Consider the following 119,539-nt stretch of genomic DNA (forward strand, 5'->3'; position numbering starts at 1 on the left):
TAACATATTGATGATATGATATGAATGTTGGCCACCATAGTTTTGATGACCAGTTCATCGGGCAAGGTGAGTGCCTAACACCTTTCCACCTTGTAACATAACCTCCGAGCTTAGATCAAGGATTCACAAATCAATTCTCATCCACGTAATTTTCAATCTCTAGATTGTACCTAGGAAACAAAGCCATGTACTTTTATCTTAGATTGTATATTGAACCAAAGCTATGTAATTTCCTGTGATCAATGTACATTTCTTCTCAAATCAATAAAATGAGAAATTTTTCAATTTTGGTTTTCTTATCTTTTCCAATAATTAAATAAGTGGCGATTCTATTGTAAAACCCTTAATCTAAAGGGGAAAATATAATTAGTCAAACCTCCATTTTGAGAGGCAATAACACAACTCCACCCATTCACTTAGGTTTGACCCAACATCCAAAAAAGGGTCGAAGGCGCAGTCTCTCACAAACCTAACCTTTAGTATTTCTCCAATTCATCCAGAGCAATATGATTTAAGTAAAATTGACATTAAATTTGGAAAGAATCGGCTTTATTACTTAGCAGGGAGTATTTGATGAATGGAATATGTGAAAAAAAGAAGTATCTAAAATGGATCAAAAAAATGAACCATTAATTTCTTTCCTCTAAACATGACCAAAACATACTAAGCAACTCTCCCTCATCATAAAGGACATCCTTATCTTGAAGTAAAACTAGTAGGATTCTTATTAAGGTAAATATAACTATAAATGATGTTTAACTTATATATCAAAGAAATTTAACTTTTATGAGTAACATAAAACTATAAATTCGTCAACTTGTGTTTAAATATTTGTTAAATACAATGAAGTCAACAATTTTTTTCTAACATAAACATGTACCTAAACATAAACTTGAGTTTTGAACATATGAAAGAAATTAGATAATTTTTTGTCGAAAATACACTATTGGTCCCTCAAATTTAATTAGAGGGTACAATTGGTCCCATAAATTTCAAGGGAGTGCTATTGATCCCTCAAGTTTTGAAAACGAGCATTGTTAATTTTATCAACTGTCATTATTGTAATGCTTACGTGACTAATGGAGTAGTGATGTGGCAATTATTCATTAAAAATATATAAAAACTCAAATGACACATCCGAAACCCATAGTTCCTACACTTGACATTATTCTCAATGGGTTACCCAAATCAAATCTCCTAAATATGAAATCCCCAATCAGGTTTATATTATCGGGAATTAATTTAGGTTTTGATTTTTTAGATTTTAAGAATAGATATATACTTATTTTTTGGATAAATATGACAAATCAAGTAATGAAAGAAAGTAGTATTTCATTTACAACTATAACAGTTGTGTTTATCTAAAAGAATTACCTTAGGATAGAATTTAAACCAAAAAAGAGAGAAAAACAAAAAATTGACTGTGTTTTTAGCACTGTAGCTTTTAGTGGGTTCATTGGCTTCTAGTTTGATGTACTGCCATGTGACAAAGGAAATATAAAAGATCGATATTGCTAAATCATAAAAAATTATATACTAATATAATAATCTCATGTCATGAATTGTGATTATGCTAATGGTTAAGTGCTTATCTTTGATTTGCAACAATCTTCTTCATCACTCTAATTTATTCTTATCATTACATAAAATTAGATTAACATTATTTTTTTATCTGTTAGGATATATTTCTTAAATTAAAGGATAATATTTAACATACAAAATTTAATTTAGATAATATTTATCATCTAATTAACATTATTTTTTTAATTATCAGAATATCAAGCTACAAAACTTAATTATTAAGGGATAAGCACAATCCAAATTCTTCAAGAGGTGATTAATATAAATCTATTCCAAGAAACATTATATATCTCCAATAATTTGATAATCTCTATCTATCCCAAAAAACTATATATATTTCCATTAATTTGATAATTTCTACGTTGATGACATTTAATATATATATATACATATATATATATATATATATATATATATATATATATCAAAATTCCTTATAGCTATCAACCACGTTCTCTTTCTCTCTCTTTTTTTTTTTTTAATTTTTAATTTTTTATATGTTTCGTTGTGTTGAATCAACTCTTTTTTCCCCGTTCTATTCATATCATGGATTTGTTTTGAGTAATTAACTTGTTTTTTAATTTGTTGAGTAATTAACATAATAATGTGAGTTACCTCAATGTCAGATTTGTCATAGGTGTACACCTTGGAGAGTTTGAAATAGAAGGAAAAATTGAAGAGTTTATATGGGAAAGAAAAACAGCAAGGAACTACAAACGGAAAAGATAGAGAGACACAAAAAGCCACGCTTATGAAAAAGTGTGAATCGCTACGTTTTAAAATAAAACATATACTAATGGTTAGGAAATAATTTTTTTAAACACCCAATTTTCTATTTGGAGTATGATTTTTCTTTTCTCTAAATGTTGTGTAACGGTTTCTTTTTTGGTTGGTTGTACTCAGTGCTTCTTTCAATCTGTGAACCTTTTAAACTATATAGATGTTAGAAGGGTAAGTGGGCTTTTTTTTTCCTATATGGCAGCACAACCTTAACTGTAGGAAAAAACTTCTATTTTTATATATAATACTAGTCGCTAACTTGTGCAATACATGATGAAGTTTTGCATAAATATATAATATACTAAGCAACCGAAAATGTCATTAAGTATTTAATAATTCTATGTATATGCTAAGCACATTACAATTGAACATTGACAAAATTGAAGGACAAAATTTAAAATGATCTATAAAAAAAATCAACATTAGAATGTTTGAAATAACAGAGTTTTACAGTAATATATGTACTTATTCAACACATTTTGCTCCAAAAATTTAGTGAGCAAAATCAGTAATAAGGTGAAAATCACTTATAATGATGATATACATAAAAAAATTATTAAAAGTAGGGTAAATTGAAAATTGCACCCCTAAAGTTTGTGAATGTTTGGATTTTACACCCTAAAGTTTCAAAACCAAACGCAAACAACCACGAGTTGGTTCAATGTATTTATGTCCCATTTGAACGATGATGACATGAAAGAGAATTAAGAAGAATTACTGCACCATCATTTAACAAACTTCATGCACCAAAAATTATGTGAAAAGTCTAGTATAGAAAAAAAAAATGTAACCACATTTTTTCCTTTATACACAATATATGTGGCTATATTAAGGATAACCACAACATACACATTTAGGGTGGTCTTTAGCTTTCAATAAGGGGGTGTGGATGACACTTAAATGTGTAAGCAACTTTAAACATGCAATTTGGGTATTTCCCAAAAATACAATTGGGATGAGCAAGATAACTGCAATCTACATAGTAATAGAACCAATGCTTTGAATCCCTTTCTTCTTCATAGATATTACAGTAATATTCATTGGAGTCATCTTTAGCAGATAATAGAGAGTGAAGGGATGTTCATGTTGTTCGTATATTATGGTATGTGGTACCGTAGAGCATTTGAAGTCCAAAGCAAACTCACAAGTGGTAAAACAAAATATTGGGTAAGTTTTGGAATGACAACAATTGCAATTTTGTTTAGATTCAACGCTAGAGAGAATATATCGATGCCCATGACCTAGGTGGGCATCGAAAATCGAGACTAAATTGGCATGTCTCACAACTATAGTTGAAGCCATTGCAACTAAGTTTACATGAATAACAATGAAATGTCTTACTTTGATAAGATGTCTTTGGGAGGAGGGTGAGTGAGTGTCGATGAAGTGAATGTTTTTTTTTTTTTTTTTGTGTGGATAATTTAGCACAAGATTTATGAAGAATGACGCTACACTTTACACAATTATAAAATAGGGGGAGAATGGCTCTTATGCATGCATAACATCTTTAGTTATTTAGAACCTCATCAATAAGCTTAAAGACATGCTCATGACTAAAATGTTTCATTCTTGCAGCTATTTGAGTTTTGTCCTCCCTCATATTGAATTTGCTGACTTTGTAAGTTGTCGAGTCAACCGATTCATTGAGCTCTAGAACTTCATCCTCATCTATAAATTCTTGAAAATTTATGTCCTCTTTATTTCCCCTGGCAATAGCACAAATGAGGTGGGCAACGAAATCACATCTAGAGCAATAGTAAAGCCCATAGAGCGTGTCCACTTTTCGAACACAGATTTGACAAAATCGAGAGTCAGATTGATGGAATTCAAGAGAAGAATGGCTGAGGTGGAGGAGGTGCTTGTGACGCACAACTTTAACTTTGCATGGGAAAACAGAACATCTTCCTTGAATCCAAAAATTGCATAGAAGACATAGATAGGTCATACCTTTGCATTCTTCACCGCAAAGGTTACAAGTGAAGGTGAATCACTTCCAAAAGGGGCGGTCAATGGGTGGTGGTGAAATTCAGGTTTCATGGTGGTGGGCACTAAAGAAGAGCATGTGATGTGAAGGTCGAAATCGTAGTGGTAGCATCGATAAGTGTATTCATCACAATATTCTTTGTAGAGTTTGCATTTGTAATATTATCTTTTGTCTTGTGAATATTTGTCAAGATAAAAGAGAATAAGAGGATGGATTGGGTGCAACGGATGGTGCAACCCAAGGGGTAGTTTTGCACATGATTTATGATGAATGATGTCTCAAGGCCAGCAATCTGATTTTATACAACTGTAACTAGGACCATAAACAAATTCTCGACACCCATAACAAGTAAAACCTCTTTTGTGGTCTGGATTGAAGACCAAGGGATGCTCCAGATGGATAAAATGTAGAAGTTGCTGATGGTCCATGATCTTATTTGTATGACATGCATAGTGACAGTGATAGTGACAATGACAAACATATCATCAAATTTATTGTTTATAAAATAATAAGAAAAAGGGCATAATAATACGTAAAAAGAAATGGTAGGTGGTGAATCCAAATATAAAAAATAAAAAATAAAAATCAGAGAGAGAGAGAGAGAGAGAGAGAGAGAGAGAGAGAGAGAGAGAGAGAGAGAGAGAGAGAGAGAGAGAGAATTGGTGGGTTTAGAGTTGAATAGCGGCAATTTAGTTCTTATGGGTGAATGAATTAGAATCATAAAAAGTCAAAGTCAAAAAAGAGGAATTTGGAAGGTGTGGTTTTGGTAGGAAGAGAGATTGATTAAGGTGAGGGCAAAGGGGTTTAAGGCATTGAGGGTTTGTCATTTAAGTTATTTATTGATTTGTGGGATTTTTATTATTTAACAAATATTCATTCAAACCTGCTGTTTTCTGTTTTCTTTGTTTGTTTTTTGGGAAGGGGTCTGGCTTACGGCTTACCTCCAGTAGAAGTTTAACAAGATATCTCCTTTTATTTTTAACAGAAGTTGCCACATTACCCACTAATAAACCAATGGTGGAGATTAAAACCCAATGTCACCTCATTAAATTTCATTCAAAAGCTAACAGAGCCCATCCACAAGACTAATGCTGGTTCTAACATTTGTTGTTACTGTGAACTTTAATGTTTAAATTCTAACCAACACATTGTCGTCTTCATAGCATATCAACATCATCCTCATAGTGAAAAGAAGAATGCCCATTAACTCTTAAATTTTAAAACTCAGTGCCAAAATAGAAAACTAGGAATAAGAAAAGTATGTTTTACTGCTCAAGTACTCCCCCTCTTTTTGTTTATTTTTATTTTTTCCAGCTTGCCAAATCAAATTTCAAAACTATTTGGTATAATCTATAGAAAAAAAGTGAAAAAGAAGAAAAAATTTCTTTCCAAACCATCAGCATATCAGAGAAGGTATTTCCTTCTTTACTTTTCATTTCTTATTCAATTCTATGTATGAGATGTCAAAATAATTAAATGATTAAATTTAGGCTAAATATTATTAAATCTAAGGGTTTTCTTGTCATTGTTAATAAATTTAGGTAAGAAAATAAATGGAGAAATTTCAAGAGACTTATGTAGATTTTATAATAGTTAATATTTGGCTAATAGTTATAATGAGTCAAGCAAGAATGACAAATCCTCATATTCCTTTTCCATGTTCTAAGAATCCTAGTGATCTTAAAGGGGATGATATCAGTTCATTACTTACAAAGTCTACAACTGGTAGAATTGAAGCTTTTTCTACCTATCTTTGAATGTAGCGGTGAATTCTTAGTTTTGAATGATTGTAAATAACCACTGTTTTTAATTGTTGGAGCTAACAATTTATTCTACTTTTTGGAGCTCAAAGTTTGTAATTGTTAGAGCTCATAGTTTATTTTCGAAATTTTTTTTTGGAGCTTAAAGATTGTAATTGTGGAACTCACATTTTATGCTATTTTGTTGGAACTCAAAATTTGTAATGGTCAAAGTTCTTTTTATCTTTATTGCTACTTTGTAGCAAACAATTTATGCAAATTAGAATAATAGTATCTTTTTGAAGGAAAAATAGTATGTTGCTGTGCTATTAGCTTGGAGGAAGAATATATATATATATATATATATATATATCAATCTATGTTGTTGCTATTATAAAATCTCTAATAGGTGTGTAGTTGCTGCATATCTAGTGCAGTGCTATATCTGTTGCATAACTAGTGCAAGTGTTGTAGCTGCTGTAGTGTTTAGCTACATATTACCATTAATACTATTTCGAGAACTATTCTATCAAATTTTTTTATTAAAGCTTTATTAACCTCAAATGTGCTTGTACACCATAGCTGAATTAATCTAGCAATTTTGTAATTTGAATCCTCTATATCCTTGAACTATGTTATCCATGAAGAGACTTCTAACATTAATGAAATTTTTTTACTAATCTAAAAAGTATATTAACAAAGAGGTAAATATATCTAACTGAACTTTTGACATAAGTGAATCCATTGTAGTTCCTAACAAAGCATTTTCATGAGACACATTTGTCTTTTTTTCTTCTCCAAAGAAACTTAAAAACAAAAATACAAAAACCAGATAACACAACAATCTGCTGCTTCAGTTTGCTAATTGGCTGTGGCATGCTTCCTTCAAATAGAATACTACCTTCACAGTTTATGCTAGTTGGCCCTGGCCATATTTGAAATTCTTTGGGAAGTTTTCTCAAGCACTTGGCATGCCTTATTTTTAAACCCAAAATAAAAACTATCTATTTAAAGAGCACGCCTCCTCATCACAAACAATTGAGGTAGTCATCATGAAAAACTGCAAAATTACAAGACTATCTTATATTTTGGTTCTCAATTGCTAGTACATCACAATGTCATAAATTTGATATTTCAAAAGGTATCAAATTGTCAATACATCCCATATTCTGGTTTCTTCATCTAGTGGTGGAGATTAGCATAAAAGTTTGAACAAAATAAAGTCTATGTTACGAAGATAATGTGGTTGAAGAGGATGATGTTGTTGTGCTGTGAAGAGGAGGATGCATTGGTAAACGTTAATGTTCATAGTTGCAACAAACGTTAGAAGTAGTGTTAGTCTCGTGGGTGGACCGGCTTTGTTAGTTTTTGCTTGAAATTTAATGAGATGGTATTAGGTTTTAATCCCCAACGTTGATTTAAAACAAAAGGAAATATCCAATTATATTTTTCCTGGAGGTATGCCAGACCCCCGAACTTTAACCCACAACCTGTCACTTTTGGTAGATGACACTTGTCATAGTATCAAGGCTCAACCTCTAAGAGGAAGAAGACACTAAGATTCTCTAAATCAAACAAACCACAAGGAAACAAATATGCTATGGACACCAAGCTCTTTTAAGCAGTAAGAAGAATTTAAAGCATAGTTTTATATATTTTCTTGGACGAAAATGCTATGGCCCAAGTTTGTGGATATCTTCGAATTAAGAATACATGCAAACAAGATTGTCAAAATCGGGATCTTACGTAGGATCGTAGGAGGTAGGTGAAATCGTGAATCGTAGGATCGGATCGTAGATCGTAAGATCATACATATTTTCAAATTTAAAGCCAAAAACACATTGATAATGACTTTGTATGTTGAATAATCACGTAAATTGTGATTTTATCAATAAAAAAACAAAGATTTGCATCATATAATGCAATTTACATATCATACATCTCTATGTTTATACCAACGAAACAAATATATTTAAGTTTTGACCCAATATATCTAAAAAGTTCAATAAATGTTTAATAAGCAACTAAATACCAAAATATTTATCAACACACATGGAAATATTTTCCAAGTTTAAAATCCAAAATAAGTTATCAAAAGGAAACTAGCTAACTAAAATATGAAGTTCAAAAGCAAGATGAATATTAAGGTGAAATGAACATTTAATTAATCTCATTCTAGGGTTCTTATAACCACCATCCTAATCATCATCATCCATGCAGGCATTGTATATTTGTATACTAGAATTGCAAAAGAGATCAAGATACAACTTCATATTCAACTATTCAAGTTATACCACATAGCAACAATTATAGAGCATGCTCAAAAAAATTATATTTAAGAAAAACATTTTAGTAATATTAGAACACAAATTAGTCTATTGATCAAAAAAATTTAACAATATTATAACTTAAAAGGTAGCAAAGATAATATTAATTTTTCATTTAGAAATGATGAAACATTCCTTCATTTTGATTACAAGTGAACTAGAAACTAGTAAACATTTGTTTAAGTTAAAATAATTATATATAAAAAAAAATATAAAGTCATACCATCATAACATAGAGAAAAAAAAAAAAAAACCCTTGAAACTTCATCAAAACAAAAAATGTATCCCATAAAAAAAAAACAAACAAAAACTGATTTTGGTAAGATCGGTAGGATCCCATACGATCCTATACGATCCTAGTGTGATCCTAAACATTTTGGTGAGGTGAGATCGTAAAATTATGTGATCCTAATATTATATGTGATATTGAGATTACTACAAGACTCTCTATGTGTCAAATATCAAACATCTCTGTCTCTAATATCAATCATCAAATGACTTGGTATATTTACAGGAACCAAAATGAGAAGATTTGTTTCTTACTTTATATATTTTTCTTTAAACAGTCAAAACAAGCATCTTCTTAATTCTCTTTTTGTTTAGTACCAAATAATCAAATACACAGTGAATAACCAAGTTTGCCTCCAGGTTCTACTCAAAAAAAGGAAAAAAAAATTGCATTCAGGTGATCTATTTTGGTCCTGAAATTCATGCTTCAATCAAATAGTACAATTCTACGGCAGAATACTTTAACAAACAATGTTATAACATGTAAAAGATTGTTTTTAGAAAAAATTGGAGAACAGCATGTCATGTTACCAATTGACACCAAAAAAAAAAAAAAAACCATTTCTATATCTATTATTGAACTGCTTACATAAGTTAAGTAGTCATTCATATTGAAAAAATGGACTCTTTTCAACAACAAAAAAAAAAGGACAGAAATCAGAATGGAACTGAGTGATAATGCCAAACTAGATCCTTGAGATGAGAAATGATTCCCTATTTCCCTCTTCCTAAAGCTTTTCATATCATCCAATCAAAGCATTTACACGAATAACAATAGCATTTGATTATAAGTTTATAACTACGTTTTCTAGTCTGTTAAAGTCATTTTATTGTTTGATCCGTTCAACAAGGCACAAGCCATTCAAAGTTTTAAACCAAAAGTTCGATTGATATTTAGTTCAGAGAACTTGGAATCAAACGACTCCAAATTCAAAAGCAAAGAGATTAGACAAGAGAAAATGGCATCACTGTATTAATAATTTAATACCAAGAAGATGACATTACTACATTTTGAGCATAGGCTATTGAAAAGCTTGGTCATAAATTCCTCTTAAAAGAAGGAAACTTTCTAAGCATGAATGAAGCAATAGTAATTATGAAACTACTGTTTATGAGAGTTCTGGTAGATCCTCAGGAGAACATAACCACAGCATTTGGAGAGGATCTTTGGTATGATAAAAACAGTGAAGTGACCTCACACAATCTGCATGCCTCCAAAAGAGTTGGGGTTTGATTACTAGCCTCAGCTTTTCCATATATAATCTCAACAGTATTGAGATGCCGAGACAAACATCCAAATTCCCTATTCTGTGATTTCCAGTACTCCATGTGATCAAAGTTATTGTCAATGATAAAGTCTTGGGGAAACTCCAACTACAGATGAACATTATGTCAGGGGGTACATATTTGAAATTTGCAACGTCATTTCCTTTGTAAAATATAAATGGGTATACCTTAAAGTAAGTGGAAATAAGACTCGAGAAGGAAAAAAAAATCATTTCCATTAGAAATTGGATATTTTAAAGGTGAGATATATCAAATAGAAGTGGTAAGATACTATAAGGTTTATACGAACTTTGTATTGTAAAATATAACAATGAAAAAAAAAAAAAAATAGGATGGTTCTAACTAAAAAGTAAAAACGCACCTCAGAGTTGTAGATGGGCGCACAAGGTTTATAACTAATTTCTCCAGATAAGGTGAACTTTGAAGCAAGTTAGCTATCCCGGGAAGGTTCCATTTGTCAAGCTCTGTGTCCAAAACCAAAGATTTGCGCTTTGCCAATGGAGATAGCCAAGTTTTCACTTCCAATATTGTTAAGACCTTAGCACATCAAGAGAGAAGCAAGAGAAGAAGACAGTTTAGCATTGATAAGTTCAAATGATTTAGAAAGTATGTTTTCATATCATCTACAGAGAATATTGATTGTTCCTAGCAAAGAGGGGATAATGGCCTAATGGACTTCATTACTAGTTGATAGAATGGAGTTTTACCAAAGGAAAGTAGAAAAGACCCAATGGCATTTTTAGTTGCACAGGAATGGTATGATTTTTTTTTTCTAATTAAACCGTGGGACTGATACAGTTTAGTTTCATCTATGACAGGGGTTTGACCCAACTACTAAGGTAAGTATATTACAAAAAACTTCCAACTTATCAACGAATAGAACCATTAATAGTTAGCTTGCACCTTGATCTATAAAATACTCCCTAGCTACCAAATTTGGAAGGGTTTACAAGCCTAAACCATCCCAAATTCCCATGGTGGCATACCTTGGGTATCAGATCTTATATTTAATAACCCAACTAGATGGGATTGTCAAAAAGTGATGCACACCTTTGAAAAAAATTTAGACGCCAAAATAAAGTCATATTCAATGCACAAATTCCCACTTTTGCATGGGGTTTAAGAGATACTATTATAGTAGCAGTTTTAACACCAATTTATAAGAGAGGAGAATTTCCAAACTTTAACCCACAACCTATCAATTTTGGTAGAAGACACTTGTCATGTATCAAGGCTCAACTTCTAAAAGGAAGAACTAAGATTCTCCAAATCAAACAACCACAGGGAAACAAAAATGTTATGGACACCAAGCTCTTCTAGGCAGTTAGAAGAATTTAAAGCATAGTTTTATATATTTTCCAAGTTCAAGAATCGTACGGTCAATGTCACTGTCACCATGACCGTTTTCCTTTCTACATTACAGCTAAGTTACAATTCCTATCACACTATTTAGTAACATGCCTAAATGGCTAAATACATAGAATAAGAGAACAGCTATAAAAGTAGAACATGCAAAGAATAAGGTTCTCTTCAACTCTCTCTTCTTCAAATATATTAAAAGAATGGCAAAACTTAAATATATATAGTTAGGTGAATTTAACTACCTACATGTTGTATTAACTAATGCAACCAAACAATGTTATCTTTTGCAATAACAATTAAATTCAATCAAATTGTTCATCAGCCAATATAACCACATTATTAAATTTAACTGAGGAATCTAAGATACAGTTAAGTATTGTGCATTGTACCTAAGTTTTAGCCTTGAAAGAAACCTTACCTGAAGACACCAAGTTGATATGGTAAGTTTAGGAACATGAAGAAGCTTCAAAAGAAGTTCCCTTAAATCATTCCGATAGATTAAATAACTAGAGTTTCTTCCATAATCATTACTTTTACATTCAAAACTAAGTTTAGCTTCGACCAAAGACAATACATTTGTCAACTGGAATTTCCTTTTATACATAAATCCGGAAATGCTTAGAAACAGAAGATTAGGAGCTGAAATCTCTACTGTAGCATAACCATAATTTTTTGGCACGATCTTCTTCTCCATCTAGCTCTAGTTTTTTCAGGCTCGTAGAATTTATGACCACGTTCTGACCTTGAAACGCAAAGTCGTTCTCACCTTGTTATACAAAGTTATACAATCTCAATTCTGTAAGAGCAGGACTACCCAACAAAATATTCTGTATCATGTTATGGGTCAAACTTGCACAACTAATCCGTAGTACTGTATGCGAAGTCCAACAAATAGTGGGTTTTGTTGCAAATTTACAAAACCTTAGAGACAGTAACTTTAACGTCGAATTAGTGCATAGAAGTCGAGGCAACAAATAACTAGGACGAGACGTATTGGCTTTCTCAGTGCCATAGAATTCTAAATAGAGATTTTCGACTTTGTGGGTTGTTGTGAAGCGAACCCACTTGTTCTCACGTAATAAGAGTAACGACTTGAGTATTCGAAGTCGATGAGAAACTTGTCTAGCTTAACACAACTGTATAGGTTTAGGGTTTCGCGCACGAAGGCAACGAAGTCACGGACACGTTTAATACCGCGACGGTTGTAGAAGGATAAGTCTGAGGCAAAAGTCCATAAACGGTTCCAACTCTTTGATAAAACGCTGGTTTTGATAGCATCTTCGGTGGGCAAGAAGGAGAGGATTTGGTGGAGAATGGAGTCGGGTAAGGGGCTGATACAGTCTAGGGTATGTTTGGTTTTGCAAAAAGATTTTGGTCGTTTGGCTTTTGGACCTATGATCTGGGATAGGTAGAACTGTTACTGCTACTGCTTCTCTCTCCCATGACCCAAAAATCTTTTTTTGGTTCCGAAAGAAAAAAGAAGAGAGGTCTTCGTTTGATTCTAGTGAAGTCAAATACTGGTTTATTCTTTGTTATTGTTACATACGAGAAATTTTGTGGTGAAATATTGGGTCACTGCAGTGCAAACATTTTTTTTTTTGTTAAAATATTATTTTTGACTTTAAAATTTACCTGAATTTCATTTTCTGCCCATAAAGCCTAAACTTAAAAATATTTAATTTTAATCCCTAAACTTTTAAAGAGATTTATTTATTTTTATAATAGTTTAGGATGGAAAAAAGAACTCCTTTAGTTTAGGGATGAATGAAGACATTTTTAAAATTTAACTAGTCAGAGACTCATGCGAAACTTGAGAATTAATAATTATGTTGTATTGTAATATAATGTATAATTTTTTCTCTAAAAGTTTTTGAAGATAATTTATTCTTCCTAAAAATTAAATAATTCCTATTCAATCCAATTATGTTTACTTCAGTCCAACTCAATCCACTAGATCAATTTTGATCCCCCCTTCAGTCCATTTTAGACTAATTGGGCCTTAAATTGATTCTTTTTGTATGTTTTCTTTTCAAGTTTAGCTCAAAAATTCTTTTTTTTTTCTTAATTTTTTTAGTGAAAGGTATGAAAATTTTATTATATTTGGGCTAAACTCTTTCCTTTTAAGTTAAAAAAAACACAAAGAAAATAATAAAATAGACATTAAAAATTAGAAATATGGGCCCTAAAAATGTTATAAAAATGATAAATATTCAAAAGTCTTGTTCGGTCCATATTGGTTCAATTCGGTCCATTCGGTTTTATTTAGTCCATTTATTCCTATTTAGTCCATTCTATCCACTAAAGTTCTATTCTATCTAATTCGGTCTAGTTGGTCTTCATCAATCCACTTCAATCCAATTCAGTCAATCCACATTAGTTCTATTTGGTCCACATTAGTCCTATTTAGTCCATTCTCTCCACTTTGGTCCTATTTCGGTTCACATTGGTCATATTCGGTCCACTTTGATTCATTTCAGTCCTATTCAATCCATTCAGTCATTTTGGCCCTATTCGGTTCATTTTGTCCCCTTTGGTTCTATTTGGTCCATCCTGTCGACTTCCATCCTATTTAGTCCACATTACTTCTATTCGGTCCAGTCTGTCCACGTCGGCCCTATTTGATCACCTCAGTCTATCTACTTCGGTCCAATGTGGGTCTTGGTCAGTCCATTCTGTCCACTTCGATCATTTTCGGTCCATTAGTTCCTATTCGGTCCTATTCTATCCATTTGGTCCACTTTGTTCCATTGGGTCCAATTCGGTCCATTCAGATCACTTCAGTTCATTTTGGTCCACTTCAATCTATTTTTGTGCACTTACATAATAGAAAAAGACATGTTTGGATTAAAAGCACCAAACTAAATTCATATTAATATATATATATATATATATATATATATATATATATCTTAAGTATAGTATTTATTATTGTTACGCTTTTGTTGAGTCACATTAATGTAGCATTTCAGTCCACTTCGGCATGGCTAAATTTAAGTGAAATTCTTTCTAAACAAAAATGTTATATGTACACAAATGTAATCTTTAGGGTAGTTAATTCATTTTTTTTTTTTTTAACGTCGGTACTTTTAAATGAATTACATGTGGTTAATTATACATTTAAGCAAAATAAATAAATATATACAAATATGTATGTTTGTATCATTTTGATTTAAATAAATTATTCAAATTATTCATTCTCTTATAAGAGATTATCATGATAATCAAAACTCATATCAAACTTACACTAAATATGTATAATTTATTCTCTAAATTTTATTCTAGAGAGAGAGACTACTTGTGTCATGCTTGGATTATACTTCTCCATGCATATGATGAATGGCAGGATACTAGAGCATCAACAAAAGTCTGGCTTTGAGAACCTGATAGAGAAGTGATTTAAGCCTATGAATTAGTCTTCATTCTTGTTCAACCAAGAGAGCTAGGTTGAACATACTCAAATCCCATAATTGAATACCCCTTCCTGTTTAGGTCTACACAGCTTTCTCCATTTCATCCAATGACATTGATTATGAATACTATATATCCAAAGGCAAGCTTCTTCTTTTATTTTTTTATAAGTTATGTAATAAACAAAAAGGGGCATTAGTTCTCCAAAGTGAAAAACTTATACTAATTGAGTTAATTGGAACCTAACTAAAAAAAACAAGATAGGCAAGCTTAATATCACTAAGAAAACACAAGCACATGACAACCATAGTTAAAGCACATTCATAGCAAGATTTTAGTTCATTGAATAAGATAAACTTGCATAACTATCGTGTATTCATGAGAATTTGATGGTCTAAGAAAATGGGACTTAAAATGATTTTACAGATATGGGAACAAAACCACTGCATGAGGAGAGGATCTAGGGAAGCTTAATAACTGTTGAGTCACTTGTAGAAATTCAGGTAGCATGATACGCTTTTCATTTTGCATATCTCGTGATGTAGTGATAACCATCTTCTCCAGAACCTTTGCATTCTTAAGTAGAAATTGTACCACTAAAATGAATGCTTCCTTTGTGCAGAACAACCTTTCTCCAAAACCAAAAAACTTAACAGTCTTGAGGCATACTAGCAAAGACTTGAAATAGGTCTCTCCTGATTTCCAATGTTTCACTTCATCACTGTAAGAGCGGCGGCAACATATATCTAGAAACTGCAAAATAAAAGTACATTAGCATGAAAGTTCAGTTTTAAATTATGATATTTCATCGTGTTGTAATAGAGTTGATGTAGGACAAGGAACAAATCCAAATCAGATTTGAAATTTCTGAGTAAGCTCTGGAAAACTTGGATTTTGAGAATTTAGGCTTAGGCTTTGGTAAGAAAACTGTTGGAAAATAGTAAATAATAAGGGTTATATGGTTTTTTATGAGAAAAATAATTGGAGGATTTAGGGATGCAACAAAGGGAAAAATTAAAACTTTGGTTGGGTTGCCGTTCTAATTAAGGTTGTGACATTGTGAACAGTATTTTACTTTTTTATGGGGTATCTAAAGCTATTTGATGGATAGGTGACATAGGATTTTAAAGTTTTGGATATTAGGGTTTAAAGGCTGATAAATCAATGCATGTTTGCTAGATTTCAAGTTGCTGAAAATTTAAAGATAAAGAATAAACTTCTAAGCATCATGCCTCTTATATCACACAAACTTCAAACAAAGCTTCACAACTTCTAACAAATAAAATAAAACTCATTCTTCTTAAATAGAAAGCAACTAGCCAATACCTATTCCAGTAAATCACTAAACTTAAATAAAACCAAATAAGGCTCAATAGACTACTAGAATAGCTTATATCCAGAAACTTGAAACTTAGAGAATTGTCATTGACACTTAAAAATAAAATAAAATAAATTAAATTAAAGTGAAAAAGTCTTCTGGTTGCCTATGCCAGAAATTCTGGATAATAACTTTGGCTATTAATGACCTCATACTCAAACAAATGGATTTCCAAAAATCTATTACTAATTTCTTTGTTGTAAGAAGAAAGATGTATTGTCAATAAGAAGGTTTTGAGTAAATAATCCATAAAACAACCACTTCAAAGATCAAAAAGGTCGACAATCAACGTTTACTCTTTACATCAATAACTCACGGGATCAACTTGATCCCATAAATAGTTAGACATATTGAGCTAAAAAATAACAAAATAAAAATTAATGATAAGAATTAAGCCTTCATTAAAGTTCGTTTGATATGACATTCAGGAAATTGGAACAAGAAATACATACCATTGACCCTACATAGTGGGACGATGTGATGTCTATATTCAATGTCTCCACATAAGGCGAACTTTGAAGTAGGCGGGCAACGCCAGGAAGGTTCTCTTCTTCCATTCTTGTTTTCATTGTTAAACATTGGCACTTTGACAATGGAGAAGGCAGATGTTTCATTGACATTATAGATACAACCTAGGTCCATCAAAGCAAGATGCAAAACACAATAAGGTAAAATTCAGGTAAAGTGAATGACAAGAACAAAGTTCATGACCAATTGTAAAATTCATTGCCAGTGCACAATTTAACTAACATGTGTCAATATATGCAGACAATGAAATAAAACAAGGCCTTATTTGGCACGAAAAGTCTAAAACAAGTGCCTACATCTTATCATGAAACTAAAAGTAGGTGTCTCTAACACAAAAGCTCAAGCCACGAAATTGGACCAATAATATCAGGTCCTTCAACCATTGATTGTTTACAACTCGGACTAAAATCAAGATGTTCAGGAGAAAAATCTCAACTCACAACAACAACAACAATGAAGCCATAGTCCCAAATTTTTGGGATTGGCTAAGCCCAACTCACAATAGAGAGTATGGAATACTCATTTAAATCAACAAAATGCTTTTCCTTTCGGTATTAAAGAAAAATCAATAGTACAATAACTTTGCAATATTCTATATGTAGGGCCTAGCCAAGCAATGACACTACCAACAATAAAAGATACAATCTTGATATCTGCGAATGGAAATAAACATTAGCAATCAAGAAAAACAAACGAAACAAAGAGAGTTATTAATGAAAACTAACCATGAGACACCAATTGCCAACAGTGAGTTTCTTGACATGATGCACACTCTCAAGAATGTCTCTCATAATGTCTTGGAACTCCTCACAAGCACCCTCCTCCTCATCACTATCGTACCCCTTCCACATGTCGAAATCGAGCTTAGCCTCAACCAATGCTGACGCATTCTTTATCTGACACCTCTTCATATAAAAACCCCCCAAAATCTCTAAACACTCAATCTTTGGAGCCACAATTTCCAGTTCCAACTTACGCTCCTCACTTTCCAACATATCTACCAAATAGCTATCTATCACCAATTTTCTCAAACTCTCGGACACTATATCCAACCGATTAAACTCATAACAATCATTCAATTCCAAGTACTCAAGTCTAGGACTACCCATTAACACTTTCCTTATCACATCTTCACACAAGGCCGATTTCCGAATGCACAAGCGCTTGAGTGAAGTCCAATGTAGTAACCCAATAGGCTTAATTTTGCAGAAACTAAGATCGAGTTCAGAAACAAACTCATTGGCGTAGAGATACTGAGGCAATCGGTATCCATTAGCATCGAGAGGAGAATAATGAGATGATAAATGTAGACTAAGTTTGTCAACCTTAGCAGTTGTGGCGAAACGAACCCAAAGATCAAGGCGACGCTTGAGGCGCGACCTGTACTCGAATTGGACGGAGAAATTAGCGAGTTTTGGAGCCCTGTGTAGGAGTAGGGTATCGTCTACTTCGCTGGCAAAAGCGGTAGCGGTTTTGTATGACTGCGTGAAACTGAGAGAGGGAACGGAGGTCCAAAGATAGGCCCATCTTTTGGATAAAACGGTGGTTAAGATAGCGTCTTTGGTGGGCAAGAAGGAGAGGATGTTGAGGAGGATGGAGTGAGGTAAGGTGGTGATTCGATCTTCTAGGGTTGGTGCATGTTTGCGGCGTTTGGTTCGATGATTATCGTTTGCTTCTTCTTCGTCTTCTTCTTCAGAATTATTGGGGTTCGAATATTCATAATCATAGTTGTCTCTTGAAGTTGGGCTTCTTCTTTCCCCATAGATAGTAGAACCATAGCTCTCTTCCTCTTCCATTATCTTCTCAAACTGCCAGTAGTGAATATTGTAATACACGCACCTTCTATTCTTCTTTAAAATACAAAGCAAACGGGTTTGTTCTATCAATTAGGGCTACAGATTAGTTAGATTGGGCTTCAGATGGCCCATCTAAATATCAATTTATTTATACAAAAGGTGTAAAATCTTTTTTTTTTTTTTTTTTTCGGTTTTAATGTGTAAAACTTGAATTAGACTAGCCTTCTTTTGAGTTTGGGATGTAACCAACTGTGGGTTTTTTTTTTTTTTTAGTTACAATGGTGAAATGTTGATTTAAATTCCGGACAACTTCCATGAAAACTCTAAAAAATGGCAACCGATTGAGTTACAAATTGTTTGTGAGATATAACATTAAAACCAAAATTTTAATGCATAATTGATCTTATGGATAAACGCAATTCCCTTATAGCAAGGAATTGTTATAAGTAAACTCCTCTTTAAAGATGTTATGATAGCAAATCATTTATTTTTAGATTGCTTTAACCTAAAAATAAAGGATTAAACCTTAGATCTCTTATTCAACCATTAAAATTTTATTAATTGAACTAACTGGCACCTAAAAGTGATAGTAAATCCTTCATGTTAGTGATAAAAGTTAATTAATCCTAAACTCATTACTTTTTTTTAAAAGGTCAAAGGAAGATGCGGGCTGTTATAAACTCAATTAATAAAATCTTTAGTCATTGAATAAGAGATTTGAGTCCAAATTCCGCCTATGCTATTGCTATATATATAAAAAAAAAAAAAAAATTTAAAAAAAAATACTAGGTTGTTTTAGCATAATGGTTAAAGAAAGTTTTAACGTAAAAGGCAATCATTACGGAAAGAAAGCCATAAATTCAAATTCTATAAATAAATAATAATGAAAGAGGGAGATATCTTTGGATCATGGACATGTGCAAAGTAGTCGATAAAATTGATATAAATCTCAAGAACGATGCTATGAGTTCTACTACAATATTTTTTTTTACTACATATAAGCTTTATAAACGGATATGTCAACTTATAAAACAACACAAAACACAAAAACTAATGAAGAAAATCGTTTATTATGTTGTTGATGACTTGATGCACACTAATCACATTTATTATCACGTCAATTTATAAGTATTTTGTAGTAAAAGAACCAAAAGATATTGGAAATATCCAACAATGTCATTGAAAATTTGAAACTGCAAAGTGATTAAAATCAAATTGAAAACTTGATAAGCAACTTTAAATTGCAAAGTGATTAAAATCAAATAAAAAACTTGATAAGGAACAATACCATTGACATTCAGCATGAATATATCACACTTTTTTTTTATAATCGAATTTATCACAAATTAAGAAAACATAAGTACATGAAATGGAAGCTAAAGAATATTCATATAGTAATTTTTTTTTTTTCCCTTCAATTTGACCACTCTACATAGCTAGTGTGTATTCACGAGAATCTGATGGTTTAAGAGGATTGAGCAGCTAAAAAATATTTTACTAATATGGGAACATAACCATTGCATGAGGAGAAGATCTAGGGATGCTTATCAACTTTTGAGACACTTGTAGAAATTTAAGTAGCATATAATGCGTTTCATTTTCCATAACACGTGGTTCATTGAAAATTATCTTCTCCAATACCTTTGCATTCTTAAGTAAAACTTGTACCAAAAAAAATGAATACTTCCTTTGTGTGGAAACTTTTTCCAAAACCAAAAATCTTGACAGTTTTGAGGCGTTGTAGCATAGACTAGAAATAGACCTCCTTTAATCTACAATGGTTCACTTCATCCAAGCTTTTTACTAGAAACTGCAAAATAAAAGTACATTAGTCCATTTTGAAGTTTACTTTAAATTAAGATATCTTGTCATGTTATAATAGAGTTGATGTAGGAGAAGGGAATAAAGCCAAATTAGATTTGGAATTCCTAAGTCAGCTTCAGACATCTTGGATTTTGAGGATTTAGGGTTAGACTTAATTTGTAAGGAAAAAAGCTGGAAGTTTGAATGAAATAAGAATTATAGGGTTTCTAATGAGCTAGGATTTGGGAATCCAACAAAGGGGAATAACTAAAACTTAGGTTGCAATTCTAGGGTTATAAACAAAAACTCGTAAACAGTATATAGCCTTTTAATTGGGTATTTGATGCTATTTTGAAGGATAGGTGATTTCGGATTTTGGGATTTAGATAAGGATGATAAGCCAATGGGCAAAGATGAGTTAGTTCTCTTGTGCATTAGACCCATCAATATTAGCATGACTGTCCACTTTTGCTCATGTCATAATCTTAATGAATCCAATACATAGGAGCAATGAACACAAGCCAAGTCTTAATCAATGTGTGCATGCTAAATTTCAAGTTGCTGGAAGAATTTGAAGATAAATAAGACTATTTAAGTAGATGACTGATACTTATCACTAGTGGAACATGATGGACTTTTACTATGAAGCCCAATATAAGTCACTACCTCAAATAAAACCAAAATAAGACTTACAATTAGAATAGCCTATGTCCAGACATTAAAAACTTACAAAATTGCCCCTAACACTTAAAAGTAAATAAAATTAAAATCAAGGTGAAATTGACTTCTTGTCGCCAACGCCAGAAATTCTAGATAGTAACTTTGGCAATATATAACCTTTTACTAAGGCTATTGTAGTAAAAAGAAAGATGTATCATCGATGAGATGGTTCAGTAAGGGTGGCCAACCTCCTCGAGGAAATCTTTTTGACCCAATAAATAGATAGGTTTATCTACAACAATAACAACAACAATAAAGCCTTAGTTCCAAAGTTTTTGGGATTGGCTATAGATCCTTAACAAGATTAGTTATATAGTCTTTTCTTCTATTTTATTCTATCAAAAATAATGAAATTTATTACTTCTTTAATTGACACATTGAACAAAATAAAATTAATGATTGGTATTAATTCTTCATTAAAGTTCCTTTGATACCATACAAGATTCGAGAAATTGGACAAAGAACATACCTCTAATTCTACATTGTAGGATGAAATGATGTCAAAAACCAATGTCTCCACATAAGGCGACCTTTGGAGCAGGCTTGCAATGCCAGGAAGATCCCATCTTTCCATGCTTGTTTTCATCGTTAAACATTTGCACTTTAACAATGGAGAAGACAGATTTTTCACTGACATTATAGATATAACCTAGGTCCATCAAAGCAAAAGGTACAACACAATAAGGTAAAGCGAATGAAAGAATAAATAACATGACTTTAAATATACATCGCAAGTGAACAATTTAGCTAACATATTTTACAGAACACTAAATTATATAAATGTGAATATATACAATGTGTTGAAGCTGAAATGAATGAAGTAACAGAAGCTGAAGTAAATGGAGTAATAGACAAACGACAGGACAAACAAAGAGAGCAAAACGACATCAGTGGAAGAAAGCCTAAGCATAAAACGGCAAAGAAACCAAAAGGAAGGGAAACGCACCATTTAAATTAGTGGGAAGTTAGTTATATTAGATGCCAGGTGTCTCTGTCTTATTGGTTGTAGTTTTGAAGAAACGGTTACTGTTTTTGGCGCTAGTTTTCAGTCTCTGTTTTGGTTCTGTATATATAGCTCTTCTGTTAGTTGATTTATGTAACAACCATTATTACAACTTTCAAGATTAGTAAATAATAGTTTTCTCTCAAAGCATTCTTTGTGTTTTCTTCTTATTTTACACGGTATCAGAGCTATTTTCTTTCACTTTCCTACCAACCAAACAGATTTTTTTTTTTCTTTGAACTAAGTTTCTTGGCTTCCCATGGCTTCAGACTCTTCGAGTGCACCATCTTCTTCGTCTACTCCAACTGCAAATGCAGTCATGGCAGATGAATATGCAAATAATCCTTATTTGATACCAGCAAATGAGAATCCTGGTTTAATTCTCACATCTCAACCTCTCATTGGCCCTGAGAATTACATGACTTGGGCGAGATCTGTGTTTCTGGCTTTGAGTTCCAGGAACAAGTTTGGATTCGTTAATGGTTCAATTTCAAAACCAGATCCAACTTCACCCTTATTCAATTCTTGGAATAGATGTAACACTACGATCCTTTCATGGCTAACCAATTCACTTAGTCCTGATCTTAAAGCTAGTGTTATGTACATCAATTCTGCAAAAGATTTGTGGATTGATCTCAAGAACAGGCTATCTCAGGACAATACACCAAGATTGTTTGAGTTGCAAAAGGAGATTTCTCATTTGGTTCAAGGATCACTCTCGATGAGTTCATATTTCACTAAATTCAAGACTTTATGGGATGAATTTGCTAATAATCAACATTTCACAGTTTGCACTTGTGCTTGTGTTTGTGGTTCTAAGTCATCTCAGTTAGATGCACAGCACAAAGAACATGTATTTCGTTTTTTGATGGGCTTGAATGACAGCTATGGAAACCTAATAGGGCAGATTTTGCTTCTTGAACCTTTTCCTTCTCTTAGTAAAGTGTGTTCTTTAGTTTTGCAAGAAGAGAAAAGAAGGAATCTGGGTAGCATTGCTAATATGGTTCAACAATTGGATGCTGTGGCAATGTATGTGAATAATAATAATAGGCCATTCAATGCAAATCAAAATCAGGGTCAGAACAAAATTGGTGAGAAAGGAAAGAAAGAAAGACCTATGTGCACTTATTGTGGCTTTACTAGACACATAGCAGATAAGTGTTATAAACTTCATGGGTACCCTCCTGGTTATAAGCCCAAAGGAGGTACCAAGCCTATGGTTAATCAAGTTTCAGGAAATCTTGGTTTTGATGGTAATTCCATAGCTCAGTCAAATGGTTTACCTACTGGTTTGCCTACTTTTGGTGTCCAATCTGATTGTATGGTTCAGAATTTGGTGAATGCTCCCATCAGTACTCAGTCTGGTTTTGGGAATGGTGCTGCTAGCTCACCTTTTGGTTTTGCACATGGTGCTCCTGGTGGTTATTTCATGCAGCAGAGTGCTTCCTATCAGCCTCAATGTCCCATATCCCAAGCTCAGTGTGAGCAATTGCTCAGTTTCTTGAAAGGGTATGTAGGTGTGGGTTCAGGTTTTGGCATTCCAACTAGTCATGTTGCATCTGTCATGACTTCCAATGCTGTTCCAACTTCACCACAACTTCAATCATCTTTGCCTACCACTTCCAATTCCCCTTCCTGCTCTACTAGTTTTTCAGGTAACCCCTTTTGGATTCCACCCAATCTTTCACATTCTGTTTTTTCTGCTCGCAATCATAGATCTGATAGGACTGCTTACAAATCTGATTCTTGGATCATAGACACTGGTGCAACTGATCATATGGTGCACTCAGTAACTCAATTCACTTCTATCACTTCCATAGTCAATACTTGTGTCTATTTGCCTAATGGGGAAGAAGCCTTAGTCACACATGTGGGCACTGTGCATCTCTCTTCTACACTTGTTTTAACTGATGTTTTGTGTGTCCCATCTTTTGGTTTTAATCTGATTTCAGTGAGCAAGCTTACAAAATCCTAATTTTGTTGTCTCATATTCTTTGGTCATTATTGCTTTATTCAGGACCTTGCTCAATGGAGCATGATTGGTCAGGGTAGAGTGAGCAATGGCTTGTATCTGTTGAACTCAGCTAAACAACAAAGTTCTTATGATCTCACTGCTGCTTCCAGTTCATCTTCAGATTTATGGCACACTAGACTAGGTCATCCTTCATTTTCCAAACTTCAATTGTTGAAAAATGATGTAAATATTGACATTTCCAATAAAACTCCATGCTGTGAAGTTTGTCATTTTTCAAAACAGAAAAGGCTTCCCTTTTTCCATTACTACTCATGTATCTTCTACTCCCTTTGAATTGATTCATTGTGATCTTTGGGGTCCCTTTTCTACTTGCACTATTGAAGGTTATAAATATTTTTTAACCATTGTAGATGATTTTTCTAGATGCACTTGGGTGTATTTGCTTAAACTGAAGTCTGATACTTAGTTTTTAATTCCTAGTTTTGCTAACATGGTTAAAACTCAGTTTCATAGCAATATTAAGACCATTAGAAGTGATAATGGTACTGAATTTTTCCTTAAAGATTTCTTTCATTCCAATGGCATTTTGCATCAGTTATCTTGTGTTGATACTCCTCAACAAAATGCCATTGTTGAAAGGAAGCATCAACATATACTCAATGTTGCTAGGGCATTAAAATTTCAATCTCAAGTTCCTTTATGTTTTTGGGGTGACTGCATTCTCACTGCAGTTCACTTGATCAATAGGATTCCTTCCAAATCTTTGGGTAACAAAACTCCTTATGAACTCCTTTTTCATGCTCCACCTTCTTATGCTCATCTCAAAAATTTTGGTTGTTTGTGTTTTGTCTCCACTTCACCCAATCATAGGCACAAATTTGCACCTAGGGCCAGAAAATGTGTTTTCTTAGGTTATCCTCATGGCATTAAAGGCTACAAAGTATTGGACCTTGACTCCAATTCCATTTTCATTTCCAGGGATATTGTGTTTTATGAGACAATTTTTCCTTACGCTTCTAATCCTTTACCATCTACCTCATACTTGCATGATTTTGTGTTTCCTCATGTTTCTTCTCTATTTCCTTGTGATTTTAATTCTATTCCCCTTACTGCTCCTTCTCCTTCCTTTGATACTTCCATACCAACTCCTTTAGATTCTTCTCATTCTACTGATTCTGTTTCCTTAGAGCTTCCAGCCACCACTCCTTCTTTATCTAAATCTATTTCTCATTCTGATTCTGCTCCTATTCCTTCTGCTCTATCTGCTCCTTTAAGAAGGTCCACTAGACCCCATGTTGCTCCTTCTTATCTTTCAGACTACTCTTGTAAGATGGTTAGTGCTAAACCTCAACCTGGTCTGCCTTATACCATGTCAGACTACTTGAGCTATTCTCACTTGGGCTCTTCTTTTAAGTCATTTGTTCTAGCAGTCAATGCTACTCCATCAGAACCTGTCCCTTTTCATCAGGTTGTGCAGTTTCCTAAGTGGAGGGCTGCTATGGACAAAGAAATTGAAGCCTTGGAAGTCAATGATACTTGGACCTTAACCCCATTGCCACCTGGTAAGACTGCAATAGGCTGCAAGTGGGTTTATAGGATTAAATACTTGCCTGATGGGTCCATTGAGAGGTTTAAGGCTCGTTTAGTTGCTAAAGGATTTACTCAGAAGCTTGGCCTTGATTACTCTGAGACTTTTTCTCCAGTTGCCAAATCTGTTTCTGTTCGAATAGTGCTTTCCTTGGCTGCTGTGAAAGGCTAGGTTTTGCATCAAATGGATGTTAACAATGCATTCTTACATGGTGATTTGGTGGAGGATGTGTACATGTCTTTGCCACCTGGTTTTCACAGCAAGGGGGAAGGTTTAGTATGCAAGTTAAACAAAAGTTTATATGGTCTTAAACAGGCCTCAAGACAATGGTTTGAGAAATTTTCAAATACCATATTGCAGATGGGTTTTGTGCAGTCAAAATCAGATTACTCTTTCTTCACACATTCACAAGGAACTTCATTCACTACACTCTTGGTCTATGTTGATGATATTCTGCTTACAGGTAACAATCCTACTTGTGTTGCTGCCTTGAAGAAACTGCTTGATGATAAATGTGGCTTAAAAGACCTTGGCACCTTATGGTACTTCTTGGGTTTAGAAGTTGCAAGGACTGCTGAGGGTATTAGTCTTACTCAAAGGAAATATGCCTTGGAGATTTTGAAAGACACAGGTTTTATGGGCTGCAAACCTGTTAGATTTCCCATGGAGCAAAATTTGAGGTTGTCCAAATATGAAGGGAAGTTACTTGCTGACCCAGGAGTGTATAGAAGGCTCATAGGCAGGCTGCTATACTTAACTTTGACAAGACCAGACTTGACATATGCTGTGCACAGATTGAGCCAATTTGTGTCACAGCCTCGAGAACCTCATCTATTAACAGCACATAGGGTTCTTCAATTTATCAAAGGGTCACCAGGTAAAGGGATTTTCTTTCCTAGTAGTTCAGAGTTGCACATTAAGTCCTTTTGTGATTCAGATTGGGCTGGATGCCCTGATACCCGTAGGTCCTTAACAGGATATGCAGTGTATTTGGGTGATTCCTTGGTATCTTGGAGATCAAAGAAGCAAGGGGTGGTGTCCAGGTCCTCTGCAGAAGCTGAGTATAGGGCAATGGCTAGTGTAGCTTGTGAAATTACTTGGGTGATGCAATTGCTTAAGGACTTACAGATTGAACATCATAGACCTGCTATGTTATTTTGTGACAATCAAGCAGCTTTATATATAGCTGCAAACCCAGTTTTTCATGAGCGGACCAAGCACATAGAGGTTGACTGTCATCTGGTAAGGGACAAGATTTTGGAAGGGAAAATAAAGACTTTTCATGTGGCAACCAATTCTCAAGTTGCTGATATTTTGACAAAAGCTTTAGGCATGGCAGCTTTTACAAGACTCTCAGCAAAATTGGGAATGAAAGACATATTTCAGCCTAATGTTTTGCAATCAGTTCAAGTCACAGAGTCTGAGACACTGGACTTGAGGGGGAGTGTTGAAGCTGAAATGAATGAAGTAACAGAAGCTGAAGTAAATGGAGTAATAGACAAACAACAGGACAAACAAAGAGAGCAAAACGACATCAGTGGAAGAAAGCCTAAGCATAAAACGGCAAAGAAACAAAAGGAAGGGAAACGCACCGTTTAAATTAGTGGGAAGTTAGTTATATTAGATGCCAGGTGTCTCTGTCTTATTGGTTGTAGTTTTGAAGAAACGGTTACTGTTTTTGGCGCTAGTTTTCAATCTCTGTTTTGGTTCTGTATAAATAGCTTTTCTGTTAGTTGATTTATGTAACAACCATTATTACAACTTTCAAGATTAGTAAATAACAGTTTTCTCTCAAAGCATTCTTTGTGTTTTCTTCTTACTTTACACAATGAGATATACAAAGCCTTTTTGGAGCCTTGATTCAGAGTTGAATACAATCTTGAGACATTCATGCTACTACAAATGGAAATCAACATTTGCAATCAAGAAAAACATGGAAGTGTTTCGTATGACAATCGAAACAAATAAAAATAATTAACAGAGAGATTCAAGAAATTAAAACCAACCATGAGACACCATTTGCCAACAGTAAGATTCTTGACATGATGCAGACTCTGAAGAAGTTCTTTTACAATATCTTGGTGTTCCTTACAAGCATCCTCCTCTACGCTTTCATATTTCACCAACAGCTCGAAATTGAGCTTAACCTCAATCAATGTCGAAACATCCTTTATCCGACACCATATCCAACCGATTAAACTGATAACAATTATGCAATTTCACGAATTCAAGTCTAGGACTACCCATTAACACTTTGTTCATCACATCTTCAGACAAGGCCGTGTACCCAATACACAAGCGCTTGAGTGAACTCCAACCCACTAACCCATTAGGCTTAATTTCGTAGAAATGAAAATCCAATTCAGAAACAAACTCATCAGCGTAGAGATGTTGCGGTAATGTGTATCCATAAGGTTTGATATAACTCGATGATGAACGTAGACAAAGTCAGTCAACCTTGCCAGTTGTAACACAAAAATTTGTGAGTTTTGGAGCAGTGTGTAGGAGCAGAGCCTCATCCACGGCGGTGAAGCTGAGAGAGGGAACGGAGGTCCAAAGATAGGCCCATCTTTTGGATAAAAGGCCTGTTTTGATAGCGTCTTTGGTAGGCAAAGAGGAGAGAATTCTGAGGAGGATGGTGTTAGATAAGGTGCTGATTCGATCTTCTTTAAAGATTGGTGTTTGGCTTGATGATCATCACTTGATTCTTCTTCTTCTTGAGAATTATATATTGGGGTTTGTAGCATGGCTAGAATAGTGAGGGGAATAGGGAGCGCTGTCTTCGCTGGAAGTTGAGCTTCTTTCGCTAGAATCGGAGTTTTCTTCCTCCATTCTCACTTAGCTCAAGTAGTGTTTGTGATTCTGTGAAAGGCGACGTAAGATACCATGACAGCATCTCCTGCTGTGTAGCTAAAAGCAAAATAATTGGTATAATAGAGAATGAGACCATAAAAATGATCTCCAATAGATTTTCTAAACTCCGAATTTTTTTTGGCTAATGAACAGTAATTCATCAAGTCCGATGGACTACTGTACATTAACAATTGGATTTCTTTGATTAAAAAATTATACCAGCTACTATTATATCAATTCTTTCTCTCTCCTTTGGATTTTTTTTTCTCTCATTCTCTCTGTTGCTTCCTTGTTTCTCTCATTCTCTCCATTGTAACAACAAAGTAAATCAAAACAAGAAAAAAAAAAAAAAAAAAAAAAACATAGACTAAGGCCAATCTCTCTGCCGGCTGTGTGTAAGTGAAGTGAGATGAAGAAGAGAGAAAATAAAAAATAAAAAATGCAAACATAGAGGAGAAGTCAAAAGATCATGGTCAGCTATGTGTGTGAAATGAGCCGAAGAGGAAAGAAAATAAAAACAAAAAAGTAAAGCCCAAAAGAGGAGGAGAAAGAGAGAGGGAGATTCTGGAATCAAGGGGAAAGTGGAGAAAAAAGGAGATAATGGAGATATATGGGTATACGTGTATGGTGGAGGAAAAAAAAATGTATGGATGAAAAAAATGAAAAGAATAAGAAATGACAATTTAAAAATGCTACCACAATATTTTTATAATAAATTTTAAATAATTAGCTAATATTGGTAAGTAAAAATATAATTTCAGTAGTGGCTTCAAATTAGAACTAGTAATATTATAAGATTTTGTTATGACTCTTGTGAAAGTATTGCAAAAAATATTGTGGATGTAACACTTTTTGTTGAAAAATATAATTGTTGAGAATGAATAGAGGAAGAAAAAATAAAGAATAAATAATGAATGAAGAAATAATATTTAAATGAGATGGAAAAAGGGATAAAAAATCTGTTGGAAAGTGTATTTGAAAAAGTTGGTAGATAAAAGTTAAATGTCATTGTTCATTGTCCAAACAGTACAAAAATTTAGAGAAGTTGTTGGAGATGCTCTAATGTGGTATTAATGTATTGTAGGCTTAAGGTTGGGTTTTAAAACTTGGATATTGGACTTAATTTTAATTTACTATAATGTATTAATGTATTGTGGGCTTAAGATTTGGGTTTTAAAACTTGGATGACTTGAATTTTAAATTAATGGATTTAAAATGTCTTAATTTAAAATTTATTAATTTTAGGTGTTATTTAAAATTTAAAATTTTGAAGTTTTAAATTTATTGGTAGAATTATCAAATTCAAATCCTTGACATTTTAAAACTATCCAAATAAGATATTTAGATTCTAATCCCTAAATTCAAATTCAAATTCAAATTCAAATTCAAATGACCAAATCATTCCATCCATAATACACGCTTGATTGGTGTGTGTATGTTTTTATTTTTTTTGTTTTTTTAATGTTTTAGCTTAAATTGTGCACTTGTAGATGAGGTAGTAAAAGACACGTCCCCATGGATTTGTTCAACTACATAGGGCTGCAGATTAGGCGCAGTAAGTTTGGTTGGGCTACAGTTGGACCATCTAATGTCAATATATTGGGAAATGTAAAGTTTAAATTAGAAGTTTTTTGTAATTAATAAGAAATTTAAAAATAAATAAAATAAAAAACCTCAACAGTGTCTTTCCATAAGAATTTCCAATATCTTATTGCTTAAGCCTTAAAATTTAAAAGAGGCATAATAGATTATATTGTTCATCCAAAAGCTATAAATAAATGAAAAAGCTTTGCATCAGCTTATTCATTTTGCATCCAAATATATTATTAGCTGGAGAAATGATATGTTTACAATAATTTTTAGAACAAATCCTAAATGGTAGGTTATTACTAGTTGTTATTGTTAGGGCAAAAAAGTAATTTTAATGTTAAGTTCAAATTTGAACCAATATCAACTAACCACTTATAATTTGTTGTGAAAATATTGTAAAAATGTTGTGAACTGCAAAGTGATTAAAATGAAATCAAAAACTTGATAAGCAACATAACCATTGACATCAACCATGAATTTATCCAAACGCAAGCTTAACATCACAAAGAAACATTACTACTTGAAATCGGAAACATAGAAAGATTTTAGTTCATTGAACCATACTAATCTGCATAGCTACAATGTATTTATGAGAATTGATCATTTAAGATGATTGAACAATTTAAAATGATTTTACTGATATTGGAACATAACCACTGCATTAGAAGAGGATCTAGGAAAGCTTAACAACTTTTCTGCCACTTGTAGAGATTCCTGCAGCATATTACGTGTTGGATTTTGCATAGCCCATGGTTTAGTGATAACCATCTTCTTCAACACCTTTGCATTCTTAAGTAGAAATTTTACCACTAAAATGAATTCCTTTTTGTGGAAGGTTTCTGCAGAACATAAAATCTTGACAGATTTGAGGTGTAGTAGCAAAGACTTGAAATAGATCTCCTTTGATTTCTTCACTACATAGTCTACATCAGAGTGTCTTACACGCTGCAAAATAAAAGCACATTAGCATGTTTTGCAGTTCACTTTCAAATTATGATATTTTAACATATCATAACAGAGTTCACGTAGGACAAGGGAACAAACCAAATCAGATTTGGAATTCATGAGTTAACTTTGGACAACTTAGATTTTGAGGATTTAGGGTTAGGTTTTGGTAGCAAAAAGACTGGAAAATAGCAATATCATAGAATTTCCAATGAGAAAAGGACTAAAGGAGTAGTAGGATTTGAGAACGCAACAAAGGTGAAAAACTAAGGGTCCGTTTAGATAGAACTTATTGCTAAAAACTGAAAACTGAAAATGCTGTAGCAAAATAATTTTTAAATGTGTGAATAGTACCATGAGACCCATTTTTAATGAAAAAGTTGTTGAAACGTACATGAACAATGCGTGAATAGTGCTTGCACAGTGACACGCAAAAAAAAAAGAAAAAAAAAAAGCAAACACGTAGACGCGGACGCAGATCCAAACAAATACTAAAACTTGGGCTGCTGTTCCAAGGCTGTAACAATAACACGTGCACAGTATCTTATGGGGGTATTAGAGGCTATTTGATAGATAGGGTTACTTACACTTTGCCCACCTATAGTTTGGGTCTTTGTAATGTTGCCTACGCGTGGTTTTAAAAGAGCCAATCTACTCACCCAAGGTTGGCTCCGTTATGTAGCCGTTACCCACTTCATCACTTCCACCATTAAAAACATTAAAATTATAAATAAAAAACTTAGAAAAAATCAAAGAAATAAGATCTGAAAGGGTTATTTGTAAAAATTGTGGAAGTTATTTATGTTTTGACTCAAGAACACTATTCATATAAAAAAATGGTTTGCCTCCATGAATCTCATCCTCACTGAACATGCTCTTGTCCCCTAAAATCATTCAAATGAGCTTCCCCTTATGAATCTAAAACCACAAAGCATTCTTTGTACCAAGATTAGAAGAGTTTCTTAACTAATGTATGAGAAATGCCTTTTCTATTTTTCACTTACCAATCAAAAAAAAAAGAAATGCCTTCTCTTTGTGCCAAGTATGCTGGTCTAGCGACGTATGTATGGTCTGAATTTTAACAAGTTGCTGTCTCTAACATGCTATGTCCAAGCTGAAACATAACACTTGTGTTGTGTTTGTGTCCAAATATCATAGATCTAATTTGATGTGCAGGGCAGATTATAAAAATAATAATAATAATTTGATGTGCAGGGTAAGGCACAGATTGTTTTGAAGATGCCAGATGCTAACTCAACTTTGAATCTTCAAGCAGGTCTATGCAAATTGTTAAGAGACCAGCTCAGGCATTAGTTCAGCTTAGGCATTAATTCAGCATTAATTCAGTTGATCATGATTACTGTTAATTAGGGAGATTAGTGTAGCTGTTATGGCAGTCAGATGTTTGTTAGTTAGTTGATGATGAGGGGACAGCTGGTAGAGTTAGTTACTACAGCTGGCAGTAGTTGGTTAGTGGCAGTGAGCATTTGTACACTCGTATAAATAGCTAATGATTGTATTGAATCTGCAGGCAATAAGAACAGACTTGTATTCCTTTCATTTCTTCCTTACTTTCTTAATTCTCTTCTATTCTTTAGGAGGCCTAGCTGACCTTGAATCTAGCTACTCATATAAGACTTTTACAATTGGTATCCTACAATCAATGGTAGAAACACGATCTCAAGCTGTCCTCAATGAATCCATTGCTTCTCTTCACACAGCCTCAGATCACCATGCCAAAGATATTGAGAAAATCCACAAGATCACCCACATCCATACTCACACCTTAAATAAAATGAATCAGCAACTCAATGCAATTCTGCAAAAGCTGAATTCTTTAGAAGCAACTAGGCAACAGACCCCAAGAAACCACAAAATTCTATCAAACACTTCAACAATTCTTGCTATCTCCAAACCCTTGAGATTAGAATTTCCACGATTTTCAGGAGAGGAGCCTATTGGGTGGATTTATAAGGCCGATCAGTATTTCAGGTACTACAACACAATTCTCGATGAGCAACTATTATTGGCTTCATTTCATATGGATGGGGAGGCATTAGTGTTGGTTCCAAGAAGGTGAAGACACTAGGTTGTTTGAAGATTGGGGAACCTTGATTGAAGCTCAACAGATCAGGTTTGGGACAACAGCCTATGATGACCCTATGGAAGCTTTAACAAGATTGAGGCAATCAACAACAGTGGTTGCATAAAAGCCAGAATTTGAGGCTTTATCAAATAGAATCAAGGAATTGTCTCCATGGCACAAGCTCAGTTGCTTTCTGAGTGGATTGAGGGATGAAACCAGGCTACCAGGGAAGATGTTGAATCCTCCTACCTTGAATGCAGCCTTTGGGTTGGCTAAGATTCAAGAAGAATTTTTGCTAGCAAACAAGAAGAATTCCAAGAATGTCCAAGAACAGATCAGACCCTCTATTCTTGGGGCCCCTAAACTGACTGCAGGCAATGAAACCAAGATCAGGTTGCCAATTAAGAAGCTTTCTCCAGCTCAAGTGGAAGAAAGAAGAAGGAAGGGATTGTGTTACAACTGTGATGATAAGTGGTCTCCAGAACATAAATGCAAGGGGGATAAGTTGTTTTTTGTTGGAAGGGTTAGATTTTGGACCAGAATTGAACCAAGGTGATTACAGAATTGAATGGAGAGTTAGAAGCAGAAGCAGTGCTGCAAGACAGTCGTGGAGAGGAAGCAGAAATTACCTTGTATGCTCTCATTGGTAATCCTACTCCAGGAACCATGAGGGTCAAGGGCAGAATTGAAATAGAAGGGTTAGTAATTCTTTTAGATTCTGGTAGTACACACAATTTTATTGATGTTTCATTGCTTTCTAAACTACACATTCCAATGGATACTACTCAAGTTCTTGATGTAAAAGTAGCTAATGGAACCATAATCAAAACTCATGGTCTTTGTAGTGATGTTTTAGTTGTGATACAAGGCCAAAAATTTTATGTTCAATTGCAGGTCTTAGGAACCCAATGGCTCAGTACTCTTGGGTTATTATTTGGGACTTTAAGCTCTTGACTATGTCATTTATGTATTGTGGTCATCAAGTTCTGTTACAGGGCATGTAGGCTGCAGATTCCAGTTTCGAGATGGTGACAATTTCTTAAAAGAACCACCCAAGAAAGGATTGTTAGTTCACATTTCAGTGCAAGGGCCAACTGCAAGTGCATGACAGAGTGTTTATCCAGCAGAGATTGAAGCTCTATTGCAGGAGTTCAGTGGAGTTTTTGACACACCAGTTGGGTTACCTCCCTTAAGAAGGCATGAGCACCAAATCAACTTGAAGAATGGAGCACAACCCATCTGTCAGAGGCCCTACAGGTATCCATACTATCAAAAGGCTAAAATAGAAAAGATTGTCAAAGAATTATTGGAGGTTGGCCAAATCAAGAATAGCCAAAGTCCTTTTGCCTCTCCTATTTTTCTGGTCAGGAAACCAGATGGTTCTTGGCGAATGTGCATAAACTATAGAGCACTTAATCATGAAACAATTAAAGATAAATACCCAATACCTGTTATAGATGAATTGTTAGATGAACTCCATGGTGCTTTTTATTTTTCTAAATTGGACTTGAGGTCTGGTTACCACTAAATCAGAATGAGGGAAGATGACATTCCTAAGACAGCCTTTAGGACTCATGAAGGGCATTATGAGTTCTTGGTCATGCCCTTTGGCTTGACCAATGCCCCTTCTACTTTTCAGTCCTTGATGAATGATATTTTCAAGCCATATCTTAGGAGGTTGGTACTTTTTTTTTATGACATTTTGGTGCACAGTCAGTTTTTGGCTGATCATGTTAATCATCTCAGAACTGTTTTAAGCATATTAGCTGAACATCATTTGTATGCAAAGAGATCCAAGTGCATGTTTGCTTGTCTAGAGGTAGAGTACCTTGGACATCTTATTTCAGGTGAAGGTGTGAAGGCTGACCCTAAGAAGACTGCTACTATGCAGCAATGGCCTACCGCTACTGATGTTAAGGCCTCGAGGGGATTTCTTGGTCTCACTGCGTATTACAGGAAGCTTGTGCAGGGTTATGGTCAAATTGCAGCTCCATTAACAGCCTTGCTGAAGAAAGATTACTTTTCATGGTTTGATGAGGCTGAGCACTCATTTGTTCAACTCAAGTTAGCTGACTCTAACCCCCTAGTGCTGGCTTTACCAGATTTCAACAAGCCATTTACCATAGAATGTGATGCTTCTGGCCAAGGCTTAGGTCTTGTCCTAATGCAAGACCAGAGGCCCATTGCCTTAAACAGCCAAGTTTTGAAGGGAAGTCTTTCCTTATCTACTTATGAAAAAGAATTGCTAGCCTTGGTGACTGCAATAAAGAATTGGAACTTATCTTTGGGGCAAACCTTTCTATGTTAAGACTGACCAACAAAGTCTGAAATACTTATTGGAGCAGAGAATTGGTACACCAGCACAACAAAAAAGGATCACCAAGTTGCTTGGTTATGATTTCATAGTAGAATATAAGAAGGGCAAGGAGAACAAGGTGGCAGATGCCTTGTCTAGAAGGGACACAGCCACTTCAGAGGGAGATGCTAGCTTGTTACAAGTTGTTGATGATACCTATTTTGGTCCAGTGAGCACTAGTTGCATCATTTCCTTTCCTACTCCCACTTGGCTTGCAGACTTGAAGACTAGTTATGAAACTAACCAGAGGGTGCAAGGATTACTTCAATCATTACAGAGTGGGGAACAAGCTTCCAAAGGCTTCTCCTTGTAGAATGGTTTTTTGTTGTACAAGGGAAGGCTTGGGAATTCAAGGTGATCTTAAAGCCACCGTGTTGCACCAGATCCATAATGGACCCTTAGGGGGACATTCAAGATACTTTAAGTCTTTACACAAACTCCAACAGGACTTCTACTGGACAGGAATTAAAAAGGATTTGAAGAAACACATTAGGGAGTGTGATACTTACCAAAGGGTGAAGACTAAGACTTGTAAACCAGCTGGTTTACTGCAGCCCTTACCTATTCCAGTAAGACCATGGCCTGACATTAGCATAAATTTTGTGGAGGGTTTACCTAAATCTCAACAGAAGGATGTCATTTTGGTAGTGGTGGACAGGTTCTCTAAATATGTACACTTCATTCCCCTAGCACACCCTTAAACAGCCTCAAGGGTAGCAGCCTTATACATGCAGTTTGTCTTCAAGCTTCATGGAATGCCTTCTTCAATTGTGAGTGATATAGATCCAATTTTCACTTCACATTTTTGGACTGCATTGATGAAGCTGCAAGGAGCAAAATTAGCCATTTCTGCTGCTTCTCACCCTCAGATAGATGGCCAAACTAAAGCGGTAAATAAGAGCTTGGAGCAATATCTCATGGTTTTTGCTGCTGACAAGCTTCACAGCTGGGTGGAGTGGCTTCCATTAGCAGAGTATTGGTTTAATACCAACTTCCATACTTCTACTAATCTCACTCCCTTTGAAGTCCTATATGGCTACCCACCTCTAAGATTGCTTGATTATATGCCTGGCACAACTAAAGTTGTTAGTTGAGGCAGTAGATGCTCAATTGAAATCCAGGCAGGAGCTATTTTCTTTACTCAGGTCCAATCTTATCAGTGCTCAGGAAAGAATGAAGTTGCATGCTGATAAGCACATATCAGAAAGATCATTCTCTGTGGGGGATTGGGTGTACTTGAGGTTACTGCCCTATAAGCAGAAATCCATTTCTCATAAGGCCTTTAGTAACTTGTCTCCAAGGATCTATGGCCCATTCCAGGTGCTGCAGAAGATAGAGACAGTTGCCAACAAGCTAGACTTACCTCCTGGTTCTCAAATTCATCCAATATTTCATGTTTCATGCCTCAAGGCTAAGCTTGGCCAGCAGATGACACCAAGTTCCACCCTTCCATCAGTGAACTCCGAAGGTACCCTTTTCCAGAGCCGATAGCTGTATTGCAGGAAAGGTACCATCAGCTCAGAAATAGGGGACTTCACACAGGTTCTCTCATTCAGTGGCAGGGAGGAACTAAAGAGGATGCTACTTGGCTGAATTTACATCAGCTTCAGCTGCAGTTCCCTCACCTTGTGGGCAAGGTGTTCTAAAGGAGGGGAATTTGTTAGGAGACCAGCTTGGACATTAGTTCAGCTTAGGCATAAATTCAGCATTAATTCAGTTGATCATGATTACTGCTAATTAGGGAGATTAGTGTAGCTGTTATGGCAGTTGGATGTTAGTTAGTTAGTTGATGATGAGGGGGCAGAGTTAGTTACTACAGCTGGCAGTCGTTAGTTAGTGGCAGTGAGCATTTGTACACTTGTATAAATAGCTATTGATTGTATTGAATCTGCAGGCAATAAGAACAAACTTGTATTCCTTTCATTTTTTTCCTTACTTTCTCAATTCTATTCTATTCTTTAGGAGGCCTAGCTGACCTCGAATCCTGCTACTCATATCAAACTTTTACACAAACATCCAGTTTTATTAAATCAATTTTTGCCAAGGAGCAATAAAAATTTGATTGGGGTTTGATATGTGATACAGGATGTTCAAGGGCTTGAAACTAGGGTGCTTACTGAAGGATTCATATCGTCATGGATTTTTTATAAGGCTAAGTTTGAGCAAGTGTTCGCTGAAGTGATTTCCTAGTCAAGGATCGAATGGGTTTGAGTGGGGAAGGAAAATAAGACCAAACTGGATCTGGGATTGGTTCATGAAGGCATCAGAATAAACATAAATCTCAAATTCTTGAGCAAAGAGTTGCCATTTGTGATAGGGAGTTATGGACCTATTCAATTGTTATGTTCACTACCTTATTAATAGGCATTGACTTTGTTACGGTTTTAAGGTTGGGATGGGATTGAATTTCCCTGTGGAAGGAATTTGTTGATGCTTTTAGACGTATGGAGATCAAAGTTGAAAATGCTATCAATGTAGGCACAAGCGGTGAGGAAGGAAGAAACTTTGACAAAATCTTCAAGTTTCTTTAAGGCCAAGTTTCAATTTGGGGGCAAAATCAAAGAAAGATAGGGAAAGATGAAATTTTTTAAGCAACTTTCACAATCTTTACAAATACCCTATTCAGATCTTAATTACTTTGTTTTTTATAGGTTTTGCATGTTTTTAATGATGAAAGTGATGAGGTGGGTAACTGCTATATAACAGAACTAGCCTCTAAATGGGCAAGTGACACTTTTCAAACCACAGGTAGACAACATTAAAATGGCACATAGCACAAATGAGTAAAGTATAATTAACACTTTAGGATTTTGATGTTTTGGATTTTAAGGTTTAAAGGGTGATAAATCAATGTGTGTGTGCTAAATTTCAAGTTGGAAAAAATTTAAAGATAAAAAATAAACTTCTAAGCATCACAATATATCACACAAGCTTCAAACAAAGCATCATAACTTTTGGCAAGAAAAAATAATATCATTCTCAAAATGAAAGCAGATGACTAAGCTGAAACTAAACCCCTAAACTGAAAGAAACCAAAATAAGACTTAATGGACTATTAGAATAGCCAATTTTCAGAAACAAGAAACTAACATAATTGCCCTTACACTAAAAAATAAATTAAAGTAAAGTAAAATTGGCTTTTCATTGCCTATGCTAGAAATTCTGGATAGCTTCTTTTTTTCTTTTTATAAGTAAGAAGTCTGGATGGTAAATTTAGCAATGAATGACCTCCTTTTCAAACAAACAGATTTTCAAAAATCTACCACTGAAGTCTTTGTTGTAAAATAAAGATGCATTGTCAATGAGAAGGTTTTTCGTAAATAGTCCACAAAGCAACCACTTAAAAGAGGTTGACAATCAACATTAACTCTTTATGTCAAGGACTTAAGGGGGCCAAACTCTCCTCGAGGGAATCATTTGACCCCTAAATATTTAGACACATTGCACTACAACAACAACAAAATCCATGATCCCAAATTTTTTGGGTTAGCTATAGATCCTCAACAAGATTAGTTAGAGTCGGCCACATGTATTCTTTTCCACAATCCTACTCTATCCAAAGTCATAGGCTCTGTTACTTCCTTTATTGACACATTAAACCAAAATTAAAAAAAGAAGTAATGATTAAAATTAACCCTTCATTGTTTTTTTATATGACAGTCGGGAAATTGGTCCAAGAAAAACATACCGCTAACCACATGTAGTCCCAGGATGTGATGTCTAAACCCAATGTCTCCACATAAGGTGAACTTTGAAGTAGGCTTAAAATGTTGGGAAAATCACATTCCCCCATGCTTGCTATCGTTAAATATTTGCACTTTGACAATGGAGAAGGCAGATGTTTCACCGTCATTATAGATAGAGCCTATGTCCATCAAAGCAAGAAGCAAAACACAAAAGGTAAAGTAAATGTAAGAAAAAAATAACACAACCAATCATAATATACCTCGCCAGTGAACAATTTAGCTACATGTTTTACAGAAAACTAACTTACATAAATGTCAATATATCCCATATGCAGACAATGAAATAAAAAAAGCCCTTTTTGGAAAGCCAAGACCTTGATTATGAGTTGACAGATTACCATGACGAATCATTCTTTGGCACTAAAGCAAGTGCCCTGTTATCATGAAATTAAAAGCAGGTGTCTCTAATACATCAGCAGAACAAATTATCAAACATGTGTAACCTATACTTTATCATGATGATTCATTATTTGGCACTGAAACAAGTGCCCTACATCTTATCATGAAACTAAAAGAAGGTGTCTCTAACTCAAAAGTTGAGCTCATGAAATTGGACCAATAATATCCAGTCCTTTAATTGTTGATTGATTACAACTTGGATTAAAATCAACGTGCTCCAAAAAAAAAAGCCTAACTCACAAACACAACAACCTTAGTCTCCAAGCCCAACTCACAACAGAGAGTATGGTGATTTTTCATTTTGGTTGTTAATATAAAATCTTTAAAGCAATATCAAATAGTACCATTGTAGTCAAAGGCACAGGCAAGGCTTTAGTGAGGCGCTAGCCTTTAGAGCCTAGGCGAGCAAGGCTACTGCCTTAAGCCATGAAAAAGGCACTAAGGTGAGAACCTCATTTTTTTTTTTTTTAATTATAATTTAAAATTTTTTTTTTATAGAAGTTTGTTGTGAATCTACTATTAGATATTAATTTAAAAAGGAATGTTATAAAACCTATTGTTATTTAACTTAATTTGCAAAAATTTGTTGTAAAACTTATTGATATATAGAAGCTCATTGTAAATCCTATTGTTAAAATAACTAATAGAGCCTAAAGGCCCTAATCCATGTTAATCCTATTTGAAATGATTTGATAGACCTAATTTCTTCATAAAACACATTGAAAAACACTTCATTATAATATTTTAATACACTATATGTATAATAAATATATTAAGAATGTCGCACTTCACCTCGAGCGATACAAGGCCTTGGCCTCATAAGGTCACCTTTCCGACTACCTTGAATAGTACAATAACTTGTCACTAAAAATGCAATAAATGCTGTGCCGAAATGCCAAAATTGTATTCCGTTCAAAATTCTTGGCCAGTAGGACCTAGGGCATTTTCGAACAAAACTGAACAGAGTTTTTTTGATAGATAGATACTTGATTAAAATTTTATATGTAGGGCCTAGCCAAGCAATGACACTACCAACAATAGATATACTTACAAGTATATAAGTATATCTATCTAGGTGCATAGATAGATAGTCGATTAAAATTTTATATGTTGGCGTAGAGATGCTGAGGCAATCGGTATCTGTCAAGATCGAGACAATCAGGACCCCGCAAGTGTAGACTAAGTTTTTCTACTCTGGCATTTGTGGCGAACCGAACCCAAAGATCGAGGCGAGGATTAAGTACTGGGTCGTAATCGCAATCGAATTCAATATCGAAGTTTGTGAGTTTGTGAGCCCTGTGTAAGAGCTTTGGTGAAATCTTCTAAGGATTCGAAGTAACCAGAATCGAAACTGAGAGAGGGAAGGGAGGTCCAAAGAGAGGCCCATCTTTTGGATAAAACGCCCGTTTTGATAGCGCCTTTAATGGGCAAGAAGGAGAGGATGCTGAGAAGGATCGAGTCAGGTAAGGCGCTGATTCGATCTTCTTCTTCTTCTAAGATTGGTGCGTGTTTGCTTCGTCTGGATCGATGATTATGGCTCGATGATGATTCTTCTTCTTCATCATCATAATAATAATTATTGGGGTTTATATCAAGGCTGGAATTATGGTTGGGTCGGTCAGGGAAGCTGTTGATAGAACCAGAGATTTGTTCCTCCTCCATTCTCAACTCAACAGTCAACAGTAGTGAATAGTGATTTGAGTTTCTTTACTTTACCTTTTATGACTCTATCCTTCTTTATAGTAATAGACAAGCAATTAATTAGGCCTGCAGAATGCAGATTAGACCCGGTTAAAAATTGGCTCATCTAAGGTCACTTTACTTTCTTTTCTTTTTTTTTAATATTAAATATTTAACGCACACGAAAAGAGAAGAAAAGACTTAACAAAACTGATATTAATGTATATTCAAAAAGGCCAAAGGTTGCTTTACTGTATGTGAAACTTAAATTAGATAGGTCTAACCGTTCAAATACCAATTAACCAAGTAACCGCCTCCTCCTCCTCCTCCTCCTCCTCCTTCTTATCTTTTCCTTAAAAATTAAAATTAAAATTAAAAAAAAAATACAAAACAAAGCAAAACACAAGTAACTTTTTTTTGAGCGAGGGATGTAAGTAAAAACTTAGTGCATAATAAAAGAAATTAATTAATCAATAATCTATGTAACGTACAAGAAAGTATAACAAAATATAATTTTTTTTAAATAAATTTAGTTAAATTTGAAATTTAATAATTATGATAATTATTAATATGTATTTTTTATGATTGTGTTTTGTTACATGTGCAAAACTATCCTTTCTATCTTTTGAAGATCTGGGAAGAAGTAGATAAAAAATAAAAAATAAAAAATAAAAAATAAAGATCTGGGAAGATTCTTATGGAATGTTGAAATATATAATATAATTTAAACTTATCTAAAAATAATATATTGGATAGGTAAAATTGTGAGGCATCAAAAGCTTATGATCCAAATTTCATGATGTTAACCAAATTTCAAATGTGTTTCGTTCAAATTAGATGTTATTTACTATTCAACTAATAAACTTATTTATTATACACAATTTTAGATTACAAAAATTTAAAATTTTAACATTTTTTTGATGACATACCAATTCATCTTTGATTTTCTTAAAATTTTGCAAGCATGAAAAATATGATAAAAACATACAATCCAACGGTTAGATTTTCAAAATTTATAATCAACTTTTGGGTAAATACAATAGGATGTTCTGTATTTATTTATTTAAAGAGAAACGAATTTGGGTTTATGAGAATGCCTTCAAGCTTATGTTGTAATCTCCAAATTATAGTGAAATTTTATTTCATTTGCCTCTCGTTAACGTAGACGTATTGTTGAACCACGTAAAATTTCTTGTGTTATATTGTCTCTTCTCTTTTCTTTAAGTTTGTGTAAACAGATTATTTCACACAAAAAAATAATAATAATAATCTATATAGAGAGTCATAGATAAATCTTATAAAAAATGTCAACCCGTAAACACAAACAAAAAATCAATTAAAAAATATGCTTATGAAATTGTTGATGTAACATTAGTCATATTTATTGTCATTTACTTAATTATTAGGGGAAATTACACTTTGTCCACCTATGATTCGCTCAAAAAAACACTTTATCCATCTGTGATTTAAAATTGGCACTTTGCCTACCTGCAATCTAATCTGTTAACCAAACGTTACCCACCTCTGTCCCTGCTGTTACTCTAACACTATTCCACTCAAAAAAACAATAGCAATTGAATCAAAACACTTTCCTTTGAGGAAAAAAAAAAAACCATTTACCCATATACCCTTTGTTCAAGATTGTGGTCCACTCCATCAAGATTAACTCGTGAAATTCTCAGCATTAAGAGAAGATGGCAGTCCGATCAAAACCCATGTGAAGGATATTGAAGATTTTCTCTCTTCATTTAAACAATAGTTACGATTTTGATAGTTAGGGTTCTTGATTTCTTTTTCAAAAATTGCTGGTAGATTTTTTTTTTTTTTATTCATTATTGGTAGGTTACTTGATAGATTGCTAGTAGATTACTTGATTTCTTAGTTCCTATTGCACCACGTAAACCAAACATTCATAAGCTCTAACTTGTTAATAAGTCAAAGACCAATTACTGAATTGCTTTCTCATAAGGCTCTTGCATTGGTCTATTTGCAGCTGTTTTCTTGTAGAATTTTCCAATTTATATAATAATAATAAAAAGACATTGGTCCATTTCCATGTGGTGCCTCCCAAATGCAAAACAAAGATTTTTTTTTAGTAGTACTGTTACAAAATTTTATGCATATAACCCTTACAAACTTATATCTCAACTTGAAAACACAAATATATATATATATATATATATATATATATATATATATATATTACAAAAATTTGTTTATTATGTTGTTAATGTGATACTAATTTCATTTATTTTCATGTTATTTCGTGTCAATGTATATGTAAGTGCACATTTGCACCTGGCCCCAAGCGCAATTACGGGCTCAAGCCCAATGAGCCTTAAACAATATGAATTTGTAGAGTGTGGGCTTGCAACCCAGGTTAGAAGTGTGTGAGGATTAAATGACAAGCCAAAGATTGCAAACACCTGAAAACAACAAGAAATATTGTAAATCAACCTCCTCGGACGTAAGCCGAGAGTTGTTCTTATATTAACTCCTCCTCCTTTTTCTTTTCCTTTTGGATTACAAAAAAGTCAGTCCCCTTTTGGATTACAAAAAAGTCAGTCCCCTTTTTTCTATTCTAGGTTGCTCCTTAAATACTCTTCTTTTTTATACTTTGTACACGTGTTGCCCCAACTCCCCCTTAGCCTAGATATTTCTTTTCTCAGTGCCTTTGAATAGTAACCAGAAGTTTCCCTTCCACTGTTCAGGTGTCACTTCCTCATTAATGCGGCCAAGGTGGTAGGTGCAGGGTCTTTAATGTGGAGGTGGCAGCCTTTATCTTTAGTATTTCTCTAACATCGGTGCTTCTAGGACATTCAAGGGTTCACCTCCTTTAACCATTGGTCTTGACCATGTCATTCCCTAACCTTTACCATGAAGTCCCGGGTTCTCCGGTGTCCGTCCGAAGGGAAATTCATCCTCGGCTGGATCCTCGGATCCTCGGCGTATGGGCCGACCTGTAGCACTGACAAGTTCTAAACCCAAGAGCAGGTCGGCCTTCCTTAGCATGGCCCAACGGCCCATATTCCCATCAGGGTCTTTTTGCTCCCCACAGTATACATATTTGTAGCAAAAAAGAACCATAAGATATTGGGTATATCTAACAATGTTATTGAAAGTTTGAAACAGCAAAATGATTAAAATCAAATCAAACACTTTATAAGCAACAAAACCATTGACATTAAACATGAATATATCCTAAAGCAAGTTTAACATCACACGAAAACATAAGTATATGAAATCAATAGCTACTCATAGCAATATTATAGTTCATTGAACCAGACTAATATGCATAAGTAGTTATGTTTTTATGAAGATTTGCTTCCCTAGATCCTCTCCTAATACAATGATTCATATGTTTTTATGAAAATTTGATCATTTAAGAGGATTGGACAACTTAAATGATCAAATTTTCATAAAAACATATGGGAACATAATCATTGTATTTAAATGATCAAATTTTCATAAAAACATATGGGAACATAATCATTGTATTAGGAGAGGATCTAGGGAAGCTTAACAACTTTTGAGCCACTTGTAGAAATTCACGACCCCAAAAACAAGTTTGATTTCGCATAAACCGTGGTTTAGTGATAGTCGTCTTCTCCAGTACCTTTGCATTCTTAAGTAGAAATTGTACCACTGAAATGAATACTTCTCGTGTGTAAAAAACTTCCAAAACCAAAGATCTTGACAATCATGAGGTGTCGTAGCAAAGACTTGAAATAGATCTCCTTTGATTTTCAATGGTTTACTTCATCATAACATCTGTCCAGAAACTGCAAAATAAAAGTACATTAGTCCATTTTGAAGTTCACTTTTTAATTATGATATCTTGCCTTGTTATAATGGAGTTGATGCAGGAGAAGGGAACAAAGCCAATTCAAATTTGAAATTCCCAAGTCAATTTTGGACATCTTGGATTTTGAAGATTTAGGTTTAGTTTTGAAAGTAAATAGGCTGGAAAATAGTAAGAAAATAAGGATGATAGTGTTTTTAGTAAGAAAAGGAATAGTAGGATTTGGAGATTCAACAAAAGGAAATAACTAAAACTTGAGTAGCTGTTCCCAGTATTTAGCCTTTTCATGGGGTATTTGGGGCTAATTAGATGGATAGGTGATTTTGGATTTTAGGGTTTAAAGGGTGATAAATCAATGGGAAAAGATTGGTTTTAGTGCTAGTCATTTGTTTAGGAGTTTTTTTGTTATCTTTAAATTTTTTCAGCAACTTTCACACCCAAATATATATATATATATATATCAGCAATTTGATGAACTTTTACAACAAAGCCTAGACTAAATCACTAAGCTTAAATATAAAATCAAAGTAAAACTTATTGGACAATTGAATGAATAATAAATCTGGGGTTCAATCTCTGCCTACACTAAAAAATTATTGATATTTTGGACTGATGATAAAAAGCACAATTATTATAGGTGGATGCTATAAGTCGAAACTTGAAACAATATAAATAAATAAAAGAATAGCCAATTCCAGACACCAGAAACTTAAAGAATTCCACTAACACTTAAAACTAAATAAAATTAAAATTAAAGTGAAATTGGCTTCTACAGTTCTACTCCTTCAGAATGATTGGGGTTTGAAAATTCATAATCATAATTGTACCAAATTTAAATTCAAATCATTGACCTTTTAAAACTACCTAAATAAAATATGTAGATTTTAACCACCAAAATCCAAATTCAAATGACAAGAAAGAAAAAATCCAAATTGCACATTTTTATTGTTCTTTTTTTTTTTTTAGCTTAAGTTGTGCCCTTTTGGATTCGTAGTAAAAGACACGTCCCCAAGGGATTTGTTAAACTCATCTAATGTCAATTTGTTGGGAGATGTAAAGTTTAAATTAGAAGTCTTTTGTATTCTAAAAAAAAAAATTGGGTTCAAATTCCCCCTAAAAAAGAAAAACCTTAGGGTCCGTCCGTTTGGGTGGAAAATAGGAAAGATAGAAAATAGAGAGAGGAAAATAAGGTGAAAAATATTATTTTTCACTGTTTGTTTGAGGAAGGAAAATAGGAAGGAGAGAAAACCCGGGAGATAGTTTTCTTTTCGGGCTCACATTTTTTTTCCTTCCAAATCGGAAGGAAAATCTGGGGAGAAAAGTGTTCTAGTAGCACTTTTACAAAAATGCCCTCTTCCCAACTATTTTTTTTTTTCAACGTTCTCTTCTCTTTTTTTTTTTTTTTTCAACGTGACCTGGGATGTTTTTTTCCAACTTTTTTTTTTTTTTTAACGTGACCTGATCTATAATAATAAAAATATAAATATAAATTTATATATATATGATGTGATAAATTTTATATTATGTAATGAGTACAAATAAATCTATTCCTTACATATTATGTAATAAAGGTATAATAGTTAATTTATATAAATTACATTTTCCATCTTTCCCATTTTCTCTTCAACCGAACAAAAGAATTTTTCACCCTTCCACTTTTCCATCCCTTCAACCGAACACACAAAAAGGGAAACTAAATATTTTCCATCCTCCCAAAATTTTCCATCCTCCCACTTTTCCACTCCTCCAATCGAACGGATCCTTAACGTGTCTTTGCATAAGAGAATTCCCTATCGCTTATGCTAAAGCCGTAAAGAGGCATAATAGATTATACGGTTCATCCAAAAGCCAAAAAAAAAAAAACCCTTGCATCGACTTATTCATTTTGCATCCAAATATATTATTGACTGAAAAGTGATTAAAATGAAATCAAAAACTTAATAACCAACATAACCATTGATGTTAACCATGAATATATCCAAAGACATGCTTAACATCACAAAGAAACATAAGTACTTGAAATCGGAAGCAAAAGCAAATCATAGCAAGATTTTAGTTCATTAAACCAAACTAATTTGCATAACTACAATGTATATATGAGAATTTGATCATTTAAGAGGATCGAACAACTTAAAATGATTTTACTAATATGGGAACATAACCACTGCATTAGGAGAGGATCTAGGGAAACTTAACAACTTTTGTGCCACTTGTAGAGATTTCCGTAACATATTACGTGTTGGATTTTGCCTACTCTGTGGTTCAATGATTACCATCTTCTCCAACACCTTTGCATTCTTAAGTAGAAATTTTACCACTAAAATGAATTCCTTTTGGTGGAGGGTTTCTGCAAAACATAAAATCTTGACAGACTTGAGTCGTAGTAGCAACAACTTGAAATAGATCTCCTTTGATTTCCAATGATTCACTACATCATAGTCTCTTACAAGCTGCAAAATAAAAGCACATTAGCATGTTTTGCAATTCACTTTTATATTATGATATTTTATCATGTCATAATGGAGTTCACATAGGAGAAGGGAACAAACCAAATCATATTTGGAATTCATGAGTCAACTTTGGACAACTTAGATTTTAAGGATTTAGGGTTAGGTTTTGGTAGGAGAAAGGCTGGAAAATAGTAATATTATAGGGTTTCCACTGAGAAAAGGAATAGTAGGATTTGGGAATGCAACAAAGGTGAAAAACTAAAACGTGGGTTGCTGTTCCAAGGCTGTAAAAATAACCCATGCAGAGTATCTTATGGGGGCATTTGAGTCTATTTGATGGATAGGTGATTTAGGATTGGGTTACTTACACTTTCCCACCTATGGTCTGGGTCGTTTTAATGTTGCTTACTCATGGTTTTAGGAGTGTCAATCTACCCACCCAAAGTTGGCTCCGTTATGCAGCCATTACCCACTTCATCACTTCCACCATTAAAAACATTAAAATCAAATAACAGTCAAAAAACCCACAAAAAATCAAAGAAATAAGATCTGAAAGGGTTATTGTAAAAATTGTGGAAGTTATTTATGCTTTGACTCAAGAACATTATTCATATTAAAAAAATGGTTCACCTGCATGAATCTCATCCCCACTCAACATGCTCTTGTCCCCTAAAATCATTCAAATGAGGTTCCCCTCATGAATCTAAAACCACAGACAAGACCAAAAGAAATTGACCCAGAAATGCCTTTTCTTTGTACCAAGACTAGAAGAGTTTCTTAACTAATGTATAAGAAATGCCTTTTCTATGTTTCACTTACCAATTAACAAAAAGAAATGCCTTTTCTTTGTATCAAGTATGCTGGTCCTGCGACATATGTATGGTCTGAATTTTAACAAGTTGCTGTCTCTAACATGCTATGTCCAAGCTGAAACATAACACTTGTGTTGTGTCTGTGTCCAAATTTCATAGATCTAATCTGACGTGCAGGGCAGATTATAAAAATAATAATAATAATTTGATGTGCAGGGTAAGGCACAGATTGTTTTGAAGATGCCAGATGCTAACTCAACTTTAAATTTTCAAGTAGGTCTATGCAAGCATCCAATTTTTTTAAATCAAGTTTTGCCAAGGAGCAATAAAAATTTGATTGGGGTTTGATATGTGATACAGGATGTTCAAGGGCTTGAAACTAGGGTGCTTAATGAAAGATTCATACCATCATGTGTTTTTTATAAGGCTAAGTTTGAACAGTTCGCTGAAGTAATTTCCTAGTCAAGGATCGAATGGGTTTGAGTGGGGAAGGAAAATAAGACCAAACTGTGTCTGGGATGGGTTCATGAAGGCATCGGATCAGAATAAACATAAATCTCGAATTCTTGAACAAAGAGTTGCCAATTGTGATAGGGAGATAGGGACTCTATTCAATTTTTATGTCCACTACCTTATTGATAGGCATTGACTTTGTTATTATTTTAAGATTGGGATGGGATTATGTTTCACTGTGGAAGGAATTTGTTGCTGCTTTTAGACAAATGATGATCAAAGTTGAGGATGCTATCAATGTAGGCAGAAGCGGTGAGGAAGGAAGAAACTTCAACAAAATCTTCAAGTTTCTTTAAAGCCAAGTTTCAATTCGGGGGAAAAATCAATTCAAAGATCATTTAGTCAAAGAAAGATAGGAAAAGATGAAATTTTTAATTAACTTTGACAATCTTTACAGATACCCTTTTCAGATCTTAATTTCTTTGTTTTTCATAGGTTTTGCAAGTTTTCAATGATGAAAGTGATGAGGTGGGGAACCGCTACATAACGTAACTAACCTCGGATGGGTAAAGCGACATTTTTTAAACCCCGGGTAGATAACATTAAAATGGCACATAGCACAAATGAGTAAAGTGTAATTAACACTTTAGGATTTTGCTGTTTTGGATTTTAGGGTTTAAAGGGCGATAAATCAATGTGTGTATGCTAGATTTCAAAATGGAAAAAAATTTGAAGATAAAAAATAAACTTCTAAGCATCACACCTCTTATATCACACAAGCTTCAAACAAAGCATCATAACTTTTGGAAAAAAAAAAAAAAAAATTTCTCGAATTGAAAGCAGATGACTAAGCTGAAACTAAATCCCTAAACTGAAATTAACCAACATAAGACTAAATGGACTATTAGAATAGCCAATTTTCAGAAACAAGGAATTAACATAATTGCCCTTACACTTAAAAATAAATTAAAGTAAAATTGGCTTTTCATTGCCTTTTGGATAGCTTTGTTTTTTTGATAAGTAAGAATTCTGGACGGTAAATTTAGCAATGAATGACCCCTTTTTCAAACAAACAGATTTTTCGAAAATCTATCACTGAAGTCTTTGTTGTAAAAAGAAAGATGCATTGTCAATGAGAAGGTTTTTAGTAAATAGTCCACATAGCAACCACTTAAAAAAGGTCGACAATCAACATTAACTCTTTACGTTGAGAACTTACGGTGGCCAAACTCTCCTCGACGGAATCATTTGACCCCTAAATAGTTAGACACATTGAACTACAACAACAACAACAACAACAAAAGCCATGGATCCTCAACAAGATTAGTTAAAGTCGACCACATGTATTCTTTTCCACAATCCTACTATATCGAAGTCATAGGCTTTGTTACTTCCTTAATTGATACATTAAACCAAATTTAAAAAAAGAAGTAATGATTAAAATTAATCCTTCATTGTTTTTTGATATGACAGTTGGGAAACTGGTCCAAGAAATACATACCGCTGGCCACACGTAGCCCCAGGATGTGATGTCTATAACCAATGTCTCCACATAAGGTGAACTTTGAAGGAGGCTTCCAATGCCAGGAAGATCACATTTTCCCATGCTTGTTTGTATCGTTAAACATTTGCACTTTGACAATGGAGAAGGTAGATGTTTCACTGACATTATAGATAGAGCCTAGGTCCATCAAACCAAGAAGCAAGACACAATAAGGTAAAGTAAGTGAGAAAATACAACAAAATCAATCATAATATACATCGCCAGTGAACAATTTAGTTAACATGTTGTACAGAACACTGACTTACATAAATGTCAATATATCCTATATGAAGACAATGAAATAAAAAAGCCCTTTTGGAAAGCCAAGACCTGATTAAAAGCTGACAGATTATCATGGCGAATCATTCTTTGGCACTAAAGCAAGTGCCCTCTTATCATGAAACTAATAGCAGGTGTCTATAAGTCAATAGTACAACTCATAAAATTGGACCAATAATATTAGGTCCTTTTAATTATTGATTAACTACAACTTGGATTCAAATCAAGATTCTCAGGAAAAATCCCAACTCACAACAAGAAAAACCAATCCTTAGTCTCAAAATATTTTGTGGCAAGCCCGACTCGAGTACGGTAATTTCCCAATGCTCTTATAAATCACAAAATGATTTTTCATTTTGGTATTAATGTAAATTAGCTAAAGTAAATTCCTTAAAAGCAAAAATCAAATTGTACAATAACAATAACTTGTCACTAAAAAGAGCACTAGATGATGTGCATTATTCTATATGCAGGGTGTGAGGTCACTTCCCCAATTAATCGGATTTATCCGCTTTGGGGAGCCAGTCCCTCACGGTTTATCGGCTCGTCCCCGAGTGTGGGCAGGATTTTCACCAGGAGCAAGGGCTAGACCTTGGACTCGCAGGCTTGACACCAAGTCCCACATCGGTTAGAGTTCCCTCCCACATATGGTTTATAAGCTTCTGGAGCGACCATATGTGTACCACTACTACACATGTGTCGTAGTGGTACACATATGGTCGCTCCAGAAGCTTATAAACCATATGTGGGAGGGAACTCTAACCGATGTGGGACTTGGTGTCAAGCCTGCGAGTCCAAGGTCTAGCCCTTGCTCCTGGTGAAAATCCTGCCCACACTCGGGGACGAGCCGATAAACCGTGAGGGACTGGCTCCCCAAAGCGGATAAATCCGATTAATTGGGGAAGTATCCTCACACAGGGCATAACCAAGCAATGGGACTACCAATAATAAGAATATAAATTCATGTCTCTGCAAATGGAAATCAGAATAGGCAATCAAGAAAAACATGAAGCATTGCATAGTGACAAACGAAACAAAAAAACAAAAAAACAAAAACAAAGGGATCGAAAAAAACCAACCGTGAGACACCATATGCCAACAGTAAGATTCTTGACATGATGCAGACTCTCAAGAAGCTTCTTCACATTGTCTTCATGCCTCTCAACAGCATCCTCCTCCTCTCTGTATTCAAAGTCGCTTGTCAAGTAGAATCCAAGCTTAACCTCAACCAATGCCGACACATTCTTTATCCGACACTTCTTCCTAGAAAAATCCCCCACAATTTCCAAAGAATGGATCTTTGGAGCCACAATTTCCAACTCGGCCTCGTCACTTCCCCCATCTGAATTATCTATATAATCCCTATCTAAATAGCCATCTATCACCAATTTTCTCAAACTCTCGGACACTATATCCAGCCGATGAAACCCATAACAATCATGCAATTCCAAGGATTCAAGTCTAGGACTACCCACTAACACTTTCCTTATCACATCTTCACGCAAGGCCGATTTCTGAATACACAAGTGCTTGAGTGAAACCCAATTTAGTAACCCAATAGGCTTAATGTTGCAGAAACTAAAATTGAATTCAGAAACAAACTCGTTGGCGTAGAGATGCTGAGGCAATTGGTATCCATTAGGATCGAGAGGATCAGGAGGCGATAAGTATAGCCTAAGTTGGTCTACTTTGGCATTTGTGGCGAAACGAACCCAAATATCGAGGCGAGGATCTAGGTCTGTGTCGTACTCGGATCGAATATCGAACTTTGTGAGTTTGGGAGCCCTGTGTAGGAGCAGGGTATCATTGACGGCCCTGGTGAAATCTTCTAAGTATTTGAAGGAATTGGAGTCGAAACTGAGAGAGGGAAGGGAGGTCCAAAGAGAGACCCATCTTTTGGATAAAACGCCTGTTTTGATAGCGTTGTTAATGGGCAAGAAGCAGAGGATGCTGAGGAGGATCGAGTCTGGTAAGGCGCTGATTCGATCTTCTTCTTCTTCTAAGATTGGTGCGTGTTTGCTTCGTTTGGTTCGATGATCATAGCCCGATTCTTCTTCTTCATCATCATCATCATAATAATAATAATTATTGGGGTTTGTATCATGGCTGGAATTATAGATGGGACTGTATTGGTCAGAGAAGCTGTTGATAGAACCAGAGATTTGTTCCTCCTCCATTCTCAACTCAACAGTAGTGAATACCGAATAGTGATCTGAGCTTCTTTACCTTCTATTCTTCTTTATGATAGACAGGCAATTAATTTGGGCTGCATAATGCAGATTAGGCCCAGTTAAAAATTGGCCCAATTTAATATGTTTGGAACTTGAATTAGACAACGAACTAACCAAGTAACCTTCTTCTTTCTTCTTTCTTCTTTCTTTTTTTAATTTTTTTAAAAAGAAACCAACACACACAAGTAACCATCTTTTGAGATTCTAAAAAAAAAAAAAGTAGCCTTCTTTTGAGTGAGGGATGTAACTAAAAGCTTAGTGCATAATAAAAGAAAATAATTAATCAATAATCTATGTAATCTATGAGAAAGTTTAACAAAATATAATTTTTTAAATTTTTTTAGCTAAATATAAAATTTAATAATTATGATAATTATTAATATGAAATTTTTATGATTGTATTTTATCATATATGCAAAAATATCTATTCTATTATTTGAAGATTTGTCAAGATTCTAATAGAATGTTGAAATATATAATATAATTTAATATTAACTAAAAATAATATATTCGGACATGTAAAATTGTAAGGCATCAAAAGCTTATGTTCCAAATTTCATGATGTTAACCAAAAGTCAAATGTATTCGGTTTTTAATAAGATATAGATAAGTCTAAAGACAACATATTTCACAAATAGTTAAAAGAGGAGCTTATGGTTATGGACAATATCTATCCCCCTAAAGTTCCAAAACCTAAGCCAATGAACAAATTACGTTCTTTTTAAAAGGATTATAATAGTTATTCTTTAATGTCGGGAAAAAATTCCATTAATCCTAAACCTAATTCTAATTTATTGTCAAGAGTTTTGTAACTCAACTAATTTATCCAAGAGAAAAGTTGGGTTGATATCCAAAGAAAGAAAAAGGAAATATTTTTCCCAGCGGGCTATTATAATTGATTAAAATCTTCTGAATAATACTAGGAATACTACATACTTCAAAATTTACCACATATAAGCCTTACAAACTGATATCTTAACTTCTAAACATAATACAAAAGCAAAAATTTTTAAAAAAAAATTTGTTCATCATGTTATTGATGTAATCCTAATCACATTTATTGTCGTGTCAATTTATACGTATTTTATAATAAAAAGGAACCATAAGATATTGGAAATATCTAAAAAATTTATTAAAGGTTTGAAAGTTGAAACAACAAAGTGATTAAAATCAAATCAAAAAGTTTATACGCAACATAACCGTTGGCATTAACCATGAATATATCCAAAGGCAAGCTTAACATCACACATAAGTAAATTAAAAGCTAAAGCAAACTCATAGCAAGATTTTAGTTCATTGAACCAAACTAATCTACATAACTACTATGTATTTATGTGAATTTGATTGTTTAAGGGGATCAAACAACTTAAAATGATTTACTAATATGGGAACATAACCACTGCATGAGGAGAGGATCTAGGGAAGCTTAATAACTTTTGAGCCACTTGTAGAAATTTACATAGCATCTTACGTGTTTGATTTTGCATAACTAGTGGTTTAGTGACAACCATCTTCTCCAATACCTTTGCATTCTTAAGTAGAAATTGTACCACTAAAATGAATACTTCATTTGTGTAGAAAATTTCTCCAAAACCGCAGATCTTGACATTCTTCAGGAGTTCGTAGTAAAGACTTGAAATAGACCTCCTTTAATTTCCAATGTTTTACTTCATCATAGCTTCTTATTAGATACTGCAAAATAAAAGTACATTAGTCTGTTTTGAAGTTCACTTTTAAATTATGATATCTTGTTAGGTTATAATGGAGTTGGCATCGGAGAAGGGAACAAAGCAAATCAGATTTGGAATTCCTAAGTCAGCTATGGACATCTTACATTTTAAGGATTTAAAATTAGGTTATCGAATTAAAAGGCTGGAAAATAGTAAGAAATAAAGATTATAGGGTTTCTAAGGATTTGGAGATCCAACAAAGGCGAATAACTAAAACTTAGGTTGTTGTTCCAGGACTAAGAATAGGAACTCATGCACAGTATTTAGCCTTTTCATGGGGTTTTTGGGGCTATTTTGATGGGTAGGTGATCTTAGATTTTGGGGTTTAATTAGATGTTGCCGAAGGGACAAAATTACTTGTAAGGTAAGAAATCTTTTTTTCTACCTTTTTCAGTTTTAAAAAAAAAAAGATTTTGGGGTCTAAAGGGTGAAAATCAATGGGCAAAGATTGGATCTAGTGCTCTTGTGTATCAGACCCATCAACATTATGATACGTGTCCACTTTTGGAAACGTGTAATGGTCTTGATGGGTCCAGTGCGCAAGAGCAATGGACCTAAGCCAAGTCCTAATCAATGTACACATGCTAGGTTTCAAGTTTTTGAAAAAAATTTAAAGATAAAGAAGAAACTCCTAAGCAGATGACCAATACCTATTGCTAGTGGAACATGATAAAATTTTAGTTCAAAGTCCAAACTAAATCACTAAACTTAAATAAAACCATAAATAAGTCTTAATGGACAATTAGAATAGCCAATGTCCAGAAACTAGAGACTTACAGAATCGCCCCTAACACTTAAAACTAAATTAAAATTAAAGTGAAATTGGCTTCTTATTGCCAAGGCCAAAAATTCTAGATAGTAGCTTTGGCAATAAATGACCTCTTATTGAAACAAACAGATTTCCAAAAATCTATTACTTCTTTAAAGTGAAAAGAAAGATATATCGTTGATGAGAAGGTTGATTAAGGGGGTCTAGCTCCTCGAGGGTATTATTTTGACCCAATAAATAGATAGATTTAACTATAACAACAACAAAACCTTAGTTTCAAAATTTTTGGATCCGCTGTGGATCCTCAACAAGATAAATGTATTTCCTTCCTCCATTTTATTTTATCCAAAATCATGGCCTTTTATTACTTCCTTAATAGACGCATTGAACTAGTGTGTGTGTGTGTATATATATAATGATTAGTATTAATTCTTCATTAAAGTTCCCTTGAGATGACATTCAAATTGGACCAAGAAAAACATACCTCTAAATCCATGAGTGGGGAGGATATGATGTCTATAACCAACGTCTCCACATAAGGCGAACTTTGAAGCAGGCTTGCAATGCCAGCAAGATCCCATCTTTTCAAACTTGTTTTCATCGTTAGACATTTGCACTATAACAATGGAGAAGGCAGATGTTTCATTGATATTATAGATAGAACCTAGGTCCATCAAAGCAAAAGGTAGAACACAATAAGTAAAGTGAACATTAGAATAAATGTTACGACCAATTGTTACATTGACAGAGAACAAATTAGCTAACTTGATTTGGGCAAAATATATGCAGACAATGAAATAAAAGAGGCTTTTTCGGAACCTTGATTTAGAGTTGACAAATGACAAATTATCATGACGAATCATTGCTGGGCACTAAAGCCAGTGCCCTACACCTCATCGTTGAACTAGAAGCATGTGCATATAACTTATTAGTTCAACTCATGAAACTGGAAAAATACTGTTATGTCCTTTAATTATTGATTGACTACAACTTGTATTAAAATCAAGATGCTCAGCAAAAAAATCCCAACTCACAACAACAACAACCAAGCCATAATCTCTAATTTTTAGGGCTTGGCTAAGCCCAACTCAATAGAGAGTATGGTAATTTTCCAATACTCTTGTAAATCACAAAATTTACCCAAAAAACAAAGAGTACTAGATGTTGTGCATTATTCTATATTCAAGCCTAGGAAAGCAATGAGAGACTACCAACTGTAAAAAGATACAATCTTGATACATACATGTCTCTGCAAATGGAAATCAACATTAATAGTCAAGAAAAAGCATATAGTGTTGTATTCAAAAAACAAAACAATGGGGAAAAAAATATTGATAGAGAGAGTAATCAAGAAAGACCAAGAGACACCATTTGCCAACAATAAGTTTCTTGACTTGATGCAGACTCTCAAAAAGTTCTCTCACAATGTTTTCACTGCTAGAATTATGGTTAAGTGAGGGGGAGTGCTAGAATTATGGTTAAGTGATTAAACTTACCATTACCTAACAGCTTAAGCTTTTGGGACAATCGGTAATTTAACATGGTATCAGAGCAGGAGATCCTGAGTTCGATCCCTGTCTTCACTCTATCTCTCATTTAAAATGTTAAATTCCCACTTGTTGGGCCCCCCACTTACTGAGGGGAAGTTTAGACCCACAAGTGAGGGGGAGTGCTAGAATTATGGTTAAGTGATTAAACTTACCATTACCTAACAGCTTAAGCTTTTGGGACAATCGGTAATTTAACATTCACAGCCCTTACAAATATTGCCCCAGTCCTCGTCAGTTCCAATTTCATCGGGTTCGGGTATTTCAAAATCGAGATTAACCTCAACCAATGCCAACACGTCCTTTATCTGAAATTTCTTCATATTATAAAATTTCCATAAAATTTCCAAAGACTCGATCTTTGGAGCAACAATTTCCAATTCCAACTCCTCGTCCCATCCCACCTCTCCATAATATGAATCTATCACCAATTTTTTCAAACTCTCGGACACTATATCCAAACCATAAAAATCATAACATTCATGCAATTCCAAGGATTCAAGTCTAGGACTACCCAATAACACTTTCTTTTTATCACATTGACAAGAAAGGACGTGTACCCAAAATACAAGCACTTGAGTGAACTCCAACCTATTAACCCATTAGGCTTAATTTTGGAGTAATGAAAATCCAATTCTGAAACAAACTCATTGGCGTAAAGATGCTGGGGCAATTTGTATCTCTTATATAGGATATGAATAGAAGGTGATAAACGTAGACTAAGTTGGTCTACCTTGGCAGTTGTGACGAAATGAACCCAGAGATCGACCTGAGGCTTTAGCTCTGGCTCGTAGTACTCGCATAGGACAGAGAAATTTGTGAGAAGCAGGGCAGCATCCACGGCAGTGGCAAAAACTGCCGCTTTTTTATAGGAAGTATTTGTGAAACTGAGAGAGGGAACGGAGGTCCAAAGATAGGCCCATCTTTTGGATAAAACGCCTGTTTTGATAGCGTCTTTAGTGGGCAAAGAGGAGAGTATAGTGAGGAGAATGGAGTCAGGTAAGGCGATGATTCGATCTTCTAAGGTTGGTGCATGTTTGAGACGTTTGGTTCCATGATCATCGCTTGATTCTTCTTTATTCTTCTTCTTCCCTAGGCGAATAAGGGACGCTGTCTTCTCTGGAGGTTGAACCATGAGCTTCTTTTCTTTTAGGTGTGGGACTTTTCTTTAGAATTCTCTATCTTTAAAAGATAATGATTCTTTGTTTATAGGCACAAATTAAAACTTTCTTTTTTTTATGAACAGGCACAAATTAAAAGATATTAATGTGGATTCTAGTTAACTTAACTGGTAAAGTTTCTGATAGTTATAGAAGAGATCTGGGGTTCAATCCCCGCTTACACCAAAAACTGATTAGTGTCTTGGTCTAATAATAAAGAGCTATTATCAGGAGCGGACGCCATAAGTTGAAACTCTCTTAAAAAAAAAGTTAAAAGACATTAACTCTTTTTATTCTTTATTAATTTTTTATAAATTTGTTCAAGGACTTCCTTAGGGCTTTTTTAGTGGGCGTCATGCCTCTCTAATCTTCCGTGTGAAGTCTTCTTTCTCCACGTGAGACCTGTGTCTTCTCTGTCCTTTCTATGAAGTCTTCTTTCTGTGAAGCTGTCCTTTGTGTTTCCTTCTCTTTTCATCTCTCTACCCTCTCGCTCTTTCTCTTTCCTTGTTGACGTCTCACTTCTTTCAGCCCCCCTATTATTTTCTTCCCTATATCTTGTTTCTTTGGTCTAACTTGTTTGCGTCCCTTTTTGTTTACAGGTTTGTGCCATGGATGAGGTAAATGTCGATTTGATTACTTCCCAAGCATCTAAATTTAATTGGCTAAAAAACAAAGTCAATCTTGATGTGGTCCCTTCATCCAAAGAGTCCTCTAAACGTCTTCTCATTAGTAAAATCCTCTCAAAGAAATCCTTCCCTAAAGCTCTTGTCGAGGAAATTCTGACAAAAGCTTGTAATGTTCTAAATGAAGTCGAAGTTTCTATGGTAAACAAAAATGTTTTTGTGTTCACTTTCAAACATGACACAGATGTTAGAGATGCTTGGGATAGGAGACCGTGGCTGATTAAAAGAGAGCATTTGATTTTGAAACGTTTCAACCCAGAACACAGTACTGCTGAGGTAGATTTTTCAACCTAAGAATTCTAGATTTAGGTGCACGGCCTTCCTCTTGATAGACAAAGTAGTGAAAATCTTCTTAAAATCGGTAGTACATATGGACATGCTTTAGAAACTGATTTTATAGGTCCAACCACTAGGGTTTGGAGGAAAAATATCAGGGTTAGAGTGGAAGTAGACGTAATTTGTCCTCTTGTTCTTGGGTTTTCTTTAGAAAGAGAACATCTCCCTGATCTCTGGATACCATTCAAGTATGAAAAGCTTGGTAATTTTTGTTTTAGCTGCAGAATGTTGGGGCATGATCAGAGAGATTGCCAAGGCAAGGGAGTTCAATTACTTCAAAAGAATGGAGCCCATGGTTGTTTTTTTGGAAGATGGCTTTGTGCTGATAACGATGAATTTCAACCTGGTCTAAAGTTAGAAGCTTTCAGCAACAAAGGTTTGGTAAGGTTCTAGAATGACATGGATGAGAGGGGAAAGCAAGGCATCAAGGACTTCTCAGTTGATGTTCTTAAGCCGTGTTCCGAGTTGAATGATGGGACTAGTACTGAAGAGGCTACTACACACCTTTCAAAGGCCACAAGAAATCTAAAGACTTATGCTAGTTCGGTTACATTCCCTTTTTCTCTGACCAGGGTGTCCAAGCTCTTTCTCCTGTCTTGTTGATCAACCAAATAGGCCTTCCTCTAACACCACACCGAACTAAACATCTTGGATTGGGCTAGAATCCCAGTCAGCCTAAAGCCCAACTCATATCATTACTAAAGACCTAACCTCCACACTAGTCAGGCCTAATGCCATATCTCCTCCATTTGACCCAAAATCCCCTCCATTGGACCCCAAATTTACATTTCAAGCCCATCCCCACCCTTACATCAGAGAGTGTAAACGAAAATTAACCTCAATTGGTCCACCAAATTTCCCTATTTTCTTGTCAAAAAAACTGAAGACTTCTGTACAAGCTCCTTCCTTGCAATTTTCTCTTAACACTCTCCCTCAACTCTCTGTAAGTACTCCACACTCACTTAACCCTAAACTCATCCCAGTAGCCTCTTCTAATTAACACCCATCTAGGAGGACCTCTTTGAAAGATCAAGCTAGAGCTAAAGCTGTTTCTTGTGCAGTACAATTCAAAAATGGGAAAGCTAATAACTCTGAAACCCTTACTCTCTCTTCTGATAAATCTGTGGTTGGTGATAATTCTTCTACTCTCACTATGGTTGAGGAGGTGGGCCTTATCATGCCCCCCAAGTTGCCATGAGGACTCTAGCTTGGAACTTTCGGGGTGTAGGCAAAGCTCTGACAGTTAGAGGTCTTAGGGAGCATATCCGTGAATCTAACCTAGAGATAGCCTTCCTGTTAGAAACTAAATCCAAATCTCCAAGAATAAATAAAATCAAAGCTAGATTAAAGTTTGCTAATTATTATTTTGTGGAGCCAATAGGTCGAGCTAGTGGGCTTACTTTATTTTGGAACTTGGGGGTGGAGCTGGAAGTTGTGAATTCTGACAAAATTATGATTACTGCTCTTGTGTATTCTGACCCTCCCAATTCGCCATGGTTTCTTTTTGCTATCTATGAGCCTTGTAGGAGAAATAAAAGGATTATAGTTTAGGAGATGCTTGAGAATATGGTGCTCTCCTTTTCAGGACCTTGGATTATTATAGGGGACTTGAATTGTATTAAGAGGGCAAACAAAAAAAGAGGTGGGTGCTCTATTCCTGAAAATTCTATTAATTGTCCTAGGGACTTTATGGCAAACATTGGAGCTATCGACCTTGGTTTTAATGGGCCATCTTTCACTTAGTCTAATAGGCATGAAGGTCTAGCAAATATTAAGGAACGCCTTGATCAATGTCTTTATGATCGAGAATGGCAAATTCTTTTTCCCAAGGCTGATGTTAAGCATCTAATTAATGCAAACTCAAACCATAACCCTATTCTACTTGAGACCCATTTGGGGCCCAAATATCTCAACCACCCTTTTAGATTTGAAGCAATGTGGACTAAGGATGAAAGAAGTAGAGTTGTGGTTGAGAATGCTTGGCAAGAAGAATTGGAGGGTTCTCATGGGTTTCGACTTGCAAGAAAATTGGAAGAGACCAAAAAGAATTAAGGAAGTGGAATAAGGAGGTTTTTGGCGTTGTAAGAGAAAGAATTAAAGCCACACAAGCTAATATTGCGGAAATTCAATAGAAGCCTCCCACTAAAGAGAATCTAGAGTTAGAGGCAGCTCTAAATCTTGAGCTAGATGATTGGTTGACCAAGGAAAAGTTGAGATGGAAGCAGAAATCTAGGGAACTTTGGTTAAAAGAGAGTGATAGAAATTCAAGATTCTTTCGTTTATCTACCCTCATTCGCAAGAGAAGAAATTGTATCTCAGAAATTAAATTGGACGATGGTTCTTGGATCAATAATAAAGCTGGCATCCAAGATTACTTTGAAGGAAGTTTCAGTTCTTTGTACTAGTCTAGTAATCCTCAAATCCCTAGAGGGTTGGAGAACTTAATTAATTCCTGTATTTCTAAAGAAGAAAATGTTGAGCTTTGCAGAATACCTTCTAGAGATGAAATTAGAAAGGTGGTTTTTAGGATGATATCCTTAAAGGCCCCAAGCCCTAATGGATTCCCTGCTCCTTTTTACAAGCATTACTGGGGAGTTGTAGGGGATTAAGTAGTGCTTGCTACGCAAAGTTTCTTCAGAAATGGCTGGATGCTAAAATGCTTCAATCAAACGTACATATCTCTCATTCCAAAGAGAAATGGGGCTTGCAATTTCAACCAATTCCGACCCATTGGTCTCTGCAATGTGTGCTACAAAATTATAACAAAAATCCTAGTGAGTAGGCTTAGGCCTCTATTGAATAGATTAGTGGATCCAGCTCAAGTTGCCTTTGTCCCTAATAGATGGATCACAGAGAACGTGGTCCTTACTCAAGAGATAGTCCATAGTTTCAAGCGCATGAAGAAGAAAAAGGGTTTCTTGGGGATAAAACTAGATTTTCAGAAGGCTTATGACAGAATGGAATAGAGCTTCTTAATGAGGTTGCTTAAAGCTTTTAGTTTTAGCAATAAGTTCTCTAATTTAATATTTCAATGCATCTCCACTGTTCAATATTCCTTGCTACTTAATGGGGGAATTTGTCCAAGCTTTGTTCCTAGTCGTGGCCTTAGACAGGGGGATCCTCTCTCTTCATACCTATTTATCCTTTTCTGCAAAGCTAAGATTTCTGAGCTTGCCTCACTCAAAATGTGCCTTGAAAAATACTGTTCTTGGTCTGGTCAATTAATTAGTGTGGAGAAGTCTGGTGTTTTCCCTTCTAAAGGTGTTAGCTCTCAGTTTCTCAATCAAATAAAATGTTGGTGGGGTCTTAATTCTCTCCCTCAATGCATCACCTATCTTGGTGTTCCTTTGTTTTTATCTAAGAGCAGATCCCAAGACCTCAGGATGGTGAAAGACAGGTTAGAGAGCAAACTTAGTGGCTGGAAAAGTAAAAATTTATCTTAGGCAAGAAAAGCAATTCTAATTAAATCAGTAGCACAATCTATTCCAACATACACCATGGCTGCCTTACAACTCCCCAAGAATTTGTGTGACCAACTGGATTCGGTGGTCCGAAGAGTTTGGGGGAATCCTAAAATGGAGTCTAGTCATCTTTGGACTCCTATTTCTTGATCTTCTCTTTGTAGACCTTTAAAGGAAGGTGGTTTGGGCTTCAGGAAGTCATGGGAGTTCAACTAAGCCCTTCTATCAAAACTTGCCTGGTTGATTTTGTCTGGAAAGAATTGTCTTTGTGTTAATGTTCTTAGAGCTAAATACAAAATCAGACACAATTGGCTGTCCCATATCTCCCAAGGTAACTCTTCTCTAATCTGGAAAAGCTTAAAAGGAGTAAAGCACCTCTTCTCTAAGGTAGCTTGTATGATTGTGGGTGATGGCAATACCATAAGAATTTGGGATGACCCTTAGATTCCACATCTTCAGGGATTTATTCCTAAGCCCAAAGCTAGGGTTAACCCAAATGAGATACTGTTGGTTTCTCAACTTCTAAATTTTGATCATAATGCCTGTGATATTCACAAGCTGAAGCAATAGTTTGAGGATTCAGAAATTGAATTAATTTTAAAAATTCCACTATCTTCTTGTATTGTTGAGGATGGGTGGACATGGACCCCCACAAGCTCTGGAGATTTGACTGTTAAATCTACTTATTGGTTTTGTTGGGGTTTCTCATCTAGTCAATCACCTGAGCCGCTCTGGAATCAAATTTGGAAATCCAATCTTCATGAAAGGCTTAAAATACTAATTTGGATAATTATAGCTGATTGTTTGCCTACTAAGGCCAATTTAGCCAAATATTTTTATTTTGGAGATGAGTTGTCCCCTTTGTAAGGCAAAAGTCGAGTCCTCAATCCATCTTTTTGCTTTGTGCCCGATGGCAAAGGCTCTTTGGTTCAATAGTCAGTGGGGAGTGAGGTCAGATGCTCTTGGGTTTTCTTCAACCTTAGAGCTCATTCAATTTCTTTTCTCCCCCCCTTTCTTGGGTAGTTTGAATCTTGATTAGATAAATGAATTTTTGTTGTTTGGAGCTATTCTTTATGATGGAATTCAGAAGTTGAGGAATCGGGTTCATTTTGAAAATCTCCCCTTAAGCATTGATGACTTATCTTCTAGAATTGGGAGGCTCCTTGTAAAATTTAAAAATTCCAAATCTGTTGAGAAGATTTCTATGAGACCAGCAGAGTTGCTTCATGCACGGTCACTTCTTAGGCGTTTTTCAAATAAAATTAATGTGGATGCTACAATTGGAATAAATTTTTCTACTGTTGCTACAGTGGCGAGAGATTGGAGAGGGAGGTTGGTCTTTGCTTGCTCACAAAAGGTGAATACCACCCTCCCTCTTCAAGTTGAAGCTGAAGCAGTTAAATGAGCTTTGTTGTTGGCAGCCAAGTTGGAAGTTGAGGGTATTTATATTGAGACTGACTCCAAGATATGTTGTGATGCTCTTCTTAATCCAAGTCAAGCTTCCCCATGGAGAATTAGGTCCAAAGTTATGGAGATGCAGATCTTGCTATATGCTATCTCTAATGTTTTTGTCTCTTGGGCTCCTAGATTAGCCAATATGGTAGCCCATTCTCTAGCAAAGTGGTCCTTGTCTTGTAATTTTTTTAGTTCTTTTGATATTGGCTGTTGTCCCCCTAATTTTGCCTCTATTGTGTGGGATGAAGTTGGCATCTAGTTGTTTTTTTCGTTGCTTCTCTTGTTAATGAAGATTTTTCATTCATAAAAAAAATAAAAATAAAAACTCTTTTCATTATTTGGTTCATCGTTTTAAGACTAAACATTAATTAAAAGATAATAAATTTTTGTTTCCTAGATAGGCACAAATTAAAAGATAATGACTCTTTGTATTCTCTAGTTCATGGTTTTTAGTCTAAATATCAATTACAAGGTAATAATGACTATTTGTTTTCTTTAGTTTATAGTTTGAAGGCTTTTTCTCTTTTCTTTTCTTCTTTTTTTCTTTTTTTTTTTCCACTAAACTAAGCAACACTTTGATTTTATCCTGTTTTTACTTAACCCTTAATGCCATCTCATCTGACATAGACAAGAAATTCTACGCACTGTAAAAGTTGTCCTTTAATTTCAACCTGTCAACTGCACCCAACCCCATGGATCATCTTCTTCTCCCTTTGGTTGGTGTCTTCTCTGAATTTTGATTGGTTTTTTAAAATAACATATATCCCATAAGCGAAAAAGAGATTATAGATTACATACACTCCTATCACGTGGAGTAATTTACAGAGACTATAATTGCAGCTTATAATATTATTGATGAACCCAATGGGTTACTAGGATAATTTCTTACAAAATTTTGGAAAATGCACTAGATGGGGATATTAGCTAGTAAATAATAATTAATTCCTCTCAATAAAAAATTAATCGATCTAAGGAAAATGAAATATGTACTACAGATTTTACAATATAAATGTACTAAGTGTATGTTTGGCTCAAAATTGAAAAAATGCTTTATTTTATGATTCAGCTTATTTTTACTATTATTCATGGGTTTCACTGCACTTTTTGGTATTATCGATAGGTCCCACTATACTATTTCAGCTAACTATTACCTTTATCTACAATATTTTCAGCAAAAAGTTTTCAGTTTCAGCAAAATAAGCGGATTTCAAATAGACCCTAAGAATATACTAAGAACGTGTGACATGTACTATTGTAAATATACTAAGAATGTATGAAATGTTTTGTCATAATTAGTGACACCTAGTTTGTAAGCACAACTTAGTAAAAACTGTATTACTTGTAGTTGTAGCAACATTTATTAAGTAATAATTCATTAATATACTAGAAAGTTTAACAAAATATAGAATATAATCAGGGCACAATTTTAGACTTAAGGGCTAAACTTTAAATGTGACTTTTTATTTTCAAATACCATTTAAATAATATTTAGTTTTTTTTTTTACATCAAACTACTTAATTTTTATGTATTACAACCTGTATTATTTAAAATACATTATTCTTACGTTTAATATAACTAATTCGCTTGAACAATGTTAGAGCTACTACAAATTTTACCATAAAACTCTTGCAAATTGAAGCGTCACCAATTTAAAAAATAAAATTGGTTTAAACATTCATTTATTATGTTAAAGTGTCACCAATTATATACTTGCCATATAATTTTTTTTTTTTATAGTAAAACACTAAAACTTGTAGCATGTTAAAAGCGTAGCATTTCTAAGACTTAGGTAATAAAATTATACTAGTAACTTTAGCATCACTCAATTTTACAGAGTATTAAAGTAAGTGTATCAAACAATGTTATTGAAAGTTTAAAACAGGAAAGTGATAAACATCAAATGGAAAACTTTATAAGCAACATAACCATTGACATTAACAATGAATATATCCAAAGGAAAGCTTAACATCACTGAGAAAACATATGTATATGAAATCATAACTTAGAGCAAACTCATAGCAAAATTTGAGTTTATTGAACCTGAATAATCTACATAAATAAATAGTATTTATGCGAGTTTGATTGTTTAAGAGGATCAAAAGACTTAAAATGATTTTATAGATATACAAATAGGGGTAGCAATTCGTGTTCGCCTGTCGAATTCGTGTCATATCAACTTTTGAATATTTGATTATATAAGTCATCCCTAACCTAACATATTTATTAAACGGGTCAAGATTTCTCAACCCTAACATAACCTAAACAGGTCAATCGTATCCACCTGTTTACCAAATTTTATCAAAATGAAAAAAATATATATGAAAAAACAAGCAAATAAATATTTTCTAATATAAAATTCAAAACTAATAAGTAACTGCGTCACAAATAATCATTCAAAACTAAATCATATCTCAATATCACAAATAATCAATTACAATATGTCAAAGAAAATAAACCACAACTACTAATAAGTTCATATACTTTAAGTTTAAAGGATATATTGATAAAATGTCATTTAATTAAACAGATCAAACAGATTTCGTACGTTGTACACTAACCCAACCCATTTATTAAACAAGTTAATCGTGTTAACCCAAATATAATACAAACTTATTAAATATCAACCTATAACCTGCTAATTTCTTGTCGTGTCAAGTTTGTAGGTTGTGTTCAATTTTGCGACCCTAATATGGTAACATAACCACTGCATGAGGAGAGGATCTAGGGAAGCTTAACAACATTAGAGCCACTTGTAGAGATTTCAATAGCCTATTAGGCGATATATTTCGCATATGCACAAAGTTAGTGATAACCATCTTCTCCAACACATTTGCATCTGTAAGTAGAAATTGTACCAAGAAAGTGAATTCCTTTGCGTGGATTTCTTTAAAAAGAAAAAGCTTGATCTTGATAAACTTGAGGCATCGTAACAAAAACTTGAAATAGATCTCCTTTGATTTCCAATGGTCCACTTCATCATATCTTCTTACTAGAAACTGCAAAATAAAAGTACATTAACCCATTTTGAAGTTCACTATTAAATTATGATATCTTGTTATGTTATAACGGAGTTGACATAAAAGAAGGGAGCAAAGCCAAATCAAATTTGGAATTCTTGAATCAACTTTGGACATCTAGGATTTTAAGAATTTATAATTAGGTTTTGGAAGGCAAAAGGCTAGGAAAAAGGATAATAAGGGTTTCTAATGACAAAATGAATAGTAGGATTTGGAGATCCAACAAAAGGGAACAACTGAAACTTGGGTTGCTATGAAAAGTTACTCATGCATAGTATTTAGCCTTTTCATGGGGTAATTGAGGCTATTTTGATGGATAGGTGATTTTGGATTTTAGAGTTTAGAGGGTGATACATCAATGGGTAAAGATTAGGGCCAAGACTCCAATGCACCGGACCCGTAAGAATTATGATACTTGTTTACTTTTGACAGCATGTAATAATCTTGACGGGTCCAATGCACAGCAATGGACCCAACCAAATCCTAATCAATGTATGAATGCTAGGTTTCAAGTTGCTGAAAAAATTTAGAGAGAAAGGAACTTCTAAGCATCACACCTCCTATGAAATTTCAAACAAAGCTTCACCACTTATGGAGAAAATGAAAAAGAAAATAATAATAATAACATTAATAATAATAATTCTTGAATAGAAAGCAAACTATCCAATACGTATTCCTAGTCGAACATGGATTTTTACTTTGAACCCCAACCCAAATCACTAAACTCAAATAAATCCAAAATAAGGATCAATAGACCATTAGAATAGCCAATGTCCAGAAACTTGAAGCTTAGAGAATTGCCTCTTGACACTTAAAAATATTATATTAAATTTAAGTGAAGAAGTCTTCTCGTTGTCTATGCCTGAAATCCGGTATAAAAACTTTGGCCCTGAATGACTTTTACTCAAAACTATTAGCCTATTACTGATGTCTTGTTGTAAGAAGGAAGATGTATTATCAAAGAGAGGGTTTTGTGTAAATAGTTCACAAAACAATCACTTCAATGTTCAAAAAGTCAACAATCATTTACTCTTTACGTCAAGAATTCACTGGATCATTTTGACCCCGTAAATAGATAGACCCATTGAACTAAATTATATATATATATTAATGATTAGAATTAACCCTTCATTAAAGTTCCTTTGATATGACATTTGGGAAACTGGTCCAAGAAAACATACCGCTAACGGTGTCCAAACGAAGGAGAGTGGGAAGTCAATATTCAATGTCTCCACGTAAGGCGAACTTTGAAGTAGGATTCCAATGCCAGGAAGGCTCCATTTTTCCATGCTTGTTACAATTGTTAAACATTGGCACTTTGGCAATGGAGAAGGCAGATGTTTCACCGACATTATAGATACAATCTAGGTCCATCAAAGCAAGATGTAAAACACAATAAGCTAAAGTGAATCTAAGAACAAATAACATGATCGATTGTAAAATACATAAGCAGAACAAATTATCTAACATGTGTTACGGAAAGCTAAGTTACATAAATGTCAATATATACTTTATGCACCAAGACCTTGATTTAGAGCTGACAGATTATCAAGATGAATCATTATTTGGCACTAAAACATGTGCCCTACATCTTATCATAAAACTAAAAGTAGGTGTCTCTAACTCAAAAGTTGAACCCATGAAATTGGACCAGTAATATCAGGTCCTTTAATTGTTGATTGATTACAACTTGGATTAAAATCAAGATGCTCCAGAGAAAAAGCCTAACTCGCAACAACAAGAGCCTTAGCCTCCAAGCCCAACTCACAATAGAGAGTATGGTGATTTTTCCTTTTGGTAGTAATATAAAATATTTAAAGCAAAATCAAATAGTGCAATAACTTGCCACTAAAAATGCAATAGATGCTGTGCATTATTTAATTTATATAGCCAAGCAATGACATTACCAACAATAAAAGATACAACCTTAATCTCTGCAAGTAGAAATCAACATTAGCAATCAAGAAAAACAAACGAAACAAAGAGAGTTATTAAAGAAAACTAACCATGAGACACCAATTGCCAACAGTGAGTTTCTTGACATGATGCAAACTGTCAAGAATGTCTCTCACAATGTCTTGGTACTCTTTATAACCTTCCTTCTCCTCATAATAATCCTCATAATAGTAGGCGCGGTAATCATCCTCATAATAACCATTACGACTCTTCCGCACGTCAAAATCGAGTTTAGCCTCAACTAATGCCGACACATCCTTTATCCGACACTTAATCTTTTCAAAATTACCCAGAATTTCCAAAGAATGGATCTTTGGAGCCACAATTTCCAATTCCAACTCACGGACTTCACCTCCCAACATATTTATCACATAGCTATCTATCACCAACTTTCTCAAACTCTCGGACACTATATCCAACCGCTTAAACTCCCAACAATCATGCAATTCCAAGGATTCAAGTCTAGGACTACCCATTAACACTTCCCTTATCACATCTTCGCACAAGGCCGATTGCCCAATACACAAGTGCTTGAGTGAACTCCAATCTAGTAACCCATTAGGGAATATTTTGCAGTAACTAAAATTGAATTCAGAAACAAACTCATTGGCGTAGAGATGCTGAGGCAATTCGTATCTGCCAAGACCGATATCATTAATATGTGTTACAAATAAATGTAGACTAAGTTGGCTTACTTTGGCAGTTGTGGCGAAACGAACCCAACGATCGAGGTAATCAGCCTTTAGCTTTGTCGAGTACCTGAATCGAACTGAGAAGTTTGTGAGTTTAGGAGCCCTGTGTAAAAGCAGGGTGTGATCTACGGCACTGATGAAATCGTCCATGGTATCTCGTTTTCTGGCGAAATCGTCCATGGTATCTACTTCGCTGGCGGAATCGTCCATGGCGACGTGTGGGCTGTAATATCCACCGGAGTGAGGGTCTCCGAGTTCGAAACTGAGAGAGGGAACGGAGGTCCAAAGATAGGCCCATCTTTTGGATAAAACGCCTGTTTTGATAGCGTCTTCGGTGAGCAAGAAGGAGAGGATGCTGAGGAGGATGGTGTCAGTTAAGGTACTGATTCGATCTTTACCTTTTTCTAAGATTGGTGCATGTTTGCGGCTTTTGGTTCGATGATCTACTTCATCTTCTTCTTCTTCTTCTTCAGAATTATTGGTGGGATAGTATCGGTCATAGAAGCTGTCGATAGAAGCAGAGCTTTCAGCCTCCTCCATTCTCACATCAGAAGTGAATAGCTATGTGAGATTCTTTACCTTTCTATTCTTCTTTGTAATAGACACAATTAATCAGGGCCGTACATTAGGAAAAAGACTCACTGAAAGTATACAATGTTTCTGTGTGATCTGTGAAGCACTCAAGCGACTGAGCTTTTTATTATTTTTAATTTGATAAGCGTAGGAGCCCTAGGCACTCTATAGCATAAGTGGGTGACAACTGACAAGTGCTGAGATTCTCGTTTTTGGTTTTTTTAAACTTACATATAAAAAAACTGTTCTAGGTAAGTATTTTTAAGACTTTGGTGTGAATTGTTATTACAGTATTATTTTTATGGAAATAAATTTTCATCTACTTTAAGAATTTTATAGTTTTTTTTTAAGGTTAAGTATTTTAACAGTGGGAAGAGAAAAAAAAGTCCTAAAAGAATTGAAGATAGTATATATTCTGATGATGCATAGAAAATTAATAGGCTGAATGTTCCGGGCTTTAATAGGCTAGTAATTGTTTGAAAGGCCAGAAAAGAAAAAGACACAAGATCAAAGGAGACCGGGGTAAACTGGCCAAGAACCATCCGATTCTTAAGTTAGTTTTTTCTCTAGAACTTAAGAATTCCAACTTTTTAGGAGTATTGGAAACTTGCTTTCATTCGATATAGATAAATCCTTATATAGTGGACTTTAGAGTGGTTACTTGTTTAGTAACTTCCTCCACGTATGTGGAAGTTAAAATGTTTAGACTTAACTTCTACAACAGCTATAGACCTTAGAATGTTTAATTTTATCTTCCACAATTGTCATTAGAAGTTAAGTACTTAGTTGAAAGTTATAAAAATGAATAAGAATTTTGCTCATACTTCAAAATAGTAGAACATTGTCCAAACTATTAACTTTCGTACATAAATCCATTTTGAAATTTCTTAAGTGTTGAGAGATTGTCCAGGTGTTTTCATCATGGACAACCCTCTTGCCCACGGACAACTGTTTGACAATGGACGACCTTCCTATGTTAGGCTAACCTTACTTGCTCTGGACGACTCTTGTGGACGAACTGGAGATGGTTCAATTTTTAGTTCACCATCAATTGCCCCCTTGTCCAAGGGTCATCCAGAGTACTGTAGTATTTATTGTTGACTTTGACACACATCATTATTTCAGTAGTTAATGGTCATGCCACATGTCATCATTACTTTGGTCAAATTTCACTGTTTCAAGTTATGCCACATGTCATAATCTCATTAATTGACTTGTCGCGTCAATTTAACTTTTTTAGGAAAATGCCACGAGGTGTCTTCTGGTTGGTCGCGTCATTTTGGATACCAACTGTCGCTGCCTATAAATAGTAGAATTCCTCTCTTACCCTTTCACATTTCCTAAATTTTCTCCTTTGACATTTTTCGTCCAGCGACTTGTCTAGGAGTCCTCCCGCATCTTTAGGCCTTCTTCGTCTGGAGCTAGGTATTCTCTTCATCCTCAAATACCCCCAAATTGCTTTATTTTTTTTATTTTAAGCTTTTGCTTCCCTGTGGGCAAAGTTGGCTCTTTTTTTTCTCCTTTTTTTGTGGGAAGGGGAAGGGGAAGGGGAAGGGGGGGGGGGGGGATGGCATGACAATGATTTGCCTTGTTTTTCTTTTTTCTTTTTTTGTTTAACTAGATGCAATTTTTTTTTCTCTTGACATGATTTTTATTTTTTAATAAATTTGGGTGATTATTTTGTTTTTTGCTTGATTATCACTTTTTTTTTTAAAGAGCTTTAATCTATGGCGTCCGCTCTAGCCTCCTGATAATAGCTCTTTATCATTAGATCAATGCATTAATCAATTTTTGATATAGGCGGGGATTGAACCCCATATATCTATTTTAATTAGACATCCTTTTTTAACAAAGGTATATGAATAAATTTATACAAGCTCATTTTTTCCATCCTCTACTTTTTCACTCTCAATCAAACAAAAATGAGAGAAATTAAAATCTTTTCTATCATCTTACTTTTTCTTTCTCCCAACATTATCTATCTTCCCACTTTTCCACCCTTCAATGAAACGGACCCTTCAAAATTGCATGTATGTGAGCCCAGTGGAATAGTTTTTTCTCTTTTATTTTTTCCATGGTACCCATACAAAGGAAAAGACTATATTTCTTCTCATTTATCTTCTCTTTCTCTCTCCTCCAGCCTTTCCAAATGCATTGTTACTTGATTAACAACAAATGCTCCCAATTGCTTTTTTTTTTTTAAGCTTTTTCTTTCCTGGGAAAGTTGGCTCTACCTTTCTTTTTTCTTTCTTTTTTTCTCCTTTTTTTTTTCTTTTGCTTTCCTAGGACACGCAACCTCTTTTTCTTTTTTTGGGGGGGTGGGGGCATGGGCATGGGCATGACATTGATTTGCTTTTTTCTTTTGCTTTCCTAGGACACGCGACATCTTTTTCTTTTTTTCTTTTTTTTTGGTTGGGGGGAGGGCCATGGGCATGACATTGATTTGCTTTGTTTTTCTTTTTCTTTTTTTTCCTTTTGCTTTCCTAGGACACACAGCCTCGTTTTGTTTTTTTTGGTTGGGGGGGGAGCCATTGGCATGACATTGATTTGCTTTGTTTTTCTTTTTCTTTTTTTCCTTTTGCTTTCCTAGGACACGCAACCTCTTTTTCTTTTTGGGGGGGGGGGGGGGATGGGCATGATATTGATTTGCTTTGTTTTTGTTTTTTTTTTTTTCTTTTGCTTTCCTAGGACATGCAACCTCTTTTTCTTTTTTTTCTTTTGGGGGGGGGGGGCATGGGCATGACATTGATTTGCTTTGTTTTTCTTTTCTTTTTTTTCTTTTTTTTAACAAGACAGTGATTTTTTTTTTCTTGACATGATTTTTTTTAATAAATTTGGGTGATTATTATTATTATTATTATTTTTTGCTTGCTTGTCACTTTTGGATTTTTTTTTTAGAGTTTTAACATATGGTGTTCGCTCTTGCCTCCTTATGATAGCTTTTTATTATCAGACTAAGATACTAATTGGTTTTTTGTGTAGGCTGTGATTACACCCTATATCTCTGTTTTAATTGGGCATCATTGCTTAACAAGTATATATGAGCAAATTTATACAAACTTATTTTTTTATTCCTCTAGATTTCTACTCTCAACCAAACAAAAATGAGAAAAATTAAAATTTTTCTTATCATTCCATTATTTTCTATCCTTCAACTTTTTCACCCTCTAACAAAACGGATCGGACAAAAAGTACGGTCGTGCCAATTTATGCATTTGGTGTGCCACTATGATGCCAGAGGGTGAGGGAGGGAGGTGCAGACCTTCTATATCTGCGCTAAGAAAGGTGCTCCAAAGAATATATGTGACTGTGTGATTTGTGAAGCACTCTATACAAAAACAAAACTACTCCACCCATGCATTAGTGGGTGACAAATGCTGAGATTCTCGTTTTTGGTTTTTTTAAACTTACAAATAAAAAATGTTCTAGGTAAGTATTTTTAAGACTTTAGTGTGAATTATTATTATTATTTTTAAGAAAATAAATTTTCATTTACATTAAGAATTTTATAGTTTAAAGTGTAAAATTAAAGATTAGAAAATTTTAATCTAATAAATTAGAACTTATTAAGGTGGAACCATAATAACTGAGACTTAAACTATTATAACAAATATTTTTTTTTTTATTACAGTGAAACCATAATATGAAATAACTCCCTTATCTTCTATTCCATTCTTCATGCTCCACTATATACTCCACAAATAAAAATATGCCACATGTCCATCTATTTTATTAAATGCTAAATTTATGTCTTCTACTATTTGAGTTACCTAAATATGATGGGTTATTTATTTATTTATTTTAGGAAATCTATATATAATAATAATAATAATAATAATAATAATAATAATAATAATAATAATAATAATAATAATAATAATAATAATAATAATAATAATAATAATAATAATAATAATAATAATAATAATAATAGGTAAAGCAGAGGGAAAATCCAATTAAATTTCAAATTGGAATTCAATTAGAGTCTAATTTTGTGCCAAGTGAGTTAATTTAGTGTAAAAATTGAATTTCAAATAGAGTTTAGTTTTGTGCTACATATCCCATCTAATCTAAATTTTTAAATTTTTGTGTAAAATTAGTTAATTTACTGTAGAAAACAATGAGTTCAATATAATAAACAATAAAAAACATAATCATATAACTAAAAGAAATTCAAATTTATAAGTCATATATATATATATATATATTAATAGGTAAAATTTAGAGAAAATTGAATTAGAATTTGAAATTATAATCCAATTTTACGCCATGTGTCTAAATTTATGTGGGAATTACACCATAATTATCCACTTAATCTTGTGCCATGTGTCTACTTAAGTTTTTTAATCTTTGTGTCAATTGAGTTAATGAGTGCAAAATATAAGAATCTAATATTAATGAACTATAAAATTAAAAAAAAATCACATATACTTAATAAAAATCACCACATGTTTCTCAAAAATAAATAAAATAAAAATTACCTAATAAAAAATATCATCACACATTCTATCTTATTAAAAATTGGAAAAAAAATTATCATAAGTTGTATTAAATTTAGGTAAGAATTTTAATATGTGACTAATTGCGTTTAATTTAAAAAAGATTTTGATTAATTATCTATATTTTATGATAAAAATTGTATTTAATTTTAAATGTATCTATATGTATGCATGAATGCATATGTTACAAGCTTTAAAAAAAATTAATTGGACTAATTATTTATATTTTTATAATATATTTTTTAATTTTAAATGCATCCATGCATTTGCATGGAGTTACATGCTAGTTGAAATAATGGAAGGCATAAGTTTTGCATTTAATAAAATAGATGGACATGTGGTATGTTTTTATTTGTGGAGTATATAGTGGAACAAGAAGAGTGGAACAGAATCTTTGTGTCAATTGAGTTAATGAGTGCAAAATATAAGAATCTAATATTAATGAACTATAAAATTAAAAAAAAAATCACATATACTTAATAAAAATCACCACATGTTTCTCAAAAATAAATAAAATAAAAATTACCACATAAAAAAAATCACCACATGTTTTATCTTATTAAAAATTGGAAAAAAAATTATCATAAGTTGTATTAAATTTAGGTAAGAATTTTAATATGTGACTAATTACATTTAATTTAAAAAATATTTTGATTAATTATCTATATTTTATGATAAAAACTGTATTTAATTTTAAATATATCTATATGTATGCATGAATGCATATGTTACAAGCTTTAAAAAAAATTAATTAGACTAATTATTTATATTTTTATAATATATATATTTTAATTTTAAATGCATCCATGCGTTTGCATGGAGTTACATGCTAGTTGAAATAATAAAAGGCATAAATTTTGCATTTAATAAAATAGATGGACATGTGGTATGTTTTTATTTGTGAAGTATATAGTGGAACAAGAAGAGTGGAACAGAAGATTTGGACTCTTATAAATATACTGTCTTTGTTGGTAATTTACTCCTCAAATCACAATTTTAATAAATACTAACCAAACACTCATCTTTTTTCAAAAAAAAAAAATTAACAAATTTTACCAAACATTCTACTTTTTCAAAAATCTCAATTTCATTCTGAACTTTTTAAAACCATCATTTTTACAAAAAGTTCAATTTCGAAAAGCTGAACCAAACTCACCTTAGACAACCAACTAACCAAGTCACCTTCTTCTTCTTCTTTTTTTAAAGAGACCAACACACAAAAGTAACCTTCTTTTGAGCAAGGTATGTAACTAAAAGCTTAGTGCATAATAATTAATTTATCTCAATAAAATAAATAAATTAATCAATAATCCATGTAACGACAGTAATGAATAAGAAAATATAAGAAAATATAATTTTTTTAACAAAATTTGAAATTTAATTATTTTGATAATTATTAATATGTATTTGTTATGATTGTATTATGTAGGTGCAAAACAATCCATTTATCACTTGAAGATTTGCCAAGATTCTAATGGAATATTGAACTATCTATATTTAAATTTACTACTGTTTAAGGGGCTTCCTCTTTTTAGACCGGATTTTTTTTTGTTCCAAAATAGCCCTACACCCATTGGTTTAAGTAGAGACAAAACTAAAGGATAGTCTGGTAAAAGTATATATCTAATTTGCACTAAAACATTGCCTACAAAATAGGAACACTCTTTCATTAACCTACTTCTTTAAAACAACTACATGTTTTTTTTTTTTTAATAGAAAAATTAGTTAAACTACCTATGTTTCTATTTTTTTTTCCTATAAAAAAAAACCTACATTTCTAATACTACTTTATTATTATTTAAAAAAAAAACCCTATGTTTATCCAAAAACATTAGTATTAATTTTTATCCAAAAAAAAACTAAGTGGTTATCAACAAAAAAACTAAACTAAATAGATATATACACGTTTGTTTTGTTTTTGTTTTGATAAATAGATACATCATTAACTCTCATGAAAACGTTGTCTACAAAATAGAATCACTCTCTAGATGGTTTTCAAATTGTTTTATCCATTTATAAAGAATAATTAAAATTAAAACAAACACACGTTTCTCTGTAAAAAAACACATCTGTCATACAGAAGGAAAAGAAAAAAAAAAAACCCACATCTACCGTTATTGCCCAAAAAAAAAAAACCAATTGTACGCCTACATTTTTTCTAATCATATTCATAGGTGCCTTTTTAGATCTCACTAAACACCATTTATTAACCTTATTGTAACCACCAAGAACGCACAGGGAGAGACAAAAAAAATTGGGATACAAGTGCCTCCATCCAAACTCCACAAAGATTGTGCTTGCTACTTATTTTTGCTCAGATGATCCAATCCATTTTCTCTCTCAATTTTTTTTTTTAATTTTTTTTTTGAGGATTCTTTTTCATATTAATGTATGCATATGTTACAAGTTTTGTTATATGTGTGCCAAAACTTCTTTGCCAATTGGAAGCAGGTTTTGTTAAATTGCGTTTATTGCCATGTTGGGTTTTGTATTTTTTATTAACCTTCTATTTGAGAAATTATTGTTTAGATGAGACATGCCATTCTCATATATGGCTTTACACTTTTTTTTTTTTTTTTTTGGTTTGATGCAGTAGCTTTTTTGCTGCTTTTGTTTGATATAGGTTGATAAGACTGTTCGAATTAGGATTTATGGTAGGTCACTTCAAGGGGACCTAGGCCTCCATAGCTAAGAAGGTGACGAGGAAGGTAAAAGAAACAGAGAGAGAAGGGCAGAGAGAGATATGTAAAGGAAGTATACAATCAGAATCTTCTTATTCTCCAACAGATACAATCAGTGCCTCTTAGAGCAACCACATCAGATTGTTTATAGTTTTACAAAATAGCATGTGTATTGCTACAATAACTGTGCAAATATGCATGATTACTATAGCATGTGTATTTATTATTTTATTAGTTTTTTCTCTCTCTTGCCTCTGGTGCTCTCCTTTTTCTCATTTTTTCTCTCAGTTGCTTTTTCCTTCTCTCGTCTCCTTTTGGCTTCACCGACTTTGGCCTCACTGGCATCGTTGGCTTCATGGGAATCCACGTCTCCATAGCCCTAAAGCGAAGAGGCTGGGGACAAGTGTGGGCCCATGGAGGTGTAGATTTGGAGGAGGTGGGTGGGGTCAGTGGTGGCGGAGAGTTGTTTGGCCATATGGGTGGCTTGCTCTAGAGTTAGTACAAGCTCTTGCAATGAGACCAGATACTTTGGCATGAGACCAGATACTCGCTGCATAAAATCCTCTTGCCCAGTACATAATTTGTGGAATCAGGTTGCACTTCTAGCCTGTACATCTTGTGCAGCCCTACAACCTCAGGGCACATGCAAGACTGTTTCAGATGCTCTCTGACAGAAGCAAAATCTTGCATCCTCGATTACACGCCTACGAACCAAATTGTCCTATGTGAGAAAAATGTTTTGACATGCTCTCTAGGAAAATATTTTAACTTTATTTGGAACCTTTGCCTTCTAGATTCTTGACCAAATTGGATTGTTGGCCATTTGCACCGAGCACTCCCCATTATGATTTTCTTCCTTCCTAATTTACTTAGCCACATAGTACCCAAACTTCATTGTGTATCTGCCATTCTTTGTGAGAGTCCACACCAAGGCATCTTGCATGACCCGCCAACTCAAAAGAACTTTTAGGATGGCTTGAGCATCAAACTGATGAAACAGGGCTTCAATTCTTTCTTTGTCCCACTAGTGGTTCTGCCAATCAATCAAATCCAAGACCCTCCACTCCCATATCTCATCCTCAGGTTGAAAAAGAACCTTTTTGGTTGGCTGGTGTGGTAGCCAACAGTCCTTCAAAACCCGAATTGAAGCACCATTGCCCACTCTCCAACAACACCGTTTCTTCAAAATCGGTTGTTGAGTAGCCGATAAGCTTTTCCAAACGTATTTGGACAATCATTCGCCTCAAGGAAATCACATTGCGAAAAGTCTTTTTATTTATTTATACAGCTATACAAAAGAGAGCTTTGGTCCTGCAGCAACCTAGCATAGCTAAATTAAAGGATCTTATGTCTCTAAAACCCATACCACCCTCTTTCTTTGACTGCGTTAAAAAACTCCAACTTTTCCAATGTATTTTCCTTTCCTCACCAATCTGACCCCACCAAAATCTAGCACACATAGCATCCAATTCATCACATAATTTCCTGGGCAACTGAAAAACCCCCATTGTGTAGGTGAGGATGGATTGAGCCACTACTTTTATCAGAACCTCTTTACCCGCCCTAAAGAGCAACTTCGCCTTCCAACCTTGCATCTTTTTCCAAACTTGTTCCTTGAGAAAAGCAAAAGTATCATATTTCCTCCTTCCTATCAAAGTAGGCAGCCCCAAGTAAGAATCAAACTTCTCCATTTCTTCACCTTCAATTTATCAACAATCCATTCTTTCGGCTCCACAGACACATTGCTACTGAAATAGGCAGAAGACGTCTCAAGATTGATACATTGGCCCGAAGCTTCAACATATAATTGAAGTGTATCAGAAGCAACCTCCACTTCATCTTTATTAGCTTGGCAAAAAATCAAAGAGTCATCATCAAAAAGTAGATTAGTTTTACTAGGAGCATTCCTACAAACTGCCACCCCATGTAACCTCCTATCTAATTCTGCTTTAGCAATGAGAGAAGCAAAAGCTTCTGCACATATCAAAAACAAATATGGGGACAAAGGATCTCTTTGGTGAAGACCTCTAGAAGGAATAACATTCCCATATGCTTTGTCAATTTATATGTATTTTGTAGTAAAAATGAACCATAAGATATCGGAAATCTCTGATGATGATATTAAAAGTACGAAAGAGCAAAGTGATTAAAATCAAACCAAAAAATTTATAAGCAACATAACCATTGATATTAAGCATGAATATATCCTAAAGCAAGTTTAACATCACAACGCGAACATAAGTACATGAAATCGGAAGCTAAAGCAATTTATAGCAAGATTTTAGTTCATTGAACCAAATTAATCTACATAACTACAATGGATTATGAGAATTTGATCATTTAAGAGGATCAAACAACTTAAAATGATTTTACTCATGGGAAGATAACCGCTGCATGAGGAGAGAATCTAGGGAAGCTTAACAACTTTTGAGCACTTGTAGAAATTCACATAGCATATTACAAGTTTGATTTTGCATAACCCGTGGTTTAGTGATAACCATCTTCTCTAGTACCTTTGCATTCTTAAGTAGAAATTGTACCACTAAAATGAATACTTCATTTGTGTGGAAAAATTCTCCAAAACCAAAGACCTCAACAGTCTTAAGGTGTCGTAGCAAACTCTTGAAATAGATCACCTTTGATTTCCCATGTGTCACTTCATCATAACTTCTTTCTAGATACTGCAATATAAAAGTTACATTAGCCCATTTTCAAGTTTATTTTTAAATTATGATATTTTGTCATATTATAATGGAGTTGATGTAGGAGAAGGGAACAAAGCCATATCAGATTTGGAATTCTTGAGTCAGCTATGGACATCTTGGATTTTAAGAAATCAGATTTGGAATTCCTAAGTTAGCTTTGGACATCTTGGATTTTGAGGATTTAAGATTATGTTTTGGAAGGAAAAAGGCTGGAAAATAGTAAGAAATAAGGATTATAAGGGTTTCTAATGAGAAAATGAATAATAGGATGAATGCAATTTTGGCCACATGTCATGATCTTGATAGGTCCAGTGCTAAGGAGCAACAGACTTAAGCCAAGTCCTAATCAATGTATGAATGCCAGGTTTCAAGTTGCTCAAAAAAATTTAAAGATAAAGAAGAAACTCCTCCACAAATGACCAATAACTATTGCTAGTGGAACATTATGAACTTTTTCTACAAAGCCCAAACTAAATCACTAAACAACAATAAAACCAAAATAAGACTTAATGGACAATTAGAATAGCCAATGTCCAAACACTAGAAACTTACAGAATTGCCCCTAACACTTAAAAACTAAATAGAATTAAAATTAAAGTGAAATTGGCTTCTTGTTGCCGAGGGCCAGAAATTCTAGATAGTAACTTTGGCAATAAATGACCTCTTATTCAAACAAACAAATTTCCAAAAGTCTATTACTAACTTCTTTGTTGTTGAAAGAAAGATGTATCTTCTATGAGAGGGTTGAGTAATGATTAGTATTAATTCTGCATGAAAGTTCCTTTGACATGACATTCGGGAAATCGGACCAAGAAATACATACCTCTAACTCTGTGTCTGACTCTATATGGCCGGATATGATGTCTAACCAATGTCTCCACATAAGGCGAACTTTGAAGCAGGCTTTCAATGCCAGCAAGATCCCATCTTTTCATTCTTGTTTTCATTGTTAGACATTTGCACTTTAACAATGGAGGAGAACGCTATTTCACTGACATTATAGATAGAACCTAGGTCCATCAAAGCAAAGGGCAGAACACAATAAGGCAAAGTGAAAATTAGAATAAATGACATGAACAATTGTAATATACATCGCCAGAGAACAATTTAGCTAGCATGATTTACAGAACACTAACTTGCATAAATGCCAATATATCCTATATGCAGACAATGAAATAAAAGAGGCCTTTTTGGAACCTTGATTTTGAGTTGACAAATTATCATGACGAATCACTATTCGGCACTAAAGCAAGTGCCCCACACCTCATCATGAAACTAAATTGGACCAATACTATCATTTCCTCTAATTATTGATTGACTACGCCTTGTATTAAAATCAAGATGCTCAGAAGAAAAACCCAACTCACAACAACAACCCACCATGATATCTCAAATTTTTAAGAGTCAGCCAAGCCCAACTCACAAAAGAGAGTACGAAAATTTTCCAATAGTCTCATAGATCACAAAATTATTTTTCATTTTGGTATTAATATAAATTAGCTAATATGAATTCTTTAAAGCAAATTCAAATTGTACAATAACTTCCACTCTCAAAAACAAAAAAGCACTAGATGCTGTGCATTATTCTACATTTAAGCCTAGCTAAGCAATGAGACTACCAACAATAAAAAGATACAATCTTGACACATTCATGTCTCTGCAAATGGCAATCAACATTAGCAATCAAGAAAAACATGAAGTGATACAGCAAAAAAACATGATAAAGGGACTAATCAAGATAAACCAACCATGAGACACCATTTGCCAACAACAAGTTCCTTGACTTGATGCAGACTCTCAAAAAGTCCTCTCACAATGTTTTCACAGTCCTTAAAAAGATCCTCCTCCTCCACATTATCCCTTTCAAAGTTAATCTCTATTTCAAAATCGACCTTAACCTCAACCAATGCCAACACGTCCTTTATCTGACACTTCCTCATATCATAAAAATTCCCAATAATTTCCAAAGACTCAATCTTTGGAGCAACAATTTCCAATTCCAACACGTAATACCAATCGAAGTCTGCATAATAAGAATAACAATCTATCACCAATTTTTTCAAACTCTCGGACACTATATCCAGCCTATTAAAATTATAACATTCATGTAATTACAAGGATTCAAGTCTAGGACTACGGACTACCCAATAACACTTCATTTATCATATCGCCAGGCAAGGATGTGTACCCAAAATTCAAGTGCTTGAGTGAATTCCAACCTATCAACCGTTTAGGCTTGATTTTGCAATAATGAAAATCCAATTCAAAAACAAACTCATTGGCGTAAAGATGCTGGGGCAATTTGTATCTCTTACATAGTTCTATAGAAGATTATAAACGTAGACTAAGTTGGTCTACCTTGGCAGTTGTGGCGAAACTGCCGCATTTTTCAAAGGAAGTATCTGCGAAACTGAGAGAAGGAACGGAGGTCCAAAGATAGGCCCATCTTTTGGATAAAAATCCTGTTTTGATAGCATCTTCATTGGGCAAAAAGGAGAGTCTAGTGAGCAGGATCGAGTCAGGTAAGGCGCTGATTCGATTTTCTTCTAAGATTGGTGCATGTTTGAGGCGTTTGGTTCCATGATCATCGCTTGATTCTTCTAGGCAAATAAGGGACGTTGTCTTCTGTGGAAGTAGAGCCATAGCTTCATTTTAGTTCTTAGTTTCTTGCTGAGATTCTGTGGCGCTCTCCTTTATATTTCTCTTCCGTTCAAAGAGAATGACTCTCTGTTTACAACATAAATTAAAAGATAATGAACTTTTCATCCTTTTGGTTCATCTTTCAAGATTTTTTTCTCTATTTTTTCACAAGATTAAAAGAGCACTTTAAAAGATAAAGACTCTTTGATCTCTTTGGTTCATCATTTTAAGACTTTCTCTCACTTTTTTCACAAAATTACATGAACACTTTAAAAGATAACCACTCATTATTTCCTTTGGTTTATGGTTTCAATACATTTACACTTTTTTCTTACAAAACTTTTCCTCTTATACTTCTTGTCTTTTACATGCATTTGCTCAAAACCCTTCATGCTATCCCATTTCAAATACAAATGAAATTCTCCAAGCCAATTTCAACTTGTCAACTACACCAACCTAATGGTTAAGTTGTGGCTATCTCTTGAGGCTAATTATTGGTAAGCTATCCCACTAAGCAAAAAATATATTATAGATTACATAGCGTCTTATCACATAATTTACATAGACTATAATTACAACTTATAATAGCATTGAATTATAATGAACCCAATAAATTATAGGATAATTTCTTATAAAAATCATTGAAGATGAACCGGATGAGATATCAACTAGTAAGTAATAATTAAATTTCCTTAATAAAATATTAATTAATCTAAGGAAAATGTAAAACGTACTACAAGTTTTACAGCATAAAAGCTTATAAACTAATGTGGCATTGTTGTAATTGGTGAGCTTCAACTATCTCGTTTAAGAATGTTTGAATTGTTTTGTTGTAATTTGTGACATATCAATTTATAAACACAATATAGTAAAAATTGTAGTACTCATAGCTACATTCATTAATCAATAAGTCAAGTAATATACGAGAAAGTTTAACAAAATATAGAATATAATTAGGGCACAATTATTTACACAGCCTAAGGCCTAAACTTGTCTTTTTATTTTCAAATATCACTTAAATAATATTTAGTTTATTTGACATCAATTAGTTAATTTTTATATTATGATTTGTTTTTATTGAAAATACATTGTTGTTACTTTTTAATATAGCTAATTCACTTGAGCAATGTTAGAAACACTACAAATTTTACCATATAACTCTTGCAAATTACCACCATGCACACTTAGCGTGATAGTCCCTCCACAAATATAAGTTCTTATAAGATGGGGTGAGGGCAAAGGTTAGAATTCAAGTCTCCAAGAGGGAGTTACACACACATATCTACTTAATTTAGGCTAGAGTAAATTTTTATCTCATATAAAAAAAAAAAAAATCTTGCAAATTGACGTGTCACAAATTTGAAAAATATATTGGATGATAGGGTATCAAAGTAAGTATATTATATTTTTTGTTTTGAGAGAGTTTCAGAAAAAGAGATTTAGGATTCAACCCTTGCCTACGAAAAAAGCTGATTGGTGTCTTAGGTTGATGATAAAATGTTATCATTAGAAACTTTTTATAAATTCTAGTCTGGCATGATAGTCCCTCCACAAATATAAGTTCTTATAAGGTGGGGGGGTGAGGGCAAGGGTTAGACTTCAAGTCTCCAAGAAAGAGTTACACACACATATATACTTAGTTTAGGCTAGAGTAAATTTTTATCTCATATAAAAAAAAAATCTTGCAAATTGATGTGTCACAAATTTGAAAAATATATTGGGTGATAGGGTATCAAAGTAAGTATATTATATTTTTTGTTTTGAGAGAGTTTCAGAAAAAGAAATCTAGGGTTCAATCCTCGCCTACGCCAAAAACTGATTGATGTCTTGATCTGATGATAAAAAGTTATCATTAGAACCAGACGCCATCGATTGAAACTCTAAAATAACCACTATTTGTATAATAATAATAATAACCACTATTTGTCAAACCAAAGCTTTTCTTGTTCCCTTTTTTTTTTTGAATCATTGGCATTTGCATTGTAACTCACTTGGTATAAAAATTAAAAAAAAAAATATGGGATCTAATTATAAGAGAAGTACGGATATGCTTGTTTTGATTACAATTAGATTAAACTACAATTGAAATCAATTTATGTAATCTAATTGGATTTTCTCTTAACTTTGACTATGTGTGTGTGTGTGCGCGCGCGCGCGCGTGTCTGTGTGTAAAATTGTGAGGCATCAAAAGTTTATTTTCAAAATTTCATGATGTTGACAAAAGCCAAATGCGTTCGGTTTTAAATAGGATATAGATAAATCTAAACCAAAACTAATAAATAGATTTCATTCTCCCCTAAAAATAATATAATTGTTATTCTTTGATGTAGGTAATAAAAGTCCATTAATCCTAAAAAAAAAATTGATTCTACTCAATTCCAATTTATAGCCAAAAGCTTTGTAACTCAACTAGTTCATATTGCATAATGTTTCCAATAGAGACATATAAGGTTCATATTCCCCCACCACAAATATTAATGCTTCAAAAACTCCAATCTATTATTGTAAAAGGGTAGAAATGAGACTAAAAGATAGGAAAAGAAAATTTTTTTTGTTTTTTTGGAGGCCATTACGATTGATATAAATCTTATGAATAATAGTAGGAGTACTATTAGAAAATTTACTGTGCATATATGCCTTACAAATTGATATCTCAAATTGTAAACACACAAAAAAAAAAAAAAAACCCACACACACACACACACACACACACATATATATATTAAAAAAAATTATCATGTTGTTAATGCGATACTAAATACATGTACGGTCATGTCAATTTATATGTATTTCGTAGTAAAAAGGACAACGTTATTGAAATTTTGAAACAACAAAGTGATTAAAATCAAATCAAAAACTTTATAAGCAACATAACTATTGACATGTACCATGAACATATCGAAAGGCAAGATAACATTACAAAGAAAACATAAGTACATAAAATTGGAAACTAAAGCAAACTCATAGCAAGATTTTAGTTCATTGAACGAAACTAATCTACATGACTACTATGCATTTATGAGAATTTGATCGTTTAAGAGATTTGAACAACTTAAAATGGTTTTACTAACATGGGAAACATAACCACAGCATGAGGAGAGGATCTAGGGAAGCTTAACAACTTTTGAGCCACTTGTAGAGATTCATGTAGCAAATTACTAATTTGAGTTTGCAAAACTTGTGGTTCAGTGATATCCATTTTCTCCAATACTTCTGCATTCTTAAGTAGAAATTGTACCACTAAAATGAATACTTCATTTGCGTGGAATAATTCTTTATTTGTGTGGAATACTTTGCTTGTGTGGAAAATGTTTCTAAAACCAAAGATCTTGACAATCTTGAGGCATCGTAGCAAAGGCTTGAAATAGATCTCCTTTGATTTCCATTGGTTCACTTCATCATATCTACTTAATACAGACTGCAAAATAAAAGTACATTAACCCATTTTGAAGTTCACTTTTAACTTATGATATTTTGTCATGCTATAATGGAGTTGATGTCGAAGAAAGGAACAAAGCCAAATCATATTTGGAATTCCTGAGCCAACTTTGGACAACTTGGATTTAGGATTAGGTTTTGGAAGATTAAAAAGGCTGAAAAATGGTAAGAAATAAGGATTATAGGGTTTCTAACGAGGAAATGAATAGTAAGATTTGGAGATCCTACAAAGGGAAATAACTAAAACTTGGGTTGCTGTTCCAGGACTAGGAACAGTAACTCGTGCACAGTATTTAGCCTTTTAATGGGGCATTTGGGGCTATTTTGATGCATAGGTGATTTTGGATTTTGAGGTTCAAAAGGTGATAAATTAATAAGCAAAGATTGAGTCCAATGCTCTTATGCACCAGACCTATCAAGATTATGATACGTGTCCATTTTTTACCCGTGGATCAATGGACCCAAGACAAGTCCTAATTAATATATGCATGCTAGATTTCAAGTTGCTGAAAAAATTTAAAGATAAAGAAGAAACTCCTATGATCGAATCCCATTGCTAGCGGAAAATGATGAACTTTTTCTACGAAACCCAAACTAAATCACTAAACTTAAATAAAACCAAAGTAAGACTTAATGGACAATTAGAATAGCCATTGTCCGGACACTAGAAACTTACATGATTGGCCCTAACAATTAAAATTAAAGTGAAACTAGCTTCTTGTGTTGCCAGGGCCGGAAATTGTAGATAGTATCTTTGGCAATAAATGAGCTCTTATTCAAACAAACAAATTTCCAAAAATCTTTGATGTAAAAAAACAAAAAACATATCATTGATGAGAAGGTTGAGTAAGGGGGCCAAGCTCTTCGAGGGAATTATTTTGATCCAATAAATAGACATATTAACTACAATAACAATAAAGCCTTAGTCCCAAGTTTTTGGGGTTGGTCTTGGATCTTTAACAAGATAAGTTAGGATTGGTCACATATATTCTTTTCCTCTTTTTTATTCTATCCAAAATCATGGCCTTTATTACTTCCTTAATAGACACAAATTAAACTAAATAATATATATAAACTGATTAGTATTAATTCTTCATTAAAGTTGCCTTGATATGACATTCAGGAAATTGGACCAAGAAAAACCTACCTCTAAGCCGTGGGAAGATAAATGGTCGTGTAATACAACGTCTATAACCAAGGTCTCCACATAAGGCGATCTTTGAAGCAAGCTTTCAATGCCAGGAAGGACACATCTTGGCATGCTTGTTTTCATAGTTAGATATTTGCACTTAAACAATGGAGAAGGCAAATGTTTCATTGACATTATAGAGAGCTCCTAGGTCCATCAAAGCAAAAGCCATAACACATTAAGGTAAAGTGAACATTAGAATAAATGATAAGATTAATTGTAATATGCATCGAACTAGTTAGCTAACATGATTTACAGAGCACTAACATATATAAATGTCAATATATCCAATATACAAATAATGAAATAAAAGAGGAATTTTTGGAACAACAAATTATCATGAAGAATCATTATTTGGCACTAAAGCAAGTTCCCTACACCTCATCATGAAACTAAGAGCAGGTGTATATAACTCAATAGTTCAACTCATGAAATTGGACCAATACTGTTATGTACTTAAATAATTGATTGACTACAACTTGTGTCAAAATCAAGATGCTCAGCAGAAAATGCCCAACTCACAACAACAACAACCAAGCCATAATTAATCTCAATTTTTTTAGGGGTCGGCTAAGCCCAAATCACAATAGAGAATATGGTACTTTTCCAATAAACTTATAAATCACAAAATGATTTTTCCTTTTGGTATTAACATAAGTTAGCTAATATAAATTCTTTAAAGAACATCATATTGTGCAATAACTTTCGCTAAAAAAAGCACTAGATGCTGTGCATTATTATATATTCAAGCCTAGCTAAGCAAAGAGACTACCAACAATAAAAAGAATCAATCTCGATACATTCATGTCTCTGCAAATGGAATTCAACAAATTAGCAATCAAGATAAGACAAGCAAAACAACAACAAAAATATGATAAAGAGAGTAATCAAGAAAAACTAACCAGGAGACACCATTCACCAACAAAAAGTTTCTTGACTTGCTGCAGACTCCCAAAAAGTTCTCTCACAACATTTTCACTTTCACAGTACTTAGTTTGATTGTCCTCTTCAATATCATCTTCAATTGGAATTTCAAAATCGACCTTAACCTCAACCAATGCCGACAGGTCATTTATCCGACACTTTTTCATATTATATAAATCCCCTACAATTTCCAAAAATTCCATCTTTGGAGCAACAATTTCCAATTCCAACAGCTCGTTCTCATCCCATCCCTCATCTCCAAAATAAGAAAGAAACATCACAAATTTTTTCAAACTCTCGAACACAATATCCAGCCGATTAAAACGATAACAATTATGCAATTCCAAGGATTCAAGTCTAGGACTACCCAATAACACTTTATTTATCACATCCTCGGGCAAGGACGCGTAACCAAAATACAAGTGCTTGAGTGAACTCCAACCTATTAACCCATTAGGCTTAATTATGCAGTTCCCAAAATTCAATTTAGAAACAAACTCATTGGCGTAGAGATGCTGCGGAAATGTGTATTCTTCAGGTGTGATACAAGATGATAAACATAGACTAAGTCGGTCTACCTCGGCAGTTGTGGCGAAACGAAGCCAAAGATCGACCCGAGGCTTTAGCTCTGGCCTGTAGGCCCAGTACTCGAATTCTAGGGAGAAATTTGTGAGTTTGGGAGCCCTGTGTAGGAGCAGGGCATCATCCACGGCAGTGGCAAAAGCGGCTGCATTTTCAAAGGAAGTATCTGAGAAACTGAGTGAGGGAACAGAGGTCCAAAGATAGGCCCATCTTTTGGATAGAACGCCTGTTTTGATAGCGTCTTTAGTGGGAAAAGAGGATAGTATAGTGAGGAGGATGGAGTCAGGTAAGGTGCTGATTCGATCTTCTTCTAAGATTGATGCATGTTTGAGGCGTTTGGTTCCATGATCATGGGAAGCTGTCTTCTCTGGAAGTTGAGCTTCTTTCGCCATCGATAGAATCATAGCTTCTTTTAGTTCTTAGTTCTTGCTGAGATTATCAGATTACGTGGTGCTTTCCTTTATATTTCTCTTCCATGCAAAAAGAATGACTCTTTGTTTACTAAACAGACATAAATTAAAAGATAATGAATTTTTGTTCTTTTTGGTTCATGCTTTCAAGACTTTTCCTCTTTTTTCTCACAAAATTAAAGGAACATTTCAAAAGATAATGGCTCTTTGATTTCTTTGGTTCATGTTTCAAAACTCTCTTTTTTCTCACAAAATTAAATGAAGACTTTAAAAGATAATGGCTCTTTGTTTTCTTTAGTTCATATTTTCAAAACTTTTCTCTTTATTCCCACAAAATTGAATGAACGCTTTGGGTTTTATCGTCTTAGATTTCTCATCCTCTATCCCTTCGGGTAATCTCATCTTAAATGCACACAAAATTCTCCAAAACGAGAAGGATGTCCTTCAGTTTCAACCTGTCAATTATCCGTACCTATCCCCATGATTTGACTTCTTCTCCCTTTGTTTGTCGCGTTTTTTTGAATGTTCATTGATTTTTTTTTTTAATAAGGTATTGGTAAATCATCCCACTAAGTGCAGCCTCATATCACTCTTTATCACATAATTTACAGAAACTATAATTACAGCTTATAATAGTAATGATGAACCCTATGAATTATGGAAAATTTTTAGGTAATCCCAGAGCATAGAGAAATAGTACTCCCTCCTCTCACATTCATGGTAAGCCCCACCATGCATTTAATGAACGGGTCCCATCATAAATGTGAGAGGAGGAAGCACCATTCTCCGTGCTCCGGGAGTACCTAAGAATTACTCATGGATTATAGGTTAATTTCTTACAAAGTTTTGACAATGAAATGAGCAAGATATTGGCTAGTAAATAATAATTAATTTATCTCAATAAAAAATTAATTGATTTAAGGAAAATGCTTTTATTACAAGTTTTACGGCATAAAAACTTACAAACTGATGTGGTATTGATTATGATTGGTGAGCTTTAACTATCTCGTTTAAGAATATTTGAATTGTTTTGTCTTAGTGACATATCAGTTTGTAAGAATAATATAATAAAAATTGTAGTACTCATAGCAACATTCATTAATCAATCATTCGACAAGTTTAACAAAATATAGAATATAATCAGGCCAAAATTTGAGGCCTAAACTTTAAATGTGCCTTTTTTATTTTCAAACATCACTTAAATAAAAATTTAGTTTACTTGACATCAATTTAGTTAATTTTTATATTATAATTTGTTTTATTTAAAATACATTATTCTTACTTTTTAATATGACTAATTCACTTAAGCAAAGTTGGAGATACTATAAATTTTATTAAATAACTCTGGTAAATTGATGAGTCACTAATTTGGAAAATAAAATTAGTTCAAACATTCATTTATTTTATTGTTTTAGTGCCAACCATTATATTCTTACCACATTAATTTTTTTATAGTAAAACTTGTAGTAACATGTTAAAACTGTGGCATTTCTAAGACTTATGTGATAAAATTTTACTAGTATTTCTAGCATCACTCAATTTGTTAGAGTATCAATATAAGTGTATCAAATTAACAAAGAAGAAACGAAGATAAAGAGATCTTAGTGCGATAATATAAAAAGTTCAAATAATTTACCCAATAAAGAGATCTTAGTGCATTAATATAAAAAGCTTAGGGATGTTAGTGTAATTTACCCTTGATATTATATACCTATCCTAGGGCTCTGTATGTATCAAATATTAATTCATCTCCGTGTGTTTCTAGTTTCTAATATCAAAGGATCAAATGAGCAGGTATATTTAAACGAACCAAAATAAGAGATTTGTTTCCAAGTTTAATTCCTTTTCTTCAAAGTTCAAACAATCAAAACAAGCGCATTCGTACTTCTCTTTTGTTTCAGACCAGATAATCAAATACTCAAAAGCAAGTTTGTATTCAAGTGATGTTTGTGGCCTGGGGGATCAAGTTCTAGAGACTTCAGCATGCTTGATTCAAATCTGGACATGTGCAAAGCAATTGATATAGATCTTATCAATGATTCTAGTAATGGTACAAAACTACAAATTTTACAAAGTCTTACATATTATGTAGTTGGTGTAGCAATAAGATCACATTAATTGTCATATCAATTTATAAACATTTTTTACCAAGTAAAGTCTTCAAAAAATAAAAAATTAAGAACAAAAGGAAATTAGGAATGACTGACAATGTCATTGAAAATTCAAAATTGCAAAGTGATTAAAACCAAACTAAAAATTTGATAAGCAACAAAACCACTTTCATTGACCATGAATACATCTAAAGGTATGCTTAATAACACTAAGAAAACCTAAGTACATGACAACAGAAGCTAAAGCAAATTCAAAGTACGATTTTAGTGCTTTGAACCTCTACCCTCATAACTACTGTGTATTTATGAGAATCTGCTAGTTTAAGAGGATGGAACAACTTAAAATGATTTTATTAATATGGGAACATAATCACCGCATGAGGAGAGGATCTAGGGAAGCTTAACAACTTTTGACCCACTTGTAGAAATACATGTAGCATACCCTTCTCATTTTGCATAACCTGAGGTTTAGTGACCATCTTCTCCATCACCTTTGCATTCTTAAGTAGATATGTACCACTTAAAAGACTACTTGGAACAAACTTTCTCCTGTTAGGTGCACGTGACACCTTTGATTCCAGCCCACTTGCTTGTCTCTTGTCAAAGCTCATTTATAAGCTTGTCTTCTCAAGTCCCACAAAATCAGACTTGGTTTAATGCAAAGCTGAGCATGCATGGGAGGCCAAACTTCTCTTAATGAGAAGCGATCTTAAGCGTGTTGGACATGCTGAAGGAAAAGAAAAAGAAAGAAAAAGAAAACAAAGGCCATTCGGCCTGGCAGAGAGAGCTGAAGAAACAGAGCCAACATTCAGCTATTGTGTGAGAGTTCCAGAGAGAGCAAGAAACACAAAAGGAGAGAGCTTCAGCCATTTAGAGTGGTGCAGTCCGAGTGAAGAGATAAGAGAGAAACACATTGAGAGTGTGAGAGAGTGAAAAAGAAAAAGGAGACATTTTTTCTTTGCTCAAGTTACACACAAGGAAGATAAATTTGTGGAGTTTTCATGGAGTTTTTGAGTGCTACAACCATGGAGAGTTGGAGTATTCAGAAGAAGATTTTGCTACTGGTTTTGTGGTGAGATTGTATTTACTCCTTGAGATTTATTTGTTGTACATCCAATTTATTGTGTACTTAAATTTAGCATAAAATTGATAGTTGTAATCTCTATTTCATAGTGGATATTTTTTGGAGCTGCCCCGTGGTTTTTCCCTTTACACCAGAGGGTTTTTCATGTAAGATTTAGTGTTCTTGTGTGATTGTGTTTATGCAGTGCTTGCTGGAATTTTTTTTGTTGCCATAATATTGCAATTGCTTGGTAGTCATTAATTTTAATTCACACATAGACATAGAGGGGATTAGGATTTTTCCCAACATCTCCAAAACCAAAAATCTTGATAGTCTTGAGGCGTAGCAACAAAAACTTGATATAAATCTCCTTTGATTTCCAATGGCTCATGTCATCATAATTGCAATAATGGAGGTATTGCCTTTCTATAAACTGCAGAATAAAATTACATTAGCCCATTTGAAGTTCAGTTTTAGATTATTGACATTTTGTCATGTTGTCATAGAGTTGGCGTAGGAAGGGACCAAAGCCAAATCAGATTTGGAATTCCTAAGTCAGCTTTGAACAACTTGGATTTTGAGGATTTAGGGGTAGGTTTTGGTGTAAAAAATGTAGGAAAAGTAAAGATTATAAGGTTTCTAATGGGTAAAGGAATAGTAGGATTTGGGGATTCAACAAAGGGGGAAAAACTAGTATTTGGGTTGCTGTCCCAGGGATATGAACAGTAACTCGAGAACAATATTTTGCCACTTAAGGGGGTATGTGGGGCTATTTGATGGGGTTTTGAAAATTTAAAGTTAAGGGTTTAAATAGTGACTAATCAATGTGTGTGTGCTAGGTTTCAAGTTGCTCAAAATTTAAAGATGAAACATGTAGGCTCATCAAGAAGAAAATTGTATCACACAAACTTCAAACAAGCCATCCATAGCTTCTAAAATTTAAAAAACTTCTTGTATAGTATAGAAAGCATTACACCCATGTAAATAGGTGAATAAGACAGTAATACCTATGCCTTGTGGAACAAGAACATTTACGATGAAGCCCAAACTAAATAAATAAACTCAAATAAAACCAAAATAAGACCCAATGAACAATTAGTATAGCCCATGTCCAAAACTAGAAAATTAAATAATTACCCGACACTTAAAAATAAATAAAAAATTAAATTCTAGTGAAATTGGCTTGTCATTGCATGCCTGGGCTAGGAGTTCTAGATAGTAACTTTGCAATGAATGACCTCTTATTCAAACAAACCAATTTCCAAAAATCTACTACTGCTGTCATTGTTGATTTGTTGTAAATGAGAAGGTTTTGAGTAAACAGTCCATGAAATGACCACTTCAAAAAAAAGTTGATAATCAACAATTAACTCTTTGTGTCAAGAAATTAAAGGGGGCCCAAACTCCTCAAGGGAATCATTTTGACCCCATAAATAGTACACATTGATCTAAAGAAAAAGATAATAAGTAGGAGTAATCCTTAATTAAAGCTCCTTTGATATGACATTCTGGGAATTGGTCCAAGAAAAACATACCTCTAACTCTGTGTAGTAGAAGGATATGTCGATAACTAATGTCTCCACATAAGGCGAACTTTGAAGAAGCCTTGCTATGCCAAGGAGGTCCCATTTCTTCATGTTTGTTTTCATTGATAAACATTTACACTTTAACAATGGAGAAGGTAGTTGCTTCAGTGACTTAATAGATAGAACCTAGATCCATTAGAGCAAGAATCAAAGCACAACAAGGTAAAGTAAACGTAAGAACAAATAACACAACCATTTGCCCTAGCTAAAATACATCACCAATTAACACTTTAGCTAACATGTTTTACAGAACACTAATTTACATAAATGTTAATATATCACATACGCAGTCAGCGAAAAATGAAAAAAAAAAAAAAAAAAAAGCCTTTTTGGAAAACCAATACTTTGATTTAGAGTTAACAGATTATCACAACCAATCATTATTTGGCAGAAAAACAAGTGCCCTACACCTTATCATACAACCAAAAGCAGGTGTCTATAACTCACTAGTTCAACTCATGAAATTAGAACAATAATATTATGTAATTAAAACGTGGATTAAAATCAAAATGCTCAGGAGAAAAAGCCCAGCTCACAAAAGAGTATCATCATTTTCCAATACTCTTATAAATCACAAAATGATTTTTCTTTTGGGTAATAACATAAATTGGGAAATATGGTCTTCTTATAATATGATTTTTCCAATAATATCAGTCCTTTAATTTTTGCTTCCTTTGTATTCCTCTTGACTACTTCGTGCATTTTTGCATGAAGTAGTCTTTTTCCAATGGAAATTTTTCTTACTCGTCAAAATAAAAATAAAATAATATGTCCTTTAATTTTTGATTGACTACAAAATGACTAAAATCACAATTTTTTTTTCTCCAATGAACTCAAGCTCAACTAGCACCTCCTCCCCATGCAAGGGTTGGACGGAGCGTGAGGATATGGGTGCAAGGCCCATTGAGTGCATGTGTAACTTTTACCTATAACTTCTCACTAAGACTATGTTTGGATGAACTTATTTTGTTAAAAAATAATTTGAGTAAAACCACAACAGTACCTGTGAAGTTTTAAAAAGTTGTGACTTGTGAGAATAAGGGGGGCTTCAAGTTAAAAATAAACATACCCAAAATCTACAAATCAGCCTCGAAGAGACAAGATATCGAGTTCATGTGTGCACTCTATAGTAAATGAAAAAGAAAACTAGATGTTGTGCATTATTCTATATGCAGGGATTAGCCAAACGATGAGAGCACCAAAAATAAAAAGCTATAATCTTGATACATTATAATGTCTCTGCAAATGACAAACAAAAGAAAAACATAGTTTTGTATATAACAAACAAAAGAAAAACCAACCATGAGGTAACATCTGCCAACAGTAGATGCTGTGCATTATTCTATATGCAGGGATTAGTCAAACAATGACTTTCAACAATAAAAGCTACAATATATGATAAATTCATTTCTGTGCAAATGGGAATCAACATTAGCAATCAATAAAAATATGAAGTTTTGCATACAACAATATGAGAGATATCAAGAAAAAACCAAGCACGAGACACCATTTGCCAACAGTAAGTTCCTTAACATGATGCAGACTCTCGAGAAGTTCTCTCACAGTTTGTTCATACTCTTTATAAGCACTCTCCCGATCCTCCTCTTTAACTTCGCAATAGAAATCAAGCTTAGCCTCAACCAACGACAATACATCCTTAATTTGACAATTCTTCATCAAAAAACACCCCAAAATTTCCAATGACCTGATTTTTGGAGCCACAATTTCTAATTCGAACATGGGGTCGGGGCTTCTTCCCACTGAACTACGCATAAAATAGCTGTGTATAACCAATTTTCTCAGACTCTCGGACACTAAATCCAACCGATTGACCCGACAATAATTATCCAATTCCAAGTCTAGGACTACCTATTACCACTTTCTTTATCGCAACTTCACACAACGCAGTGAACCCAATAGTCAAACGCGTGAGTGAACTCAAATTTACTACCCCATTAGGCTTAATTTTGTAGAAATAAAAATCCAAGAGTATACTGAGTTGGTCTACCATGGCAGTTGTGGCGAAACGAAACCAGAGATCGAGGCAAGGCTTTAGGTGTGTCTCGTAATTGAACAGGACAAAGAAACTTCTGAGTTTCGGAGCTCTGTGTAGGAGCAGGGTATGATCTACGGCACTGGTGAAATTGTCGATGTATACGAAGGAATCGTCTTCGAAACTGAGAGAGGGAACGGAGGTCCAAAGATAGGACCATCTTTTGGATAAAACGCCGGTTTTGATAGCGACTTTGGTGGACAAGAAGCAGAGGATGCTGAGGAGGATGGAGTCGGGTAAGGTGCTGATTCGATCTTCTTCTAAGATTGATGCATGTTTGCGACGCTTGGTTCGATGATCATCGCTTGATTCTTCTTCTTTAGAAATGGGGTTTCTGTCAGTGCTGAGTTGAATGATCAGGAGAATAGGGGATGCTGTCTTCGCTGGAAGTTGAGCCTCTTTCAGTTTCACCATCGATTGAACCATGGCTTTGGCTTTCTTTCTCCTTTTTCAGGTGTGAGCTTCTTTATTCTATTGATTCATTGAATCTATTCTTCTTTATATTGGGATTTTTTTTTTAGGGTGACGTGTAATGGGAGTCCTTAGTCCTTCTAGTACTTCGAATTTTTAGATCAATAAGTATTAATATTTCCTATATTTTGTAATTTATTTAATTTAAATTATATGACCGTTGGTCTAAGATTCCTAAAAGCATGAGGTATAAATTTAACTATTTAGTGTCATAAAACGCTACTGAGGGTGAGTTTGGTTGGGCTTTTTGAAAAAGTGCATAATAAAAAAGTTGAGTTTTTAAAAAGTGCATAATGAAAAAGTGATTTTTCAAAAAACTGAGTGTTTGGTAAAAGCTGTTAAAAAGTGCTTTTTAAAAAAGCTGAGTGTTTGACTAGCATTTATAAAAGTTGCAGTTTAAGAGATAAATTACCAAAAAGGACAATGTATATATAAGGGAATTTATTTCATACTTAAATCAACTACTTCATATACTTAAATCAATTTTTCTCTTTCTAAAAAAATTATTTTTTTTCTCATCAATATTAGCTAATAATAACTTACCACTTAAGATTTATTGTAAAAGTATTGTGAAAATATTGTGATAAAAATTGATACTGATTTTAATTTGAACGTATTATTAAAATTATTTTTTTTTCTAAAAAAATTATTTTTTTTCTCACCAATATTAGCTAATAATAACTTACCACTTAAGATTTATTGTGAAAATATTGTGATAAAAATTAATACTGATTAAAATTTGAACGTACTATTAAAATTATTTTTTTTTCTTTCTATAAAAATTATTTTTTTCTCACCAATATTATCTAATAATAACTTACCACTTAAGATTTATTGTGAAAATATTGTGATAAAAATTAATACTGATTAAAATTTGAACGTACTATTAAAATTATTTTTTTCTCTTTCTATAAAAATTATTTTTTTCTCACCAATATTTACTAATAATAATTTACCACTTAAAATTTATTGTGAAAATATTGTAATAGTATTCCCTTCTTTTTCTTTCCTTTTTCTTTCCATCTTTTTTTCTCCTCCACACGTTATTGCATTTCCTTCTTTTTCCCTTTTTTTTTTTTCTTTTTTTTCCCCACTCTTTTTTCCTCCTCCACCCACGTATAACTCATTTCCTTTATTTCCTTATTTCCTCACTTTTCCCAGCCACTTCTCTCATTCTCTAGAGCATTCCACAGAGCTCTCCTAGCTCTCCTACTTCCTCTTGTTTTTTTTTTTTTTTTTCTTCTTCTTCTTCTGCAAGAACTCATCCGTCCACAGAGGTACTCCATCTCTTTTTTCATCTTTTTTCTTTATTTCCTTATTTCGTATTTCCTTCTTTATTCTTTTTTTTTTTTCACACTCCATAGAAGATGATGATGAAGAAGATGAAGATGATTGAAACATAAGGATTTTGGGATTTTGGGTTTGATTTTGAGTTGATTTTTTTTGAGTTGATTTTGGGTTTGATTTTGGATTTTGAGTTGAATTTTTTTTTTTTTTTTTTTTTTTTGTGGATTTTGGGTTTGATTTTGAGTTGGGTTTGGGATGAGTTTTCTAATGGGATTTGAGTTGATTTTAAGTTGTTTTGTGTTGATCAGATTAGAGAAATAAATTTTAAAAAAAAAACTGAGGAAGAGATAGAGGCGTGAGTGAGCTTGATGAGAGGTGTTGAAGAAGATGAAGAAAGGAGAATTTGGTAATTGCCCAAAATTGTTCAACGGATACATTAGAACGCGCACTGGCTTTTGGCAAAATGGACCGGAGGAGCTCCATAAGGAATTGCGCGTTTTATGCCTTGGCTCAAAACGCAACTTTTGAAAAAAGTTGCGTTTTGTGCTGAACCAAATACACATAAAGGCCTAGCTTTTTGAAAAAGTGGCGTTTTGGGCTCAAAACGTTGAACCAAACGGGCATTTAGTGAGATCTCGTTTTCTCATCCAAAGTAAAAAGAAGAAAAAAAATTATTTAACATTATAAAACTTAGATAAATGTATTTATATATGTTTACTGTAATTACAAAAAATTTAGCTTTAACTTCTCTAAAAACATATGATTTTTTTTTTGGTTCTTTGATGGTAAAATAGTTTTTTTTTTCTTTTTTTGGCTAAAATACAATCACTATTATAAATATTTTATTATTTTTGTTAAGTTTTTAGATTGGATAGTTACTATTTTAATGAGGTTAGCTAGGTTTATTGAGGAGAAGGAGGCCTAAAGTTTTGTTTAGGGGCTCGACTACAAAATAAAATACAATATATAATAACTATAAAAAAAAAATTGGATCCAAGGGGGGCTGGGCCCCCACCTGGGTCCATCCTTGACTAGAACAGAGGGGAAAAAAAAGTATTATTTTAATGTGAGAGATAATAAAATATATTATTTGATTTTAGCTTTTGAGCTACAGTGAATAGCCTTAAATGGTTGTGCTGTAGCTAAGTAGGTAAATTTTTTACCTATACCACCATCAATGTATCACACTTCTTGTATATGGTGGTGCTAAAAATATCAATTTAACTTTTTATCACAACCAATACTAATGCTCTAAGTAAGGGTGTAAATGGGTCTCGATGAGGGTTCTTTCAATTTGACCCACCATGATCAAGTTGAAAAAATTCAACCTAACCCAACTCACCTAGATAGGATTGGACCCATGAGTTGAACAGTTTTTATTTTTTTTTATAATTAATTTAGCAATAGAACAACACTAATACAAATAAGAGAAAATTTATAACCTACTAAACCTTAGCATAGCATAGCACCAAATCAACACAAATTATTTTATTAGTGCTTCAAAGTTACTAAGATATCATATAGTTTTATCTCAACTCATTTGATAAACAAAAGAGTAAATAATAAAATTATATAATATACCTATAAAAAAATATTATATATATATATATATATATATTAAATATAAGTAGGTCAGGTCGAGTTACACATATTTGTGAATCTACTGACCCACTCTGTTCTTAACCCATTATAACAAAATAATAATAATAACAATCAAATCACACCCACCAGTGATTTTGGCGGATCGACAGATTGGTTGTACATCCCTACATCATGTTGTGGAACACGATCATCAGTGAGTATGAGCAAAATGTCATTTCCAACCAATGTGTATGTTGATCTTGTGAATTGGACTGATAATCCTTGGTAGTAGCTTTTTCTTTTATGTTTTAAAAGTGATGCAAATATGTTAAGGGATAAAAAGATATTTTTAATATTTTATGTTGTTTTCTCTTTCTTAGTGGAATTCGAATTCTAGATAGTAACTTTGGCACTTCGCCTAATCTGCCTAGGTTCGAGTCCCGTTGTTCGCAATCTTTCGTTGGTAGGCATCCACAAGAATTGGCTTTAAGTCTTAATTTGAGTGCCTTACTCGGAGGGTTGGCGTAGCTTACTAACCCCCATTTTTCTTTTATCAAAAAAAAAAATGGCAATAAATGACCTCTTACTCAAATAAACAGATTTCCAAAACTGTATTTTTGATGCCTATTTTGTGTAATATATATATATATTGTCAATGAGAAGGCTGAGTAGGGGGTCAAGCTACTCGAGGAAATTATTTTGATCCAATAAATAGACAGATTTAATTACTACTACAATAACAAAGCGTTAGTCTCAAGGTTTTTGGGGTCAACTATGGATCCTAAATAAGATTAGTTAGGATCAATTTCATTTTTATTCTATCCTAAATCATGACCTTTATTACTTCCTTAATTGACATAATGAACTAAATATCATTTTATATATATATATATATATATATAGATAGATAATGATAATTATTAATTCTTCATTAAAGTTCCTTTGATATGACATTCGGGAATTGGGCCAAGAAAAACATACCTATTCATTAAAGTCCCTTTGCGATGGGACGATAAGACGTCTATAACCAATGTCTCCACATAAGGTGAACTTTGAAGCAGGCTTGCAATTCCAGGAAGATCCCATCTTTCCATGCTTGTTTTCATCGTTAGACATTCGCACTTAAACAATGGAGAATACAGATGTTTCACTGACATTATAGATAGAAGCTAGGTCCATCAAAGCAAAAGACAGAAACACAATAAGGAAAATTGAAAATTTGAATAAATGACATGATTTGTAATATACATCGCCAGAGAACAATTTAACTAGCATGCTTACAGAACACTAATTAACATAAATATCAATATATCCTATTTGCAGACAATGAAATAAAAGAGGCATTTTGGGAATCTTGATTTAGAGTTTGAAAAAATATCATGACAAATCATTATTTAACACTAAAACTAGTGCTCTACACCTCATCATGAAATTGAAAACAGGTGTATATAACTTATTAGTTCAACTCACGAAATTGTACCAATACTGTTATGTCCTTTAATTATGAGAAATGATATGTCCATAACATTTTCACAACATTTTTATAATAAATCTTGAGTGGCAGGTTGTTACTGGTTTCTATTGTTAGGACAAAAAAGTAATCTTCGTGTTAGGTTCAAATTTGAACCAATAACAACTGACCACCTGTGATTTGTTATGAAAATTTTGTAAAAATGTTGTGAACATAACATCTCTCTTTAACTACTGATTGACTACAATTTGTATTAACTTCAAGATGCTCAGCAGAAAAATCCCAAATCACAACAACAACAACAATTAAATCATAATCTAAAATTTTTAGGGGTCAGCTAAGCCCAACTCACAGTAGAGGGTATGGTTATTTTCCAATACTCTTGTAAATCAAAGAGTACTTGCAAAGCAATGAGAGACTGCCAACTGTAAAAACATACATTCTTGATACATTAATGTCTCTGCAAATGGAAATCGACATTAGCAATCAAGAAAAACGTGAAGTGAAACAACGAAAAAACATGATAAAGGGAGTAATCAAGAAAAACTAACCATGAGACACCATTTGCCAACAAGAAGTTTCTTGACTTTATGCGGACTCTCAAAAAGTTCTCTCACAATGTTCTCACAGGCCTCAAAAAGATCCAACTCATCTTCATAGTCAAAGTCAATCAGTATTTCTAAATCAACCTTAACCTCGATCTTTGGAGCAACAATTTCCAATTCCAATAGGTCATCCCACTCTGGCTCTCTGTAATAAGAATCTATCACCAATTTTTCAAACTCTCGGACACTATATCCAGCCTATAAAAACCAGAACAATCATGCAATTCCAAGCATTCAAGTCTAGGACTACCCATTAGCACTTTATTTATCAAATCGTCGGGCAAGGACGCGCACCCAAAATACAAGTGCTTAAGTGAACTCCAACCTATTAACCCTTTAGGCTTAATTTTGCAGTAACGAAAATCCAATTCAGAAACAAACTCATTGGCGTAGTGATGTTGATCAATTTGTATCTACAAGATGATGAATGTAAACTAAGTTGGTCTAACTTGGCAGTTGTGGTGAAACAAACCCAAAGATAGACGCGAGGCTTTAGCTCTGGCTCGTACTCGAATAGGACAGAGAAATTTGTGAGTTTGGGAGCCCTGTGTAGTGTAGCAGCAGGGTATCATCCACGGCAGTGGCCAAAACAGCCGCATTTTCAAAGGAACTATCTGTGAAACTGAGAGAAGGAACGGAGGTCCAAAGATAGGCCCATCGTTTGGTTCCATGATCATTGCTTGATTCTTCTTTCCTTCTTCTTCTTTCCCAAGCGAATAAGCGACATTGTATTCTCTGGAAGTTGAACCATTGCTTCTTTTAGTTCTTACTTCTTGCCTTCTAATCTTTAATTTAAAATGCACGAGGTGTGGGACTTTTCTTTAGTAATCTCTCGCATTTAAAGATAATAACTTGTTGTTTACTAAATAGATACAAATTAAAAGATAATGACTGTTTGTATTTTTCTGGTTTATCGTTTTAAGATTAAACATCAAATATTAATAATTAATAATAATTCTTTCTTTCTCTTTTTTGTTCATAGTTTCATGACTTTTCCTTTTTTTTTTTTTTTCCTCACTAAACTAAACAACAATTTGATTTTATCCTATTAGGCTTCTCATGCTTAATATATAGCTGTTTAAACCTTCATGTCATCTTATCTCAATTTCACATTAAATTGTCCACATCGAGAACGATGACCATTAATTTCAAATGTCAACTACACTTTTCCAAACCCAAGGTTTGTCTTCTTCTGCCTTTAGTTGTTGGCTTCTCTGAATGCTGATTGGTATATTAAAATAATAGTATCGGTAAGTCATCCTAGTATCCCACTAAGCGAAAAAAAGATTATAAATTACATAACCTTCTATCACATGGAGTTTACAAAGTCTTTAATTACAGCTTATATAATATTATTGATGAACCCAATGAGTTATAGGATAATTACTTGCAAAATTTTTGAAAATGCACCAAGTGGGGATATCGTCTAGTAAAATAATAATTAATTTATCTCAATAAAAAATTAATTAATCTAAGAAAAATGAAAAATGTACTACAAGTTTTACGACATACAAGCTTATAAACTAGTGTGGCATTGATAGTGATTGATAATGTGATGCCCTAATTTGGTTGATTGTGTGATGTGTGTGGGTGTGTGATGAGCCCCACATCAGGTATTTACTGGGTAGATCTGGACTTTATTAACAACTACAAGAAGTCTCAATTGTGGCTAGTTCTTTTGCGGTATAGCGCAGACGTGACTAACACTTGTCTTTGGGCCGTTACATATGGTATTAGAGTCAATCCGGTAATCCCATGTGGGCTCGAAGATACTACCCTACAAAGTGGACCCTAACGAGGACGTTAGGGATTTAAGTGAGAGAAATTGTAATGCCCCAATTTGATTGAGTCCCATATCAAATATTTACTGGATAGATTTAGGTCATTTGAGATATAGCGCAGATGTGACTAGCGCTTTTTCTTAAATTATTACAGATAAGTTTCAACTATCTCGATTAAGAATGTGTACATTTTTTTATCGTGATTGATGACAGATCAGTTTATAAGCACAATGTAGTTACAATTGTATCACCCATAGCCATAGCAACATTCCTTAAGCAATAATTCATGGCACAATTTAAGGCTTATGCGATATATTTTAAATGTGTCTTTTTATTTTCAAATGTCACTTAAATAATATATATATATATATATATTTTACTTCAACTTAGTTCTTTTTTATATATTATATTCTGTTTTATTTAAAATACATTATTCTTTCTTTTTAATTTGACTAATTCACTTGAACAATGTTAAAGATACTCCAAATTTGACCATATAACTCTTGCAAATTGACATGTCACCAATTTCAAAAATAAAACTAGTTCAAACATTCATTTATTATACGTTGAAGTGTTACCAATTATATTCTCACCACATTAATTTTTTTATAGTGAAACACTAAAACTTGTGGTAGCATGTTAAAAGTGTAGCATTTCTAAGACTTATTGGATAAAATTGTACTAATATTTCTAACATCAATCAATTTTATAGAGTATCAAAGTAAGTATATCAAACAATGTTATTGGAAAATTTGAAACAGCAAAGTGATTAAAATCAAATAAAAAACTTTATATAAGCAACATAACCATTGACATTAACCGTGAAAATATCCAAATGATAACTGAACATCACTAAGAAAACATTAGTATATGAAATTGGAACTTAAAGCAAACTCATAGCAAGATTTTAGGTCATTGAACTAGACTAATCCACATAACTACTACATATTTATGCAGATTTGATCGTTTATGAGGATCGAACAACTTAAAATAATTTTACTAAAATGGGAACATAAGCACTGCACAAGGAGAGGATCTAGGGAAGCTTAACAACTTTTGAGCCACTCGTGGAAATTTAAGTAGCATATTATGCGATGGATTTTGCATAGACACTACGCCAGTGATAACCATCTTCTCCAAAACCTTTGCATTCTTAAGTAGAAATTGTACCAAGAAAATGAATTCCTTTGTGTGTCCTTCAAAACCAAAAAACTCAATCTTGATAGACTTGAGGCATCGTAGCAAAAACTTGAAATAGATCTCCTTTGATTTCCAATGGTTCACTTCATCATATCTACTTACAAGATTCTGCAAAATAAAAGTATAGTAGCACATTTTGAAGTCAACTTTTTAAATTATGATATCTTGTTATGTTATAATGGAGTTGACATAAGAGAAGGGAACAAAGCCAAATTAAATTTGGAATTCTTGAATCAGCTTTGGACACCTAGGATTTTAAGGATTTATAATTAGGTTTTGGAAGGAAAAGGGCTAGAAAAAAGAAAGAAAAAATGATTATAAGGGTTTCTAATGAGAAAAGGAATAGTAGGATTAGGAGATCCAACAAAGGGGAGTAAATGAAACTTGGGTTGTTATGAGAAGTAACTCGTGCATAGTATTTAGCCTTTTCATGGGGTCATTGAGGCTATTTTGATGGATAAGTGATTTTGGATTTTGCGGCTTAAAGGGCGATACATCAATGGGAAAAGATTGGGTTAATACCCTTTTGCACTGGACTTGTAAAGATTATGTGTTCACTTTTGGCCACATGTCATAAACTTGATGGGTCCAATGCTCTTAGGTCAAATGCACAAGAGCAATGGACCCAACCAAGTCCTAATCAATGTATGAATGATAGGTTTCAAGTTGCTAAAAAAGTTTAGAGACAAAGAAGAAACTTCTAAGCATCACACCTCCTATGAAACTTCAAACAAAGCTTCACCACTTAAGGAGAAAATGAAAATGAAAATAATAATAATAATAATTCTTGAATAGAAAGCGAACTATCCAATACCTATTCCTAGTCGAACTTACTACGAACCCCAACCCAAATCACTAAACTCAAATAAATCCAAAATAAGGCTCTGTAGACCATTAGAATAGCCAATGTCCAGAAACTTGAAGCTTAGAGAATTACCTTTTGACATTTAAAAATAAATTAAATTAAATTTAAGTGAAAAAGTCTTCTTGTTGTCTATGCCTGAAATCCGGGATAAAAACTTTGGCCATGAATGACTTTTACTTGATAATATTAGTCTATTACTGATGTCTTTGTTGTAAGAAGGAAGATGTATTATCAATGAGAAGGTTTTGAGTAAATAGTTCACAAAACAACCACTTCAAAGTTCAAAAAGTCAACCATCAACATTTACTCTTTACGTCAAGAACTCACTGGATCATTTTGACCCCATAAATAGATAAGACACATTATTCAATGTCCTTGCAGAATCTATGCCTTTTATTTATATTAAATACTTCTTGTAGAATTTTTCAGATTCAAACTCAAGATTATTTTTTATAATAAAAAAATGGAAGAAGAATAAGAAACCAGGGAAAAAATAAACCAGAAATTGATGGAAGACCAGATTTTTTTTTTCCCATCCCCCTCACACCACACATTATAGGTCCACAATAACATCTGAAATTCTCACATCCAGTAAATCCTGCAAATTCGAGTCTATTCACAGCAAAGTCCCTAAACCCATCCTTGCCCTTCATACCCACACAAATCCCAGATCCATCAATGAAAGCCTTGGAGTTTCACCTCCCATTCAAATTCCAAGCCCACCACTACTCCTATAAGAGTAATCCCACCAAAAGTGCATGATTTCTATTCAAGAAGGCATGGGTGCATAATTACCAGCAAAAGAGAGAAGAGGGACTGAACTGAGAGAGAAGAGGACTAGCTTGTTTTGAGTTAAGCGTTTGAGTGTAACGTTTGTCTACTAATATATGTGAAATAGCCACATGGCTGATTTTAAAAGAGGGAACCTAATACACAATAGATAAAGTATTGTATCTAATTTTTGCTCTATATATATATATATATATATATATATATATATATATATATATATATATATATATATATATATATTAATGATTAGAATTTACCGTTCATTAAAGTTCCTTTGATATGACATTTGGGAAACTGGTCCAAGAAAAACATACCCCTAACAATGTAACGTAGGAGAATGAGTAGTCAACATTCAATGTCTCCATGTAAGGCGAACTTTGAAGTATGATTCCAATGCCAGGAAGGCTCCATTTTTCCATTCTTGATACAATTGTTAAACATTGGCACTTTGACAATGGAGAAGGCAGATGTTTCACTGGCATTATAGATACAATCTAGGTCCATCAAAGCAAGATGTAAAACACAAGAAGCTAAAGTGAATCTAAGAACAAATAACATGGTCAATTGTAAAATACATCAGCAGAACAATTTATCAAGCATGTGTTACAGAACGCTAAGTTACATAAATGTCTATATATACTTTATGCACCAAGACCTTCATTTAGAGCTGACAGATTATCATGATGAATCATTATTTGGCACTAAAACAGGTGCCCTACATCTTATCATGAAACTAAAAGTAGGTGTCTCTAACTCAAAAGTTGAACCCATGAAATTGGACCAGCAATATCAGGTGTCCATTAATTGTTGATTGATTACAACTTATATTAAAATCAAGATGCTCCAGAGAAAAAGCCTAACTCGCAACAACAAGAGCCTTAGCCTCCAAGCCCAACTCACAATAGAGAGTATGGTGATTTTTCCTTTTGGTATTAATATAAAATCTTTAATGCAAAATCAAATAGTACAATAACTTGCCACTAAAAATGCAATAGATGCAGTGCATTATTTAATTGGGAAATGCTAACGGATACTTTTAGGGCATTAGTTAATAATTTATTTAAAGAAAGTTTTTATGGGAAAAGAAAAAAAATCAATTAATGTTTTGACAGTTTTTTTTATTTCCCATAAAAGTGATGTTAAAACTTTTCTAAAATGAATTCTTAACCAATGTCTTAAAGCATTCGTTAGCATGACCCTAGTTAATTTATATAGCCAAGCAATGACACTACCAACAGCAAAAGATACAACCTTAATCTCTGCAAATAGAAATCAACATTAGCAATCAATAAAAACAAACGAAACAGAGTTATTAAAGAAATCTAACCATGAGACACCAATTGCCAACAGTGAGTTTCTTGACATGATGCACACTGTCAAGATGTCTCTCACAATGTCTTCGTACTCCTTATAAGCTTCCTCTTCCCCATAACACTCCTTATAACCTTCATCCTCCCAATCACGACACTTCCGCATGTCGAAATCGAGTTTAGCCTCAACCAATGCCGACACATCCTTTATCCGACACTTAAACTTTTCAAAATTCCCCAGAATTTCCAAAGAATGGATCTTTGCAGCCACAATTTCCAATTCCAACTCACAGGCGTGACCGTCCAACATATATATCAAATAGCTATCTATTACCAATTTTCTCAAACTCTCGGACACTATATCCAACCGATTAAACTCCCAACAATGATGCAATTCCAAGGATTCAAGTCTAGGACTACGCATTAACACTTTCCTTATCACATCTTCACACAAGGCCGATTGCCGAATAAACAAGTGCTTGAGTGAACTCCAATGTAGTAACCCATAAGGGAAAATTTTGCAGTTAACTAAAATGGAATTCAGAAACAAACTCATTGGTGTATAGATGCTGAGGCAATTGGTATCCATGATCATTGAGATTACAATAAGGAGGTGTTAAACGTAGACTAAGCTGGCTTGCTTTGGCAGTTGTGGCGAAACGAACCCAAAGATCGAGGCGAGCCTTTAGGTTTGTCTCGTACTCGAATCGAACAGAGAAGTTTGTGAGTTTGGAAGCCCTGTGTAAAAGCAGGGTGTGATCTACGGCACTGGTGAAATCGTCGATGCATTCGAAGTGATGTCCGTAATATCCTCCATATTCGAAACTGAGAGAGGGAACGGAGGTCCAAAGATAGGCCCATCTTTTGGATGAAACGCCTGTTTTGATAGCATTGTTAATGGGCAAGAAGCAGAGGATGCTGAGGAGGATCGAGTCTGGTAAGGTGCTAATTCGATCTTCACCTTTTTCTAAGATCGGTGCGTGTTTGCGGCTTTTGGTTCGATGATCTTCATCTTCTTCTTCTTCCTCTTCAGAATTATTGGTGGGACAATATCGATCACAGAAGCTATGGATAGAACCAGAGCTTTCTTCCTCCATTCTCAACTCGATAGTCGTGAACAGTGATGTGAGCTCCTTACCTTCTATTCTTCTTTGTAATAGACAAGCAATTAATTTGGGATGTAGATTAGGCCCAGTTACAATTGGCCATCTAAGGTCAATTTATTGGGTGTGACACTTGAATTAGTGCCCGCTGGTTCAGCTTTCAGGACCAAAAAGCAAAAAAAAGTACGTTCGCGTTATTGAAACGCAAATTGATGCGTGCGAATATGATGCCAAAGGATGAGAGAGGGAGGGAGGGTGCATACCTTCTATTTCTACGCTAAGAAAGATGCTCCAGAGAAATGAAGAATATATGTGACTGTGTGATCTGTGATGCACTCAAGCAACTGAGCTTTTTGTGATTTTTAATTTGATAAGCGTAGGAGTTAAGCCATAGGCACTCTTAACTCTATACAAAAACAAAACTACTCCCCCATGCATTAGTGGGTGACAAATGCTGAGATTCTCGTTTTTTGGTTCTTTTTTAACTTTTAAAAAAAAAAAAAAAAAGTTCTAGGTAAGTATTTTTAAGATTTTGGTGTGAATTATTATTATTATTATTATTTTTTATGGAAATCAATTTCCATTTTCATTAAGAATTTTATAGTTTAAAGTGTAAAATTAAAGATTAGAAAATTTTAATCTAAAAAATAATAATTTATTAAGGTGGAACCATAAGTATGAAAGAATTCCCTTATAACAATAATTTTATTTTTATTATTATTACTATTACTATTAAGATGAAACCAAACTTTTATTTTTATTTATTTATTTATTTTTTTATTATTATTATTAACAGTTTTTACCCAACACCCTACTTTTCAAAAATCTCAATTTCATACCATACTTTTAAAACCATCATTTTTTTCAAAAAGAGCAAATCTCAAAAAACTAAACCAATAGATAAATTAATAAATTTATCTCAATAAAATAAATAAATTAATCAATAATTAATCTATGAGAAAATTTAACAATATATATATATATATGAATATATAACTTTTTAAGCAAAATTTGAAATTTAATAATTATGATATACATTAAAGAATAACTTTTGTAATCCTTTTAGATAAGAATGAAATATATTCATTGGTTTAGGTTTAGAACTTTAGGGGTAGATATTATCCATAAGTTATCTTTAGACTTATATATATTTTATTTAAAACTTCTTCTCACATAAAAAAAAAAATTCAAAATTGAGCTCATTTGACTTTTGCTTAACATCATGAAATTTGGAACATAAGCTTCACAATTTTACATATCCTTATTTTTATTTAAGTATAAATTATATTATATATATCAATATTCCATTAGAGTCTTGCCAAATCATCAAATGATATAATGGATAGTTTTGTAGATACAAAACACAATCATAACAAATACATATTAATAATTTTTTGGGTACAATTATTGAGTTATACTGGGACAATGGGTGCTCCAAATTAGATCAATCATGTAAAAGGGACAAGATTTTAATTAAGGAAAACAAAATGAATTGTCAAGAATTTCAACAACAGCAAATGCGCAGGCACTTGTTAGAAACTATTTTTGGAACCCCAAATGCATCTGGTTGAATTATGTATGGTACCTATTAATAACGAGGAAAATCATCCTAATCCAAAACTAGGTGACTTTTTTTTTTTTTGGAGAAAAAAAACACTTACAAAGAAGAGATAAAGGGATTTTAATACAAATGCACATCACAACTAAAATAAATGATATTTTAGTTGTTTACATGTGGTTGCTCTGGCTACTAACAAGTTTAATAATCCTAAGAACACTTTGTGGAAAAAACTAATTGAATTACTATTATGGGTCCGTTTAAATACTATTCATTTTGCTGAAAATTGAAAATAATAAAAAAAAAATATAAAATAATATGTTTATCACAAATCACAAATCATAAATCAAAGGGGCACAATTATGGGTGCTTCTGGGACCCACTTTTGAATTGGTGAGCATTCCCACCCACCTTCCTTGGGATGAGACACAATAAAATGCTTAGGAACCCAATTCTCCTCTCTTGACTCTCTTTCTCTCTGGAGCTCCATTTGTTTTTCCTCAACAGCCTTCTTCGCTTCTTTTGCTTTCTCCCAGTTCTTGCGCAGGATGCCTCAGCTCACATCGCTCCACACTAGAGCAGCTTCACTTGCCCATATTTCCTATTGTAAAAAAGTAAAAGGGAAACCCTCAATTCACTTGCAAATATGGATGAGTATTTTATATAATTGTGCATAGATAGCCATCCATGATAATATGAATCTATCACCAATTTTTTCAAACTCTCGAACACTATATCCAACCCATAAAAATCATAACATTCATGCAATTCCAAGGATTCAAGTCTAGGACTACCCAATAACACTTTTTTTTTATCACATCGACAAGAAAGGATGTGTACCCAAAATACTAGCTCTTGAGTGAACTCCAACCTATTAACCCATTAGGCTTAATTTTAGAGTAATGAAAATCCAATTCGGAAACAAACTCATTGGCGTAAAGATGCTGGGGTAATTTGTATCTCTTATATAGGATATGAATAGAAGGTGATAAACGTAGACTAAGTTGGTCTACCTTGGCAGCTGTGGCAAAACGAACCCAGAGATCGACCTGGGGCTTTAGCTCTGCCTCGTAGTACTCGCATAGGACAGAGAAATTTGCGAAGAGTAGGGCAGCATCCACAGCAGTGGCAAAAGCTGCCACTTTTTCATAGGAAGTATTTGTGAAACTGAGAGAGGGAACGGAGGTCCAAAGATAGGCCCATCTTTTGGATAAAACGCTTGTTTTGATAGTCTTTAGTGGGCAAAGAGGAGAGTATAGTGAGGAGAATGGAGTCAGGTAAGGCACTAATTCGATCTTCTACGGTTGGTGCATGTTTGAGACGTTTGGTTCCATGATCATCGCTTGATTCTTCCTGATTCTTCTTCTTCCCTAGGCGAATAAGGGACGCTGTCTTCTCTCGAGGTTGAACCATGAGCTTCTTTTCTTTTAGGTGTGGGACTTTTCTTTAGAATTCTCTATCTTTAAAAGATAATAATTCTTTGTTTATAGGCACAAATTAAAACTTTTTTTTTTTTTATGAACAGGCACAAGTTAAAAGATATTAATGTGGGTTCTAGTTAACTCAACTGGTAAAATCTCTGATGGTTATAGAAGAGATCTGAGGTTCAATCCTCGCCTACACCAAAAACTGATTGCTATCTTGGTTTGATGATAAAGAGCTATTATCAGAAGCGAACGCCATAGGTTGAAACTCTCTTTAAAAAAAAGTTAAAAGATATTAACTCTTTTTATTCTTTATTAATTTTTTATAATTTTGTTCAAGGACTCCATTTGGGCTTTTTTAGTGGGCGTCATGCCTCTCTAATCTTCCATGTGAAGTCTTCTTTCTCCATGTGAGACCTATGTCTTCTCTGTCCTTTCTATGAAGTCTTCTTTCTGTGAAGCTGTCCTTTGTGTTTCCTTCTCTTTTCATCTCTCTATTCTCTTGCTCTTTCTCTTTCCTTGTTGACGTCTCACTTCTTTTAGCCCCCTGTTATTTTCTTCCCTATATCTTGTTTCTTTGGTCTAACTTGTTTGCCTCCCTTTTTGTTTGTCGCTTTGTGCCATGGATGAGATAAATGTTGATTTGATTACTTCCAAAGCATCTAAATTTAATTGGCTAAAAAACAAAGTCAATCTTGATGTGGTCCCCTCATCCAAAGAGTCCTTTAAACGTCTTCTCATTAGTAAAATCCTCTCAAAGAAATCCTTCCCTAGAGCTCTTATCAAGGAAATTCTGACAAAAGCTTGGAATGTTCTAAATAAAGTCGAAGTTTCTATGGTAGACAAAAATGTTTTTGTGTTCACTTTCAAACATGACACAGATGTTAGACGTGCTTGGGATAGGAGACCATGGCTGATTAAAGGAGAGCATTTGATTTTGAAACATTTCAGCCCAAAACACAGTACTACCGAGGTGGATTTTTCAACCTCAGAATTTTGGATTCAGGTGCACGGCCTTCCTCTTGATAGACAAAGTAGTGAAAATCTTCTTAAAATCGGTAGTACAGATGGACATGCTTTAGAAACTGATTTTATAGGTCCAACCACTAGGGTTTGGAGGAAAAATATTAGGGTTAGAGTGGAAGTAGACGTAATTTGTCCTCTTATTCCTAAGTTTTCTTTAGAAAGAGAACATCTCCCTGATCTCTGGATACCATTCAAGTATGAAAAGCTTGGTAATTTTTGTTTTAGCTGCAGAATGTTGGGGCATGATCAGAGAGATTTCCAAGACAAGGGAGTTCAATTACTTCAAAAGGATGGAGTCCATGGTGGTTTTTTTGGAAGATGGCTTCGTGCTGATAATGATGAATTTCAGCCTGGTCTAAAGTTAAAAGCTTTCAGCAACAAAGGTTTGGTAAGGTCCTAGAATGACATGGATGAGAGGGGAAAGCAAGGCATCAAGGACTTCTTAGTTGATGTTCTTAAGCTGTGTTCCTAGTTGAATGATGAGACTAGTACTGAAGAGGCTACTACACACCTTTCAAAGGCCACAAGAAATCTAAAGACTCATGCTAGTTCGATTACATTCCCTTTTTCTCTGACCAGGGTGTCCAAGCTCTTTCTCTTGTCTTGTCGATCAACCAAATAGGCCTTCCTCTAACACCCCACTGAACCAGACATCTTGGATTAGGCTAGAATCCAAGTCAGCCCAAAGCCCAACTCATATCATTACTAAAGACCCAACCTCCACACCAGTCAGGCCTAATGCCATATCTCCTCCATTTGACCCAAAATCCCCTCCATTGAACCCCAAATCCACACTTCAAGCCCATCCCCACCCTTACATCAGAGAGTGTAAACGAAAATTAAGCTCAATTGGTCCACCAAATTTCCCTATTTTCTTGTCAAAAAAACTGAAGACTTATGTACAAGCTCCTTCCTTGCAATTTTCTCTTAAAACTCTCCCTCAACTCTCTATAAGTACTCCACACTCACTTAACCCTAAACTCATCCCAGTAGCCTCTTCTAATTGACACCCATCTAGGAGGACCTCTTTGAAATATCAAGCTAGAGCTAAAGCTGTTTCTCGTGCAGTACAATTCAAAAATGGGAAAGGTAATAACTCTGAAGCCCTTACTCTCTCTTTTGATAAATCTGTAGTTGGTGATAATTCTTCTACTCTTACTATGGTTGAGGAGGTGGGCCTTATCGTGCCCCCCAAGTTGCCATGAGGACTCTAGCTTGGAACTTTTGAGGTGCGGGCAAAGCTCCGACAGTTAGGGGTCTCAAGGAGCTTATCCGTGAATCTAACCTAGAGATAGTTTTCCTGTCAGAAACTAAATTCAAATCTCCAAGAATAAATAAAATCAAAGCTAGATTAAAGTTTGCTAATTATTATTGTGTGGAGCCAATAGGTCGAGCTGGTGGTCTTACTTTATTTTGGAGTTTGGGGGTGGAGCTGGAAGTTGTGTATTCTAACAAAATTATGATTACTGCTCTTGTGTATTCTGACCCTCCCAATTCGCCATGGTTGCTTTTTGCCATCTATAGGCCTTGTAGGAGAAATAAAATGATCATATTTTAGGAGATGCTTGAGAATATGGTTCTCTCCTCTTCGGGACCTTGGATTATTATAGGGGACTTGAATTGTATTAAGAGGGCAAATGAAAAAAGGGGTGGGCGCTCTATTCCTGAAAATTCTATTAATTGTCTTAGGGACTTCATGGCAAACATTGGAGCTATCGACCTTGGTTTTAATGGGCCGTGTTTCACTTGGTCTAATAGGCGTGAAGGTCTAGCAAATATTAAGGAACGCCTTGATCAATATCTCTGTGATCGAGAATGGAAAATTCTTTTTCCCAAGGCTGGTGTTAAGCATCTAATTAATGCAAACTCAAACGATAACCCTATTTTGCTTGACACCCATTTGGAGCCCGAAAATCTCAACCACCCTTTAGATTTGAAGCGATGTGGACTAAGAATGAAAGGAGTAGAGTTGTGGTTAAGAATGCTTGGCAAGCAAAAGTGAAGGGTTCTCATGGGTTTCGACTTGCAAGAAAATTGGAAGAGACAAAAAAAGAATTAAGAGAGTGAAATAAGGAGGTTTTTGGCCTTGTAAGAGAAAGAATTAAAGTCATACAAGCTAATATTGCGGAAATTCAATAGAAGCCTCCCACTAAAGAGAATCTAAAGTTAGAGGCAGCTCTAAATCTTAAGCTGGATGATTGGTTGACCAAGGAAGAGTTGAGATGGAAGCAAAAATCTAGGGAACTTTGGTTAAAAGAGGGTGATAGGAATTCAAGATTCTTTCATTTATCTACCCTCATTCGCAGGGGAAAAAATTGTATCTCAGAAATTAAATTGGATGATGGCTCTTGGATCAATAATAGAGCTAGCATTCAAGATTACTTTGAAGGAAGTTTCAGTTCTTTGTACTAGTCCAGTAATCCTCAAATCCCTAGAGGGTTGGAGAACTTAATTAGTCCCTGTATTTCTGATGAAAAAAATGTTGAGCTTTGCAGAATACCTTCTAGAAATGAAATTAAAAAGGTGGTTTTTAGGATGATATCCTTAAAGGCCCCAGGCCCTAATGGATTCCCTGCTCTTTTTTACAAGCATTATTGGGGAGTTGTGGGGGATCAAGTGGTGCTTGCTACGCAAAGTTTCTTCAGAAATGGCTGGATGCTAAAATGCTTCAGTCAAACGTACATATTTCTCATTCCAGAGAGAAATGGGGCTTGCAATTTCAACCAATTCCGACCCATTGGTCTCTGAAATGTGTGCTACAAAATTATAACAAAAATCCTAGTGAGTAGGCTTAGGCCTCTATTGAATAGATTAGTGGATGCAGCTCAAGTTGCCTTTGTCCCTAATAGATGGATCACAGAGAACGTGGTCCTTGCTCAAGAGATAGTCCATAGTTTCAAACACATGAAGAAGAAAAAGGGTTTCTTGGGGATAAAACTAGATTTTCAGAAGGCTTATGACAGAATGGAATGGAGCTTCTTAATGAGGGTGCTTAAAGCTTTTAGTTTTAGCAATAAGTTCTCTAATTTAATATTTCAATGCATCTCCACTGTTCAATATTCCTTGCTGCTTAATGGGGGAATTTGTCCAAGCTTTGTTCCTAGTTATGGCCTTAGACAGGGGGATCCTCTCTCTCCATACCTATTTATCCTTTTCTGCAAAGCTAAGATTTCTGAGCTTGCCTCACTCAAAATGTGCCTTGAAAAATACTGTTCTTGGTCTGGGCAATTAATTAGTGTGGAGAAGTCTGGTGTTTTCCCTTCTAAAGGTGTTAGCTCTTAGTTTCTCAATCAAATAAAATGTTGATGGGGTCTTAATTCTCTCCCTCAACGCACCACCTATCTTGGTGTCCATTTGTTTTTATCTAAGAGCAGATCCCAAGACCTCAGGATGGTGAAAGACAAGTTAGAGAGCAAACTTAGTGGCTGGAAAAGTAAAAATTTATCTTAGGCAAGATAAACAACTCTAATCAAATCAATAGCACAATCTATTCCAACATACACCATGGCTGCCTTACGATTCCCCAAGAATTTGTGTGACCGACTGGATTCGGTGGTCCGAAGGTTTTGGGGGAATCCTAAAATGGAGTCTAGTCATCTTTGGACTCCTATTTCTTGGTCTTCTCTTTGTAGACCTTTAAAGGAAGGTGGTTTGGGCTTCAGGAAGTCATGGGAGTTCAACTAAGCCCTTCTATCGAAACTTGCCTTGTTGATTTTGTCTGGAAAGAATTGTCTTTGTGTTAATGTTCTTAGAGCTAATTACAAAATCAGACACAATTGGCTGTCCCATATCTCCCAAGGTAACTCTTCTCTAATCTGGAAAAGCTTAAAAGGAGTAAAGCACCTTTTCTTTAAGGTAGCTTGTATGATTATGGGTGATGGCAATACCATAAGAATTTGGGATGACCCTTAGATTCCAGATCTTCAGGGATTTATTCCTAAGCCCAAAGCTAGGGTTAACCCAAATGAGATAATGCTGGTTTCTCAACTTCTAAATTTTGATCATAATGCCTGGGATATTCACAAGCTGAAGCAATGGTTTGAGGATTCAGAAATTGAATTAATTTTAAAAATTCCACTATCTTCTTGTATTGTTGAGGATGGGTGGACATGGACCCCCACAAGCTTTGGAGATTTGACTGTTAAATCTGCTTATTAGTTTTGTTGGGGTTTCTCATCTAGTCAGTCACCTGAGCCGCTCTGGAATCAAATTTGGAAATCCAATCTTCATGAAAGGCTTAAAATGCTAATTTGGATAATTGTAGCTGATTGTTTGCCTACTAAGGCCAATTTAGCTAGATTTTTTGATTTTGGAGATGAGCTGTCCCCTTTGTAAGGCAGAAGTCGAGTCCTCAATCCATCTTTTTGCTTTGTGCCCGATGGCAAAGGCTCTTTGGTTCAATAGTCAGTGGGAGGTGAGGTCAGATGCTCTTGGGTTTTCTTCAACCTTACAGCTCATTCAATTTCTTTTCTCCCCCCATTTCTTGGGTAGTTTGAATCTTGATTAAAGAAATGAATTTTTGTTGTTTGGAGCTATTCTTTATGATGGAATTTGGAAGTTGAGGAATTAGGTTCATTTTGAAAATCTCCCCCTAAGCATTGATGACTTATCTTCTAGAATTGGGAGGCTCCTTGCAAAATTTAAAAATTTCAGATCTGTTGAGAAGATTTCTATGAGACCAACGGAGTTGCTTCATGCATGGTCACCTCCTAGGCGTTTCTCAAATAAAATTAATGTGGATGCTACAATTGGAATAAATTTTTCTGCTATTGCTGCAGTGGTGAGAGATTAGAGAGGGAGGTTGGTCTTTGCTTGCTCACAAAAGGTGAATACCACCTTCCCTCTCCAAGCTGAAGCTGAAGTAGTTAAATGGGCTTTGTTGTTAGCAGCCAAGTTGGAAGTTGAGGGTATTTATATTGAGACTGACTCCAAGATATGTTGTCATGCTCTTCTTAATCCAAGTCAAGCTTCCCCATGGAGAATTAGGTCCAAAGTTATGGAGTTGCAGATCCTGCTATATGCTATCTCTAATGTTTTTGTCTCTTGGGTTCCTAGATTAGCCAATATGGTAGCCCATTCTCTAGCAAAGTGATCCTTGTCTTGTAATTTGTTTGGTTCTTTTGATATTGGCTGTTGTCCCCCTAATTTTACCTCTGTTGTGTGGGATGAATCTGGCAGCTAGTTTTTTTTTTTTTTTTTTTTGCTTCTCTTAGTTAATAAAGATTTTTCATTCATTAAAAAAAAAATATTTATTCTTTGATTCATCGTTTTAAGACTAAATATTAATTAAAAGATAATGACTCTTTGTATTCTCTAGTTCATGGTTTTAAGTCTAAATATCAATTACAAGATAATAATGACTATCTGTTTTCTTTGGTTTATAGTTTGAAGGCTTTTCCTCTTTTCTTTTCTTTTTTTTTTTTTTTTTTTTTCCCACTAAACTAAACAACACTTTGGTTCTATCCTGTTTGTACTTAACCCTTAATGCCATCTCATCTGACATACACAAGAAATTCTACGCACCGTAAAAGTTGTCCTTTAATTTCAACCTGTCAACTACACCCAACCCCATGGATCATCTTCTTCTCCCTTTGGTTGGTGTCTTCTCTGAATTTTGATTGGTTTTTTAAAATAACATATATCCCATAAGCGAAAAAGAAATTATAGATTACATACACTCCTATCACATGGAGTAATTTACAGAGACTATAATTACAGCTTATAATATTATTGATGAACCCAATGGGTTACTAGGATAATTTCTTACAAAATTTTGGAAAATGCACTAGGTGGGGATATCGGCTAGTAAATAATAATTAATTTCTCTCAATAAAAAATTAATTGATCTAAGGAAAATGAAATATGTACTACAGATTTTACAATATAAATGTACTAAGTGTATGTTTGGCTCAAAATTGAAAAAACGGCTAATTTATTATTCAGTTTATTTTTGTTACTATTCATGGATTTCACTGTACTTTTTGGTATTATTCATGGATCCCATTATACTATTTCAGTTAATTATTACATTTATCTACAGTACTTTCAGCAAAAAGTTTTTAATTTCAACAAAATAAGTGGATTTCAAACAGACCTTAAAAATATACTAAGAATGTGTGACATGTACTATTGTGAATGTACTAAGAATGTGTGAAATGTTTTGTCGTAATTAGTGACACCTGGTTTGTAAGCACAACTTAGTAAAAACTTTATTACTTGTAGCTATAGCAACATTTATTAAGCAATAATTCATTAATATACTAGAAAGTTTAACAAAATATAGAATATAATCAGGGCACAATTTTAGACTTAAGGGCTAAACTTTAAATGTGCCTTTTTATTTTCAAATACCATTTAAATAATATTTAGTTTTTTTTTTTACATCAAACTACTTAATTTTTATATATTACAACCTGTATTATCTAAAATACATTATTCTTACATTTAATATGACTAATTTGCTTGAACAATGTTAGAGCTACTACAAATTTTACCATGAAACTCTTGCAAATTGACGCGTCACCAATTTAGAAAATAAAATTGGTTCAAACATCCATTTATTATGTTGAAGTGTCACCAATTATATACTTGCCACTTAATTTTTTTTTTTTTTTAGTAAAACACTAAAACTTGTAGCATGTTAAAAGCGTAGCATTTCTAAGACTTAGGTAATAAAATTATACTAGTAATTTTAGCATCACTCAATTTTATAGAGTATTAAAGTAAGTGTATCAAACAATGTTATTGAAAGTTTAAAACAGGAAAGTGATAAAAATCAAATGGAAAACTTTATAAGCAACATAACCATTGACATTAACAATGAATATATCCAAAGGAAAGCTTAACATCACTGAGAAAACATATGTATATGATATCATAACTTAAAGCAAACTCATAGCAAGATTTGAGTTTATTGAACCAGAATAATCTAAATAAATAAGTAGTATTTATGCGAGTTTGATTGTTTAAGAGGATCAAAAAACTTAAAATGATTTTATTGATATACGGATAAGAGTGGCAATTCGTGTTCGC

At 33.9% G+C, this 119,539-nt stretch overlaps 4 protein-coding genes and 7 pseudogenes across 4 annotated transcripts; all 11 read right to left on the minus strand.

The window, feature by feature from the left end:
• Positions 1 to 15,176: 15,176 nt before the first annotated feature.
• LOC142635814 (F-box protein At5g03100-like) lies at positions 15,177 to 18,458 on the minus strand. Its single transcript, XM_075809891.1, has 3 exons — positions 17,388 to 18,458; positions 16,599 to 16,766; positions 15,177 to 15,509 (listed from the first exon to the last, which is right to left on the minus strand). The coding sequence occupies exons 1-3, from the start codon at positions 18,456 to 18,458 to the stop codon at positions 15,177 to 15,179; spliced, it is 1,572 nt and encodes a 523-aa protein (XP_075666006.1).
• A 1,497-nt stretch (positions 18,459 to 19,955) lies between these two features.
• On the minus strand, positions 19,956 to 28,294 carry LOC142635815 (putative F-box protein At1g60180; annotated as a pseudogene).
• A 2,329-nt stretch (positions 28,295 to 30,623) lies between these two features.
• On the minus strand, positions 30,624 to 43,181 carry LOC142635816 (putative F-box/LRR-repeat protein At4g15060; annotated as a pseudogene).
• Positions 43,182 to 47,029: 3,848 nt separating this feature from the next.
• Positions 47,030 to 52,775, minus strand: LOC142637481 (putative F-box protein At1g49610). The gene is made up of 3 exons (XM_075811758.1): positions 51,621 to 52,775; positions 50,221 to 50,400; positions 47,030 to 47,454 (listed from the first exon to the last, which is right to left on the minus strand). The coding sequence occupies exons 1-3, from the start codon at positions 52,716 to 52,718 to the stop codon at positions 47,149 to 47,151; spliced, it is 1,584 nt and encodes a 527-aa protein (XP_075667873.1). The 5' UTR covers positions 52,719 to 52,775; the 3' UTR covers positions 47,030 to 47,148.
• Positions 52,776 to 54,251: 1,476 nt separating this feature from the next.
• On the minus strand, positions 54,252 to 57,953 carry LOC142635817 (putative F-box protein At1g49610; annotated as a pseudogene).
• Positions 57,954 to 66,278: 8,325 nt separating this feature from the next.
• LOC142637315 (putative F-box protein At1g49610) lies at positions 66,279 to 70,227 on the minus strand. Its single transcript, XM_075811589.1, has 3 exons — positions 68,938 to 70,227; positions 68,113 to 68,295; positions 66,279 to 66,910 (listed from the first exon to the last, which is right to left on the minus strand). Exons 1-3 carry the CDS (start codon positions 70,117 to 70,119, stop codon positions 66,599 to 66,601), a joined length of 1,677 nt encoding a protein of 558 aa, XP_075667704.1. The 5' UTR covers positions 70,120 to 70,227; the 3' UTR covers positions 66,279 to 66,598.
• A 9,365-nt stretch (positions 70,228 to 79,592) lies between these two features.
• On the minus strand, positions 79,593 to 82,692 carry LOC142633766 (F-box/LRR-repeat protein At5g02910-like; annotated as a pseudogene).
• A 3,037-nt stretch (positions 82,693 to 85,729) lies between these two features.
• Positions 85,730 to 89,202, minus strand: LOC142635818 (F-box protein At5g03100-like). The gene is made up of 3 exons (XM_075809893.1): positions 88,207 to 89,202; positions 87,263 to 87,451; positions 85,730 to 86,095 (listed from the first exon to the last, which is right to left on the minus strand). Exons 1-3 carry the CDS (start codon positions 89,200 to 89,202, stop codon positions 85,730 to 85,732), a joined length of 1,551 nt encoding a protein of 516 aa, XP_075666008.1.
• A 5,696-nt stretch (positions 89,203 to 94,898) lies between these two features.
• On the minus strand, positions 94,899 to 96,500 carry LOC142637107 (putative F-box protein At1g49610; annotated as a pseudogene).
• Positions 96,501 to 100,292: 3,792 nt separating this feature from the next.
• On the minus strand, positions 100,293 to 102,707 carry LOC142635819 (putative F-box/LRR-repeat protein At5g02930; annotated as a pseudogene).
• A 1,327-nt stretch (positions 102,708 to 104,034) lies between these two features.
• LOC142634176 (putative F-box protein At1g49610) lies at positions 104,035 to 108,745 on the minus strand (annotated as a pseudogene).
• Positions 108,746 to 119,539: the final 10,794 nt, after the last annotated feature.

The sequence above is a fragment of the Castanea sativa genome, chromosome 5 (genome assembly GCF_040712315.1).
Source record: "Castanea sativa cultivar Marrone di Chiusa Pesio chromosome 5, ASM4071231v1".
NCBI lineage: Eukaryota > Viridiplantae > Streptophyta > Magnoliopsida > Fagales > Fagaceae > Castanea > Castanea sativa.

Bases quoted from the DNA above. Each gene is read 5' to 3' on its own strand.
- LOC142637315 (XM_075811589.1), bottom strand. From the start codon at position 70,119: ATGGAGGAGGCTGAAAGCTCTGCTTCTATCGACAGCTTCTATGACCGA. The intron at 68,296-68,937 runs GTTAGTTTTCTT...TGATGGACCTAG, and splicing joins TTGGCAATTGGTGTCTCATG to ATTGTATCTATAATGTCGGT. The intron at 66,911-68,112 runs GTATGTTTTCTT...TTTATTTTGCAG, and splicing joins TCGTTTGGACACCGTTAGCG to TTTCTAGTAAGAAGATATGA.
- LOC142635818 (XM_075809893.1), bottom strand. From the start codon at position 89,202: ATGGCGAAAGAAGCTCAACTTCCAGAGAAGACAGCTTCCCATGATCAT. The intron at 87,452-88,206 runs GTTAGTTTTTCT...TGATGGACCTAG, and splicing joins TTGGTGAATGGTGTCTCCTG to GAGCTCTCTATAATGTCAAT. The intron at 86,096-87,262 runs GTAGGTTTTTCT...TTTATTTTGCAG, and splicing joins TATCTTCCCACGGCTTAGAG to TCTGTATTAAGTAGATATGA.
- LOC142635814 (XM_075809891.1), bottom strand. From the start codon at position 18,458: ATGGAAGAGGAAGAGAGCTATGGTTCTACTATCTATGGGGAAAGAAGA. The intron at 16,767-17,387 runs GTTAGTTTTCAT...TGATGGACCTAG, and splicing joins TTGGCAATTGGTGTCTCATG to GTTGTATCTATAATGTCAAT. The intron at 15,510-16,598 runs GTAGGGTCAATG...TTTATTTTGCAG, and splicing joins ACATCACATCGTCCCACTAT to TTTCTAGATATATGTTGCCG.
- LOC142637481 (XM_075811758.1), bottom strand. From the start codon at position 52,718: ATGGAGGAGGAACAAATCTCTGGTTCTATCAACAGCTTCTCTGACCAA. The intron at 50,401-51,620 runs GTTGGTTTTTTT...TGATGGACCTAG, and splicing joins TTGGCATATGGTGTCTCACG to GCTCTATCTATAATGTCAGT. The intron at 47,455-50,220 runs GTATGTATTTCT...TTTATTTTGCAG, and splicing joins GGGGCTACGTGTGGCCAGCG to CTTGTAAGAGACTATGATGT.